The sequence below is a fragment of the Salvelinus alpinus genome, chromosome 16 (genome assembly GCF_045679555.1).
Source record: "Salvelinus alpinus chromosome 16, SLU_Salpinus.1, whole genome shotgun sequence".
Taxonomy (NCBI): Eukaryota; Metazoa; Chordata; class Actinopteri; order Salmoniformes; family Salmonidae; genus Salvelinus; species Salvelinus alpinus.
Genome location: NC_092101.1, coordinates 49,638,985 through 49,783,163, shown reverse-complemented (window position 1 = coordinate 49,783,163; position 144,179 = coordinate 49,638,985). Strand labels below are relative to the sequence as shown.

Genomic DNA, 144,179 nt, shown 5'->3' with positions numbered 1-144,179 from the left:
AGACCAGGGCCTGATCATCCATTATAACTCTAACCTATACAGACCAGGGACTGACCATCCATTATAACTCTAACCTATACAGACCAGGGACTGATCATCCATTATAACTGTAACCTATACAGACCAGCGACTGATCATCCATTATAACTCTAACCTATACAGACCAGGGCCTGATCATCCATTATAACTCTAACATGTACAGACCAGGGACTGACCATCCATTATAACTCTAACCTATACAGACCAGGGACTGATCATCCATTATAACTCTAACCTATAAAGACCAGGGACTGACCATCCATTTTAACTCTAACATATACAGACCAGGGACTGATCATCCATTATAACTCTAACCTATACAGACCAGGGCTTGACCACCCAATATAACTCTAACCTATACAGACCAGGGCCTGATCATACATTATAACTCTAACCTATACAGACCAGGGTCTGATCATCCATTATAACTCTAACCTACACAGACCAGGGACTGACCATCCATTATAACTCTAACCCATACAGACCAGGGCCTGATCATACATTACAACTCTAACCTATACAGACCAGGGTCTGATCATCCATTATAACTCTAACCTACACAGACCAGGGACTGACCATCCATTATAACTCTAACCTATACAGACCAGGGACTGACCATCCATTATAACTCTAACCTATATAGACCAGGGACTGACCATCCATTATAACTCTAACCTATACAGACTAGGGACTGACCATCCATTATAACTCTAACCTATACAGACCAGGGACTGATCATCCATTATAACTGTAACCTATACAGACCAGGGCCTGATCATCCATTATAACTGTAACCTATACAGACCAGGGACTGACCATCCATTATAACTCTAACCTATACAGACCAGGGACTGATCATCCATTATAACTCTAACCTATACAGACCAGGGACTGACCATCCATTATAACTCTAACCTGTAAAGACCAGGGCCTGACCATCCATTATAACTCTAACCTATACAGACCAGGGTCTGATCATCCATTATAACTCTAACCTATACAGACCAGGGACTGACCATCCATTATAACTCTAACATATACAGACCAAGGACTGACCATCCATTATAACTCTAACCTATACAGACCAGGGACTGACCATCCATTATAACTCTAACCTATACAGACCAGGGCCTGATCATCCATTATAGCTCTAACCTATACAGACCAGGGACTGATCATCCATTATCACTGTAACCTATACAGACCAGGGACTGATCATCCATTATAACTGTAACCTTTACAGACCAGGGACTGATCATCCATTATAACTCTAACCTATACAGACCAGGGCCTGATCATCCATTATAACTCTAACCTATACAGACCAGGGACTGACCATCCATTATAACTCTAACCTATACAGACCAGGGACTGATCATCCATTATAACTGTAACCTATACAGACCAGCGACTGATCATCCATTATAACTCTAACCTATACAGACCAGGGCCTGATCATCCATTATAACTCTAACATGTACAGACCAGGGACTGACCATCCATTATAACTCTAACCTATACAGACCAGGGACTGATCATCCATTATAACTCTAACCTATAAAGACCAGGGACTGACCATCCATTTTAACTCTAACATATACAGACCAGGGACTGATCATCCATTATAACTCTAACCTATACAGACCAGGGCTTGACCACCCAATATAACTCTAACCTATACAGACCAGGGCCTGATCATACATTATAACTCTAACCTATACAGACCAGGGTCTGATCATCCATTATAACTCTAACCTACACAGACCAGGGACTGACCATCCATTATAACTCTAACCTATACAGACCAGGGACTGACCATCCATTATAACTCTAACCTATATAGACCAGGGACTGACCATCCATTATAACTCTAACCTATACAGACTAGGGACTGACCATCCATTATAACTCTAACCTATACAGACCAGGGACTGATCATCCATTATAACTGTAACCTATACATACCAGGGACTGACCATCCATTATAACTCTAACCTATACAGACCAGGGACTGATCATCCATTATAACTCTAACCTATACAGACCAGGGACTGACCATCCATTATAACTCTAACCTGTAAAGATCAGGGCCTGACCATCCATTATAACTCTAACCTATACAGACCAGGGTCTGATCATCCATTATAACTCTAACCTATACAGACCAGGGACTGACCATCCATTATAACTCTAACATATACAGACCAAGGACTGACCATCCATTATAACTCTAACCTATACAGACCAGGGACTGACCATCCATTATAACTCTAACCTATACAGACCAGGGCCTGATCATCCATTATAGCTCTAACCTATACAGACCAGGGACTGATCATCCATTATCACTGTAACCTATACAGACCAGGGACTGATCATCCATTATAACTGTAACCTTTACAGACCAGGGACTGATCATCCATTATAACTCTAACCTATACAGACCAGGGCCTGATCATCCATTATAACTCTAACCTATACAGACCAGGGACTGACCATCCATTATAACTCTAACCTATACAGACCAGGGACTGATCATCCATTATAACTGTAACCTATACAGACCAGCGACTGATCATCCATTATAACTCTAACCTATACAGACCAGGGCCTGATCATCCATTATAACTCTAACATGTACAGACCAGGGACTGACCATCCATTATAACTCTAACCTATACAGACCAGGGACTGATCATCCATTATAACTCTAACCTATAAAGACCAGGGACTGACCATCCATTTTAACTCTAACATATACAGACCAGGGACTGATCATCCATTATAACTCTAACCTATACAGACCAGGGCTTGACCACCCAATATAACTCTAACCTATACAGACCAGGGCCTGATCATACATTATAACTCTAACCTATACAGACCAGGGTCTGATCATCCATTATAACTCTAACCTACACAGACCAGGGACTGACCATCCATTATAACTCTAACCTATACAGACCAGGGACTGACCATCCATTATAACTCTAACCTATATAGACCAGGGACTGACCATCCATTATAACTCTAACCTATACAGACTAGGGACTGACCATCCATTATAACTCTAACCTATACAGACCAGGGACTGATCATCCATTATAACTGTAACCTATACATACCAGGGACTGACCATCCATTATAACTCTAACCTATACAGACCAGGGACTGATCATCCATTATAACTCTAACCTATACAGACCAGGGACTGACCATCCATTATAACTCTAACCTGTAAAGACCAGGGCCTGACCATCCATTATAACTCTAACCTATACAGACCAGGGTCTGATCATCCATTATAACTCTAACCTATACAGACCAGGGACTGACCATCCATTATAACTCTAACATATACAGACCAAGGACTGACCATCCATTATAACTCTAACCTATACAGACCGGGGACTGACCATCCATTATAACTCTAACCTATACAGACCAGGGCCTGATCATCCATTATAGCTCTAACCTATACAGACCAGGGACTGATCATCCATTATCACTGTAACCTATACAGACCAGGGACTGATCATCCATTATAACTGTAACCTTTACAGACCAGGGACTGATCATCCATTATAACTCTAACCTATACAGACCAGGGCCTGATCATCCATTATAACTCTAACCTATACAGACCAGGGACTGACCATCCATTATAACTCTAACCTATACAGACCAGGGACTGATCATCCATTATAACTGTAACCTATACAGACCAGCGACTGATCATCCATTATAACTCTAACCTATACAGACCAGGGCCTGATCATCCATTATAACTCTAACATGTACAGACCAGGGACTGACCATCAATTATAACTCTAACCTATACAGACCAGGGACTGATCATCCATTATAACTCTAACCTATAAAGACCAGGGACTGACCATCCATTTTAACTCTAACATATACAGACCAGGGACTGATCATCCATTATAACTCTAACCTATACAGACCAGGGCTTGACCACCCAATATAACTCTAACCTATACAGACCAGGGCCTGATCATACATTATAACTCTAACCTATACAGACCAGGGTCTGATCATCCATTATAACTCTAACCTACACAGACCAGGGACTGACCATCCATTATAACTCTAACCTATACAGACCAGGGACTGACCATCCATTATAACTCTAACCTATATAGACCAGGGACTGACCATCCATTATAACTCTAACCTATACAGACTAGGGACTGACCATCCATTATAACTCTAACCTATACAGACCAGGGACTGATCATCCATTATAACTGTAACCTATACAGACCAGGGCCTGACCATCAATTATAACTCTAACCTATACAGACCAGGGACTGATCATCCAATATAGCTCTAACCTATACAGACCAGGGCCTGATCATCCATTATAACTGTAACCTATACAGACCAGGGACTGACCATCCATTATAACTCTAACCTATACAGACCAGGGACTGATCATCCATTATAACTCTAACCTATACAGACCATGGACTGACCATCCATTATAACTCTAACCTATACAGACCAGGGCCTGATCATCCATTATAACTCTAACCTATACAGACCAGGGTCTGATCATCCATTATAACTCTAACCTATACAGACCAGGGCCTGATCATCCATTATAACTCTAACCTATACAGACCAGGTCCTGACCATCCATTATAACTCTAACCTATACAGACCAGGGACTGACCATCCATTATAACTCTAACCTATACAGACCAGGGCCTGATCATCCATTATAGCTCTAACCTATACAGACCAGGGACTGATCATCCATTATCACTGTAACCTATACAGACCAGGGACTGATCATCCATTATAACTGTAACCTTTACAGACCAGGGACTGATCATCCAATATAACGCTAACCTATACAGACCAGGGCCTGATCATCCATTATAACTCTAACCTATACAGACCAGGGACTGACCATCCATTATAACTCTAACCTATATAGACCAGGGCCTGACCATCCATTATAACTCTAACATATACAGACCAGGGTCTGATCATCCATTATAACTCTAACCTATACAGACCAGGGACTGACCATCCATTATAACTCTAACATATACAGACCAAGGACTGACCATCCATTATAACTCTAACCTATACAGACCAGGGACTGACCATCCATTATAACTCTAACCTATACAGACCAGGGACTGATCATCCATTATAACTCTAACCTATACAGACCAGGGACTGATCATCCATTATAACTGTAACCTATACAGACCAGCGACTGATCATCCATTATAACTCTAACCTATACAGACCAGGGCCTGATCATCCATTATAACTCTAACATGTACAGACCAGGGACTGACCATCCATTATAACTCTAACCTATACAGACCAGGGACTGATCATCCATTATAACTCTAACCTATAAAGACCAGGGACTGACCATCCATTTTAACTCTAACATATACAGACCAGGGACTGATCATCCATTATAACTCTAACCTATACAGACCAGGGCTTGACCACCCAATATAACTCTAACCTATACAGACCAGGGCCTGATCATTCATTATAACTCAAACGTATACAGACCAGGGACTGATCATCCATTATAACTCTAACCCATACAGACCAGGGCCTGATCATACATTACAACTCTAACCTATACAGACCAGGGTCTGATCATCCATTATAACTCTAACCTACACAGACCAGGGACTGACCATACATTATAACTCTAACCTATACAGACCAGGGACTGACCATCCATTATAACTCTAACCTATATAGACCAGGGACTGACCATCCATTATAACTCTAACCTATACAGACTAGGGACTGACCATCCATTATAACTCTAACCTATACAGACCAGGGACTGATCATCCATTATAACTGTAACCTATACAGACCAGGGCCTGACCATCAATTATAACTGTAACCTATACAGACCAGGGACTGATCATCCAATATAGCTCTAACCTATACAGACCAGGGCCTGATCATCCATTATAACTGTAACCTATACATACCAGGGACTGACCATCCATTATAACTCTAACCTATACAGACCAGGGACTGATCATCCATTATAACTCTAACCTATACAGACCAGGGACTGATCATCCATTATAACTGTAACCTATACAGACCAGGGCCTGATCATCCATTATAACTGTAACCTATACATACCAGGGACTGACCATCCATTATAACTCTAACCTATACAGACCAGGGACTGATCATCCATTATAACTCTAACCTATACAGACCAGGGACTGACCATCCATTATAACTCTAACCTGTAAAGACCAGGGCCTGACCATCCATTATAACTCTAACCTATACAGACCAGGGTCTGATCATCCATTATAACTCTAACCTATACAGACCAGGGACTGACCATCCATTATAACTCTAACATATACAGACCAAGGACTGACCATCCATTATAACTCTAACCTATACAGACCAGGGACTGACCATCCATTATAACTCTAACCTATACAGACCAGGGCCTGATCATCCATTATAGCTCTAACCTATACAGACCAGGGACTGATCATCCATTATCACTGTAACCTATACAGACCAGGGACTGATCATCCATTATAACTGTAACCTTTACAGACCAGGGACTGATCATCCATTATAACTCTAACCTATACAGACCAGGGCCTGATCATCCATTATAACTCTAACCTATACAGACCAGGGACTGACCATCCATTATAACTCTAACCTATACAGACCAGGGACTGATCATCCATTATAACTGTAACCTATACAGACCAGCGACTGATCATCCATTATAACTCTAACCTATACAGACCAGGGCCTGATCATCCATTATAACTCTAACATGTACAGACCAGGGACTGACCATCCATTATAACTCTAACCTATACAGACCAGGGACTGATCATCCATTATAACTCTAACCTATAAAGACCAGGGACTGACCATCCATTTTAACTCTAACATATACAGACCAGGGACTGATCATCCATTATAACTCTAACCTATACAGACCAGGGCTTGACCACCCAATATAACTCTAACCTATACAGACCAGGGCCTGATCATACATTATAACTCTAACCTATACAGACCAGGGTCTGATCATCCATTATAACTCTAACCTACACAGACCAGGGACTGACCATCCATTATAACTCTAACCTATACAGACCAGGGACTGACCATCCATTATAACTCTAACCTATATAGACCAGGGACTGACCATCCATTATAACTCTAACCTATACAGACTAGGGACTGACCATCCATTATAACTCTAACCTATACAGACCAGGGACTGATCATCCATTATAACTGTAACCTATACATACCAGGGACTGACCATCCATTATAACTCTAACCTATACAGACCAGGGACTGATCATCCATTATAACTCTAACCTATACAGACCAGGGACTGACCATCCATTATAACTCTAACCTGTAAAGATCAGGGCCTGACCATCCATTATAACTCTAACCTATACAGACCAGGGTCTGATCATCCATTATAACTCTAACCTATACAGACCAGGGACTGACCATCCATTATAACTCTAACATATACAGACCAAGGACTGACCATCCATTATAACTCTAACCTATACAGACCAGGGACTGACCATCCATTATAACTCTAACCTATACAGACCAGGGCCTGATCATCCATTATAGCTCTAACCTATACAGACCAGGGACTGATCATCCATTATCACTGTAACCTATACAGACCAGGGACTGATCATCCATTATAACTGTAACCTTTACAGACCAGGGACTGATCATCCATTATAACTCTAACCTATACAGACCAGGGCCTGATCATCCATTATAACTCTAACCTATACAGACCAGGGACTGACCATCCATTATAACTCTAACCTATACAGACCAGGGACTGATCATCCATTATAACTGTAACCTATACAGACCAGCGACTGATCATCCATTATAACTCTAACCTATACAGACCAGGGCCTGATCATCCATTATAACTCTAACATGTACAGACCAGGGACTGACCATCCATTATAACTCTAACCTATACAGACCAGGGACTGATCATCCATTATAACTCTAACCTATAAAGACCAGGGACTGACCATCCATTTTAACTCTAACATATACAGACCAGGGACTGATCATCCATTATAACTCTAACCTATACAGACCAGGGCTTGACCACCCAATATAACTCTAACCTATACAGACCAGGGCCTGATCATACATTATAACTCTAACCTATACAGACCAGGGTCTGATCATCCATTATAACTCTAACCTACACAGACCAGGGACTGACCATCCATTATAACTCTAACCTATACAGACCAGGGACTGACCATCCATTATAACTCTAACCTATATAGACCAGGGACTGACCATCCATTATAACTCTAACCTATACAGACTAGGGACTGACCATCCATTATAACTCTAACCTATACAGACCAGGGACTGATCATCCATTATAACTGTAACCTATACATACCAGGGACTGACCATCCATTATAACTCTAACCTATACAGACCAGGGACTGATCATCCATTATAACTCTAACCTATACAGACCAGGGACTGACCATCCATTATAACTCTAACCTGTAAAGACCAGGGCCTGACCATCCATTATAACTCTAACCTATACAGACCAGGGTCTGATCATCCATTATAACTCTAACCTATACAGACCAGGGACTGACCATCCATTATAACTCTAACATATACAGACCAAGGACTGACCATCCATTATAACTCTAACCTATACAGACCAGGGACTGACCATCCATTATAACTCTAACCTATACAGACCAGGGCCTGATCATCCATTATAGCTCTAACCTATACAGACCAGGGACTGATCATCCATTATCACTGTAACCTATACAGACCAGGGACTGATCATCCATTATAACTGTAACCTTTACAGACCAGGGACTGATCATCCATTATAACTCTAACCTATACAGACCAGGGCCTGATCATCCATTATAACTCTAACCTATACAGACCAGGGACTGACCATCCATTATAACTCTAACCTATACAGACCAGGGACTGATCATCCATTATAACTGTAACCTATACAGACCAGCGACTGATCATCCATTATAACTCTAACCTATACAGACCAGGGCCTGATCATCCATTATAACTCTAACATGTACAGACCAGGGACTGACCATCAATTATAACTCTAACCTATACAGACCAGGGACTGATCATCCATTATAACTCTAACCTATAAAGACCAGGGACTGACCATCCATTTTAACTCTAACATATACAGACCAGGGACTGATCATCCATTATAACTCTAACCTATACAGACCAGGGCTTGACCACCCAATATAACTCTAACCTATACAGACCAGGGCCTGATCATACATTATAACTCTAACCTATACAGACCAGGGTCTGATCATCCATTATAACTCTAACCTACACAGACCAGGGACTGACCATCCATTATAACTCTAACCTATACAGACCAGGGACTGACCATCCATTATAACTCTAACCTATATAGACCAGGGACTGACCATCCATTATAACTCTAACCTATACAGACTAGGGACTGACCATCCATTATAACTCTAACCTATACAGACCAGGGACTGATCATCCATTATAACTGTAACCTATACAGACCAGGGCCTGACCATCAATTATAACTCTAACCTATACAGACCAGGGACTGATCATCCAATATAGCTCTAACCTATACAGACCAGGGCCTGATCATCCATTATAACTGTAACCTATACAGACCAGGGACTGACCATCCATTATAACTCTAACCTATACAGACCAGGGACTGATCATCCATTATAACTCTAACCTATACAGACCATGGACTGACCATCCATTATAACTCTAACCTATACAGACCAGGGCCTGATCATCCATTATAACTCTAACCTATACAGACCAGGGTCTGATCATCCATTATAACTCTAACCTATACAGACCAGGGCCTGATCATCCATTATAACTCTAACCTATACAGACCAGGTCCTGACCATCCATTATAACTCTAACCTATACAGACCAGGGACTGACCATCCATTATAACTCTAACCTATACAGACCAGGGCCTGATCATCCATTATAGCTCTAACCTATACAGACCAGGGACTGATCATCCATTATCACTGTAACCTATACAGACCAGGGACTGATCATCCATTATAACTGTAACCTTTACAGACCAGGGACTGATCATCCAATATAACGCTAACCTATACAGACCAGGGCCTGATCATCCATTATAACTCTAACCTATACAGACCAGGGACTGACCATCCATTATAACTCTAACCTATATAGACCAGGGCCTGACCATCCATTATAACTCTAACATATACAGACCAGGGTCTGATCATCCATTATAACTCTAACCTATACAGACCAGGGACTGACCATCCATTATAACTCTAACATATACAGACCAAGGACTGACCATCCATTATAACTCTAACCTATACAGACCAGGGACTGACCATCCATTATAACTCTAACCTATACAGACCAGGGACTGATCATCCATTATAACTCTAACCTATACAGACCAGGGACTGATCATCCATTATAACTGTAACCTATACAGACCAGCGACTGATCATCCATTATAACTCTAACCTATACAGACCAGGGCCTGATCATCCATTATAACTCTAACATGTACAGACCAGGGACTGACCATCCATTATAACTCTAACCTATACAGACCAGGGACTGATCATCCATTATAACTCTAACCTATAAAGACCAGGGACTGACCATCCATTTTAACTCTAACATATACAGACCAGGGACTGATCATCCATTATAACTCTAACCTATACAGACCAGGGCTTGACCACCCAATATAACTCTAACCTATACAGACCAGGGCCTGATCATTCATTATAACTCAAACGTATACAGACCAGGGACTGATCATCCATTATAACTCTAACCCATACAGACCAGGGCCTGATCATACATTACAACTCTAACCTATACAGACCAGGGTCTGATCATCCATTATAACTCTAACCTACACAGACCAGGGACTGACCATACATTATAACTCTAACCTATACAGACCAGGGACTGACCATCCATTATAACTCTAACCTATATAGACCAGGGACTGACCATCCATTATAACTCTAACCTATACAGACTAGGGACTGACCATCCATTATAACTCTAACCTATACAGACCAGGGACTGATCATCCATTATAACTGTAACCTATACAGACCAGGGCCTGACCATCAATTATAACTGTAACCTATACAGACCAGGGACTGATCATCCAATATAGCTCTAACCTATACAGACCAGGGCCTGATCATCCATTATAACTGTAACCTATACATACCAGGGACTGACCATCCATTATAACTCTAACCTATACAGACCAGGGACTGATCATCCATTATAACTCTAACCTATACAGACCAGGGACTGACCATCCATTATAACTCTAACCTGTAAAGACCAGGGCCTGACCATCCATTATAACTCTAACCTATACAGACCAGGGTCTGATCATCCATTATAACTCTAACCTATACAGACCAGGGACTGACCATCCATTATAACTCTAACATATACAGACCAAGGACTGACCATCCATTATAACTCTAACCTATACAGACCAGGGACTGACCATCCATTATAACTCTAACCTATACAGACCAGGGCCTGATCATCCATTATAGCTCTAACCTATACAGACCAGGGACTGATCATCCATTATCACTGTAACCTATACAGACCAGGGACTGATCATCCATTATAACTGTAACCTTTACAGACCAGGGACTGATCATCCATTATAACTCTAACCTATACAGACCAGGGCCTGATCATCCATTATAACTCTAACCTATACAGACCAGGGACTGACCATCCATTATAACTCTAACCTATACAGACCAGGGACTGATCATCCATTATAACTCTAACCTATACAGACCAGGGACTGATCATCCATTATAACTGTAACCTATACAGACCAGCGACTGATCATCCATTATAACTCTAACCTATACAGACCAGGGCCTGATCATCCATTATAACTCTAACATGTACAGACCAGGGACTGACCATCCATTATAACTCTAACCTATACAGACCAGGGACTGATCATCCATTATAACTCTAACCTATAAAGACCAGGGACTGACCATCCATTTTAACTCTAACATATACAGACCAGGGACTGATCATCCATTATAACTCTAACCTATACAGACCAGGGCTTGACCACCCAATATAACTCTAACCTATACAGACCAGGGCCTGATCATACATTATAACTCTAACCTATACAGACCAGGGTCTGATCATCCATTATAACTCTAACCTACACAGACCAGGGACTGACCATCCATTATAACTCTAACCTATACAGACCAGGGACTGACAATCCATTATAACTCTAACCTATATAGACCAGGGACTGACCATCCATTATAACTCTAACCTATACAGACTAGGGACTGACCATCCATTATAACTGTAACCTATACAGACCAGGGACTGATCATCCATTATAACTGTAACCTATACAGACCAGGGCCTGACCATCAATTATAACTCTAACCTATACAGACCAGGGACTGATCATCCAATATAGCTCTAACCTATACAGACCAGGGCCTGATCATCCATTATAACTGTAACCTATACAGACCAGGGACTGACCATCCATTATAACTCTAACCTATACAGACCAGGGACTGATCATCCATTATAACTCTAACCTATACAGACCAGGGACTGACCATCCATTATAACTCTAACCTATACAGACCAGGGCCTGATCATCCATTATAACTCTAACCTATACAGACCAGGGTCTGATCATCCATTATAACTCTAACCTATACAGACCAGGGCCTGATCATCCATTATAACTCTAACCTATACAGACCAGGTCCTGACCATCCATTATAACTCTAACCTATACAGACCAGGGACTGACCATCCATTATAACTCTAACCTATACAGACCAGGGCCTGATCATCCATTATAGCTCTAACCTATACAGACCAGGGACTGATCATCCATTATCACTGTAACCTATACAGACCAGGGACTGATCATCCATTATAACTGTAACCTTTACAGACCAGGGACTGATCATCCAATATAACTCTAACCTATACAGACCAGGGCCTGATCATCCATTATAACTCTAACCTATACAGACCAGGGACTGACCATCCATTATAACTCTAACCTATATAGACCAGGGACTGATCATCCATTATAACTCTAACCTATACAGACCAGGGACTGATCATCCATTATAACTGTAACCTATACAGACCAGGGACTGATCATCCATTATAACTCTAACCTATACAGACCAGGTCCTGACCATCCATTATAACTCTAACCTATACAGACCAGGGCTTGACCACCCAATATAACTCTAACCTATACAGACCAGGGCCTGATCATTCATTATAACTCAAACGTATACAGACCAGGGACTGATCATCCATTATAACTCTAACCCATACAGACCAGGGCCTGATCATACATTATAACTCTAACCTATACAGACCAGGGTCTGATCATCCATTATAACTGTAACCTTTACAGACCAGGGACTGATCATCCAATATAACTCTAACCTATACAGACCAGGGCCTGATCATCCATTATAACTCTAACCTATACAGACCAGGGACTGACCATCCATTATAACTCTAACCTATATAGACCAGGGACTGATCATCCATTATAACTCTAACCTATACAGACCAGGGACTGATCATCCATTATAACTGTAACCTATACAGACCAGGGCCTGACCATCCATTATAACTCTAACCTATACAGACCAGGGACTGATCATCCAATATAGCTCTAACCTATACAGACCAGGGCCTGATCATCCAATATAACTCTAACCTATACAGACCAGGGACTGATCATCCATTATAACTCTAACCTATACAGACCAGGGACTGACTATCCATTATAACTCTAACCTATACAGACCAGGGCCTGATCATCCATTATAACTCTAACCTATACAGACCAGGGACTGACCATCCATTATAACTCTAACCTATACAGACCAGGGCCTGATCATCCATTATAACTCTAACCTATACAGACCAGGGCCTGATCATCCATTATAACTCTAACCTATACAGACCAGGGCCTGATCATCCATTATAACTCTAACCTATACAGACCAGGTCCTGACCATCCATTATAACTCTAACCTATACAGACCAGGGACTGACCATCCATTATAACTCTAACCTATACAGACCAGGGCCTGATCATCCATTATAGCTCTAACCTATACAGACCAGGGACTGATCATCCATTATCACTGTAACCTATACAGACCAGGGACTGACCATCCATTATAACTGTACCCTTTACAGACCAGGGACTGATCATCCATTATAACTCTAACCTATACAGACCAGGGCCTGATCATCCATTATAACTCTAACCTATACAGACCAGGGACTGACCATCCATTATAACTCTAACCTATACAGACCAGGGACTGATCATCCATTATAACTCTAACCTATACAGACCAGGGACTGATCATCCATTATAACTGTAACCTATACAGACCAGGGACTGATCATCCATTATAACTCTAACCTATACAGACCAGGGCCTGATCATCCATTATAACTCTAACATGTACAGACCAGGGACTGACCATCCATTATAACTCTAACCAATACAGACCAGGGACTGATCATCCATTATAACTCTAACCTATAAAGACCAGGGACTGACCATCCATTATAACTCTAACATATACAGACCAGGGACTGATCATCTATTATAACTCTAACCTATACAGACCAGGGCTTGACCACCCAATATAACTCTAACCTATACAGACCAGGGCCTGATCATTCATTATAACTCTAACGTATACAGACCAGGGACTGATCATCCATTATAACTCTAACCTATACAGACCAGGGACTGACCATCCATTATAACTCTAACCCATACAGACCAGGGCCTGATCATACATTATAACTCTAACCTATACAGACCAGGGTCTGATCATCCATTATAACTCTAACCTATACAGACCAGGGACTGATCATCCAATATAGCTCTAACCTATACAGACCAGGGCCTGATCATCCATTATAACTGTAACCTATACAGACCAGGGACTGACCATCCATTATAACTCTAACCTATACAGACCAGGGACTGATCATCCATTATAACTCTAACCTATACAGACCAGGGACTGACCATCCATTATAACTCTAACCTATACAGACCAGGGCCTGATCATCCATTATAACTCTAACCTATACAGACCAGGGTCTGATCATCCATTATAACTCTAACCTATACAGACCAGGGCCTGATCATCCATTATAACTCTAACCTATACAGACCAGGTCCTGACCATCCATTATAACTCTAACCTATACAGACCAGGGACTGACCATCCATTATAACTCTAACCTATACAGACCAGGGCCTGATCATCCATTATAGCTCTAACCTATACAGACCAGGGACTGATCATCCATTATCACTGTAACCTATACAGACCAGGGACTGATCATCCATTATAACTGTAACCTTTACAGACCAGGGACTGATCATCCAATATAACTCTAACCTATACAGACCAGGGCCTGATCATCCATTATAACTCTAACCTATACAGACCAGGGACTGACCATCCATTATAACTCTAACCTATATAGACCAGGGACTGATCATCCATTATAACTCTAACCTATACAGACCAGGGACTGATCATCCATTATAACTGTAACCTATACAGACCAGGGACTGATCATCCATTATAACTCTAACCTATACAGACCAGGTCCTGACCATCCATTATAACTCTAACCTATACAGACCAGGGCTTGACCACCCAATATAACTCTAACCTATACAGACCAGGGCCTGATCATTCATTATAACTCAAACGTATACAGACCAGGGACTGATCATCCATTATAACTCTAACCCATACAGACCAGGGCCTGATCATACATTATAACTCTAACCTATACAGACCAGGGTCTGATCATCCATTATAACTGTAACCTTTACAGACCAGGGACTGATCATCCAATATAACTCTAACCTATACAGACCAGGGCCTGATCATCCATTATAACTCTAACCTATACAGACCAGGGACTGACCATCCATTATAACTCTAACCTATATAGACCAGGGACTGATCATCCATTATAACTCTAACCTATACAGACCAGGGACTGATCATCCATTATAACTGTAACCTATACAGACCAGGGCCTGACCATCCATTATAACTCTAACCTATACAGACCAGGGACTGATCATCCAATATAGCTCTAACCTATACAGACCAGGGCCTGATCATCCAATATAACTCTAACCTATACAGACCAGGGACTGATCATCCATTATAACTCTAACCTATACAGACCAGGGACTGACTATCCATTATAACTCTAACCTATACAGACCAGGGCCTGATCATCCATTATAACTCTAACCTATACAGACCAGGGACTGACCATCCATTATAACTCTAACCTATACAGACCAGGGCCTGATCATCCATTATAACTCTAACCTATACAGACCAGGGCCTGATCATCCATTATAACTCTAACCTATACAGACCAGGGCCTGATCATCCATTATAACTCTAACCTATACAGACCAGGTCCTGACCATCCATTATAACTCTAACCTATACAGACCAGGGACTGACCATCCATTATAACTCTAACCTATACAGACCAGGGCCTGATCATCCATTATAGCTCTAACCTATACAGACCAGGGACTGATCATCCATTATCACTGTAACCTATACAGACCAGGGACTGACCATCCATTATAACTGTACCCTTTACAGACCAGGGACTGATCATCCATTATAACTCTAACCTATACAGACCAGGGCCTGATCATCCATTATAACTCTAACCTATACAGACCAGGGACTGACCATCCATTATAACTCTAACCTATACAGACCAGGGACTGATCATCCATTATAACTCTAACCTATACAGACCAGGGACTGATCATCCATTATAACTGTAACCTATACAGACCAGGGACTGATCATCCATTATAACTCTAACCTATACAGACCAGGGCCTGATCATCCATTATAACTCTAACATGTACAGACCAGGGACTGACCATCCATTATAACTCTAACCAATACAGACCAGGGACTGATCATCCATTATAACTCTAACCTATAAAGACCAGGGACTGACCATCCATTATAACTCTAACATATACAGACCAGGGACTGATCATCTATTATAACTCTAACCTATACAGACCAGGGCTTGACCACCCAATATAACTCTAACCTATACAGACCAGGGCCTGATCATTCATTATAACTCTAACGTATACAGACCAGGGACTGATCATCCATTATAACTCTAACCTATACAGACCAGGGACTGACCATCCATTATAACTCTAACCCATACAGACCAGGGCCTGATCATACATTATAACTCTAACCTATACAGACCAGGGTCTGATCATCCATTATAACTCTAACCTACACAGACCAGGGACTGACCATCCATTATAACTCTAACCTATACAGACCAGGGACTGACCATCCATTATAACTCTAACCTATACAGACCAGGGACTGACCATCCATTATAACTCTAACCTATACAGACTAGGGACTGACCATCCATTATAACTCTAACCTATACAGACCAGGGACTGATCATCCATTATAACTGTAACCTATACAGACCAGGGCCTGACCATCCATTATAACTCTAACCTATACAGACCAGGGAATGATCATCCATTATAACTCTAACCTATACAGACCAGGGACTGACTATCCATTATAACTCTAACCTATACAGACCAGGGCCTGATCATCCATTATAACTCTAACCTATACAGACCAGGGACTGACCATCCATTATAACTCTAACCTATACAGACTAGGGACTGATCATCCAATATAGCTCTAACCTATACAGACCAGGGACTGATCATCCAATATAACTCTAACCTATACAGACCAGGGCCTGATCATCCATTATAACTCTAACCTATACAGACCAGGGCCTGACCATCCATTATAACTCTAACCTATACAGACCAGGGACTGATCATCCATTATAGCTCTAACCTATACAGACCAGGGACTGATCATCCATTATAACTCTAACCTATACAGACCAGGGACTGATCATCCATTATAACTGTAACCTCTACAGACCAGGGCCTGATCATCCATTATAACTCTAACCTATACAGACCAGGGACTGATCATCCATTATAGCTCTAACCTATACAGACCAGGGACTGATCATCCATTATCACTGTAACCTATACAGACCAGGGACTGACCATCCATTATAACTCTAACCTATACAGACCAGGGACTGACCATCCATTATAACTCTAACCTATACAGACCAGGGACTGACCATCCATTATAACTCTAACCTATACAGACTAGGGACTGACCATCCATTATAACTCTAACCTATACAGACCAGGGACTGATCATCCATTATAACTGTAACCTATACAGACCAGGGCCTGACCATCCATTATAACTCTAACCTATACAGACCAGGGACTGATCATCCAATATAGCTCTAACCTATACAGACCAGGGCCTGATCATCCAATATAACTCTAACCTATACAGACCAGGGACTGATCATCCATTATAACTCTAACCTATACAGACCAGGGACTGACTATCCATTATAACTCTAACCTATACAGACCAGGGACTGATCATCCATTATAACTCTAACCTATACAGACCAGGGACTGATCATCCATTATAACTGTAACCTCTACAGACCAGGGCCTGATCATCCATTATAACTCTAACCTATACAGACCAGGGACTGATCATCCATTATAGCTCTAACCTATACAGACCAGGGACTGATCATCCATTATCACTGTAACCTATACAGACCAGGGACTGACCATCCATTATAACTCTAACCTATACAGACCAGGGACTGACCATCCATTATAACTCTAACCTATACAGACCAGGGACTGACCATCCATTATAACTCTAACCTATACAGACTAGGGACTGACCATCCATTATAACTCTAACCTATACAGACCAGGGACTGATCATCCATTATAACTGTAACCTATACAGACCAGGGCCTGACCATCCATTATAACTCTAACCTATACAGACCAGGGACTGATCATCCAATATAGCTCTAACCTACACAGACCAGGGACTGACCATCCATTATAACTCTAACCTATACAGACCAGGGACTGACCATCCATTATAACTCTAACCTATACAGACCAGGGACTGACCATCCATTATAACTCTAACCTATACAGACTAGGGACTGACCATCCATTATAACTCTAACCTATACAGACCAGGGACTGATCATCCATTATAACTGTAACCTATACAGACCAGGGCCTGACCATCCATTATAACTCTAACCTATACAGACCAGGGACTGATCATCCATTATAACTCTAACCTATACAGACCAGGGACTGACTATCCATTATAACTCTAACCTATACAGACCAGGGCCTGATCATCCATTATAACTCTAACCTATACAGACCAGGGACTGACCATCCATTATAACTCTAACCTATACAGACTAGGGACTGATCATCCAATATAGCTCTAACCTATACAGACCAGGGACTGATCATCCAATATAACTCTAACCTATACAGACCAGGGCCTGATCATCCATTATAACTCTAACCTATACAGACCAGGGCCTGACCATCCATTATAACTCTAACCTATACAGACCAGGGACTGATCATCCATTATAGCTCTAACCTATACAGACCAGGGACTGATCATCCATTATAACTCTAACCTATACAGACCAGGGACTGATCATCCATTATAACTGTAACCTCTACAGACCAGGGCCTGATCATCCATTATAACTCTAACCTATACAGACCAGGGACTGATCATCCATTATAGCTCTAACCTATACAGACCAGGGACTGATCATCCATTATCACTGTAACCTATACAGACCAGGGACTGACCATCCATTATAACTCTAACCTATACAGACCAGGGACTGACCATCCATTATAACTCTAACCTATACAGACCAGGGACTGACCATCCATTATAACTCTAACCTATACAGACCAGGGACTGATCATCCATTATAACTCTAACCTATACAGACCAGGGACTGACTATCCATTATAACTCTAACCTATACAGACCAGGGACTGATCATCCATTATAACTCTAACCTATACAGACCAGGGACTGATCATCCATTATAACTGTAACCTCTACAGACCAGGGCCTGATCATCCATTATAACTCTAACCTATACAGACCAGGGACTGATCATCCATTATAACTCTAACCTATACAGACCAGGGACTGATCATCCATTATCACTGTAACCTATACAGACCAGGGACTGACCATCCATTATAACTCTAACCTATACAGACCAGGGACTGACCATCCATTATAACTCTAACCTATACAGACCAGGGACTGACCATCCATTATAACTCTAACCTATACAGACTAGGGACTGACCATCCATTATAACTCTAACCTATACAGACCAGGGACTGATCATCCATTATAACTGTAACCTATACAGACCAGGGCCTGACCATCCATTATAACTCTAACCTATACAGACCAGGGACTGATCATCCAATATAGCTCTAACCTATACAGACCAGGGCCTGATCATCCAATATAACTCTAACCTATACAGACCAGGGACTGATCATCCATTATAACTCTAACCTATACAGACCAGGGACTGACTATCCATTATAACTCTAACCTATACAGACCAGGGCCTGATCATCCATTATAACTCTAACCTATACAGACCAGGGACTGACCATCCATTATAACTCTAACCTATACAGACCAGGGCCTGATCATCCATTATAACTCTAACCTATACAGACCAGGGCCTGACCATCCATTATAACTCTAACCTATACAGACCAGGGACTGATCATCCATTATAGCTCTAACCTATACAGACCAGGGACTGATCATCCATTATAACTGTAACCTATACAGACCAGGGACTGATCATCCATTATAACTGTAACCTCTACAGACCAGGGCCTGATCATCCATTATAACTCTAACCTATACAGACCAGGGATTGATCATCCATTATAACTCTAACCTGTACAGACCAGGGACTGACCATCCATTCTAACTCTAACCTATACAGACGAGGGACTGATCATACATTATAACTCCAACCTATACAGACCAGGGCCTGATCATCCATTATAACTCTAACCTATACAGACCAGGGTCTGATCATCCATTATAACTCTAACCTATACAGACCAGGGACTGACCATCCATTATAACTCTAACCTATACAGACCAGGCCCTGATCATCCATTATAACTCTAACCTATACAGACCAGGGCCTGATCATCCATTATAACTCTAACCTATACAGACCAGGGACTGACCATCCATTATAACTCTAACCTATACAGACCAGGCCCTGATCATCCATTATAACTCTAACCTGTACAGACCAGGGCCTGATCATCCATTATAACTCTAACCTATACAGACCAGGGACTGACCATCCATTATAACTCTAACCTATACAGACCAGGGACTGACCATCCATTATAACTCTAACCTATACAGACTAGGGACTGACCATCCATTATAACTCTAACCTATACAGACCAGGGACTGATCATCCATTATAACTGTAACCTATACAGACCAGGGACTGACCATCCATTATAACTCTAACCTATACAGACCAGGGACTGACCATCCATTATAACTCTAACCTATACAGACTAGGGACTGACCATCCATTATAACTCTAACCTATACAGACCAGGGACTGATCATCCATTATAACTGTAACCTATACAGACCAGGGCCTGACCATCCATTATAACTCTAACCTATACAGACCAGGGACTGATCATCCAATATAGCTCTAACCTATACAGACCAGGGCCTGATCATCCAATATAACTCTAACCTATACAGACCAGGGACTGATCATCCATTATAACTCTAACCTATACAGACCAGGGACTGACTATCCATTATAACTCTAACCTATACAGACCAGGGCCTGATCATCCATTATAACTCTAACCTATACAGACCAGGGACTGACCATCCATTATAACTCTAACCTATACAGACTAGGGACTGACCATCCATTATAACTCTAACCTATACAGACCAGGGACTGATCATCCATTATAACTGTAACCTATACAGACCAGGGCCTGACCATCCATTATAACTCTAACCTATACAGACCAGGGACTGATCATCCAATATAGCTCTAACCTATACAGACCAGGGCCTGATCATCCAATATAACTCTAACCTATACAGACCAGGGACTGATCATCCATTATAACTCTAACCTATACAGACCAGGGACTGACTATCCATTATAACTCTAACCTATACAGACCAGGGACTGATCATCCATTATAACTCTAACCTATACAGACCAGGGACTGATCATCCATTATAACTGTAACCTCTACAGACCAGGGCCTGATCATCCATTATAACTCTAACCTATACAGACCAGGGACTGATCATCCATTATAACTCTAACCTATACAGACCAGGGACTGATCATCCATTATCACTGTAACCTATACAGACCAGGGACTGACCATCCATTATAACTCTAACCTATACAGACCAGGGACTGACCATCCATTATAACTCTAACCTATACAGACCAGGGACTGACCATCCATTATAACTCTAACCTATACAGACTAGGGACTGACCATCCATTATAACTCTAACCTATACAGACCAGGGACTGATCATCCATTATAACTGTAACCTATACAGACCAGGGCCTGACCATCCATTATAACTCTAACCTATACAGACCAGGGACTGATCATCCAATATAGCTCTAACCTATACAGACCAGGGCCTGATCATCCAATATAACTCTAACCTATACAGACCAGGGACTGATCATCCATTATAACTCTAACCTATACAGACCAGGGACTGACTATCCATTATAACTCTAACCTATACAGACCAGGGCCTGATCATCCATTATAACTCTAACCTATACAGACCAGGGACTGACCATCCATTATAACTCTAACCTATACAGACCAGGGCCTGATCATCCATTATAACTCTAACCTATACAGACCAGGGCCTGACCATCCATTATAACTCTAACCTATACAGACCAGGGACTGATCATCCATTATAGCTCTAACCTATACAGACCAGGGACTGATCATCCATTATAACTGTAACCTATACAGACCAGGGACTGATCATCCATTATAACTGTAACCTCTACAGACCAGGGCCTGATCATCCATTATAACTCTAACCTATACAGACCAGGGACTGATCATCCATTATAACTCTAACCTGTACAGACCAGGGACTGACCATCCATTCTAACTCTAACCTATACAGACGAGGGACTGATCATACATTATAACTCCAACCTATACAGACCAGGGCCTGATCATCCATTATAACTCTAACCTATACAGACCAGGGTCTGATCATCCATTATAACTCTAACCTATACAGACCAGGGACTGACCATCCATTATAACTCTAACCTATACAGACCAGGCCCTGATCATCCATTATAACTCTAACCTATACAGACCAGGGCCTGATCATCCATTATAACTCTAACCTATACAGACCAGGGACTGACCATCCATTATAACTCTAACCTATACAGACCAGGCCCTGATCATCCATTATAACTCTAACCTGTACAGACCAGGGCCTGATCATCCATTATAACTCTAACCTATACAGACCAGGGACTGACCATCCATTATAACTCTAACCTATACAGACCAGGGACTGACCATCCATTATAACTCTAACCTATACAGACTAGGGACTGACCATCCATTATAACTCTAACCTATACAGACCAGGGACTGATCATCCATTATAACTGTAACCTATACAGACCAGGGCCTGACCATCCATTATAACTCTAACCTATACAGACCAGGGACTGATCATCCAATATAGCTCTAACCTATACAGACCAGGGCCTGATCATCCAATATAACTCTAACCTATACAGACCAGGGACTGATCATCCATTATAACTCTAACCTATACAGACCAGGGACTGACTATCCATTATAACTCTAACCTATACAGACCAGGGCCTGATCATCCATTATAACTCTAACCTATACAGACCAGGGACTGACCATCCATTATAACTCTAACCTATACAGACCAGGGCCTGATCATCCATTATAACTCTAACCTATACAGACCAGGGCCTGACCATCCATTATAACTCTAACCTATACAGACCAGGGACTGATCATCCATTATAGCTCTAACCTATACAGACCAGGGACTGATCATCCATTATAACTGTAACCTATACAGACCAGGGACTGATCATCCATTATAACTGTAACCTCTACAGACCAGGGCCTGATCATCCATTATAACTCTAACCTATACAGACCAGGGACTGATCATCCATTATAGCTCTAACCTATACAGACCAGGGACTGATCATCCATTATCACTGTAACCTATACAGACCAGGGACTGACCAACCATTATAACTCTAACCTATACAGACCAGGGACTGATCATCCATTATAACTCTAACCTATACAGACCAGGGACTGATCATCCATTTTAACTGTAACCTATACAGACCAGGGACTGATCATCCATTATAACTCTAACCTGTACAGACCAGGGACAGACCATCCATTCTAACTCTAACCTATACAGACGAGGGACTGATCATACATTATAACTCCAACCTATACAGACCAGGGCCTGATCATCCATTATAACTCTAACCTATACAGACCAGGGTCTGATCATCCATTATAACTCTAACCTATACAGACCAGGGACTGACCATCCATTATAACTCTAACCTATACAGACCAGGCCCTGATCATCCATTATAACTCTAACCTATACAGACCAGGGCCTGATCATCCATTATAACTCTAACCTATACAGACCAGGGACTGACCATCCATTATAACTCTAACCTATACAGACCAGGCCCTGATCATCCATTATAACTCTAACCTGTACAGACCAGGGCCTGATCATCCATTATAACTCTAACCTATACAGACCAGGGACTGACCATCCATTATAACTCTAACCTATACAGACCAGGGACTGATCATCCATTATAACTCTAACCTGTACAGACCAGGGCCTGATCATCCATTATAACTCTAACCTATACAGACCAGGGACTGACCATCCATTATAACTCTAACCTATACAGACCAGGGACTGATCATCCATTATAACTCTAACCTATACAGACCAGGGACTGATCATCCATTATAACTCTAACCTATACAGACCAGGGACTGATCATCCATTATAACTCTAACCTGTACAGACCAGGGACTGACCATCCATTATAACTCTAACCTATACAGATCAGGGACTGACCATCTATTATAACTCTAACCTATACAGACCAGGGACTGATCATCCATTATAACTCTAACCTATACAGACCAGGGACTGACCATCCATTATAACTCTAACCTATACAGACCAGGGCCTGATCATCCATTATAACTCTAACCTATACAGACCAGGGTCTGATCATCCATTATAACTCTAACCTATACAGACCAGGGACTGACCATCCATTATAACTCTAACCTATGCAGACCAGGGCCTGATCATCCATTATAACTCTAACCTATACAGACCAGGGTATGATCATCCATTATAACTCTAACCTATACAGACCAGGCTCTGATCATCCATTATAACTCTAACCTCTACAGACCAGGGACTGGCCATCCATTATAACTCTAACCTATACAGACCAGGGACTGACCATCCATTATAACTCTAACCTATACAGACCAGGGACTGACCATCCATTATAACTCTAACCTATACAGACCAGGGTCTGATCATCCATTATAACTCTAACCTCTACAGACCAGGGACTGGCCATCCATTATAACTCTAACCTATACAGACCAGGGACTGACCATCCATTATAACTCTAACCTATACAGACCAGGGACTGACCATCCATTATAACTCTAACCTATACAGACCAGGGACTGACCATCCATTATAACTCTAACCTATACAGACCAGGGACTGATCATCCATTATAACTCTAACCTCTACAGACCAGGGACTGATCATCCATTATAACTCTAACCTATACAGACCAGGGACTGACCATCCATTATAACTCTAACCTATACAGACCAGGGACTGATCATCCATTATAACTCTAACCTATACAGACCAGGGACTGACCATCCATTATAACTCTAACCTATAAAGACCAGGGACTGATCATCCATTATAACTCTAACCTGTTCAGACCAGGGACTGACCATCCATTATAACTCTAACCTATACAGACCAGGGCCTGATCATCCATTATAACTCTAACCTATACAGACCAGGGCCTGACCATCCATTATAACTCTAACCTATACAGACCAGGGACTGATCATCCATTATAGCTCTAACCTATACAGACCAGGGACTGATCATCCATTATAACTGTAACCTATACAGACCAGGGACTGATCATCCATTATAACTGTAACCTCTACAGACCAGGGCCTGATCATCCATTATAACTCTAACCTATACAGACCAGGGACTGATCATCCATTATAGCTCTAACCTATACAGACCAGGGACTGATCATCCATTATCACTGTAACCTATACAGACCAGGGACTGACCAACCATTATAACTCTAACCTATACAGACCAGGGACTGATCATCCATTATAACTCTAACCTATACAGACCAGGGACTGATCATCCATTTTAACTGTAACCTATACAGACCAGGGACTGATCATCCATTATAACTCTAACCTGTACAGACCAGGGACTGACCATCCATTCTAACTCTAACCTATACAGACGAGGGACTGATCATACATTATAACTCCAACCTATACAGACCAGGGCCTGATCATCCATTATAACTCTAACCTATACAGACCAGGGTCTGATCATCCATTATAACTCTAACCTATACAGACCAGGGACTGACCATCCATTATAACTCTAACCTATACAGACCAGGCCCTGATCATCCATTATAACTCTAACCTATACAGACCAGGGCCTGATCATCCATTATAACTCTAACCTATACAGACCAGGGACTGACCATCCATTATAACTCTAACCTATACAGACCAGGCCCTGATCATCCATTATAACTCTAACCTGTACAGACCAGGGCCTGATCATCCATTATAACTCTAACCTATACAGACCAGGGACTGATCATCCATTATAACTCTAACCTGTACAGACCAGGGCCTGATCATCCATTATAACTCTAACCTATACAGACCAGGGACTGACCATCCATTATAACTCTAACCTATACAGACCAGGGACTGATCATCCATTATAACTCTAACCTATACAGACCAGGGACTGATCATCCATTATAACTCTAACCTATACAGACCAGGGACTGATCATCCATTATAACTCTAACCTGTACAGACCAGGGACTGACCATCCATTATAACTCTAACCTATACAGATCAGGGACTGACCATCCATTATAACTCTAACCTATACAGACCAGGGACTGATCATCCATTATAACTCTAACCTATACAGACCAGGGACTGACCATCCATTATAACTCTAACCTATACAGACCAGGGCCTGATCATCCATTATAACTCTAACCTATACAGACCAGGGTCTGATCATCCATTATAACTCTAACCTATACAGACCAGGGACTGACCATCCATTATAACTCTAACCTATGCAGACCAGGGCCTGATCATCCATTATAACTCTAACCTATACAGACCAGGGTATGATCATCCATTATAACTCTAACCTATACAGACCAGGGTCTGATCATCCATTATAACTCTAACCTCTACAGACCAGGGACTGGCCATCCATTATAACTCTAACCTATACAGACCAGGGACTGACCATCCATTATAACTCTAACCTATACAGACCAGGGTCTGATCATCCATTATAACTCTAACCTCTACAGACCAGGGACTGGCCATCCATTATAACTCTAACCTATACAGACCAGGGACTGGCCATCCATTATAACTCTAACCTATACAGACCAGGGACTGACCATCCATTATCACTGTAACCTATACAGACCAGGGACTGATCATCCATTATAACTGTAACCTTTACAGACCAGGGACTGATCATCCAATATAACTCTAACCTATACAGACCAGGGCCTGATCATCCATTATAACTCTAACCTATACAGACCAGGGACTGACCATCCATTATAACTCTAACCTATATAGACCAGGGACTGATCATCCATTATAACTCTAACCAATACAGACCAGGGACTGATCATCCATTATAACTCTAACCTATAAAGACCAGGGACTGACCATCCATTTTAACTCTAACATATACAGACCAGGGACTGATCATCCATTATAACTCTAACCTATACAGACCAGGGCTTGACCACCCAATATAACTCTAACCTATACAGACCAGGGCCTGATCATTCATTATAACTCAAATGTATACAGAGCAGGGACTGATCATCCATTATAACTCTAACCCATACAGACCAGGGCCTGATCATACATTATAACTCTAACCTATACAGACCAGGGTCTGATCATCCATTATAACTGTAACCTTTACAGACCAGGGACTGATCATCCAATATAACTCTAACCTATACAGACCAGGGCCTGATCATCCATTATAACTCTAACCTATACAGACCAGGGACTGACCATCCATTATAACTCTAACCTATATAGACCAGGGACTGATCATCCATTATAACTCTAACCTATACAGACCAGGGACTGATCATCCATTATAACTGTAACCTATACAGACCAGGGCCTGACCATCCATTATAACTCTAACCTATACAGACCAGGGACTGATCATCCAATATAGCTCTAACCTATACAGACCAGGGCCTGATCATCCAATATAACTCTAACCTATACAGACCAGGGACTGATCATCCATTATAACTCTAACCTATACAGACCAGGGACTGACTATCCATTATAACTCTAACCTATACAGACCAGGGCCTGATCATCCATTATAACTCTAACCTATACAGACCAGGGACTGACCATCCATTATAACTCTAACCTATACAGACCAGGGCCTGATCATCCATTATAACTCTAACCTATACAGACCAGGGCCTGATCATCCATTATAACTCTAACCTATACAGACCAGGGCCTGATCATCCATTATAACTCTAACCTATACAGACCAGGTCCTGACCATCCATTATAACTCTAACCTATACAGACCAGGGACTGACCATCCATTATAACTCTAACCTATACAGACCAGGGCCTGATCATCCATTATAGCTCTAACCTATACAGACCAGGGACTGATCATCCATTATCACTGTAACCTATACAGACCAGGGACTGACCATCCATTATAACTGTACCCTTTACAGACCAGGGACTGATCATCCATTATAACTCTAACCTATACAGACCAGGGCCTGATCATCCATTATAACTCTAACCTATACAGACCAGGGACTGACCATCCATTATAACTCTAACCTATACAGACCAGGGACTGATCATCCATTATAACTCTAACCTATACAGACCAGGGACTGATCATCCATTATAACTGTAACCTATACAGACCAGGGACTGATCATCCATTATAACTCTAACCTATACAGACCAGGGCCTGATCATCCATTATAACTCTAACATGTACAGACCAGGGACTGACCATCCATTATAACTCTAACCAATACAGACCAGGGACTGATCATCCATTATAACTCTAACCTATAAAGACCAGGGACTGACCATCCATTATAACTCTAACATATACAGACCAGGGACTGATCATCTATTATAACTCTAACCTATACAGACCAGGGCTTGACCACCCAATATAACTCTAACCTATACAGACCAGGGCCTGATCATTCATTATAACTCTAACGTATACAGACCAGGGACTGATCATCCATTATAACTCTAACCTATACAGACCAGGGACTGACCATCCATTATAACTCTAACCCATACAGACCAGGGCCTGATCATACATTATAACTCTAACCTATACAGACCAGGGTCTGATCATCCATTATAACTCTAACCTACACAGACCAGGGACTGACCATCCATTATAACTCTAACCTATACAGACCAGGGACTGACCATCCATTATAACTCTAACCTATACAGACCAGGGACTGACCATCCATTATAACTCTAACCTATACAGACTAGGGACTGACCATCCATTATAACTCTAACCTATACAGACCAGGGACTGATCATCCATTATAACTGTAACCTATACAGACCAGGGCCTGACCATCCATTATAACTCTAACCTATACAGACCAGGGACTGATCATCCATTATAACTCTAACCTATACAGACCAGGGACTGACTATCCATTATAACTCTAACCTATACAGACCAGGGCCTGATCATCCATTATAACTCTAACCTATACAGACCAGGGACTGACCATCCATTATAACTCTAACCTATACAGACTAGGGACTGATCATCCAATATAGCTCTAACCTATACAGACCAGGGACTGATCATCCAATATAACTCTAACCTATACAGACCAGGGCCTGATCATCCATTATAACTCTAACCTATACAGACCAGGGCCTGACCATCCATTATAACTCTAACCTATACAGACCAGGGACTGATCATCCATTATAGCTCTAACCTATACAGACCAGGGACTGATCATCCATTATAACTCTAACCTATACAGACCAGGGACTGATCATCCATTATAACTGTAACCTCTACAGACCAGGGCCTGATCATCCATTATAACTCTAACCTATACAGACCAGGGACTGATCATCCATTATAGCTCTAACCTATACAGACCAGGGACTGATCATCCATTATCACTGTAACCTATACAGACCAGGGACTGACCATCCATTATAACTCTAACCTATACAGACCAGGGACTGACCATCCATTATAACTCTAACCTATACAGACCAGGGACTGACCATCCATTATAACTCTAACCTATACAGACTAGGGACTGACCATCCATTATAACTCTAACCTATACAGACCAGGGACTGATCATCCATTATAACTGTAACCTATACAGACCAGGGCCTGACCATCCATTATAACTCTAACCTATACAGACCAGGGACTGATCATCCAATATAGCTCTAACCTATACAGACCAGGGCCTGATCATCCAATATAACTCTAACCTATACAGACCAGGGACTGATCATCCATTATAACTCTAACCTATACAGACCAGGGACTGACTATCCATTATAACTCTAACCTATACAGACCAGGGCCTGATCATCCATTATAACTCTAACCTATACAGACCAGGGACTGACCATCCATTATAACTCTAACCTATACAGACCAGGGCCTGATCATCCATTATAACTCTAACCTATACAGACCAGGGCCTGACCATCCATTATAACTCTAACCTATACAGACCAGGGCCTGATCATCCATTATAACTCTAACCTATACAGACCAGGGCCTGACCATCCATTATAACTCTAACCTATACAGACCAGGGACTGATCATCCATTTTAGCTCTAACCTATACAGACCAGGGACTGATCATCCATTATAGCTCTAACCTATACAGACCAGGGACTGATCATCCATTATAACTGTAACCTATACAGACCAGGGACTGATCATCCATTATAACTGTAACCTCTACAGACCAGGGCCTGATCATCCATTATAACTCTAACCTATACAGACCAGGGACTGATCATCCATTATAGCTCTAACCTATACAGACCAGGGACTGATCATCCATTATCACTGTAACCTATACAGACCAGGGACTGACCAACCATTATAACTCTAACCTATACAGACCAGGGACTGATCATCCATTATAACTCTAACCTATACAGACCAGGGACTGATCATCCATTTTAACTGTAACCTATACAGACCAGGGACTGATCATCCATTATAACTCTAACCTGTACAGACCAGGGACTGACCATCCATTCTAACTCTAACCTATACAGACGAGGGACTGATCATACATTATAACTCCAACCTATACAGACCAGGGTCTGATCATCCATTATAACTCTAACCTACACAGACCAGGGACTGACCATCCATTATAACTCTAACCTATACAGACCAGGGACTGACCATCCATTATAACTCTAACCTATACAGACCAGGGACTGACCATCCATTATAACTCTAACCTATACAGACTAGGGACTGACCATCCATTATAACTCTAACCTATACAGACCAGGGACTGATCATCCATTATAACTGTAACCTATACAGACCAGGGCCTGACCATCCATTATAACTCTAACCTATACAGACCAGGGACTGATCATCCATTATAACTCTAACCTATACAGACCAGGGACTGACTATCCATTATAACTCTAACCTATACAGACCAGGGCCTGATCATCCATTATAACTCTAACCTATACAGACCAGGGACTGACCATCCATTATAACTCTAACCTATACAGACTAGGGACTGATCATCCAATATAGCTCTAACCTATACAGACCAGGGACTGATCATCCAATATAACTCTAACCTATACAGACCAGGGCCTGATCATCCATTATAACTCTAACCTATACAGACCAGGGACTGACCATCCATTATAACTCTAACCTATACAGACTAGGGACTGATCATCCAATATAGCTCTAACCTATACAGACCAGGGACTGATCATCCAATATAACTCTAACCTATACAGACCAGGGCCTGATCATCCATTATAACTCTAACCTATACAGACCAGGGCCTGACCATCCATTATAACTCTAACCTATACAGACCAGGGACTGATCATCCATTTTAGCTCTAACCTATACAGACCAGGGACTGATCATCCATTATAACTCTAACCTATACAGACCAGGGACTGATCATCCATTATAACTGTAACCTCTACAGACCAGGGCCTGATCATCCATTATAACTCTAACCTATACAGACCAGGGACTGATCATCCATTATAGCTCTAACCTATACAGACCAGGGACTGATCATCCATTATCACTGTAACCTATACAGACCAGGGACTGACCATCCATTATAACTCTAACCTATACAGACCAGGGACTGACCATCCATTATAACTCTAACCTATACAGACCAGGGACTGACCATCCATTATAACTCTAACCTATACAGACTAGGGACTGACCATCCATTATAACTCTAACCTATACAGACCAGGGACTGATCATCCATTATAACTGTAACCTATACAGACCAGGGCCTGACCATCCATTATAACTCTAACCTATACAGACCAGGGACTGATCATCCAATATAGCTCTAACCTATACAGACCAGGGCCTGATCATCCAATATAACTCTAACCTATACAGACCAGGGACTGATCATCCATTATAACTCTAACCTATACAGACCAGGGACTGACTATCCATTATAACTCTAACCTATACAGACCAGGGCCTGATCATCCATTATAACTCTAACCTATACAGACCAGGGACTGACCATCCATTATAACTCTAACCTATACAGACCAGGGCCTGATCATCCATTATAACTCTAACCTATACAGACCAGGGCCTGACCATCCATTATAACTCTAACCTATACAGACCAGGGACTGATCATCCATTATAGCTCTAACCTATACAGACCAGGGACTGATCATCCATTATAACTGTAACCTATACAGACCAGGGACTGATCATCCATTATAACTGTAACCTCTACAGACCAGGGCCTGATCATCCATTATAACTCTAACCTATACAGACCAGGGACTGATCATCCATTATAGCTCTAACCTATACAGACCAGGGACTGATCATCCATTATCACTGTAACCTATACAGACCAGGGACTGACCAACCATTATAACTCTAACCTATACAGACCAGGGACTGATCATCCATTATAACTCTAACCTATACAGACCAGGGACTGATCATCCATTTTAACTGTAACCTATACAGACCAGGGACTGATCATCCATTATAACTCTAACCTGTACAGACCAGGGACTGACCATCCATTCTAACTCTAACCTATACAGACGAGGGACTGATCATACATTATAACTCCAACCTATACAGACCAGGGTCTGATCATCCATTATAACTCTAACCTACACAGACCAGGGACTGACCATCCATTATAACTCTAACCTATACAGACCAGGGACTGACCATCCATTATAACTCTAACCTATACAGACCAGGGACTGACCATCCATTATAACTCTAACCTATACAGACTAGGGACTGACCATCCATTATAACTCTAACCTATACAGACCAGGGACTGATCATCCATTATAACTGTAACCTATACAGACCAGGGCCTGACCATCCATTATAACTCTAACCTATACAGACCAGGGACTGATCATCCATTATAACTCTAACCTATACAGACCAGGGACTGACTATCCATTATAACTCTAACCTATACAGACCAGGGCCTGATCATCCATTATAACTCTAACCTATACAGACCAGGGACTGACCATCCATTATAACTCTAACCTATACAGACTAGGGACTGATCATCCAATATAGCTCTAACCTATACAGACCAGGGACTGATCATCCAATATAACTCTAACCTATACAGACCAGGGCCTGATCATCCATTATAACTCTAACCTATACAGACCAGGGCCTGACCATCCATTATAACTCTAACCTATACAGACCAGAGACTGATCATCCATTATAGCTCTAACCTATACAGACCAGGGACTGATCATCCATTATAACTCTAACCTATACAGACCAGGGACTGATCATCCATTACAACTGTAACCTATACAGACCAGGGACTGATCATCCATTATAGCTCTAACCTATACAGACCAGGGACTGATCATCCATTATCACTGTAACCTATACAGACCAGGGACTGACCATCCATTATAACTCTAACCTATACAGACCAGGGACTGACCATCCATTATAACTCTAACCTATACAGACCAGGGACTGACCATCCATTATAACTCTAACCTATACAGACTAGGGACTGACCATCCATTATAACTCTAACCTATACAGACCAGGGACTGATCATCCATTATAACTGTAACCTATACAGACCAGGGCCTGACCATCCATTATAACTCTAACCTATACAGACCAGGGACTGATCATCCAATATAGCTCTAACCTATACAGACCAGGGCCTGATCATCCAATATAACTCTAACCTATACAGACCAGGGACTGATCATCCATTATAACTCTAACCTATACAGACCAGGGACTGACTATCCATTATAACTCTAACCTATACAGACCAGGGACTGATCATCCATTATAACTCTAACCTATACAGACCAGGGACTGATCATCCATTATAACTGTAACCTAAACAGACCAGGGCCTGATCATCCATTATAACTCTAACCTATACAGACCAGGGACTGATCATCCATTATAGCTCTAACCTATACAGACCAGGGACTGATCATCCATTATCACTGTAACCTATACAGACCAGGGACTGACCATCCATTATAACTCTAACCTATACAGACCAGGGACTGATCATCCATTATAACTCTAACCTATACAGACCAGGGACTGACCATCCATTATAACTCTAACCTATACAGACTAGGGACTGACCATCCATTATAACTCTAACCTATACAGACCAGGGACTGATCATCCATTATAACTGTAACCTATACAGACCAGGGCCTGACCATCCATTATAACTCTAACCTATACAGACCAGGGACTGATCATCCAATATAGCTCTAACCTATACAGACCAGGGCCTGATCATCCAATATAACTCTAACCTATACAGACCAGGGACTGATCATCCATTATAACTCTAACCTATACAGACCAGGGACTGACTATCCATTATAACTCTAACCTATACAGACCAGGGCCTGATCATCCATTATAACTCTAACCTATACAGACCAGGGACTGACCATCCATTATAACTCTAACCTATACAGACCAGGGCCTGATCATCCATTATAACTCTAACCTGTACAGACCAGGGCCTGACCATCCATTATAACTCTAACCTATACAGACCAGGGACTGATCATCCATTATAGCTCTAACCTATACAGACCAGGGACTGATCATCCATTATAACTGTAACCTATACAGACCAGGGACTGATCATCCATTATAACTGTAACCTCTACAGACCAGGGCCTGATCATCCATTATAACTCTAACCTATACAGACCAGGGACTGATCATCCATTATAGCTCTAACCTATACAGACCAGGGACTGATCATCCATTATCACTGTAACCTATACAGACCAGGGACTGACCAACCATTATAACTCTAACCTATACAGACTAGGGACTGATCATCCATTATAACTCTAACCTATACAGACCAGGGACTGATCATCCATTTTAACTGTAACCTATACAGACCAGGGACTGATCATCCATTATAACTCTAACCTGTACAGACCAGGGACTGACCATCCATTCTAACTCTAACCTATACAGACGAGGGACTGATCATACATTATAACTCCAACCTATACAGACCAGGGCCTGATCATCCATTATAACTCTAACCTATACAGACCAGGGTCTGATCATCCATTATAACTCTAACCTATACAGACCAGGGACTGACCATCCATTATAACTCTAACCTATACAGACCAGGCCCTGATCATCCATTATAACTCTAACCTATACAGACCAGGGACTGATCATCCATTATAACTCTAACCTATACAGACCAGGGACTGACCATCCATTATAACTCTAACCTATACAGACCAGGCCCTGATCATCCATTATAACTCTAACCTGTACAGACCAGGGCCTGATCATCCATTATAACTCTAACCTATACAGACCAGGGACTGACCATCCATTATAACTCTAACCTATACAGACCAGGGACTGATCATCCATTATAACTCTAACCTGTACAGACCAGGGCCTGATCATCCATTATAACTCTAACCTATACAGACCAGGGACTGACCATCCATTATAACTCTAACCTATACAGACCAGGGACTGATCATCCATTATAACTCTAACCTATACAGACCAGGGACTGATCATCCATTATAACTCTAACCTATACAGACCAGGGACTGATCATCCATTATAACTCTAACCTGTACAGACCAGGGACTGACCATCCATTATAACTCTAACCTATACAGATCAGGGACTGACCATCCATTATAACTCTAACCTATACAGACCAGGGACTGATCATCCATTATAACTCTAACCTATACAGACCAGGGACTGACCATCCATTATAACTCTAACCTATACAGACCAGGGCCTGATCATCCATTATAACTCTAACCTATACAGACCAGGGTCTGATCATCCATTATAACTCTAACCTATACAGACCAGGGACTGACCATCCATTATAACTCTAACCTATGCAGACCAGGGCCTGATCATCCATTATAACTCTAACCTATACAGACCAGGGTATGATCATCCATTATAACTCTAACCTATACAGACCAGGGTCTGATCATCCATTATAACTCTTACCTATACAGACCAGGGACTGGCCATCCATTATAACTCTAACCTATACAGACCAGGGACTGACCATCCATTATAACTCTAACCTATACAGACCAGGGACTGACCATCCATTATAACTCTAACCTATACAGACCAGGGTCTGATCATCCATTATAACTCTAACCTATACAGACCAGGGACTGGCCATCCATTATAACTCTAACCTATACAGACCAGGGACTGACCATCCATTATAACTCTAACCTATACAGACCAGGGACTGACCATCCATTATAACTCTAACCTATACAGACCAGGGACTGACCATCCATTATAACTCTAACCTATACAGACCAGGGTCTGATCATCCATTATAACTCTAACCTCTACAGACCAGGGACTGGCCATCCATTATAACTCTAACCTATACAGACCAGGGACTTACCATCCATTATAACTCTAACCTATACAGACCAGGGACTGACCATCCATTATAACTCTAACCTATACAGACCAGGGACTGACCATCCATTATAACTCTAACCTATAAAGACCAGGGACTGATCATCCATTATAACTCTAACCTGTTCAGACCAGGGACTGACCATCCATTATAACTCTAACCTATACAGACCAGGGCCTGATCATCCATTATAACTCTAACCTATACAGACCAGGGCCTGACCATCCATTATAACTCTAACCTATACAGACCAGGGACTGATCATCCATTATAGCTCTAACCTATACAGACCAGGGACTGATCATCCATTATAACTGTAACCTATACAGACCAGGGACTGATCATCCATTATAACTGTAACCTCTACAGACCAGGGCCTGATCATCCATTATAACTCTAACCTATACAGACCAGGGACTGATCATCCATTATAGCTCTAACCTATACAGACCAGGGACTGATCATCCATTATCACTGTAACCTATACAGACCAGGGACTGACCAACCATTATAACTCTAACCTATACAGACCAGGGACTGATCATCCATTATAACTCTAACCTATACAGACCAGGGACTGATCATCCATTTTAACTGTAACCTATACAGACCAGGGACTGATCATCCATTATAACTCTAACCTGTACAGACCAGGGACTGACCATCCATTCTAACTCTAACCTATACAGACGAGGGACTGATCATACATTATAATTCCAACCTATACAGACCAGGGCCTGATCATCCATTATAACTCTAACCTATACAGACAAGGGTCTGATCATCCATTATAACTCTAACCTATACAGACCAGGGACTGACCATCCATTATAACTCTAACCTATACAGACCAGGCCCTGATCATCCATTATAACTCTAACCTATACAGACCAGGGCCTGATCATCCATTATAACTCTAACCTATACAGACCAGGGACTGACCATCCATTATAACTCTAACCTATACAGACCAGGCCCTGATCATCCATTATAACTCTAACCTGTACAGACCAGGGCCTGATCATCCATTATAACTCTAACCTATACAGACCAGGGACTGACCATCCATTATAACTCTAACCTATACAGACCAGGGACTGATCATCCATTATAACTCTAACCTGTACAGACCAGGGCCTGATCATCCATTATAACTCTAACCTATACAGACCAGGGACTGACCATCCATTATAACTCTAACCTATACAGACCAGGGACTGATCATCCATTATAACTCTAACCTATACAGACCAGGGACTGATCATCCATTATAACTCTAACCTGTACAGACCAGGGACTGACCATCCATTATAACTCTAACCTATACAGATCAGGGACTGACCATCCATTATAACTCTAACCTATACAGACCAGGGACTGATCATCCATTATATCTCTAACCTATACAGACCAGGGACTGACCATCCATTATAACTCTAACCTATACAGACCAGGGCCTGATCATCCATTATAACTCTAACCTATACAGACCAGGGTCTGATCATCCATTATAACTCTAACCTATACAGACCAGGGACTGACCATCCATTATAACTCTAACCTATGCAGACCAGGGCCTGATCATCCATTATAACTCTAACCTATACAGACCAGGGTATGATCATCCATTATAACTCTAACCTATACAGACCAGGGTCTGATCATCCATTATAACTCTAACCTCTACAGACCAGGGACTGGCCATCCATTATAACTCTAACCTATACAGACCAGGGACTGACCATCCATTATAACTCTAACCTATACAGACCAGGGACTGACCATCCATTATAACTCTAACCTATACAGACCAGGGACTGACCATCCATTATAACTCTAACCTATAAAGACCAGGGACTGATCATCCATTATAACTCTAACCTGTTCAGACCAGGGACTGACCATCCATTATAACTCTAACCTATACAGACCAGGGACTGACCATCCATTATAACTCTAACCTATACAGACCAGGGTCTGATCATCCATTATAAATCTAACCTATACAGACCAGGGACTGACCATCCATTATAACTCTAACCTATACAGACCAGGGCCTTATCATCCATTATAACTCTAACCTATACAGACCAGGGTCTGATCATCCATTATAACTCTAACCTATACAGACCAGGGACTGACCATCCATTATAACTGTAACCTATACAGACCAGGGACTGACCATCCATTATAACTCTAACCTATACAGACCAGGGCCTGATCATCCATTATAATTGTAACCTATACAGACCAGGGCCTGATCATCCATTATAACTCTAACCTATCCAGACCAGGGACCGACCATCCATTATAACTCTAACCTATACAGACCAGGGACCGATCATCCATTATAACTCTAACCTATACAGACCAGGGACTGATCATCCATTATAACTGTAACCTATACAGACCAGGGACTGATCATCCATTATAACTCTAACCTATACAGACCAGGGCCTAATCATCCATTATAACTCTAACCTATACAGACCAGGGACTGACCATCCATTATAACTCTAACCTATACAGACCAGGGACTGATCATCCATTATAACTCTAATCTATACAGACCAGGGACTGATCATCCATTATAATTGTAACCTATACAGACCAGGGACTGATCATCCATTATAACTCTAACCTATACAGACCAGGGCCTGATCATCCATTATAACTCTAACCTGTAAAGACCAGGGCCTGACCATCCATTATAACTCTAACCTATACAGACCAGGGTCTGATCATCCATTATAACTCTAACCTATACAGACCAGGGACTGACCATCCATTATAACTCTAACATATACAGACCAAGGACTGACCATCCATTATAACTCTAACCTATACAGACCAGGGACTGACCATCCATTATAACTCTAACCTATACAGACCAGGGCCTGATCATCCATTATAGCTCTAACCTATACAGACCAGGGACTGATCATCCATTATCACTGTAACCTATACAGACCAGGGACTGATCATCCATTATAACTGTAATCTTTACAGACCAGGGACTGATCATCCATTATAACTCTAACCTATACAGACCAGGGCCTGATCATCCATTATAACTCTAACCTATACAGACCAGGGACTGACCATCCATTATAACTCTAACCTATACAGACCAGGGACTGATCATCCATTATAACTCTAACCTATACAGACCAGGGACTGATCATCCATTATATCTGTAACCTATACAGACCAGCGACTGATCATCCATTATAACTCTAACCTATACAGACCAGGGACTGACCATCCATTATAACTCTAACCTATACAGACCAGGGCCTTATCATCCATTATAACTCTAACCTATACAGACCAGGGTCTGATCATCCATTATAACTCTAACCTATACAGACCAGGGACTGACCATCCATTATAACTGTAACCTATACAGACCAGGGACTGACCATCCATTATAACTCTAACCTATACAGACCAGGGCCTGATCATCCATTATAATTGTAACCTATACAGACCAGGGCCTGATCATCCATTATAACTCTAACCTATCCAGACCAGGGACCGACCATCCATTATAACTCTAACCTATACAGACCAGGGACCGATCATCCATTATAACTCTAACCTATACAGACCAGGGACTGATCATCCATTATAACTGTAACCTATACAGACCAGGGACTGATCATCCATTATAACTCTAACCTATACAGACCAGGGCCTAATCATCCATTATAACTCTAACCTATACAGACCAGGGACTGACCATCCATTATAACTCTAACCTATACAGACCAGGGACTGATCATCCATTATAACTCTAATCTATACAGACCAGGGACTGATCATCCATTATAATTGTAACCTATACAGACCAGGGACTGATCATCCATTATAACTCTAACCTATACAGACCAGGGCCTGATCATCCATTATAACTCTAACCTGTAAAGACCAGGGCCTGACCATCCATTATAACTCTAACCTATACAGACCAGGGTCTGATCATCCATTATAACTCTAACCTATACAGACCAGGGACTGACCATCCATTATAACTCTAACATATACAGACCAAGGACTGACCATCCATTATAACTCTAACCTATACAGACCAGGGACTGACCATCCATTATAACTCTAACCTATACAGACCAGGGCCTGATCATCCATTATAGCTCTAACCTATACAGACCAGGGACTGATCATCCATTATCACTGTAACCTATACAGACCAGGGACTGATCATCCATTATAACTGTAATCTTTACAGACCAGGGACTGATCATCCATTATAACTCTAACCTATACAGACCAGGGCCTGATCATCCATTATAACTCTAACCTATACAGACCAGGGACTGACCATCCATTATAACTCTAACCTATACAGACCAGGGACTGATCATCCATTATAACTCTAACCTATACAGACCAGGGACTGATCATCCATTATATCTGTAACCTATACAGACCAGCGACTGATCATCCATTATAACTCTAACCTATACAGACCAGGGCCTGATCATCCATTATAACTCTAACATGTACAGACCAGGGACTGACCATCCATTATAACTCTAACCTATACAGACCAGGGACTGATCATCCATTATAACTCTAACCTATAAAGACCAGGGACTGACCATCCATTTTAACTCTAACATATACAGACCAGGGACTGACCATCCATTATAACTCTAACCTATACAGACCAGGGCTTGACCACCCAATATAACTCTAACCTATACAGACCAGGGCCTGATCATTCATTATAACTATAACCTATACAGACCAGGGCCTGATCATCCATTATTATTTTTTTTTATTTTTTTATTTCACCTTTATTTAACCAGGTAGGCTAGTTGAGAACAAGTTCTCATTTGCAACTGCGACCTGGCCAAGATAAAGCATAGCAGTGTCAACAGACAACACAGAGTTACACATGGAGTAAACAATAAACAAGTCAATAACATGGTAGAAAAAAAGAGAATCTATATACAATGTGTGCAAAAGGCATGAGGTAGGCAATAAATCGAATAATTACAATTTAGCAGATTAACACTGGAGTGATAAATCATCAGATGATCATGTGCAAGAAGAGATACTGGTGTGCAAAAGAGCAGAAAAGTAAATAAATAAAAGCAGTATGGGGGGTGAGGTAGGTAAATTGGGTGGGTAGTTTACAGATGGACTATGTACAGCTGCAGCGATCGGTTAGCTGCTCGGATAGCAGATTTTTAAAGTTGTTGAGGGAGATAAAAGTCTCCAACTTCAGAGATTTTTGCAATTCGTTCCAGTCGCAGGCAGCAGAGAACTGGAAGGAAAGGCGTCCAAATGAGGTTTTAGCTTTAGGGATGATCAGTGAGATACACCTGCTGGAGCGCGTGCTGCGGGTGGGTGTAGCCATCGTGACCAGTGAACTGAGATAAGGCGGCACTTTACCTAGCATAGCCTTGTAGATGACCTGGAGCCAGTGGGTCTGACGACGAACATGTAGCGAGGGCCAGCCGACTAGGGCATACAGGTCGCAGTGGTGGGTCGTATAAGGTGCTTTAGTAACAAAACGAATGGCACTGTGATAAACTGCATCCAGTTTGCTGAGTAGAGTGTTGGAAGCTATTTTGTAGATGACATCGCCGAAGTCGAGGATCGGTAGGATAGTCAGTTTTACTAGGGTAAGTTTGGGGGCGTGAGTGAAGGAGGCTTTGTTGCGGAATAGAAAGCCGATTCTTGATTTGATTTTGGATTGGAGATGTTTGATATGAGTCTGGAAGGAGAGTTTGCAGTCTAGCCAGACACCTAGGTACTTATAGATGTCCACATATTCTAGGTCGGAACCGTCCAGGGTGGTGATGCTAGTCGGGCGTGCGGGTGCAGGCAGCGAACGGTTGAAAAGCATGCATTTGGTTTTACTAGCGTTTAAGAGCAGTTGGAGGCCACGGAAGGAGTGTTGTATGGCATTGAAGCTCGTTTGGAGGTTAGATAGCACAGTGTCCAAGGAAGGGCCGGAAGTATATAGAATGGTGTCGTCTGCGTAGAGGTGGATCAGGGAATCGCCCGCAGCAAGAGCAACATCATTGATGTATACAGAGAAAAGAGTCGGCCCGAGAATTGAACCCTGTGGTACCCCCATAGAGACTGCCAGAGGACCGGACAACATGCCCTCCGATTTGACACACTGAACTCTGTCTGCAAAGTAGTTGGTGAACCAGGCAAGGCAGTCATTAGAAAAACCGAGGCTACTGAGTCTGCCGATAAGAATATGGTGATTGACAGAGTCGAAAGCCTTGGCCAGGTCGATGAAGACGGCTGCACAGTAATGTCTTTTATCGATGGCGGTTATGATGTCGTTTAGTACCTTGAGCGTGGCTGAGGTGCACCCGTGACCGGCTCGGAAACCGGATTGCACAGCGGAGAAGGTACGGTGGGATTCGAGATGGTCAGTGATCTGTTTGTTGACTTGGCTTTCGAAGACCTTAGATAGGCAGGGCAGGATGGATATAGGTCTGTAACAGTTTGGGTCCAGGGTGTCTCCCCCTTTGAAGAGGGGGATGACCGCGGCAGCTTTCCAATCCTTGGGGATCTCAGATGATACGAAGGAGAGGTTGAACAGGCTGGTAATAGGGGGTGCGACAATGGCGGCGGACGGTTTCAGAAATAGGGGGTCCAGATTGTCAAGCCCAGCTGATTTGTATGGGTCCAGGTTTTCCAGCTCTTTCAGAACATCTGCTATCTGGATTTGGGTAAAGGAGAAGCTGGGGAGGCTTAGGCGAGTAGCAGCGGGGGGGGCGGGGCTGTTGGCCAAGGTTGGAGTCGCCAGGAGGAAGGCATGGCCAGCCATTGAGAAATGCTTGTTGAAGTCTTCGATTATCACGGATTTATCGGTGGTGACCGTGTTACCTAGCCTCAGTGCAGTGGGCAGCTGGGAGGAGGTGCTCTTGTTCTCCATGGACTTTACAGTATCCCAGAACTTTTTGGAGTTAGAGCTACAGGATGCGAATTTCTGCTTGAAAAAGCTGGCCTTTGCTTTCCTGACTGACTGCGTGTATTGGTTCCTGACTTCCCTGAACAGTTGCATATCGCGGGGGCTCTTCGATGCTATTGCAGTTCGCCACAGGATGTTTTTGTGCTGGTCGAGGGCAGTCAGGTCTGGAGTGAACCAAGGGCTATATCTGTTCTTGGTTCTGCATTTTTTGAACGGAGCATGCTTGTCTAATATGGTGAGGAAGTAACATTTAAAGAATGACCAGGCATCCTCAACTGACGGGATGAGGTCAATATCCTTCCAGGGTACCCGGGCCAGGTCGATTAGAAAGGCCTGCTCGCAGAAGTGTTTTAGGGAGCGTTTGACAGTGATGAGGGGTGGTCGTTTAACCGCGGACCCGTGGCGGATACAGGCAATGAGGCAGTGATCGCTGAGATCTTTATTGAAGACAGCAGAGGTGTATTTGGAGGGCAGGTTGGTCAGGATAATGTCTATTAGGGTGCCCATGTTTACGGATTTAGGGTTGTACCTGGTGGGTTCCTTGATGATTTGTGTGAGATTGAGGGCATCAAGCTTGGATTGTAGGACTGCCGGGGTGTTAAGCATATCCCAGTTTAGGTCACCTAACAGAACAAACTCTGAAGCTAGATGGGGAGCGATCAATTCACAGATGGTGTCCAGGGCACAGCTGGGAGCTGAGGGGGGTCGGTAGCAGGCGGCAACAGTGAGAGACTTATTTCTGGAGAGATTAATTTTTAAAATTAGAAGTTCGAACTGTTTGGGCATAGACCTGGAAAGTATGACAGAACTTTGCAGGCTATCTCTGCAGTAGATTGCAACTCCTCCCCCTTTGGCAGTTCTATCTTGACGGAAAGTGTTATAGTTGGTATGGAAATCTCAGAATTTTTGGTGGCCTTCCTAAGCCAGGATTCGGACACGGCAAGGACATCAGGATTGGCAGAGTGTGCTAAAGCGGTGAGTAAGGCAAACTTAGGGAGGAGGCTTCTGATGTTGACATGCATGAGGCCAAGGCTTTTTCGATCGCAGAAGTCAACAAATGAGGGTGACTGGGGACATGCAGGGCCTGGGTTTACCTCCACATCACCCGAGGAACAGAGGAGTAGTAGGATGAAGGTGCGGCTAAAGGCTATCAAAACTGGTCGCCTAGAGCGTTGGGGACAAAGAATAAAAGGAGCAGATTTATGGGCGTGGTAGAATAGATTCTGGGCATAATGTGCAGACAGGGGTATGGAGGGGCGCGGGTACAGCGGAGGCAAGCCCAGGCACTGGGTGATGATAAGAGAGGTTGTATCTCTGGACATGCTGGTCTCAATGGGTGAGGTCACCGCATGTGTGGGGGGTGGGACAAAGGGGGTATCAGAGGTATGGAGAGTGGAACTACAGGGTCCATTGCAAACCAAAACAATGATAATGAAAACTAGCCTGAACAACAGTATGCAAGGCATATTGATATTTGAGAGAGACATACAATAAGGCATAAAGTGATTGCAGGTCTTGATTGGGAGAGCTAGCTAAAACAACAGGTAAGATAACAGCAGCAATAACAGGGTGCTAGTCTAACACAGCAACAACAGGTAAAAATGGCGACGACTAGGCAGAGAGGGTCGGATTAACTACACACAGATCCTGAGTTAAAGCACAGAGCCGACAGATAAAACACAAATAAACAGAATGGAGTACCGTGAATTAATGGACAGTCAAGCATGCATCAGCTATGTAGCCAAGTGATCATAGTGTCCAGGGGGCAGCCGTAGATGGAGCAGGGAGGCCTCCACTAAGCTAGCACGCGGCGTTTAAAGTTAGTAGCCCGGGGGGTGGTCTGCTCAGACGGAGGGGGTCTGCTCAGACGTGGTCGTGTCGACAGAGAATCCAAGCCAGATGGCGATGGCGAAAGAGAGGTTGTGAATTGTAGAATTGTGTTTGCTAACTGGTGCTAGCTTCGTGGCAGTGGCGCTAGCTGCGCTAGCCGCAAGCTAGCTGTGAGGATCAGAAGCAGTGGCTCAGGGATTACGGCAGGAATCCGGCGTTGTTGTCGAGAGACAGTCCGATGCTGGTAAATTGGTGAGTAATATCCAGGCTAATAACAGGGCTGGTGTCTGTGCAGAAGGTAAAAGCTACTAGCAGCGGCAAAAAAATGGCTAAATTAGCTTGTAGCTGGTATTGTAGCCCAAGAATTCGCTGGTAGACCTCTTCAGCTAGCCGGCAGATGGGCCTAGCTCGAGGCTAGCTCAAGGCTAACTGGTGCTTGCTTCGGGACAGAGGTGTTAGCCAGTAGTAGCCACTCGGTTGCAGCTAGCTAGCTGTGATGATACGGTGTAATTGTCCAGAGCTTGCGTCAGGAATCCGGTGATGTGGTAGAGAAAAAGCAGTCCTATATGCTCTGGGTTGATATCGCGCTTGCAGACTGGCAGGTATTGGCCCGGTATTGAAGCTGGCTGTGTCCGAGTTGAGGGTGAAGACCGCAGCAGTGGCTAACTGACTACTAGCTAGTAGCTAGTTATCTGGCTAGCTTCTGATTGGGGTTACGGTTCTAAAGTATAAAAAAAAAATAGCAGGTCCGTACCACATTGGGTGAGGCGGAATGTAGGAATGTATATTCAGTTCCTAGATGGAAAGTGAAATTAAAATATATACGAAATGTATACGAAAAATACGAAGACTATTTACTATTTACTATTTACACGCGACAGGACAATACAAACACACGTCCGACTGCTACGCCATCTTGGATTCATGATCCAACTCTAACCTATACAGACCAGGGCCTAATCATCCATTATAACTCTAACCTATACAGACCAGGGACTGACCATCCATTATAACTCTAACCTATACAGACCAGGGACTGATCATCCATTATAACTCTAACCCATACAGACCAGGGCCTGATCATACATTATAACTCTAACCTATACAGACCAGGGTCTGATCATCCATTATAACTCTAACCTACACAGACCAGGGACTGACCATCCATTATAACTCTAACCTATACAGACCAGGGACTGACCATCCATTATAACTCTAACCTATACAGACCAGGGACTGATCATCCATTATAACTGTAACCTATACAGACCAGGGCCTGACCATCAATTATAACTCTAACCTATACAGACCAGGACCTGATCATCCAATATAGCTCTAACCTATACAGACCAGGGCCTGATCATCCATTATAACTGTAACCTATACAGACCAGGGACTGACCATCCATTATAACTCTAACCTATACAGTCCAGGGACTGATCATCCATTATAACTCTAACCTATACAGACCAGGGACTGACCATCCATTATAACTCTAACATATACAGACCAGGGCCTGATCATCCATTATAACTCTAACCTATACAGACCAGGGTCTGATCATCCATTATAACTCTAACCTATACAGACCAGGGCCTGATCATCCATTATAACTCTAACCTATACAGACCAGGTCCTGACCATCCATTATAACTCTAACCTATACAGACCAGGGACTGACCATCCATTATAACTCTAACCTATACAGACCAGGGCCTGATCATCCATTATAGCTCTAACCTATACAGACCAGGGACTGATCATCCATTATAACTCTAACCTATACAGACCAGGGCCTGATCATCCATTATAACTCTAACCAATACAGACCAGGGACTGATCATCCATTATAACTCTAACCTATAAAGACCAGGGACTGACCATCCATTATAACTCTAACATATACAGACCAGGGACTGATCATCTATTATAACTCTAACCTATACAGACCAGGGCTTGACCACCCAATATAACTCTAACCTATACAGACCAGGGCCTGATCATTCATTATAACTCTAACGTATACAGACCAGGGACTGATCATCCATTATAACTCTAACCTATACAGACCAGGGTCTGATCATCCATTATAACTCTAACCTACACAGACCAGGGACTGACCATCCATTATAACTCTAACCTATACAGACCAGGGACTGACCATCCATTATAACTCTAACCTATACAGACCAGGGACTGACCATCCATTATAACTCTAACCTATACAGACTAGGGACTGACCATCCATTATAACTCTAACCTATACAGACCAGGGACTGATCATCCATTATAACTGTAACCTATACAGACCAGGGCCTGACCATCCATTATAACTCTAACCTATACAGACCAGGGACTGATCATCCATTATAACTCTAACCTATACAGACCAGGGACTGACTATCCATTATAACTCCAACCTATACAGACCAGGGCCTGATCATCCATTATAACTCTAACCTATACAGACCAGGGACTGACCATCCATTATAACTCTAACCTATACAGACCAGGGACTGATCATCCAATATAGCTCTAACCTATACAGACCAGGGACTGATCATCCAATATAACTCTAACCTATACAGACCAGGGCCTGATCATCCATTATAACTCTAACCTATACAGACCAGGGCCTGACCATCCATTATAACTCTAACCTATACAGACCAGGGACTGATCATCCATTATAGCTCTAACCTATACAGACCAGGGACTGATCATCCATTATAACTCTAACCTATACAGACCAGGGACTGATCATCCATTATAACTGTAACCTCTACAGACCAGGGCCTGATCATCCATTATAACTCTAACCTATACAGACCAGGGACTGATCATCCATTATAGCTCTAACCTATACAGACCAGGGACTGATCATCCATTATCACTGTAACCTATACAGACCAGGGACTGACCATCCATTATAACTCTAACCTATACAGACCAGGGACTGACCATCCATTATAACTCTAACCTATACAGACCAGGGACTGACCATCCATTATAACTCTAACCTATACAGACTAGGGACTGACCATCCATTATAACTCTAACCTATACAGACCAGGGACTGATCATCCATTATAACTGTAACCTATACAGACCAGGGCCTGACCATCCATTATAACTCTAACCTATACAGACCAGGGACTGATCATCCAATATAGCTCTAACCTATACAGACCAGGGCCTGATCATCCAATATAACTCTAACCTATACAGACCAGGGACTGATCATCCATTATAACTCTAACCTATACAGACCAGGGACTGACTATCCATTATAACTCTAACCTATACAGACCAGGGCCTGATCATCCATTATAACTCTAACCTATACAGACCAGGGTCTGATCATCCATTATAACTCTAACCTCTACAGACCAGGGACTGGCCATCCATTATAACTCTAACCTATACAGACCAGGGACTGACCATCCATTATAACTCTAACCTATACAGACCAGGGACTGACCATCCATTATAACTCTAACCTATACAGACCAGGGACTGACCATCCATTATAACTCTAACCTATAAAGACCAGGGACTGATCATCCATTATAACTCTAACCTGTTCAGACCAGGGACTGACCATCCATTATAACTCTAACCTATACAGACCAGGGACTGACCATCCATTATAACTCTAACCTATACAGACCAGGGACTGATCATCCATTATAAATCTAACCTATACAGACCAGGGACTGACCATCCATTATAACTCTAACCTATACAGACCAGGGCCTGATCATCCATTATAACTCTAACCTATACAGACCAGGGTCTGATCATCCATTATAACTCTAACCTATACAGACCAGGGACTGACCATCCATTATAACTCTAACCTATACAGACCAGGGACTGACCATCCATTATAACTCTAACCTATACAGACCAGGGCCTGATCATCCATTATAATTGTAACCTATACAGACCAGGGCCTGATCATCCATTATAACTCTAACCTATCCAGACCAGGGACCGACCATCCATTATAACTCTAACCTATACAGACCAGGGACCGATCATCCATTATAACTCTAACCTATACAGACCAGGGACTGATCATCCATTATAACTGTAACCTATACAGACCAGGGACCGATCATCCATTATAACTCTAACCTATACAGACCAGGGCCTAATCATCCATTATAACTCTAACCTATACAGACCAGGGACTGACCATCCATTATAACTCTAACCTATACAGACCAGGGACTGATCATCCATTATAACTCTAATCTATACAGACCAGGGACTGATCATCCATTATAATTGTAACCTATACAGACCAGGGACTGATCATCCATTATAACTCTAACCTATACAGACCAGGGCCTGATCATCCATTATAACTCTAACCTGTAAAGACCAGGGCCTGACCATCCATTATAACTCTAACCTATACAGACCAGGGTCTGATCATCCATTATAACTCTAACCTATACAGACCAGGGACTGACCATCCATTATAACTCTAACATATACAGACCAAGGACTGACCATCCATTATAACTCTAACCTATACAGACCAGGGACTGACCATCCATTATAACTCTAACCTATACAGACCAGGGCCTGATCATCCATTATAGCTCTAACCTATACAGACCAGGGACTGATCATCCTTTATCACTGTAACCTATACAGACCAGGGACTGATCATCCATTATAACTGTAATCTTTACAGACCAGGGACTGATCATCCATTATAACTCTAACCTATACAGACCAGGGCCTGATCATCCATTATAACTCTAACCTATACAGACCAGGGACTGACCATCCATTATAACTCTAACCTATACAGACCAGGGACTGATCATCCATTATAACTCTAACCTATACAGACCAGGGACTGATCATCCATTATATCTGTAACCTATACAGACCAGCGACTGATCATCCATTATAACTCTAACCTATACAGACCAGGGCCTGATCATCCATTATAACTCTAACATGTACAGACCAGGGACTGACCATCCATTATAACTCTAACCTATACAGACCAGGGACTGATCATCCATTATAACTCTAACCTATAAAGACCAGGGACTGACCATCCATTTTAACTCTAACATATACAGACCAGGGACTGATCATCCATTATAACTCTAACCTATACAGACCAGGGCTTGACCACCCAATATAACTCTAACCTATACAGACCAGGGCCTGATCATTCATTATAACTATAACCTATACAGACCAGGGCCTGATCATCCATTATAACTCTAACCTATACAGACCAGGGCCTAATCATCCATTATAACTCTAACCTATACAGACCAGGGACTGACCATCCATTATAACTCTAACCTATACAGACCAGGGACTGATCATCCATTATAACTCTAACCCATACAGACCAGGGCCTGATCATACATTATAACTCTAACCTATACAGACCAGGGTCTGATCATCCATTATAACTCTAACCTACACAGACCAGGGACTGACCATCCATTATAACTCTAACCTATACAGACCAGGGACTGACCATCCATTATAACTCTAACCTATACAGACCAGGGACTGATCATCCATTATAACTGTAACCTATACAGACCAGGGCCTGACCATCAATTATAACTCTAACCTATACAGACCAGGGACTGATCATCCAATATAGCTCTAACCTATACAGACCAGGGCCTGATCATCCATTATAACTGTAACCTATACAGACCAGGGACTGACCATCCATTATAACTCTAACATATACAGACCAGGGCCTGATCATCCATTATAACTCTAACCTATACAGACCAGGGCCTGATCATCCATTATAACTCTAACCTATACAGACCAGGGACTGACCATCCATTATAACTCTAACCTATACAGACCAGGGACTGATCATCCATTATAACTCTAACCTATACAGACCAGGGACTGATCATCCATTATATCTGTAACCTATACAGACCAGCGACTGATCATCCATTATAACTCTAACCTATACAGACCAGGGCCTGATCATCTATTATAACTCTAACATGTACAGACCAGGGACTGACCATCCATTATAACTCTAACCTATACAGACCAGGGACTGATCATCCATTATAACTCTAACCTATAAAGACCAGGGACTGACCATCCATTTTAACTCTAACATATACAGACCAGGGACTGATCATCCATTATAACTCTAACCTATACAGACCAGGGCTTGACCACCCAATATAACTCTAACCTATACAGACCAGGGCCTGATCATTCATTATAACTATAACCTATACAGACCAGGGCCTGATCATCCATTATAACTCTAACCTATACAGACCAGGGCCTAATCATCCATTATAACTCTAACCTATACAGACCAGGGACTGACCATCCATTATAACTCTAACCTATACAGACCAGGGACTGATCATCCATTATAACTCTAACCCATACAGACCAGGGCCTGATCATACATTATAACTCTAACCTATACAGACCAGGGTCTGATCATCCATTATAACTCTAACCTACACAGACCAGGGACTGACCATCCATTATAACTCTAACCTATACAGACCAGGGACTGACCATCCATTATAACTCTAACCTATACAGACCAGGGACTGATCATCCATTATAACTGTAACCTATACAGACCAGGGCCTGACCATCAATTATAACTCTAACCTATACAGACCAGGGACTGATCATCCAATATAGCTCTAACCTATACAGACCAGGGCCTGATCATCCATTATAACTGTAACCTATACAGACCAGGGACTGACCATCCATTATAACTCTAACATATACAGACCAGGGCCTGATCATCCATTATAACTCTAACCTATACAGACCAGGGTCTGATCATCCATTATAACTCTAACCTATACAGACCAGGGCCTGATCATCCATTATAACTCTAACCTATACAGACCAGGTCCTGACCATCCATTATAACTATAACCTATACAGACCAGGGACTGACCATCCATTATAACTCTAACCTATACAGACCAGGGCCTGATCATCCATTATAGCTCTAACCTATACAGACCAGGGACTGATCATCCATTATAACTCTAACCTATACAGACCAGGGTCTGATCATCCATTATAACTCTAACCTATACAGACCAGGGCCTGATCATCCATTATAACTCTAACCTATACAGACCAGGTCCTGACCATCCATTATAACTCTAACCTATACAGACCAGGGACTGACCATCCATTATAACTCTAACCTATACAGACCAGGGCCTGATCATCCATTATAGCTCTAACCTATACAGACCAGGGACTGATCATCCATTATAACTCTAACCTATACAGACCAGGGCCTGATCATCCATTATAACTCTAACATGTACAGACCAGGGACTGACCATCCATTATAACTCTAACCAATACAGACCAGGGCTTGACCACCCAATATAACTCTAACCTATACAGACCAGGGCCTGATCATTCATTATAACTCTAACGTATACAGACCAGGGACTGATCATCCATTATAACTCTAACCTATACAGACCAGGGACTGACCATCCATTATAACTCTAACCCATACAGACCAGGGCCTGATCATACATTATAACTCTAACCTATACAGACCAGGGTCTGATCATCCATTATAACTCTAACCTACACAGACCAGGGACTGACCATCCATTATAACTCTAACCTATACAGACCAGGGACTGACCATCCATTATAACTCTAACCTATACAGACCAGGGACTGACCATCCATTATAACTCTAACCTATACAGACTAGGGACTGACCATCCATTATAACTCTAACCTATACAGACCAGGGACTGATCATCCATTATAACAGTAACCTATACAGACCAGGGCCTGACCATCCATTATAACTCTAACCTATACAGACCAGGGACTGATCATCCATTATAACTCTAACCTATACAGACCAGGGACTGACTATCCATTATAACTCTAACCTATACAGACCAGGGCCTGATCATCCATTATAACTCTAACCTATACAGACCAGGGACTGACCATCCATTATAACTCTAACCTATACAGACCAGGGACTGATCATCCAATATAGCTCTAACCTATACAGACCAGGGACTGATCATCCAATATAACTCTAACCTATACAGACCAGGGCCTGATCATCCATTATAACTCTAACCTATACAGACCAGGGCCTGACCATCCATTATAACTCTAACCTATACAGACCAGGGACTGATCATCCATTATAGCTCTAACCTATACAGACCAGGGACTGATCATCCATTATAACTCTAACCTATACAGACCAGGGACTGATCATCCATTATAACTGTAACCTCTACAGACCAGGGCCTGATCATCCATTATAACTCTAACCTATACAGACCAGGGACTGATCATCCATTATAGCTCTAACCTATACAGACCAGGGACTGATCATCCATTATCACTGTAACCTATACAGACCAGGGACTGACCATCCATTATAACTCTAACCTATACAGACCAGGGACTGACCATCCATTATAACTCTAACCTATACAGACCAGGGACTGACCATCCATTATAACTCTAACCTATACAGACTAGGGACTGACCATCCATTATAACTCTAACCTATACAGACCAGGGACTGATCATCCATTATAACTGTAACCTATACAGACCAGGGCCTGACCATCCATTATAACTCTAACCTATACAGACCAGGGACTGATCATCCAATATAGCTCTAACCTATACAGACCAGGGCCTGATCATCCAATATAACTCTAACCTATACAGACCAGGGACTGATCATCCATTATAACTCTAACCTATACAGACCAGGGACTGACTATCCATTATAACTCCAACCTATACAGACCAGGGCCTGATCATCCATTATAACTCTAACCTATACAGACCAGGGACTGACCATCCATTATAACTCTAACCTATACAGACCAGGGCCTGATCATCCATTATAACTCTAACCTATACAGACCAGGGCCTGACCATCCATTATAACTCTAACCTATACAGACCAGGGACTGATCATCCATTATAGCTCTAACCTATACAGACCAGGGACTGATCATCCATTATAACTGTAACCTATACAGACCAGGGACTGATCATCCATTATAACTGTAACCTCTACAGACCAGGGCCTGATCATCCATTATAACTCTAACCTATACAGACCAGGGACTGATCATCCATTATAGCTCTAACCTATACAGACCAGGGCCTGATCATCCATTATAACTCTAACCTATACAGACCAGGGTCTGATCATCCATTATAACTCTAACCTATACAGACCAGGGACTGACCATCCATTATAACTCTAACCTATACAGACCAGGCCCTGATCATCCATTATAACTCTAACCTATACAGACCAGGGCCTGATCATCCATTATAACTCTAACCTATACAGACCAGGGACTGACCATCCATTATAACTCTAACCTATACAGACCAGGCCCTGATCATCCATTATAACTCTAACCTGTACAGACCAGGGCCTGATCATCCATTATAACTCTAACCTATACAGACCAGGGACTGACCATCCATTATAACTCTAACCTATACAGACCAGGGACTGATCATCCATTATAACTCTAACCTATACAGACCAGGGACTGATCATCCATTATAACTCTAACCTATACAGACCAGGGACTGATCATCCATTATAACTCTAACCTGTACAGACCAGGGACTGACCATCCATTATAACTCTAACCTATACAGACCAGGGACTGACCATCCATTATAACTCTAACCTATACAGACCAGGGACTGATCATCCATTATAACTCTAACCTATACAGACCAGGGACTGATCATCCATTATAGCTCTAACCTATACAGACCAGGGCCTGATCATCCATTATAACTCTAACCTATACAGACCAGGGTCTGATCATCCATTATAACTCTAACCTATACAGACCAGGGACTGACCATCCATTATAACTCTAACCTATACAGACCAGGCCCTGATCATCCATTATAACTCTAACCTATACAGACCAGGGCCTGATCATCCATTATAACTCTAACCTATACAGACCAGGGACTGACCATCCATTATAACTCTAACCTATACAGACCAGGCCCTGATCATCCATTATAACTCTAACCTGTACAGACCAGGGCCTGATAATCCATTATAACTCTAACCTATACAGACCAGGGACTGACCATCCATTATAACTCTAACCTATACAGACCAGGGACTGATCATCCATTATAACTCTAACCTATACAGACCAGGGACTGATCATCCATTATAACTCTAACCTATACAGACCAGGGACTGATCATCCATTATAACTCTAACCTGTACAGACCAGGGACTGACCATCCATTATAACTCTAACCTATACAGATCAGGGACTGACCATCCATTATAACTCTAACCTATACAGACCAGGGACTGATCATCCATTATAACTCTAACCTATACAGACCAGGGACTGACCATCCATTATAACTCTAACCTATACAGACCAGGGCCTGATCATCCATTATAACTCTAACCTATACAGACCAGGGACTGATCATCCATTATAACTGTAACCTATACAGACCAGGGACTGATCATCCATTATAACTGTAACCTCTACAGACCAGGGCCTGATCATCCATTATAACTCTAACCTATACAGACCAGGGACTGATCATCCATTATAGCTCTAACCTATACAGACCAGGGACTGATCATCCATTATCACTGTAACCTATACAGACCAGGGACTGACCAACCATTATAACTCTAACCTATACAGACCAGGGACTGATCATCCATTATAACTCTAACCTATACAGACCAGGGACTGATCATCCATTTTAACTGTAACCTATACAGACCAGGGACTGATCATCCATTATAACTCTAACCTATACAGACCAGGGCCTGATCATCCATTATAACTCTAACCTGTACAGACCAGGGACTGACCATCCATTATAACTCTAACCTATACAGACCAGGGACTGATCATCCATTATAACTCCAACCGATACAGACCAGGGCCTGATCATCCATTATAACTCTAACCTATACAGACCAGGGTCTGATCATCCATTATAACTCTAACCTATACAGACCAGGCCCTGATCATCCATTATAACTCTAACCTGTACAGACCAGGGACTGACCATCCATTATAACTCTAACCTATACAGACCAGGGACTGATCATCCATTATAACTCCAACCGATACAGACCAGGGCCTGATCATCCATTATAACTCTAACCTATACAGACCAGGGACTGATCATCCATTATAACTCTAACCTATACAGACCAGGGACTGACCATCCATTATAACTCTAACCTATACAGACCAGGCCCTGATCATCCATTATAACTCTAACCTATACAGACCAGGGCCTGATCATCCATTATAACTCTAACCTATACAGACCAGGGACTGACCATCCATTATAACTCTAACCTATACAGACCAGGCCCTGATCATCCATTATAACTCTAACCTGTACAGACCAGGGCCTGATAATCCATTATAACTCTAACCTATACAGACCAGGGACTGACCATCCATTATAACTCTAACCTATACAGACCAGGGACTGATCATCCATTATAACTCTAACCTATACAGACCAGGGACTGATCATCCATTATAACTCTAACCTATACAGACCAGGGACTGATCATCCATTATAACTCTAACCTGTACAGACCAGGGACTGACCATCCATTATAACTCTAACCTATACAGATCAGGGACTGACCATCCATTATAACTCTAACCTATACAGACCAGGGACTGATCATCCATTATAACTCTAACCTATACAGACCAGGGACTGACCATCCATTATAACTCTAACCTATACAGACCAGGGCCTGATCATCCATTATAACTCTAACCTATACAGACCAGGGACTGATCATCCATTATAACTGTAACCTATACAGACCAGGGACTGATCATCCATTATAACTGTAACCTCTACAGACCAGGGCCTGATCATCCATTATAACTCTAACCTATACAGACCAGGGACTGATCATCCATTATAGCTCTAACCTATACAGACCAGGGACTGATCATCCATTATCACTGTAACCTATACAGACCAGGGACTGACCAACCATTATAACTCTAACCTATACAGACCAGGGACTGATCATCCATTATAACTCTAACCTATACAGACCAGGGACTGATCATCCATTTTAACTGTAACCTATACAGACCAGGGACTGATCATCCATTATAACTCTAACCTATACAGACCAGGGCCTGATCATCCATTATAACTCTAACCTGTACAGACCAGGGACTGACCATCCATTATAACTCTAACCTATACAGACCAGGGACTGATCATCCATTATAACTCCAACCGATACAGACCAGGGCCTGATCATCCATTATAACTCTAACCTATACAGACCAGGGTCTGATCATCCATTATAACTCTAACCTATACAGACCAGGCCCTGATCATCCATTATAACTCTAACCTGTACAGACCAGGGACTGACCATCCATTATAACTCTAACCTATACAGACCAGGGACTGATCATCCATTATAACTCCAACCGATACAGACCAGGGCCTGATCATCCATTATAACTCTAACCTATACAGACCAGGGACTGACCATCCATTATAACTCTAACCTATACAGACCAGGCCCTGATCATCCATTATAACTCTAACCTGTACAGACCAGGGCCTGATCATCCATTATAACTCTAACCTATACAGACCAGGGACTGACCATCCATTATAACTCTAACCTATACAGACATGGGACTGATCATCCATTATAACTCTAACCTATACAGACCAGGGACTGATCATCCATTATAAGTCGAACCTATACAGACCAGGGACTAATCATCCATTATACCTCTAACCTGTACAGACCAGGGACTGACCATCCATTATAACTCTAACCTATACAGATCAGGGACTGACCATCCATTATAACTCTAACCTATACAGACCAGGGACTGATCATCCATTATAACTCTAACCTATACAGACCAGGGACTGACCATCCATTATAACTCTAACCTATACAGACCAGGGCCTGATCATCCATTATAACTCTAACCTATACAGACCAGGGTCTGATCATCCATTATAACTCTAACCTATACAGACCAGGGACTGACCATCCATTATAACTCTAACCTATACAGACCAGGGCCTGATCATCCATTATAACTCTAACCTATACAGACCAGGGTATGATCATCCATTATAACTCTAACCTATACAGACCAGGGTCTGATCATCCATTATAACTCTAACCTCTACAGACCAGGGACTGGCCATCCATTATAACTCTAACCTATACAGACCAGGGACTGACCATCCATTATAACTCTAACCTATACAGACCAGTGACTGACCATCCATTATAACTCTAACCTATACAGACCAGGGACTGACCACCCATTATAACTCTAACCTATAAAGACCAGGGACTGATCATCCATTATAACTCTAACCTGTTCAGACCAGGGACTGACCATCCATTATAACTCTAACCTATACAGACCAGGGACTGACCATCCATTATAACTCTAACCTATACAGACCAGGGACTGATCATCCATTATAAATCTAACCTATACAGACCAGGGACTGACCATCCATTATAACTCTAACCTATACAGACCAGGGCCTTATCATCCATTATAACTCTAACCTATACAGACCAGGGTCTGATCATCCATTATAACTCTAACCTATACAGACCAGGGACTGACCATCCATTATAACTGTAACCTATACAGACCAGGGAATGACCATCCATTATAACTCTAACCTATACAGACCAGGGCCTGATCATCCATTATAATTGTAACCTATACAGACCAGGGCCTGATCATCCATTATAACTCTAACCTATACAGACCAGGGACCGACCATCCATTATAACTCTAACCTATACAGACCAGGGACTGATCATCCATTATAACTCTAACCTATACAGACCAGGGACTGATCATCCATTATAACTGTAACCTATACAGACCAGGGACTGATCATCCATTATAACTCTAACCTATACAGACCAGGGCCTAATCATCCATTATAACTCTAACCTATACAGACCAGGGACTGACCATCCATTATAACTCTAACCTATACAGACCAGGGACTGATCATCCATTATAACTCTAATCTATACAGACCAGGGACTGATCATCCATTATAATTGTAACCTATATAGACCAGGGACTGATCATCCATTATAACTCTAACCTATACAGACCAGGGACTGATCATCCATTATAACTCTAACCTATACAGACCAGGGACTGACCATCCATTATAACTCTAACCTATACAGACCAGGGCCTGATCATCCATTATAACTCTAACCTATACAGACCAGGGTCTGATCATCCATTATAACTCTAACCTATACAGACCAGGGACTGACCATCCATTATAACTCTAACCTATACAGACCAGGGCCTGATCATCCATTATAACTCTAACCTATACAGACCAGGGTATGATCATCCATTATAACTCTAACCTATACAGACCAGGGTCTGATCATCCATTATAACTCTAACCTCTACAGACCAGGGACTGGCCATCCATTATAACTCTAACCTATACAGACCAGGGACTGACCATCCATTATAACTCTAACCTATACAGACCAGTGACTGACCATCCATTATAACTCTAACCTATACAGACCAGGGACTGACCACCCATTATAACTCTAACCTATAAAGACCAGGGACTGATCATCCATTATAACTCTAACCTGTTCAGACCAGGGACTGACCATCCATTATAACTCTAACCTATACAGACCAGGGACTGACCATCCATTATAACTCTAACCTATACAGACCAGGGACTGATCATCCATTATAAATCTAACCTATACAGACCAGGGACTGATCATCCATTATAACTGTAACCTATACAGACCAGGGACTGATCATCCATTATAACTCTAACCTATACAGACCAGGGCCTAATCATCCATTATAACTCTAACCTATACAGACCAGGGACTGACCATCCATTATAACTCTAATCTATACAGACCAGGGACTGATCATCCATTATAATTGTAACCTATATAGACCAGGGACTGATCATCCATTATAACTCTAACCTATACAGACCAGGGCCTGATCATCCATTATAACTCTAACCTGTAAAGACCAGGGCCTGACCATCCATTATAACTCTAACCTATACAGACCAGGGTCTGATCATCCATTATAACTCTAACCTATACAGACCAGGGACTGACCATCCATTATAACTCTAACATATACAGACCAAGGACTGACCATCCATTATAACTCTAACCTATACAGACCAGGGACTGACCATCCATTATAACTCTAACCTATACAGACCAGGGCCTGATCATCCATTATAGCTCTAACCTATACAGACCAGGGACTGATCATCCATTATCACTGTAACCTATACAGACCAGGGACTGATCATCCATTATAACTGTAACCTTTACAGACCAGGGACTGATCATCCATTATAACTCTAACCTATACAGACCAGGGCCTGATCATCCATTATAACTCTAACCTATACAGACCAGGGACTGACCATCCATTATAACTCTAACCTATACAGACCAGGGACTGATCATCCATTATAACTCTAACCTATACAGACCAGGGACTGATCATCCATTATATCTGTAACCTATACAGACCAGCGACTGATCATCCATTATAACTCTAACCTATACAGACCAGGGCCTGATCATCCATTATAACTCTAACATGTACAGACCAGGGACTGACCATCCATTATAACTCTAACCTATACAGACCAGGGACTGATCATCCATTATAACTCTAACCTATAAAGACCAGGGACTGACCATCCATTTTAACTCTAACATATACAGACCAGGGACTGATCATCCATTATAACTCTAACCTATACAGACCAGGGCTTGACCACCCAATATAACTCTAACCTATACAGACCAGGGCCTGATCATCCATTATAACTCTAACCTATACAGACCAGGGCCTAATCATCCATTATAACTCTAACCTATACAGACCAGGGACTGACCATCCATTATAACTCTAACCTATACAGACCAGGGACTGATCATCCATTATCACTGTAACCTATACAGACCAGGGACTGATCATCCATTATAACTGTAACCTTTACAGACCAGGGACTGATCATCCATTATAACTCTAACCTATACAGACCAGGGACTGATCATCCATTATCACTGTAACCTATACAGACCAGGGACTGATCATCCATTATAACTGTAACCTTTACAGACCAGGGACTGATCATCCATTATAACTCTAACCTATACAGACCAGGGCCTGATCATCCATTATAACTCTAACCTATACAGACCAGGGACTGACCATCCATTATAACTCTAACCTATACAGACCAGGGACTGATCATCCATTATAACTCTAACCTATACAGACCAGGGACTGATCATCCATTATAACTGTAACCTATACAGACCAGGGACTGATCATCCATTATAACTCTAACCTATACAGACCAGGGCCTGATCATCCATTATAACTCTAACATGTACAGATCAGGGACTGACCATCCATTATAACTCTAACCTATACAGACCAGGGACTGATCATCCATTATAACTCTAACCTATACAGACCAGGGACTGATCATCCATTATAACTGTAACCTATACAGACCAGCGACTGATCATCCATTATAACTCTAACCTATACAGACCAGGGCCTGATCATCCATTATAACTCTAACATGTACAGACCAGGGACTGACCATCCATTATAACTCTAACCTATACAGACCAGGGATTGATCATCCATTATAACTCTAACCTATAAAGACCAGGGACTGACCATCCATTTTAACTCTAACATATACAGACCAGGGACTGATCATCCATTATAACTCTAACCTATACAGACCAGGGCTTGACCACCCAATATAACTCTAACCTATACAGACCAGGGCCTGATCATTCATTATAACTCAAACGTATACAGACCAGGGACTGATCATCCATTATAACTCTAACCTATACAGACCAGGGACTGACCATCCATTATAACTCTAACCAATACAGACCAGGGACTGATCATCCATTATAACTCTAACCTATACAGACTAGCTTCCGGGTTGGAGCGAGCGGTCGCATTCGCACTTTGGTCCGCAGGTAGTATAACTTTTCATTACATTTCATTACATTTCATTATAGTACAACGGTTTGATTTGTCTAATCTTAGCAATTTCTTCTTAGCTAGCTACATAGCCGTCTTTGTATCAAAGATAATTGCGTAATTATCGTATTTCGTCGTCCTAACGCAGTCTACACTGCTATCTGCCCAGCAGCTAGCCAGCTAGCAAACGTCCACCGTCTACCGAATAGCAGCACTGTAGCAACTATTACACTCAACTGAACGACTTGATTAGTGTAGTGTTAGCTAGCTACATAGTTGTCTTTGCTGTCTTCGTATCCAAGATAATTGTGTAGTTTAGAGTGTGTAGTTTTAGAGTGATTATCTTAATTTACCGAGGTTAGCTAGCCAGCTATTTGTCGTCCTTAACGTAGGAGACACTGCTAGCTAGCCAACAGCTAGCCAACGTCTACCGAATAGAACTTCCGCACTCAACAACCCGGTCGCATTCCGCTTCGCTCCACAGGTAGTATCACATTTTCATTTCATTTCATTACAGTACAACGGTTTGATTTGTTTGATCGTAGCTAGCTACATAGCTAGCTACATAGCCGTCTTTGTATCAAAGATAATTGTGTAGTCTAGAGCGATTTTCTAGGTTAGCTAGCCAGCTATTGTCGTTCTTTTAACGCAACGTAACGTAATCAACACTGCTAGCTAGCCAGCTAGCCCCCGAATAGCAGCACTGTAGAAACTATTACACTCAACGGAACGACTTGATTAGTGTAGTGTCAACAACGCAGCCACTGCCAGCTAGCCTACAAAGTCAACAACGCAGCCACTGCCAGCTAGCCTACTTCAGCAGTACTGTATCATCTTAATCATTTTAGTCAATAAGATTCTTGCTACGTAAGCTTAACTTTCTGAACATTCGAGACGCGTAGTCCACTTGCCATTCCAATCTCCTTTGCATTAGCGTAGTCTCTTCTGTAGCCTGTCAACTATGTGTCTGTCTATCCCTGTTCTCTCCTCTCTGCACAGACCATACAAACGCTCCACACCGCGTGGCCGCGGCCACCCTAATCTGGTGGTCCCAGCGCGCACGACCCACGTGGAGTTCCAGGTCTCCGGTAGCCTCTGGAACTGCCGATCTGCGGCCAACAAGGCAGAGTTCATCTCAGCCTATGCCTCCCTCCAGTCCCTCGACTTCTTGGCACTGACGGAAACATGGATCACCACAGATAACACTGCTACTCCTACTGCTCTCTCTTCGTCCGCCCACGTGTTCTCGCACACCCCGAGAGCTTCTGGTCAGCGGGGTGGTGGCACCGGGATCCTCATCTCTCCCAAGTGGTCATTCTCTCTTTCTCCCCTTACCCATCTGTCTATCGCCTCCTTTGAATTCCATGCTGTCACAGTTACCAGCCCTTTCAAGCTTAACATCCTTATCATTTATCGCCCTCCAGGTTCCCTCGGAGAGTTCATCAATGAGCTTGATGCCTTGATAAGCTCCTTTCCTGAGGACGGCTCACCTCTCACAGTTCTGGGCGACTTTAACCTCCCCACGTCTACCTTTGACTCATTCCTCTCTGCCTCCTTCTTTCCACTCCTCTCCTCTTTTGACCTCACCCTCTCACCTTCCCCCCCTACTCACAAGGCAGGCAATACGCTCGACCTCATCTTTACTAGATGCTGTTCTTCCACTAACCTCATTGCAACTCCCCTCCAAGTCTCCGACCACTACCTTGTATCCTTTTCCCTCTCGCTCTCATCCAACACTTCCCACACTGCCCCTACTCGGATGGTATCGCGCCGTCCCAACCTTCGCTCTCTCTCCCCCGCTACCCTCTCCTCTTCCATCCTATCATCTCTTCCCTCTGCTCAAACCTTCTCCAACCTATCTCCTGATTCTGCCTCCTCAACCCTCCTCTCCTCCCTTTCTGCATCCTTTGACTCTCTATGTCCCCTATCCTCCAGGCCGGCTCGGTCCTCCCCTCCCGCTCCGTGGCTCGACGACTCATTGCGAGCTCACAGAACAGGGCTCCGGGCAGCCGAGCGGAAATGGAGGAAAACTCGCCTCCCTGCGGACCTGGCATCCTTTCACTCCCTCCTCTCTACATTTTCCTCTTCTGTCTCTGCTGCTAAAGCCACTTTCTACCACTCTAAATTCCAAGCATCTGCCTCTAACCCTAGGAAGCTCTTTGCCACCTTCTCCTCCCTCCTGAATCCTCCTCCCCCTCCCCCCCCCTCCTCCCTCTCTGCAGATGACTTCGTCAACCATTTTGAAAAGAAGGTCGACGACATCCGATCCTCGTTTGCTAAGTCAAACGACACCGCTGGTTCTGCTCACACTGCCCTACCCTGTGCTCTGACCTCTTTCTCCCCTCTCTCTCCAGATGAAATCTCGCGTCTTGTGACGGCCGGCCGCCCAACAACCTGCCCGCTTGACCCTATCCCCTCCTCTCTTCTCCAGACCATTTCCGGAGACCTTCTCCCTTACCTCACCTCGCTCATCAACTCATCCCTGACCGCTGGCTACGTCCCTTCCGTCTTCAAGAGAGCGAGAGTTGCACCCCTTCTGAAAAAACCTACACTCGATCCCTCCGATGTCAACAACTACAGACCAGTATCCCTTCTTTCTTTTCTCTCCAAAACTCTTGAACGTGCCGTCCTTGGCCAGCTCTCCCGCTATCTCTCTCAGAATGACCTTCTTGATCCAAATCAGTCAGGTTTCAAGACTAGTCATTCAACTGAGACTGCTCTTCTCTGTATCACGGAGGCGCTCCGCACTGCTAAAGCTAACTCTCTCTCCTCTGCTCTCATCCTTCTAGACCTATCGGCTGCCTTCGATACTGTGAACCATCAGATCCTCCTCTCCACCCTCTCCGAGTTGGGCATCTCCGGCGCGGCCCACGCTTGGATTGCGTCCTACCTGACAGGTCGCTCCTACCAGGTGGCGTGGCGAGAATCTGTCTCCTCACCACGTGCTCTCACCACTGGTGTCCCCCAGGGCTCTGTTCTAGGCCCTCTCCTATTCTCGCTATACACCAAGTCACTTGGCTCTGTCATAACCTCACATGGTCTCTCCTATCATTGCTATGCAGACGACACACAACTAATCTTCTCCTTTCCCCCTTCTGATGACCAGGTGGCGAATCGCATCTCTGCATGTCTGGCAGACATATCAGTGTGGATGACGGATCACCACCTCAAGCTGAACCTCGGCAAGACGGAGCTGCTCTTCCTCCCGGGGAAGGACTGCCCGTTCCATGATCTCGCCATCACGGTTGACAACTCCATTGTGTCCTCCTCCCAGAGCGCTAAGAACCTTGGCGTGATCCTGGACAACACCCTGTCGTTCTCAACTAACATCAAGGCGGTGGCCCGTTCCTGTAGGTTCATGCTCTACAACATCCGCAGAGTACGACCCTGCCTCACACAGGAAGCGGCGCAGGTCCTAATCCAGGCACTTGTCATCTCCCGTCTGGATTACTGCAACTCGCTGTTGGCTGGGCTCCCTGCCTGTGCCATTAAACCCCTACAACTCATCCAGAACGCCGCAGCCCGTCTGGTGTTCAACCTTCCCAAGTTCTCTCACGTCACCCCGCTCCTCCGCTCTCTCCACTGGCTTCCAGTTGAAGCTCGCATCCGCTACAAGACCATGGTGCTTGCCTACGGAGCTGTGAGGGGAACGGCACCTCAGTACCTCCAGGCTCTGATCAGGCCCTACACCCAAACAAGGGCACTGCGTTCATCCACCTCTGGCCTGCTCGCCTCCCTACCACTGAGGAAGTACAGTTCCCGCTCAGCCCAGTCAAAACTGTTCGCTGCTCTGGCCCCCCAATGGTGGAACAAACTCCCTCACGACGCCAGGACAGCGGAGTCAATCACCACCTTCCGGAGACACCTGAAACCCCACCTCTTTAAGGAATACCTAGGATAGGATAAAGTAATCCTTCTCACCCCCCCCCCCCCCCCTTAAAAGATTTAGATGCACTATTGTAAAGTGGCTGTTCCACTGGATGTCATAAGGTGAATGCACCAATTTGTAAGTCGCTCTGGATAAGAGCGTCTGCTAAATGACTTAAATGTAAATGTACTAGGGACTGACCATCCATTATAACTGTAACCTATACAGACCAGGGCCTGACCATCAATTATAACTCTAACCTATACAGACCAGGGACTGATCATCCAATATAGCTCTAAACTATACAGACCAGGGCCTGATCATCCATTATAACTGTAACCTATACAGACCAGGGACTGACCATCCATTATAACTCTAACCTATACAGACCAGGGACTGATGATCCATTATAACTCTAACCTATACAGACCAGGGACTGACCATCCATTATAACTCTAACCTATACAGACCAGGGCCTGATCATGCATTATAACTCTAACCTATACAGACCAGGGTCTGATCATCCATTATAACTCTAACCTATACAGACCAGGTCCTGATCATCCATTATAACTCTAACCTATACAGACCAGGTCCTGACCATCCATTATAACTCTAACCTATACAGACCAGGGACTGACCATCCATTATAACTCTAACCTATACAGACCAGGGCCTGATCATCCATTATAGCTCTAACCTATACAGACCAGGGACTGATCATCCATTATCACTGTAACCTATACAGACCAGGGACTGATCATCCATTATAACTGTAACCTTTACAGACCAGGGACTGATCATCCATTATAACTCTAACCTATACAGACCAGGGCCTGATCATCCATTATAACTCTAACCTATACAGACCAGGGACTGACCATCCATTATAACTCTAACCTATACAGACCAGGGACTGATCATCCATTATAACTCTAACCTATACAGACCAGGGACTGATCATCCATTATAACTGTAACCTATACAGACCAGGGACTGATCATCCATTATAACTCTAACCTATAAAGACCAGGGACTGACCATCCATTATAACTCTAACATATACAGACCAGGGACTGATCATCCATTATAACTCTAACCTATACAGACCAGGGCTTGACCACCCAATATAACTCTAACCTATACAGACCAGGGCCTGATCATTCATTATAACTCTAACGTATACAGACCAGGGACTGATCATCCATTATAACTCTAACCTATACAGACCAGGGACTGACCATCCATTATAACTCTAACCCATACAGACCAGGGCCTGATCATACATTATAACTCTAACCTATACAGACCAGGGTCTGATCATCCATTATAACTCTAACCTACACAGACCAGGGTCTGACCATCCATTATAACTCTAACCTATACAGACCAGGGACTGACCATCCATTATAACTCTAACCTATACAGACCAGGGACTGACCATCCATTATAACTCTAACCTATACAGACTAGGGACTGACCATCCATTATAACTCTAACCTATACAGACCAGGGACTGATCATCCATTATAACTGTAACCTATACAGACCAGGGCCTGACCATCCATTATAACTCTAACCTATACAGACCAGGGACTGATCATCCAATATAGCTCTAACCTATACAGACCAGGGCCTGATCATCCAATATAACTCTAACCTATACAGACCAGGGACTGATCATCCATTATAACTCTAACCTATACAGACCAGGGACTGACTATCCATTATAACTCTAACCTATACTGACCAGGGCCTGACCATCCATTATAACTCTAACCTATACAGACCAGGGACTGACCATCCATTATAACTCTAACCTATACAGACCAGGGCCTGATCATCCATTATAACTCTAACCTATACAGACCAGGGCCTGATCATCCATTATAACTCTAACCTATACAGACCAGGGACTGATCATCCATTATAGCTATAACCTATACAGAACAGGGACTGATCATCCATTATAACTGTAACCTATACAGACCAGGGACTGATCATCCATTATAACTGTAACCTCTACAGACCAGGGCCTGATCATCCATTATAACTCTAACCTATACAGACCAGGGACTGATCATCCATTATAGCTCTAACCTATACAGACCAGGGACTGATCATCCATTATAACTGTAACCTATACAGACCAGGGACTGACCAACCATTATAACTCTAACCTATACAGACCAGGGACTGATCATCCATTATAACTCTAACCTATACAGACCAGGGACTGATCATCCATTTTAACTGTAACCTATACAGACCAGGGACTGATCATCCATTATAACTCTAAACTATACAGACCAGGGCCTGATCATCCATTAGAACTCTAACCTGTACAGACCAGGGACTGACCATCCATTATAACTCTAACCTATACAGACCAGGGACTGATCATCCATTATAACTCTAACCTATACAGACCAGGGCCTGATCATCCATTATAACTCTAACCTATACAGACCAGGGTCTGATCATCCATTATAACTCTAACCTATACAGACCAGGGACTGACCATCCATTATAACTCTATTCTATACAGACCATGGACTGACCATCCATTATAACTCTAACCTATACAGACCAGGCCCTGATCATCCATTATAACTCTAACCTATACAGACCAGGGCCTGATCATCCATTATAACTCTAACCTATACAGACCAGGGACTGACCATCCATTATAACTCTATTCTATACAGACCAGGGACTGACCATCCATTATAACTCTAACCTATACAGACCAGGCCCTGATCATCCATTATAACTCTAACCTATACAGACCAGGGCCTGATCATCCATTATAACTCTAACCTATACAGACCAGGGACTGACCATCAATTATAACTCTAACCTATACAGACCAGGGACTGATCATCCAATATAGCTCTAACCTATACAGACCAGGGACTGATCATCCATTATAACTCTAACCTATACAGACCAGGGACTGACCATCCATTATAACTCTAACCTATACAGACCAGGGCCTGATCATGCATTATAACTCTAACCTATACAGACCAGGGTCTGATCATCCATTATAACTCTAACCTATACAGACCAGGTCCTGATCATCCATTATAACTCTAACCTATACAGACCAGGTCCTGACCATCCATTATAACTCTAACCTATACAGACCAGGGACTGACCATCCATTATAACTCTAACCTATACAGACCAGGGCCTGATCATCCATTATAGCTCTAACCTATACAGACCAGGGACTGATCATCCATTATCACTGTAACCTATACAGACCAGGGACTGATCATCCATTATAACTGTAACCTTTACAGACCAGGGACTGATCATCCATTATAACTCTAACCTATACAGACCAGGGCCTGATCATCCATTATAACTCTAACCTATACAGACCAGGGACTGACCATCCATTAAAACTCTAACCTATACAGACCAGGGACTGATCATCCATTATAACTCTAACCTATACAGACCAGGGACTGATCATCCATTATAACTGTAACCTATACAGACCAGGGACTGATCATCCATTATAACTCTAACCTATAAAGACCAGGGACTGACCATCCATTATAACTCTAACATATACAGACCAGGGACTGATCATCCATTATAACTCTAACCTATACAGACCAGGGCTTGACCACCCAATATAACTCTAACCTATACAGACCAGGGCCTGATCATTCATTATAACTCTAACGTATACAGACCAGGGACTGATCATCCATTATAACTCTAACCTATACAGACCAGGGACTGACCATCCATTATAACTCTAACCCATACAGACCAGGGCCTGATCATACATTATAACTCTAACCTATACAGACCAGGGTCTGATCATCCATTATAACTCTAACCTACACAGACCAGGGTCTGACCATCCATTATAACTCTAACCTATACAGACCAGGGACTGACCATCCATTATAACTCTAACCTATACAGACCAGGGACTGACCATCCATTATAACTCTAACCTATACAGACTAGGGACTGACCATCCATTATAACTCTAACCTATACAGACCAGGGACTGATCATCCATTATAACTGTAACCTATACAGACCAGGGCCTGACCATCCATTATAACTCGAACCTATACAGACCAGGGACTGATCATCCAATATAGCTCTAACCTATACAGACCAGGGCCTGATCATCCAATATAACTCTAACCTATACAGACCAGGGACTGATCATCCATTATAACTCTAACCTATACAGACCAGGGACTGACTATCCATTATAACTCTAATCTATACAGAGCAGGGCCTGATCATCCATTATAACTCTAACCTATACAGACCAGGGACTGACCATCCATTATAACTCTAACCTATACAGACCAGGGCCTGATCATTCATTATAACTCTAACCTATACAGACCAGGGCCTGACCATCCATTATAACTCTAACCTATACAGACCAGGGACTGATCATCCATTATAGCTATAACCTATACAGAACAGGGACTGATCATCCATTATAACTGTAACCTATACAGACCAGGGACTGATCATCCATTATAACTGTAACCTCTACAGACCAGGGCCTGATCATCCATTATAACTCTAACCTATACAGACCAGGGACTGATCATCCATTATAGCTCTAACCTATACAGACCAGGGACTGATCATCCATTATAACTGTAACCTATACAGACCAGGGAATGACCAACCATTATAACTCTAACCTATACAGACCAGGGACTGATCATCCATTATAACTCTAACCTATACAGACCAGGGACTGATCATCCATTTTAACTGTAACCTATACAGACCAGGGACTGATCATCCATTATAACTCTAAACTATACAGACCAGGGCCTGATCATCCATTATAACTCTAACCTGTACAGACCAGGGACTGACCATCCATTATAACTCTAACCTATACAGACCAGGGACTGATCATCCATTATAACTCTAACCTATACAGACCAGGGCCTGATCATCCATTATAACTCTAACCTATACAGACCAGGGTCTGATCATCCATTATAACTCTAACCTATACAGACCAGGGACTGACCATCCATTATAACTCTATTCTATACAGACCATGGACTGACCATCCATTATAACTCTAACCTATACAGACCAGGCCCTGATCATCCATTATAACTCTAACCTATACAGACCAGGGCCTGATCATCCATTATAACTCTAACCTATACAGACCAGGGACTGACCATCCATTATAACTCTATTCTATACAGACCAGGGACTGACCATCCATTATAACTCTAACCTATACAGACCAGGCCCTGATCATCCATTATAACTCTAACCTATACAGACCAGGGCCTGATCATCCATTATAACTCTAACCTATACAGACCAGGGACTGACCATCCATTATAACTCTAACCTATACAGACTAGGGACTGATCATCCATTATAACTCTAACCTATACAGACCAGGGACTGACCATCCATTATAACTCTAACCTATACAGACCAGGACCTGACCATCCATTATAACTCTAACCTATACAGACCAGGGACTGACCATCCATTATTACTCTAACCTATACAGACCAGGGCCTGATCATTCATTATAACTCTAACGTATACAGACCAGGCCCTGATCATCCATTATAACTCTAACCTATACAGACCAGGGCCTGATCATCCATTATAACTCTAACCTATACAGACCAGGGACTGACCATCCATTATAACTCTATTCTATACAGACCAGGGACTGACCATCCATTATAACTCTAACCTATACAGACCAGGCCCTGATCATCCATTATAACTCTAACCTATACAGACCAGGGCCTGATCATCCATTATAACTCTAACCTATACAGACCAGGGACTGACCATCCATTATAACTCTAACCTATACAGACTAGGGACTGATCATCCATTATAACTCTAACCTATACAGACCAGGGACTGACCATCCATTATAACTCTAACCTATACAGACCAGGACCTGACCATCCATTATAACTCTAACCTATACAGACCAGGGCCTGACCATCCATTATTACTCTAACCTATACAGACCAGGGCCTGATCATTCATTATAACTCTAACGTATACAGACCAGGCCCTGATCATCCATTATAACTCTAACCTATACAGACCAGGGCCTGATCATCCATTATAACTCTAACCTATACAGACCAGGGACTGACCATCCATTATAACTCTATTCTATACAGACCAGGGACTGACCATCCATTATAACTCTAACCTATACAGACCAGGCCCTGATCATCCATTATAACTCTAACCTATACAGACCAGGGCCTGATCATCCATTATAACTCTAACCTATACAGACCAGGGACTGACCATCCATTATAACTCTAACCTATACAGACCAGGGACTGATCATCCATTATAACTCTAACCTATACAGACCAGGGACTGACCATCCATTATAACTCTAACCTATACAGACCAGGACCTGACCATCCATTATAACTCTAACCTATACAGACCAGGGCCTGACCATCCATTATTACTCTAACCTATACAGACCAGGGCCTGATCATTCATTATAACTCTAACGTATACAGACCAGGGCCTGATCATCCATTATAACTCTAACCTATACAGACCAGGGACTGACCATCCATTATAACTCTAACCTATACAGACCAGGGACTGACCATCCATTATAACTCTAACCTATACAGACCATTATAACTCTAACCTATACAGACCAGGGACTGATCATCCATTATAACTCTAACCTATACTGATCAGGGACTGACCATCCATTATAACTCTAACCTATACAGACCAGGGCCTGATCATCCATTATAACTCTAACCTATACAGATCAGAGTCTGATCATCCATTATAACTCTAACCTATACAGACCAGGGACTGACCATCCATTATAACTCTAACCTATACAGACCAGGGACTGACCATCCATTATAACTCTAACCTATACAGACCAGGGCCTCATCATACATTATAACTCTAACCTATACAGACCAGGGTCTGATCATCCATTATAACTCTAACCTATACAGACCAGGAACTGACCATCCATTATAACTCTAACCTATACAGACCAGGGACTGACCATCCCTTATAACTCTAACCTATACAGACCAGGGACTGATCATCCATTATAACTCTAACCTATACAGACCAGGGACTGACCATCGACTATAACTCTAACCTATACAGACCAGGGCCTGATCATTCATTATAACTCTAACGTATACAGACCAGGGACTGATCATCCATTATAACTCTAACCTATACAGAACAGGGACTGACCATCCATTATAACTCTAACCTATACAGACCAGGGCCTGATCATCCATTATAACTCTAACCTATACAGACCAGGGACTGATCATCCATTATAACTCTAACCTATACAGACCAGGGACTGATCATCCATTATAACTCTGACCTGTACAGACCAGGGACTGACCATCCATTATAACTCTAACCTATACAGACCAGGGACTGACCATCCATTATAACTCTAACCTATACAGACCAGGGACTGATCATCCATTATAACTCTAACCTATACCGACCAGGGACTGACCATCCATTATAACTCTAACCTATACAGACCAGGGTCTGATCATCCATTATAACTCTAACCTATACAGACCAGGGACTGACCATCCATTATAACTCTAACCTATACAGACCAGGGCCTGATCATCCATTATAACTCTAACCTATACAGACCAGGGTATGATCATCCATTATAACTCTAACCTATACAGACCAGGGTCTGATCATCCATTATAACTCTAACCTATACAGACCAGGGACTGGCCATCCATTATAACTCTAACCTATACAGACCAGGGACTGACCATCCATTATAACTCTAACCTATACAGACCAGGGACTGACCATCCATTATAACTCTAACCTATACAGACCAGGGACTGACCATCCATTATAGCTCTAACCTATACAGACCAGGGACTGATCATCCATTATAAATCTAACCTATACAGACCAGGGACTGACCATCCATTATAACTCTAACCTATACAAACCAGGGCCTTATCATCCATTATAACTCTAACTTATACAGACCAGGGTCTGATCATCCATTATAACTCTAACCTATACAGACCAGGGACTGACCATCCATTATAACTCTAACCTATACAGACCAGGGACTGACCATCCATTATAACTCTAACCTATACAGACCAGGGACTGATCATCCATTATAACTCTAACCTATACAGACCAGGGACTGACCATCCATTATAACTCTAACCTATACAGACCAGGGCCTGATCATACATTATAACTCTAACCTATACAGACCAGGGCCTGATCATCCATTATAACTCTAACCTATACAGACCAGGGACTGACCATCGACTATAACTCTAACCTATACAGACCAGGGCCTGATCATTCATTATAACTCTAACGTATACAGACCAGGGACTGATCATCCATTATAACTCTAACCTATACAGAACAGGTACTGACCATCCATTATAACTCTAACCTATACAGACCAGGGCCTGATCATCCATTATAACTCTAACCTATACAGACCAGGGACTGATCATTAATTATAACTCTAACCTATACAGACCAGGGACTGATCATCCATTATAACTCTAACCTGTACAGACCAGGGACTGACAATCCATTATAACTCTAACCTATACAGACCAGGGACTGATCATCCATTATAACTCTAACCTATACAGACCAGGGCCTGATCATCCATTATAACTCTAACCTATACAGACCAGGGTCTGATCATCCATTATAACTCTAACCTATACAGACCAGGGACTGACCATCCATTATAACTCTAACCTATACAGACCAGGGCCTGATCATCCATTATAACTCTAACCTATACAGACCAGGGACTGATCATCCATTATAACTCTAACCTATACAGACCAGGGTCTGATCATCCATTATAACTCTAACCTATACAGACCAGGGACTGACCATCCATTATAAGTCTAACCTATACAGACCAGGGACTGACCATCCATTATAACTCTAACCTATACAGACCAGGGACTGACCATCCATTATAACTCTAACCTATACAGACCAGGGACTGATCATCCATTATAACTCTAACCTATACAGACCAGGGACTGACCATCCATTATAACTCTAACCTATACAGACCAGGGCCTGATCATACATTATAACTCTAACCTATACAGACCAGGGCCTGATCATCCATTATAACTCTAACCTATACAGACCAGGGACTGACCATCGACTATAACTCTAACCTATACAGACCAGGGCCTGATCATTCATTATAACTCTAACGTATACAGACCAGGGACTGATCATCCATTATAACTCTAACCTATACAGAACAGGTACTGACCATCCATTATAACTCTAACCTATACAGACCAGGGTCTGATCATCCATTATAACTCTAACCTATACAGACCAGGGACTGACCATCCATTATAACTCTAACCTATACAGACCAGGCCCTGATCATCCATTATAACTCTAACCTATACAGACCAGGGCCTGATCATCCATTATAACTCTAACCTATACAGACCAGGGACTGACCATCCATTATAACTCTAACCTATACAGACCAGGGACTGATCATCCATTATAACTCTAACCTATACAGACCAGGGACTGACCATCCATTATAACTCTAACCTATACAGACCAGGACCTGACCATCCATTATAACTCTAACCTATACAGACCAGGGCCTGACCATCCATTATTACTCTAACCTATACAGACCAGGGCCTAATCATTCATTATAACTCTAACGTATACAGACCAGGGCCTGATCATCCATTATAACTCTAACCTATACAGACCAGGGACTGACCATCCATTATAACACTAACCTATACAGACCAGGGACTGACCATCCATTATAACTCTAACCTATACAGACCAGGGACTGACCATCCATTATAACTCTAACCTATACAGACCAGGGACTGATCATCCATTATAACTCTAACCTATACAGACCAGGGACTGACCATCCATTATAACTCTAACCTATACAGACCAGGGCCTGATCATACATTATAACTCTAACCTATACAGACCAGGGCCTGATCATCCATTATAACTCTAACCTATACAGACCAGGGACTGACCATCGACTATAACTCTAACCTATACAGACCAGGGCCTGATCATTCATTATAACTCTAACGTATACAGACCAGGGACTGATCATCCATTATAACTCTAACCTATACAGAACAGGTACTGACCATCCATTATAACTCTAACCTATACAGACCAGGGTCTGATCATCCATTATAACTCTAACCTATACAGACCAGGGACTGACCATCCATTATAACTCTAACCTATACAGACCAGGCCCTGATCATCCATTATAACTCTAACCTATACAGACCAGGGCCTGATCATCCATTATAACTCTAACCTATACAGACCAGGGACTGACCATCCATTATAACTCTAACCTATACAGACCAGGGACTGATCATCCATTATAACTCTAATCTATACAGACCAGGGACTGACCATCCATTATAACTCTAACCTATACAGACCAGGACCTGACCATCCATTATAACTCTAACCTATACAGACCAGGGCCTGACCATCCATTATTACTCTAACCTATACAGACCAAGGCCTGATCATTCATTATAACTCTAACGTATACAGACCAGGGCCTGATCATCCATTATAACTCTAACCTATACAGACCAGGGACTGACCATCCATTATAACTCTAACCTATACAGACCAGGGACTGACCATCCATTATAACTCTAACCTATACAGACCATTATAACTCTAACCTATACAGACCAGGGACTGATCATCCATTATAACTCTAACCTATACTGATCAGGGACTGACCATCCATTATAACTCTAACCTATACAGACCAGGGACTGATCATCCATTATAACTCTAACCTATACAGATCAGAGTCTGATCATCCATTATAACTCTAACCTATACAGACCAGGGACTGACCATCCATTATAACTCTAACCTATACAGACCAGGGACTGACCATCCATTATAACTCTAACCTATACAGACCAGGGACTGATCATCCATTATAACTCTAACCTATACCGACCAGGGTCTGATCATCCATTATAACTCTAACCTATACAGACCAGGGCCTGATCATCCATTATAACTCTAACCTATACAGACCAGGGTCTGATCATCCATTATAACTCTAACCTATACAGACCAGGGACTGACCATCCATTATAACTCTAACCTATACAGACCAGGGCCTGATCATCCATTATAACTCTAACCTATACAGACCAGGGTATGATCATCCATTATAACTCTAACCTATACAGACCAGGGTCTGATCATCCATTATAACTCTAACCTATACAGACCAGGGACTGGCCATCCATTATAACTCTAACCTATACAGACCAGGGACTGACCATCCATTATAACTCTAACCTATACAGACCAGGGACTGACCATCCATTATAACTGTAACCCATACAGACCAGGGACTGACCATCCATTATAGCTCTAACCTATACAGACCAGGGACTGATCATCCATTATAAATCTAACCTATACAGACCAGGGACTGACCATCCATTATAACTCTAACCTATACAGACCAGGGCCTGATCATTCATTATAACTCTAACGTATACAGACCAGGGACTGATCATCCATTATAACTCTAACCTATACAGAACAGGTACTGACCATCCATTATAACTCTAACCTATACAGACCAGGGCCTGATCATCCATTATAACTCTAACCTATACAGACCAGGGACTGATCATTAATTATAACTCTAACCTATACAGACCAGGGACTGATCATCCATTATAACTCTAACCTGTACAGACCAGGGACTGACAATCAATTATAACTCTAACCTATACAGACCAGGGACTGATCATCCATTATAACTCTAACCTATACAGACCAGGGACTGATCATCCATTATAACTCTAACCTATACAGACCAGGGCCTGATCATCCATTATAACTCTAACCTATACAGACCAGGGTCTGATCATCCATTATAACTCTAACCTATACAGACCAGGGACTGACCATCCATTATAACTCTAACCTATACAGACCAGGGCCTGATCATCCATTATAACTCTAACCTATACAGACCAGGGTATGATCATCCATTATAACTCTAACCTATACAGACCAGGGTCTGATCATCCATTATAACTCTAACCTATACAGACCAGGGACTGACCATCCATTATAAGTCTAACCTATACAGACCAGGGACTGACCATCCATTATAACTCTAACCTATACAGACCAGGGACTGACCATCCATTATAACTCTAACCTATACAGACCAGGGACTGATCATCCATTATAACTCTAACCTATACAGACCAGGGACTGACCATCCATTATAACTCTAACCTATACAGACCAGGGCCTGATCATACATTATAACTCTAACCTATACAGACCAGGGCCTGATCATCCATTATAACTCTAACCTATACAGACCAGGGACTGACCATCGACTATAACTCTAACCTATACAGACCAGGGCCTGATCATTCATTATAACTCTAACGTATACAGACCAGGGACTGATCATCCATTATAACTCTAACCTATACAGAACAGGTACTGACCATCCATTATAACTCTAACCTATACAGACCAGGGTCTGATCATCCATTATAACTCTAACCTATACAGACCAGGGACTGGCCATCCATTATAACTCTAACCTATACAGACCAGGGACTGACCATCCATTATAACTCTAACCTATACAGACCAGGGACTGACCATCCATTATAACTCTAACCTATACAGACCAGGGACTGACCATCCATTATAGCTCTAACCTATACAGACCAGGGACTGATCATCCATTATAAATCTAACCTATACAGACCAGGGACTGACCATCCATTATAACTCTAACCTATACAAACCAGGGCCTTATCATCCATTATAACTCTAACCTATACAGACCAGGGTCTGATCATCCATTATAACTCTAACCTATACAGACCAGGGACTGACCATCCATTATAACTCTAACCTATACAGACCAGGGACTGACCATCCATTATAACTCTAAACTATACAGACCAGGGCCCGATCATCCATTATAACTCTATCGTATACAGACCAGGGACTGATCATCCATTATAACTCTAACCTATACAGACCAGGGACTGACCATCCCTTATATCTCTAACCTATACAGACCAGGGACTGATCATCCATTATAACTCTAACCTATACAGACCAGGGATTGACCATCCATTATAACTCTAACCTATACAGACCAAGGACTGACCATCAATTATAACTCAAACCTATACAGACCAGGGCCTGATCATCCATTATAACTCTAACCTATACAGACCAGGGACTGACCATCCATTATAACTCTAACCTATACAGACCAGGGCCTGACCATCCATTATAACTCTAACCTATACAGACCAGGGCCTGACCATCCATGATATTTAACCATGTTTGTTTACTTTGTTTACAGACGTTGGATTAAAACAAGTTTATATTTTGGGTTCTGATGGTTGAACTAAGCTCACGAGGCATTAATAAGTTCTGTCCTTCAAGAATCAATGGGTAAACATAATTAATTTAGAAATCCAAAACCTTTTGACTCGCACCTAGTATATAAAAACATCTCGTTCCCCTGCTCCTAAAGCAAAAAGCGAGCTCGTAAAAAGTATATGTAAAATGTATATGTAAAATGTATATATAATATATATGAAAAATGTATATGTAAAATGTATATATAAAATGTATATGTAAAATGTATATGTGAAATGTATATGTAAAATGTATGTGTAAAATGTATATGTAAAGTGTATATGTAAAATGTATATATAAAATGTATATGTAAAACGTATGTGTAAAATGTATATGTAAAATGTATATATAAAATGTATATGTAAAATGTTTATGTAAATAGTTTATGTAAAATGTATATGTAATATATATGAAAAATGTATATGGAAAATGTATATATAAAATGTATATGTAAAATGTATATGTGAAATGTATATGTAAAATGTATATGTAAATTGTATGTGTAAAATGTATATGTGAAATGTATATGAAAAATGTATGTGTAAAATGTATATGTAAAGTGTATATGTAAAATGTATATATAAAATGTATATGTAAAACGTATGTGTAAAATGTATATGTAAAATGTATATATAAAATGTATATGTAAAACGTATGTGTAAAATGTATATGTAAAATGTTTATGTAAAATGTACATGTAATATATATGAAAAATGTATATGGAAAATGTATATATAAAATGTATATGTAAAATGTATATGTGAAATGTATATGTAAAATGTATATGTAAATTGTATGTGTAAAATGTATATGTGAAATGTATATGAAAAATGTATGTGTAAAATGTATATGTAAAATGTATATATAAAATGTATATGTAAAATGTTTATGTAAAATGCATGTGTAAAATGTATATGTAAAATGCATGTGTAAAATGTATATGTAAAATGTATATATAAAATGTATATGTAAAATGTATATATGAAATGTATATGTAAAATGTATATGTGAAATGTATATGTAAAATGTATGTGTAAAATGTATGTATATGTAGCAGAAAAGCTGTAAAAAAAAAACGAAAAGATAATTGTCCTCTGAAGACCGGTGGTGTAGGGGTTAATAAACAATAAAAAATACAAAAATAAAAATATATATATAAAAAGTGAGCTAGCAAGTTTTTAAAATACATATTTCTTTTACATTTTGACATTTCTGAAAGCTTATGTAAAACGCTCATATCCTTGGCTAGAATACGAAAAGCTTTACAACAAGGTTCTCCCAAAGCAGGGTTTTGTAAAGGAGTGCTTGGATGTAGAATGCTGACCTACCATATACTCCTGTCAACCACGGAGGTTACATTTGTTCTCTGCTATCTAGCACAGCAGGACTCCACTCAGGGCAATAATCTGCCCTAGGCTGTCACTCACTCACAGTCCCTTGCACAGAAAGGTAAAACAGGAAAGTACTCTACACTTCCTCCTTCCATGGTTTGTGAGCACAAGACTGCAGGTAGATGAAGTCTGTCAGATAAGCCCTGAAGTGGCATACTGCATCCTGGTTCGTGAGGACAGCAGTGCAGGACAGGTAGACTGTGTGTCCTGGTTGTGAGGACAGGAGTGCAGGAAAGGTAGAGTCTGTGAGTCTCTGTGTGTGTCAGATAGGGCCCAAAGGGCATGGTGCAGCCTAGTACTTAAAGCTTCCAACACAAAGCAGGGCTGTCACCTGTCCTCTCCGCCTCTCCACATCCCCTCTTCACCTCCTCTCCCCCTCTCTAACTCCTCTCCTCCTCCTTTCCTCTTCTTAATCTCCACCCCCACCTCCTCTCCTCCTCTCTACCTCCTCCCCACCTCCTCTCCTCCTCTCCACCTCCTCTTCTCAACCTCCACCCCCACCTCCTCTCCTCATCCTTCCTTCTCTCTACCTCCTCTCCTCCTCTCCTCTCGACTTCCCCTTTCCACCTCCTCCTCTCCTCTCCACCTCCTCCTCTCCTCTCGACTTCCCCTTTCCACCTCCTCTCCTCTCCTCTCTACCTCCACCCCACCTCTCCACTCCTCCTCTCCACCTCTCCACCTCCTCCTCTCTACCTCCTCTCCTCCTCCCATCTCCTCTCCACCTCTCCACCTCTTCTCATCTCTACCTCTCCACTTCCACCGCCACATCCTCTTCCTCCACTCGTCTCCTCCTCCTCCTCCTCCTCCTCCCCACCTGTCTCTAATCCTGCAGCTGTATAGACATAATTAACCCAGGCTGGTTGACTGTGGTTTAGCCTGACACCTCCACATCCCCCTTACTCTTCTGATCAACCTCAGCTCAGGTAAATAGTGGAATTAAGTACTGCTAAGTATCTTGTCGAGCACAAACAGATCAGGAACTCTGCTCCGTTTTACTGCTGACATGTTGTTGTTGTTGAGCTCCTCCTCTGTTTTTTTAGGTACCAGAAATACTCTGTACGCCTATGTAGATATTCCATTAAAAAAATCTGCCGTTTCCAGCTACAATAATCATTTACAACATTAACAATGTCTATGCTGTATTTCTGATCAATTTCATATTATTTTAATGGACAAAAAAAAATGCTTTTCTTTAAAAAACAAGGACATTTCTAAGTGATCCCAAACTTTTGAACGGCAGAGTAGACATCTTACAGCGCGATAGTCAGTTACACTCTTTGTAAAAGAGTATCTGTCAACAATAGCCAGGTCCCCCAAAAAATACCGACATGTAAGCTATTGTAAGTCTTTGTTGCTAGGTAGACTGTCTGCACACTAAACCAAGATCTAGGCCTACTCGGAGCAAGGCAATGTGTATCGTGCTGATACAAGGCGGTGAACAGAAACCTGACAGATTCTAACTCCCCTACCAAGCAGGTAAAGAACTAACAGAAGCCCAGTTCTTTTTCCAGTTTTGTTTTATCAAGTTTCAGCCGAGGTAGAGTAGCTACCGTCTGTCTGTCCCGGAGGTCCAGCAAACTTAATCTCTCATGCACCCCCCCCCTCAACACCAAACAGACGGGAACTAATTTACTGTCTCATCCTCATTCTTTCAGCGGCGCCAAGTAGCTGTATACAGTACATACCAGATCAAAGCCGTAATTGAAAAATAATTATAGGCACTTAATCATAGAAAGCAGTGGGCTAATTGAAGTGGCAACAAGGAGGCAAGCGGCGGCCCTCGGAATCGTGACAGAATAGATGATATTGCATTGTCTTTAATAAAGCATCTTCTTCAATCCTCATTGTCTCTCAGATTAAATTGGAGAGGGCTATTAGCCTGGTTAATTGACTCTCTAATTTAGATCTCGCCCCACTGAATGCATAACGGATGCACGCCTGTCGGCCAATGATGTGTGCACTCTGTCACACCGTCCTGCTAGACTCCGATTGGTTAATTGCTCAGGGATTTTAGAAGTTTTCAGTCATTCTTCAAAATGGAACAGAACGGTGAGGTGTGAGACTCCCTTCCTCTCCTCTCCGTTCCTCTCCACTCTCTCCTTCTCTCTCCTTCTCTCTCTCTCTCTCTCTCTCTCTCTTTATGGCCTCTATTTGACAGAATAGTCAAATGTGTGCTGAAATCCTAATTGTCCTCCTTCTGACCTGTTCACATTCTCTAAAAGTTCCTGAGGCCCGTTGAGAAATACAAATGGCACATTTCCGCTCAAGGCCTCTTTGCGTGAATGAAGGCGTTCTTATCACGCTCCCTGCAAACGTCTCCCCTGCTGTGATGGTGGAGACAGCCTGGTTGGAGACAGCCTGGTTGGAGACATCACGCTACAGCTCTGCCCTCTAGTGGTGAAAGGCTGGTAGTAAAGTGATTGCTGGCAGAACAAGAGCCCATTTGAGGAGGAGTTCTGTTTTCCCCAATGGGACCCTATTCCATATAAAGTGCACTACTTTTGACCAGGGCCCATGTTATACCGGGGCCCATGTTAAAAAAGGAATAGGGTGCCATTTAGGACTCAGTCGAGGAGGTCAAGGCAGGCATCTGACGGTGAAAGGAAGGTAGTTGGTAGTAAATAAATGCACCTATTTTACCATCATTTCCCAGGGCAGCCTTTCATCATTTTCAACAGAGATAGGTGTGTTTTGTGTTCCTTCCTTTTCTCTGTGGCCTCACTAATGGAAGTCCAAATTCACTAATGAAATGGAACTCGGTGTAAAGAAAGATGCCCCCTAAAAGTTACAGCCCTGAAAACTTTTCTACAACATGTTCAGCACTTGTAAAATGACAGTGGGCTGATAAAGCAGCCAGATCGCTCAAGATTGACTTCGAATTTGGACGTCTGTCCATGTCTTCAGGATGTCTGGAAATGCTTTCATAACCGGCCACTAGGGGCAGCAGTGAGCGCAATTACCATCAACTAGGCATGGGTTTGCTAGGGTATTGTAGGTGGTGGATGGTTATAATCACATGACTCCAGAAATAAAGGTCGTGTCTTCAATATCAGTGGTAGACAATATTTTTTTTAAACTTAATCCTATCCCAAACCTTAACTCTTCACTCAACTTAAGGCTGTAACCCTATCCAAAACCTTAACTTTGAAATGTTACGTTTGTACAAACGGAATGATGAGGAGCAGCAGGAGCAACCCAGGGTGTCACACTTGGAAATATGATGTTTGGAGAAACGTGAATAAACGTCAGAATCTGAAGTGAAATTGGTAAAAACGTGAGATCTTGTTGGCCCGGGTCAAAAGTAGTACACTATCTACAGATGTAGGATCATAATTTGTGTGTGCTACAACAAGAAAAATAATCCTGCAGCAACTGGGAAAAGTGAATTATCATATGGATTATAATCATAGGTCTTTTTAAAACTCAAATACACTACAAGTTTTAAGAGAAGATCCTACATCTGTAGGGAATAGAGTGCATTTTGGATAAGGCCACAGTCTACTCTGCTGCAAGAACTACAGTACCACTCTACTGACAGTGATAACACTAAGTAGTCAGGTCGCTGTGTGAATATGTACAAAATACTACTACTAGTATAATACTTGAATACGGCCTAATGTCACGTTGGTGTGAAGGATCGGGAGACAGACGCAGCAATGCGTAATAGGATTTTTTTATTAAGCCCAAATTACGGCGTGCCGTGTAAAGACACAGGGACGAAGACCAAACAAACACGTAACAAAAACACAGGGTAGAAACCCAAACTAAAGAGCGAGGAGTACCTCGAAATAAATAACACACGCGCACAATAATTAACACACGGGACGAGACCCGTAATCATCTGCGCAATCCACAATGGCACGAAAGCCCAAAACACACAGCACAGGTACTCAAACGCACCAACGGACATTGTAACAATAGTCGACAGCCCAATGGAAGCCAAAGGGCACATACATACAAATACAATCAGTGGGAAATAGGAGCCAGGTGTACGTCATCAAAGTTCCGTGACACCTAAGTTCCATTATTCTTAAAACTATAAAACAACTTTCATTAAATATTATAGCTTAGTATTTATTGAGCCCTGTACCCAGGAATGAGACAAATGCTTATGTTCTGTTTCTGTCTAATCAGACAGTTGAGGGGGGGTCTACTACAGGCACCGTATCTGCTCCCTTTTTCTGGGCGGACCCCCATCTAATCTCTTTATCTAACTGATTAGAGTTCTAAACGACCTGAGAAGGCCATTGCACTACAATACGGTCTCACAGGATATCTCTGTTGACTCTCACATTTTCATAACCTACATAGAGACATTGGCCTTTCTGTTTGTTAGAATGAGCCGGTATAGCCATCATTCTTTCGGTCACTTTCTATCATATTAAATATATAACGTACTTCTAGCGAAGTTTAAAATAAAATAAAATCCAAATTAAATTTGTGCTACTTTAACAGATATCTTTCTGTCAGGAACCTACATATTTTGTTGGATAAATCCATTTCATCTTTTGGATGTTATATTCAATGACCTCAAATTACCGATATTTTGTGTCTCTCTCTCGAACGCAGGTGCCTGACATTTCTTTTCAAGATATCAGCCTTTGTCAAATTGGTTTCAGTTCTCCACAATGATACAATCATATCAGTATTTTCTATTTACCTTAGCTTGACTGGCTGACTGGCTGGCTGGCTGGCTGGCTGGCTGGCTGGCTGGTGGTGATACAGAATTACAATGTGTCAATAGAGTCATCGGGTATCATTATTAAAAAGGGACAGAAACAGGCACAAAACACCGAACCCAAAGTAGAAAATGCTTTTCTATCCACATCAAGGATGCGTTAGATAATTACTGAGTATCCTTAAGTTTAAGGCATGAATCAAAAAAAAAAAAACAGACATAGAGAAATATCTGACTTCATGCTGCTAGTATACAAAGTATAGACATCAACAATACAAAATGATAAATACTGTAGGTTGAGTGTTCATTTGACTTCTAGGTTCTCAGATCAGTTCGAGAAACTCTTGTGAGAAACTCCTGATGTAATGAGAGGAAACCCCCCCCCCCCTGGGCTAAATGTGGAGTATCAATTCAGAAATTGATTACATAGTCTTGTTATCAAAGTATTGGTCAACCTCTTAGCTTCCTGTGTGACCGTTACACCTACCGTAACCTCCTATGCCCCACCCAACAGTAAGGGGTACGTCCCAAATGGCACCCTATTTGCTATATAGTGCACTACTTTTGACCAGAGATCATGGTCAAATGTAGTGCACCGTATAGGGAATAGGGTGGCATTTGGGACACAGGCGATGACTTGGCAGCAGTGGGCAAACACAGAAGGACAGATGTAACAGTCTTTCAGGAGGTCAAGCCTGCCAGTATCAGATTCACTTCAAACACAGCGAGTCAAGAGCCCAGTCTCAGTGTTGGCATTGGGGCATTAGAAACAAGCAGAAGTTGAGAGACTCTGCAGTAGCTAAGGTTCCGATTTTGTTTTGTTGTTGTTATTTTTGCCGAGAGAGAAAGAAGAAGGTTGTGATAGCGTTGAACGTTAGCTTTACCAGAGAGAGAGAGAGGCAGGAGTTGGTTTCCCACCCGAGAGAGAAGCGAGAGAGAGAGGCAGGAGTTGGTTTCCCACCCGAGAGAGAAGAGAGAGAGAGAGGCATCTGCATCATGGCGGCGACCCTGTGCCAGGTGATGGGCTTTGTGCTGAGCCTGCTGGGGGTGGGTGGGATTATAGCCGCCACTGGGATGGACCAGTGGGCGACGGAGGACCTGTACGACAACCCTGTGACCGCCATCTTCTCCTACTCAGGACTCTGGAGATCCTGCGTCCGGCAGAGCTCCGGATTCACAGAGTGCCGACCCTACTTCACCATCCTGGGGCTACCAGGTACGTACACTATACCAAATATGCCTGATAAAGGTTGACTGAGACCAAAACATTGGTGACTTAGATCCATTAAATGGTTTGCATCAAGATCACTGACGTGCTGGAGTTTTCCTTATTTTTAAACGTTCACCATTGCCAACCTTACTTCCTGGGGCTACCAGGTACGACGAACGCCATTGTCCTCATACAGTGGCAGCAGCCTCTACTCTACACAGTAGTGACCATGACCCAAGCTCTTTGACTCAACATGTAATAATAATAGTAACTTGTTTGATTTACTGTGATAGTTTAGTTTACTCAGTTACTATGGATCCAGTTCAATAGTTCATTGAATGCAACTGACTAAAGTAAGTTGGACAAATTCCCATTTTATTACACGTAAAGCCGAGAAAGTCAGGAAACGTAGGACATTAGTTTATGCTAGGTTAATTTACACGATGTATGAATAGATGGTAATATTAATGGATTAGTAAAAGTCACACCACTTTGGGGATAGACTCAGAATCATAATTGAGAAAAAGGTCAATATTGTAGTGTGGTGATTGGGAAATATCTAAATAGTTTGGATTTTTGTTCCCTGAGAACCACATATAAAAATAAGGTCAGGCGAGGCACACCCTTCGTTAGTTACGAAAAGCGCGGAAACTCTTACTGAAAATACAACCGTTGCCCGAAACTGTGACAGCAACTCACGAAAATGTTTTGCATACACCTGATAAGGTTCGTTCCCTGTTCAAGAGTACATAGCGATCAAAACCAGATGATAGACAGCCATTTCATGACTTCATTTACATCACGGAGCCAAGGAGGGGTTTGACATCGAACAAAAAGGGAACCTAAAATGGCCGCCACAAAGATTATTTTATCGGCTTTATGCTGGGTGCATTGGGTCAGTTTTTGATATCTGCTGCCACAGCCATGTAGGGTTTACAGAACCATCATTTCTCAGTTGTAACATCTCCATTGAGCTCTGTATGTCGAGTACATCTCAAATGTGTGGCTCTGTCTAAAAGATATATTACATTTGTTTATACTGTATAAGTACACATTAATTAGTGGAATAAAACAAACATTTGTTTCCTTTCACTTGACTTTGAAACAAACCATTTTGAGCATTTCTAATCTAGTTTCTGCAGCAGTGTTTGATCTTTAAGAGTGCGTGTTAAAAGCAGGAAGTGAGATTATCTTCCTGGAGAAACAAAATATAGTTTCAGTAAGGTGGGTCATTTTAAAGAATAGTGTTCAAGGCCATGATCAATAAAAGGTCAAGTTTGTTTTTGTCTCACAAAATCTAGTTGTGTTGATTTAAACAACTTTACTAGATCAGTTCAATCTTTTTTAAATTTTTTTAAACAACCTAGAGTTGATAGACGCACCAGAGATATTTGTTTTAGCACGGGCTGCGTTTTAATCCACCACATCCGTCGATCAAATTTAAATCACATTTATTTATATAGCCCTTCGTACATCAGCTGATATCTCAAAGTGCTGTACAGAAACCCAGCCTAAAACCCCCAAACAGCAAGCAATGCAGGTGTAGAAGCACGGTGGCTAGGAAAAACTCCCTAGAAAGGCCAAAACCTAGGAAGAAACCTAGAGAGGAACCAGGCTATGAGGGGTGGCCAGTCCTCTTCTGGCTGTGCCGGGTGGAGATTATAACAGAACATGGCCAAGATGTTCAAATGTTCATAAATGACCAGCAGGGTCAAATAATAATAATCATAGTAGTTGTCGAGGGTGCAGCAAGTCAGCACCTCAGGAGTAAATGTCAGTTGGCTTTTCATAGCCGATCATTCAGAGTATCTCTACCGCTCCTGCTGTCTCTAGAGAGTTGAAAACAGCAGGTCTGGGACAGGTAGCACGTCCGGTGAACAGGTCAGGGTTCCATAGCCGCAGGCATCTGCAGTGGAATGTGGCAGAGCTACAGCCCTGTTTGTCACGAGATATCCCGGAAAATCGGTCTTCTCATGAAAATGTCTGTGGCTGTCACGGCTGTTGAAGGATGAGGACCAAGGTCCAGCGTGGTGAGCGTACATTTTCTTTATTAAGTCAAAATGACGCCAAACAAAAGAATAAACACTACAAAACCAAACCGTGAAGCTCAAAGGCTATGTGCCCTAAACAAAGTCAACTTCCCACAAAGAACGGTGGGGGAAAAAGCTACCTAAGTATGGTTCCCAATCAGAGACAACGATAGACAGCTGTCCCTGATTGAGAACCATACCCGGACAAAACATAGAAATAGAAAATCATAGAAACACAAAACAGAATGCCCACCCCAACTTACGCCCTGACCAAACCAAAATAGAGACATAAAAAGGATCTCTAAGGTCAGGGCGTGACAGTAGCGTCCGAACGGTTTGGCCTAACAACTAATATGACCCCACTATGGAAAGAGGAGACTCTCACGAACACGATGGTGTTCTACAGCCCCCACAAGTGTCATGGGACTTGTCTGAAGGTAACCCGTTACTGTTTTTTTTTTATGTATGGAAGCATGGAAGTAGTTTTGTGCCAGTCCACAATTTTTTTGGGGGGGTTAAATATGTGTCCAAAAAACCTAACATTTTTCCTGAGCTTTTTTATATCTCCTAGATATAGGACAGACACTTCCAAACCATATTACTTATGATTAATTTTTTTAATGTCTGTTTTGCAATTTATGAATGTGTCATTTAATACGTTTTTATGGGCTATAGCAGTAAAGGCCAAACTCTATATTTGATCAGAAAATTATATATATTTTTAAAATTGAGACCTAAAGGGGTCCAAAAATTCAAAACCAAATAGCTAAATGACCTTCTTAAAATAATTCAAAATGTTAGCTTAGTAGACCCCCCCCCCCACACACACACAAAAAGGCTTAGACTTTTATGGGTTAAATAATTGTATACAACTACATTCAAGAGCAGGGAGTGAGATTATCTTCTGGGCACAAAATGTAGTTAAGTGGCCCCTCAAAACAGCAGTACTATAGGGCCTAATCAATACAACAAACAGGAGTACTATAGGGCCTAATCAATACAACAAACATGAGTACTATAGGGCCTAATCAATACAACAAAACAGTAGTACTATAGGGCCTAATCAATACAACAAAACAGGAGTACTATAGGGCCTAATCAATACTAATAATAATCAATGGTTTGACCTGTAGACTAGTCTATCTGACTGTGTGTTTTGGTTTGACCTGTAGGCTAGTTTATCTGTGTGTTTTGGTTTGACCTGCAGACTAGTTTATCTGACTGTGTGTTCTGGTTTGATCTATAGACTAATTTATCTGACTGTGTGATTTGGTTTGACCTGTCGACTAGTCTATCTGACTGTGTGTTTTGGTTTGACCTGTAAACTAGTTTATCTGACTGTGTGTTTTGGTTTGACCTGTAGACTAGTCTATCTGACTGTGTGTTTTGGTTTGACCTGTAGACTAGTTTATCTGACTGTGTGTTTTGGTTTGACCTGTAGACTAGTCTATCTGACTGTGTGTTTTGGTTTGACCTGTAGACTAATCTATCTGACTATGTGTTTTGGTTTGACCTGTAGACTAGTCTATCTGACTGTGTGTTCTGGTTTGACTTGCAGCTATGCTCCAAGCTGTGCGGGCCCTGATGATAGTGGGGATGGTCCTGGGAGCCATCGGTTGTCTGGTCGCCATCTTTGCCCTCAAGTGTCTGAAGATGGGGAACATGGAGGACAGCGTCAAGGCTACCATGACGTTGACCTCTGGGGTCATGTTTCTGCTCGGAGGTGAGGTGATGTTTTGGTGATGTTTTGGTATTGATGTTCATAACTGGCAAGCAAAATAATTCTGATTAAAATTTGGGTTTAAAGCCAAAAAGACACATTTCTGTGATCTGAAAATGACAATGTAATTTCCATCCTCCTAGGTGTTTGTGGCATTGCTGGAGTGTCGGTCTTTGCCAACCTAATCGTTAGCAGCTTCCGGTTCACCACCTATGCAGGTGGTGGATATGGAGGAGAAGGAGTACTGGGGGGAGGATTAGGAGGAATGGGAGGATCTCTCACTCCCAGGTACATTAAAGCCCTCATACAGTCTTTTATTCATTATTTTAATCGTCACTGTAGTCTAATAAATCAGTGTGTGTGTTTTTTATTTTAATTGAAATAGAGTAACTCCAAGTATATATTTGTATAATTTGTGTAATTGAAAACGCTCGGTCTAAACGTGTGGGCGTGTCAATGCAAATGTAAATATATTTACGTACACAGCCCTGATTGGTGGATAGGATCGTCTATAGACTGTAGAGCCTACCCAGGTTACCTCTTTAAAGTAGGAGGATACATATGCAAGTAAAAGATGACTGGTCATTGGTCAAAATAATCAGATCAGATTGTGATGTCATAATCTGGGCCAAAAATTCCAGGCATTATATTTCAAACAGCTCTTACAGAATTTTTGGGGGTTTATTTTCGACCTCATAGTGTGGAAATACCATGAAAACAAATAGGAAAATCAAGTTTTTTTTAACTGCACTGGCCCTTTTACTTGCAATATGAGGATTCACTTTGAGAGTCCCAATAGAGTCCCAAATGGCACCCTATTCCATATATAGTGCACTACTATTGACCAGAGCCTTATGGGATAAGATATGGCATTTGTTTCTATTAGTGGACATGAACAAGTGGTATAAAATGAATATGTGGATCCTGGTCAAAAGTAGTACACTATGTAGGGTAGAGTGTGGCATTTGGGTGGCAAGCCTTGGTACATAAGCTGGTATCTATTATAAAGTGATGCCAATTTGTAATTGTTTTAACGTGTCAATGTATCTCTTTGGTTTCTCAGGTACACATTTGGCTCCGCCCTCTTTGTGGGGTGGATAGGCGGAGCCGTGCTGGTCGTGGGAGGGGTTATGATGTGTATGGCCTGTCGGGGGATGGTTCCACCAGAGGAGAAGAGACAAAAGTAACTTTCATTTTTCTCCACCATATCATGAGTCAGAGAAACATGCTCATTCCCTCAATAAAATGACATCATTCTCAAGAAGAAAAAAAACATACAAGAACCTTCAAATCATGAAACACATGCCTCATACACGGCTTATAAATTAAAGTTATAGTGTGACCAAACTTTCAAGTAATTCCTGAATATTCCCGTGTTATTTTTTAATCCATAATCATTTTGTTTTCTTTCTACCTCAGTTATGGGATGGCCTACAAGCCTGCTTCCCAACACACAACAGTTTACAAAGCTAACACCAGACCCAGAACGGCCTATGACGATTCTTTCAGAGCCCAGAGTATGGATGGAAGACAATCCAACCAGCAATATGTGTGAAGAATATAATATTATGTACCGTTAGGTTTTAGAGGTTCTCTGAAAACTAAGCAAAACTGTTTTAATGTATCGATGCCAATCTCATGTAGCTCTGAGGGACTTAGAAGATTTCATAGAGGGTTGCTATAGAGGTTGCTATAGAGGGTTGCTATAGAGGTTGCTATAGAGGGTTGCTATAGAGGGTTGCTATAGAGGGTTGCTATAGAGGATATCCTTCATAGAGGGTTACGTTGAAGGAAAACCTTCTTCAGGTTTGATTAGTTATTTTTGTACTTGGAGCTCTCTTATATTCTATGTTTTTGTTATTCTGCATTTAAGGGGACAATATTGTAATTATCTAATGCATCTGTATTAAAAGTCAATCAAATTTCCAGAACTTCATGTTTGTTTTTTTATTTTCAAACGCAGCATAAAATATATAAACAAGGTTAATGAACAATCCATTTCTTCACACATTGATTTGAGAAATATTTAATTATTTATTCATTATTTATTCATAGTGCAAATAGTGGGAAATATGTTATAAATATGAATATTGGTAATTTTCTTTAAAATGAGAAAATAAAAAATATATATTAACAGTAGCTATATCAGAATCATTTAAATAAAACAAACAGTATAACTCCCCAGTGGCAGAAAGTATTCCGCACTTTTGCTTTTTCCACATTTAGTTTTTTTACAGCCTGCATTTAAAATGGATTAAATTGATATAGATTGCATTTAAAATGGATTAAATTGATATATGTGTCACTGGCCTACACACACACACACACACACACACAATATCCCATATTGTCAAAGTGGAATTAAGTTTTTAGACGTTTTTACAGATTCATTAAAAATGAAAAGCTCAAACTGTCAATAAGTATTGAACCCCTTTGTTATGGCAAGCCTAAATAGGTTCAGGAGTAAGAATGTGCTTAACAAGTCACATAATTAGCTGCATGGACTCACTCTGTGTGCAATAATAGTGTTTATCATGATTTTTGAATGACTACCTTATCTCTGTACCCCACACATACAGATAATTGTACGGTCCCTCAGTCGAGCAGTGAATTTAAAACACAGATTCAACCACAAAGACTAGGGAGTTTTTCTAATGCCTCGCAAAGAAGGGTACCTATTGGTAATTTAAAAAAAAGAAGCAGACATTGAATATCCCTTTGAGCATGGTGAAGTTATTAATTCCATTTTGGATGGTGTATCAATACACCCAGTCACTACAAAGATACAGGTGACCTTCCTAACTCAGTTGCCGGAGAGGAAGGAAACCGCTCAAGGATTTCACCACGAGGCCAATGGTGACTTTAAAACAATTACAGAGGAAAGAAGGAAGCCTGTACCGAATAAAAAAATATTCCAAAACCTGTATTGTGTTTGCACTATTATTGCACACATTGTTCATGTATTATGTGACTTGTTAAGCACATTTTTACTCCTGAACTTATTTAGGCTCGCCATAACTTTCTGAAGGCACTATATCTCCTGATTATTAAAAAAAACAAGTCATTACCACATTCAAAGTACCAACATAGTTCGAGTCCTACCAAGAAAGTCCCTATATATACACGGAACAAAAATATAAAACGCAACATGCACCCTTTTCCAACATTTACCGAGTTACAGTTCATATAAGGAAATCAGTCAATTGAAAATAAAAATCATTACGCCCTAATCTATGGATTTCAAATGACTGGGCAGGGGAGCAGCCTAGGTTGGGCCTGGGAGGGCATAGGCCCACCCAATCAGAATGAGTTTTTCCCCCACAAAAGGTCTTTATTACTGACAGAAATCTGTCCGGGTGGCTTGTCTCAGACAATCCTGTAGGTGAAGAAGCCTGATGTGGAGGTCCTGGGCTGGCGTGGTTACACGTGGTCTGCGGTTGTGAGACCAGTTGGACGTACTGCCAAATTATCTAAAACGACGTTGGAGGCGGCTTATGGTAGAGAAATTAACATTCAATTCTCTGGTAACATCTTTGGTGGACATTCCTGCAGGCAGCATGCCACTTGCATGCTCCCTGAAAACTTGAGGCATCTGTGGCATTGTGTTGTGTGACAAAACTGCACATTTTAGGAGTGGCCTTTTATTGTCCTCAGCACAAGGTGCACCTGTGTAATGATCATGCTGTTTAATCAGCTTCTTGATATGCCACACCTGTCAGGTGGATAGATTATCTTGGCAAAGGAGAAATGCTCGCTAACAGGGATAAACAAATTCGTGCCAAAAATTTGATAGAAATACACTTTTTTAGAGAAATATGCTTTTTGTGCGTATGGAACATTTCTGGAATATTTTATTTCAGCTCATGACACATGGGACCAACACTTTACATGTTGGGTTTCTATTTTTGCTGAGTATAGTTTGATCCTGGAAAATTGAATAAAACTGAAAGGCTATTTATTCTGTTATTGTTTTATAACTGGTATTACACGCCAGCTCCTCATCACGATGGAATGGATCTTCTGTTATTGTTTTATAACTGGTATTACACGCCAGCTCATCACGATGGAATGGATCTTCTGTTATTGTTTTATGACTGGTATTACACGCCAGCTCCTCATCACGATGGAATGGATCTTCTGTTATTGTTTTATAACTGGTATTACACGCCAGCTCATCACGATGGAATGGATCTTCTGTTATTGTTTTATGACTGGTATTACACGCCAGCTCCTCATCACGTTGGAATGGATCTTCTGTCAATCGTTTTAAAACTGGAAAAGAGTCATTCATATATCACATAGGCCCATTGAAAAATAGATTTCCATCTCAAAAAGGCACTCATCTGGATAAATAAAGGATACATAGCACTAAATAAAATTTAAAAAAACAGGAAAAGTGCATTAAAGCCCTCCTGCTCTGCTGGTTGAGGAGCTCCACACGCTGGTTCCTGAGGTTCCTCCCAGGCCCATCTCGGTGCTCCCTCGCCCACCTAGGGACTGAGACTGGCCCCCTACCGGCAGGGACAGGAGCTCCTCGATGGACGACAGTTCTAGGTCGCTCTCCTCATCCGATAACTAGGACAAAATGGAACATGTAGGAATGTTGAATCACTCGTGTAGGTATCACACAAAGAAAAAGAAACAGGCCCATGCTATATAAGTATTGAGAGAGAAAATATACAATAAAAGTGTATTGATACATAGAGAGACATTATAAAAGGCTCATACATGCTTAAAACAAATTATATCTACAACCTTAAGTAAAGTGTTAGAGTATACAGTGCCTTCAGAAAGTATTCATACCCCTTGACTTATTCTACATGTTTTTGTGTTACAGCCTAAATTCAAAATGGATTAAATTGATATATATTTTTTCACTCATCTACACACAATACCCCATAATGACAAAGTGAAAACATGTTTTTAGAAATGTTAGCAAATGTATTGAAAATGAAATACAGAAATATCAAATTCACATAAGTATTCACACACACACACGAGTCAATACTTTGTAGAAGCACCTTTGGCAGCAATCTAGAGCTGTCAGGCTTTCTAGGTAAAAGGCGCTGCATGGCCAATCCGATGTCTGCATTTGCCGTGCAGTATTTACGGTGATACGGCCTCCGCAGAAGTCAGGGCATTCATAATTCTTGTACTTTGCGGAGCAGCGCAAAGCTGTTGTGAAGGAAGTTCTCAAGGAAGTGAGTTTGTGTTTATACAGGATGTACCGCCCCCTCCTACCGTCAACCAATTATGTCATTGCGGAGCTATACGTAGCCCTCCACATTGTGACAAAATTTGGGAGGTGCACGGCGATGCGGTACAGAGCTAAATTTGGCCTCTGCATCCCTCCGGAGGCTCCGCAATTGGTTCAGTATTACTTTAGTGCCTTGTTGCAAACACGATGCAACAAGGCACTAAAGGCACTTATTCTGTACAGGCTTCCTTATTTTCTCTGTAATTGTTTTAAAGTCACCATTGGCCTCGTGGTGAAATCCTTGAGCGGTTTCCTTCCTCTCCGGCAACTGAGTTAGGAAGGTCGCCTGTATCTTTGTAGTGACTGGGTGTATTGATACACCATCCAAAGTGAAATTAATAACTTCACCATGCTTAAAGGGATATTCAATGTCTGTTTTTTTTGTTTACCCATCTACCAATATGTGTCCTTTGCAAGGCATTGGAAAACCTCCCTGCTGTTTGAAATTCACTGCTCGACTGAGGGACCTTAGAGATAATTGTATGTGTGGGGTACAGAGATGAGGTAGTTATTCAAAAATCATGTTAAACACTATGATTGCACACAGAGCGAGTCCATGCAACTTATTATGTGACTTGTTAAGCAAATTTTTACTCCTGAACTACAGTATGTAGGCTTGCCATAACAAAGGGGTTGAATAATTACTGACTCAAGACAATTCAGCTTTTCATTTTTAATATGTAAACATTAAAAAATTAAAAAATAAAAACATAGTTCTACTTTGACATTATGGGATTTTGTGTCTAGGCCAGTGACAAAAAAAATAAAAAATGTGTCCATTTACAATCCAGACTGTAACACAAAAAAAAATGTGGAAAAAGTCAGCGAGTGAATACTTTCTGAAAGCGCTGTATTTGTTACCTGTAGGGTTTTTAACGCTGTCCTGGGTTTGGGTTTGGGTAAGACCTTGGCTGCTGCTGGTGGCACCACCACTCTGGTTCCTCCTACTGGCTTGTTCATTGGAGAACTCAACTGTCTCTCCAAGCTTCTGGTCAGCGTTTTAACTACAGACCCAGACAACACAAAACAAGGGACCCAGCTGAAATAATCCTGATACTTCTTCAATAGTCATTATTCAAAAACATAAAATTAGAGCCCTGGGCAAGATGAAAACTTACTGTATAGCAATGCAATGACAATACAATTTGTAGAACTGTAAGGTTTACATAATGAGATGATACGTTTTTGGATCAATGGTAGATTGGCCCTTATTGTGGGCTAAAACAGATCCAAATAAACAAACCGGTCGGACCTCCACGGTGGGTTGTTAGACTTGTAGGCCCTTCTGAGAGCTCTGTGTCTGTCCCAGACCAGTCCTCTCCCTGGGTAGAACCAGACATTGGGTACATCTGCCTTGGGCTGGATCCAGACTGCACCACCCTGACAGAGGGGCCAGACCTACTGCCAGGGCTGGTGACAGAGACACCAGACCTACTGCCAGGGCTGGTGACAGAGACACCAGACCTACTGCCAGGGCTGGTGACAGAGGGAATGTCTTCTCCTGATGCCTCATCCTCAGAACTGAAGGGAGGGGTGCTGAAAGAGAAAGACATATACATATACTGTAAACATGGCGGTGGGGTACGTTCAGTAGATACTGTAAACATGGCAGTGGGGTACGTTCAGTAGATACTGTAAACATGGCAGTGGGGTACGTTCAGTAGATACTGTAAACATGGCAGTGGGGTACGTTCAGTAGATACTGTAAACATGGCGGTGGGGTACGTTCAGTAGATACTGTAAACATGGCGGTGGGGTACGTTCAGTAGATACTGTAAACATGGCGGTGGGGTACGTTCAGTAGATACTGTAAACATGGCAGTGGGGTATGTTCAGTAGATACTGTAAACATGGCAGTGGGGTATGTTCAGTAGATACTGTAAACATGGCAGTGGGGTACGTTCAGTAGATACTGTAAACATGGCAGTGGGGTATGTTCAGTAGATACTGTAAACATGGCAGTGGGGTATGTTCAGTAGATACTGTAAACATGGCAGTGGGGTACGTTCAGTAGATACTGTAAACATGGCGGTGGGGTACGTTCAGTAGATACTGTAAACATGGCGGTGGGGTACGTTCAGTAGATACTGTAAACATGGCGGTGGGGTACGTTCAGTAGATACTGTAAACATGGCGGTGGGGTACGTTCAGTAGATACTGTAAACATGGCAGTGGGGTATGTTCAGTAGATACTGTAAACATGGCAGTGGGGTATGTTCAGTAGATACTGTAAACATGGCAGTGGGGTACGTTCAGTAGATACTGTAAACATGGCGGTGGGGTACGTTCAGTAGATACTGTAAACATGGCAGTGGGGTACGTTCAGTAGATACTGTAAACATGGCGGTGGGGTACGTTCAGTAGATACTGTAAACATGGCGGTGGGGTACGTTCAGTAGATACTGTAAACATGGCAGTGGGGTACGTTCAGTAGATACTGTAAACATGGCGGTGGGGTACGTTCAGTAGATACTGTAAACATGGCAGTGGGGTACGTTCAGTAGATACTGTAAACATGGCAGTGGGGTACGTTCAGTAGATACTGTAAACATGGCGGTGGGGTACGTTCAGTAGATACTGTAAACATGGCGGTGGGGTACGTTCAGTAGATACTGTAAACATGGCGGTGGGGTACGTTCAGTAGATACTGTAAACATGGCGGTGGGGTACGTTCAGTAGATACTGTAAACATGGCGGTGGGGTACGTTCAGTAGATACTGTAAACATGGCAGTGGGGTACGTTCAGTAGATACTGTAAACATGGCGGTGGGGTACGTTCAGTAGATACTGTAAACATGGCGGTGGGGTACGTTCAGTAGATACTGTAAACATGGCGGTGGGGTACGTTCAGTAGATACTGTAAACATGGCGGTGGGGTACGTTCAGTAGATACTGTAAACATGGCAGTGGGGTACGTTCAGTAGATACTGTAAACATGGCGGTGGGGTACGTTCAGTAGATACTGTAAACATGGCGGTGGGGTACGTTCAGTAGATACTGTAAACATGGCAGTGGGGTACGTTCAGTAGATACTGTAAACATGGCAGTGGGGTACGTTCAGTAGATACTGTAAACATGGCAGTGGGGTACGTTCAGTAGATACTGTAAACATGGCAGTGGGGTACGTTCAGTATATACTGTAAACATGGTAGTGGGGTACGTTCAGTAGATACTGTAAACATGGCAGTGGGGTACGTTCAGTAGATACTGTAAACATGGCAGTGGGGTACGTTCAGTAGATACTGTAAACATGGCAGTGGGGTACGTTCAGTAGATACTGTAAACATGGCAGTGGGGTACGTTCAGTAGATACTGTAAACATGGCGGTGGGGTACGTTCAGTAGATACTGTAAACATGGCGGTGGGGTACGTTCAGTAGATACTGTAAACATGGCGGTGGGGTACGTTCAGTAGATACTGTAAACATGGCGGTGGGGTACGTTCAGTAGATACTGTAAACATGGCAGTGGGGTACGTTCAGTAGATACTGTAAACATGGCAGTGGGGTACGTTCAGTAGATACTGTAAACATGGCGGTGGGGTACGTTCAGTAGATACTGTAAACATGGCAGTGGGGTACGTTCAGTAGATACTGTAAACATGGCAGTGGGGTACGTTCAGTAGATACTGTAAACATGGCGGTGGGGTACGTTCAGTAGATACTGTAAACATGGCGGTGGGGTACGTTCAGTAGATACTGTAAACATGGCAGTGGGGTACGTTCAGTAGATACTGTAAACATGGCAGTGGGGTACGTTCAGTAGATACTGTAAACATGGCGGTGGGGTACGTTCAGTAGATACTGTAAACATGGCAGTGGGGTACGTTCAGTAGATACTGTAAACATGGCAGTGGGGTACGTTCAGTAGATACTGTAAACATGGCAGTGGGGTACGTTCAGTAGATACTGTAAACACGGCAGTGGGGTACGTTCAGTAGATACTGTAAACACGGCAGTGGGGTACGTTCAGTATATACTGTGGGCACGGCGGTGGGGTACGTTCAGTAGATACTGTAAACATGGCGGTGGGGTACGTTCAGTAGATACTGTAAACATGGCAGTGGGGTACGTTCAGTAGATACTGTAAACATGGCAGTGGGGTACGTTCAGTAGATACTGTAAACATGGCAGTGGGGTACGTTCAGTAGATACTGTAAACATGGCAGTGGGGTACGTTCAGTAGATACTGTAAACATGGCGGTGGGGTACGTTCAGTAGATACTGTAAACATGGCAGTGGGGTACGTTCAGTATATACTGTGGGCATGGCAGTGGGGTACGTTCAGTAGATACTGTAAACATGGCAGTGGGGTACGTTCAGTAGATACTGTAAACATGGCGGTGGGGTACGTTCAGTAGATACTGTAAACATGGCGGTGGGGTACGTTCAGTAGATACTGTAAACATGGCGGTGGGGTACGTTCAGTATATACTGTAAACATGGCAGTGGGGTACGTTCAGTAGATACTGTAAACATGGCGGTGGGGTACGTTCAGTAGATACTGTAAACATGGCGGTGGGGTACGTTCAGTAGATACTGTAAACATGGCAGTGGGGTACGTTCAGTATATACTGTGGGCATGGCAGTGGGGTACGTTCAGTAGATACTGTAAACATGGCAGTGGGGTACGTTCAGTAGATACTGTGGGCACACCTGTTCTTTTTTCTATGAGTGCTTGGTGTCTGTTGAGGTTGTGGAGCCTTCTCTCTCCTCAAGGAGGCTTTCACCTTCACTGGTGTCTGTCTGCTTTTTGGACTCTTCTCCCGGCTAGGACTCCTCTTCTCTAAAGACAAACATGTTAATGTGCTAAGCAGATCTGGGGGATTTCAGTTTACTTCCTGAATTGAGTAAATTGAAATATAATTGAGGCCAACCCTGGTACTAAGAGCAGGAGTGTGTGTGAAAATGTAGAGACTGAGTGGCACATCTCCATGGAGATGAAGCTGTGTGACATGCTTCTTGGACCTGAAGGTTAGGTACAATACGGAGGTGTGTGTTGGTCCTTACTGCGGGACTGAGGGGTGGTACTGGGTATGGTAGCCTGTCTGGGTAAAGTAGGTACGGTGGTCCCCTGGCTCCTCTGCAGGGCGTGCACCCTGCGCGTCAGCTCTCTGGCCAGGCTCTCTCTGAGCTCCAGAAGGTCTGCCTTCTGTTTGGACATCTGATGTCGCTGACCAGATACCAACGCGCTCAGGCTCTTAAAGGACTTCTTGGATATACCCTTGGTTCCCTGGAATGTAACATAAGGGATTTTAGATATAGATCACTTCTCCCATTAGGCATTTGTTATAATAAAATGACAGATTTTGACTTCAGTTAGAGAGAGTACTGTCTTGAATATATGGATTTCCTTGCATGTAGGGTGTTCACCCATAAAATGGTTATTTAATTAAATGTTCATGAAATATGTTCATTCAATGGAGAATTAAATTCAGAAAAACATTAGTTCAACCCGTATGTCTCTACCATATATGGTTCCACGGTTACAGACAATCTACCTCTTGAGAATTTAGCCTGATTACAGTGAATAGAACGTCCTTACGGGTCAACAGTGGTCGCTGCTCAACAGAACGCTGTCACTGCTCTGTGGGCAGAATGGCGTTAACTTTGAACGTCAACTCACAAGCTAGCTAGTAGCTGCAATTCGGGGTGTGATAACATGAGCTTTTTCTAAACGAAATCGGCGGAACACAAAATAAAATTGAGCCTATATATATATATATATATATATATATACACACAGTATTTTAAAAATTTACACAGCTAACATAATTCATTTCAATATCTGCCCTCTGACATAAAAAAAAAAAGATGTATTTCTGAGTCTTTCCCTTTAAATCGCGATAGAAATGGCCCCTCAACATTGATTGACCAGGGTTAGAGAAATAAAATACCAGATCTACAGATGTTAAATGACGACAGTATCAAGTTGATTTTGATTGGTCCAAAGTGCAGAAGCACCTTCTAATGTTACCACCTCCCAATGCCGAAATATGGAAGAGATGTAAAACAGTATAGCTGCCGTCCCTCTCCTCGCCCTTACCTGGGCTCGAACCAGGGACCCTCTCCACACATCAACAACTGACACCCACGAAGCATCGTTACCCATCGCTCCACAAAAGCCACAGCCCTTTGCAGAGCAAGGGGAACATCTACTTCAAGGTCTCGGAGCGAGGGACTTTACCGATTGAAACACTATTAGCGCGTACCCCGCTAACTAGCTAGCCATTTCACATCGGTTACAGAAATACAACCAAGAGCTCGGCGATCTAAACTAGCAACGGTCACAGCAAACTTATTTAATCAACACTGTTCAGTAAAAGCATACTTAGGTTATAATATTGTAGAGAACAATCTAATGATTGATTGTATGTAATTCATGATGACAATAGGCTAAAGAAAATGCCATTTAGACATTTATATTTCACTACATTCCAGAGCACTGAGAGAAGACCCTATATACCCTATATACACCCTATATACCCTATTCAGTAGTATTCAGACCCCTTGACTTCTTCAACATTTTGTTTACAGCCTTATTCTAAAATTGAACAAATAAAAAAAATCCTCAATCTACACACAATAGCCCATAATGACAAAGTGAAAACAGGTTTTTAGATTTCTTTTTTTGTCAAAATACAAAACAGAAATACCTTATTTATATAAGTATTCAGACCCTTTGTGAAGAAACTCGAAATTGATCTCAGGTGCATCCTGTTTCCATTGATCATCCTTGAGATGTTTCTACAACTTGATTGGAGTCCACCTGTGGTAAATTTAATTGATTGGACATGATTTGGAAAGGAACACCTGTCTATATAAGGTCCCACAGTCGACAGTGCATGTCAGAGCAAAAACCAAACCATGAGGTGGAAGGAATTGTCCGTAGAGCTCCGAGACAGGATTGTGTCGAGGCACAGATCTGGGGAAGGGTATCAAAAAACATCTGCAGCATTGACTGTCCCCAAAACCACAGTGGCCTTCATCATACTTAAATGGAAAAAGACTCTTCCTAGAGCTGGCCGCACGGCCAAACTGAGCAATCAGGGGTGAAGGGCCTTGGTCAGGGAGGTGACCAAGAACCCGATGGTCACTCTGACAGAGCTCCAGAGTTCCTCTGTGGAGATGGGAGAACCTTCCAGATGACAACCATCTCTGCAGCACTCCACCAATCAGGCCTTTATGGTAGCGTGGCCAGACGGAAGCCACTCCTCAGTAAAAGGCACATGACAGCCCGCTTGGAGTTTGTCAAAAGGCACCTAAAGCACTCAGACCATGAGAAACAAAATTCTCTGGTCTGATGAAACCAAGATTTAACTCTTTGGCCTGAATGCCAAGCGTCACGTCTGGAGATATCCTGGCACCATCTATGGTGAAGCATATGGTGGTGGCAGCATCATGCTGTGGGGATGTTTTTCAACGGCAGGGACTGGGAAACTAGTCAGGATCGAGGGAAAGATGAACAGAGCAAAGTACAGAGAGATCCTTGATGAAAACCTGCTCCAGAAAGCTCAAGACCTCAAACTGGGGAGAAGGTTCACCTTCCAACAGGACAACCTGAAAATAGCACACAGACAAGATAAACTCAGGAGTGGCTTCGGGACAAGTCTCTGAATGTCCTTGAGTGGCCCAGCCAGAGCCCGGACTTGAACCCTATTGAACATCTCTGGAGAGACCTGAAAATAGCTGTGCAGCGACGCTCCCCATCCAACCTGACAGAGCTTGAGAGGATCTGCAGAGAAGAATGAGAGAAACTCCCCAAATACAGGTGTGCCAAGCTTGTAGCGTCATACCCAAGAAGATTCAAGACCGTAATCACTGCCAAAGGTGCTTCAACAAAGTCCCGAGTAAAGGGTCTGAATCCTTACGTAAATGTAATTTCAGTTAAAAAATTAAAATAAAAAGTTTTTGCTTTGTCATTATGGGGTATTGTGTGTAGATTGATGAGGGGGGGAAAAAAACGATTTAATCAATTTTAGAATAAAGCTGTAAGGTAACAAAATGTGGAAAAAGTCAAAGGGTCTGAATAATTTCCGAATGCACATTTATTTAACTTGAACTTTGTGACAACTGCTGATTTGATTGACCTGAGTGATTGACTGAATAAAGTGTACGTACCTTTCTAAGGCCCATCTTCTCCAGCCTCTCCTCCAGCGTTTCCTCTAGTATGGCTCTGAACTCCTTCACCAAGGCGGGGTTCCTCCGGAGGGACTCCAACAGTCTCCTCCTGGTCTCACCAGAGTCCTCCAGACCTAGGAGATATCACAGGATGTTGACTTTAATTGTTCTATAAAAAGAAGACTAACAAAAGATACATGATTCATAGTATGATTAATGCATACTTTCTTCCTCCTCTTCCTCCTCCTTCTCCTCCTCCTCCTCTTCCTCCTCCTCTGTGGAGTGTTGGACCGCTTGTTTGATGGCAGTATCTGACAGAAAACCATCACATTAACATAGAACATAGAACATATTTTTTTTTTGATTGAATATCCTAAACATACAATATACTTGCAGTGAAGCCGCTGAACAACTACATCATACCAGTCATCCAACAGACTCCCATTCAGAAGCGACACACAGAATCATCCAGGGTCAACGCCCTGCTCAAGGGCACGTCGACAGATCTCCCACAAGGCCAAAAAACGGGGGACCCGAACCCTCCAAGATCCCCCCCCCCCCACAGTTCCCCAAGAGCTGCCTCTCTAGAACATAGTATCTTGAATACAATAAAAGTCTAGAATAAATAAATAGGCCTGTGTTTTGTATTACCTGCCACTGGTCTTCTAGACATCCTGTTGATCTGTAATACAGATGGTAATACAGACCTGATAAAAACGCTCTCGACCAAGACAACAACTTAACATACTGCCGTAATTATAGACGGACAGCAATCAACAACAACAGCATAGTGTTGGTAGCTGATGATCATACCTTATTCTCCTGAGACCTGATGAGCCGGTCTTTCTGTTGGACCCTGGCAGACAGGGAGGTGACCTGTTGTTCTAGCCTGTGTCGGTCTGACCTGTGTTCTACAGACAGGGCCAGCTGCAGCCTATCATTCTCACTCTGCAGCTGAGGAGGACAACACGTTAGGAGAATACTTTTAGTGTCCGCTATTCAACCCAACCCCCGACACACACACACACACACAAATCCAAAGAAGGGGGCACCAAAGCACAGACATGCATCTTACCTCATCTCTCTCCAACATGTGCCTGTTCTGGACCTCTTTAAACCGTTTGTTCCACTCACGCTTCTGAAGGAGACGGACAGAGATAGAAAAAAGGCCCGTGCTAACACCCAACGTGGATTTTAGTTTAAGCTTTGTGTCGATTCTCCTGATTTCATAGCAACATGTCTTAATAGACCACATACTGACATCTCAGCTGGTGAGAGATAGATAGATAGATAGATACAGTGGGGAGAACAAGTATTTGATACACTGCCGATTTTGCAGGTTTTCCTACTTACAAAGCATGTAGAGGTCTGTAATTTTTATCATAGGTACACTTCAACTATGAGAGACGGAATCTAAAACAAAAATCCAGAAAATCACATTGTATGATTTTTAAGTAATTAATTTGCATTTTATTGCATGACATAAGTATTTGATACATCAGAAAAGCAGAACTTAATATTTGGTACAGAAACCTTTGTTTGCAATTACAGAGATCATACGTTTCCTGTAGTTCTTGACTAGGTTTGCACACACTGCAGCAGGGATTTTGGCCCACTCCTCCCTACAGATCTTCTCCAGATCCTTCAGGTTTCGGGGCTGTCGCTGGGCAATACGGACTTTCAGCTCCCTCCAAAGATTTTCTATTGGGTTCAGGTCTGGAGACTGGCTAGGCCACTCCAGGACCTTGAGATGCTTCTTACGGAGCCACTCCTTAGTTGCCATGGCTGTGTGCTTCGTGTCTTTGTCATGCTGGAAGACCCAGCCACGACCCATCTTCAATGCTCTTACTGAGGGAAGGAGGTTGTTGGCCAAGATCTCGCGATACATGGCCCCATCCATCCTCCCCTCAATACGGTGCAGTCGTCCTGTCCCCTTTGCAGAAAAGCATCCCCAAAGAATGATGTTTCCACCTCCATGCTTCACGGTTGGGATGGTGTTCTTGGGGTTGTACTCATACTTCTTCTTCCTCCAAACACGGCGAGTGGAGTTAGACCAAAAAGCTCTATTTTTGTCTCATCAGACCACATGACCTTCTCCCATTCCTCCTCTGGATCATCCAGATGGTCATTGGCAAACTTCAGACGGGCCTGGACATGCACTGGCTTAAGCAGGGGGACCTTGCGTGCGCTGCAGGATTTTAATCCATGACGGCGTAGTGTGTTACTAATGGTTTTCTTTGAGACTGTGGTCCCAGCTCTCTTCAGGTCATTGACCAGGTCCTGCCGTGTAGTTCTGGGCTGATCCCTCACCTTCCTCATGATCATTTATGCCCCACGAGGTGAAATCTTGCATGGAGCCCCAGACCGAGGGTGATTGACCGTCATCTTGAACTTCTTCCATTTTCTAATAATTGCGCCAACAGTTGTTTCCTTCTCACCAAGCTGCTTGCCCATTGTCCTGTAGCCCATCCCAGCCTTGTGCAGGTCTACAATTTTATCCCTGATGTCCTTACACAGCTCTCTGGTCTTGGCCATTGTGGAGAGGTTGGAATCTGTTTGATTGAGTGTGTGGACAGGTGTCTTTTATACAGGTAACGAGTTCAAACAGGTGCAGTTAATACAGGTAATGAGTGGAGAACAGGAGGGCTTCTTAAAGAAAAACTAACAGGTCTGTGAGAGCCGGAATTCTTACTGGTTGGTAGGTGATCAAATACTTATGTCATGCAATAAAATGCAAATTAATTATTTAAAAATCATACAATGTGATTTTCTGGATTTTTGTTTTAGATTCCGTCTCTCACAGTTGAAGTGTACCTATGATAAAAATGACAGACCTCTACATGCTTTGTAAGTAGGAAAACCTGCAAAATCGGCAGTGTATCAAATACTTGTTCTCCCCACTGTAGATAGATAGATAGATAGATAGATAGATAGATAGATAGATAGATAGATAGATAGATAGATAGATAGATAGATAGATAGATTTTATTAGATTTTATTGTTTACTTCACTTTTGTATATTATCTACCTCACTTGCTTTGGCAATGTTACCACATGTTTCCCATGCCAATAAAGCCCCTTGAATTGAATAGATAGATGGATAGATGGATAGATGGCCAGAAGAGTACTGAGACAAACAGAGCCCAGGTAGTGGTGTGTTCTTCTGTCTTACCTGCTCAGACATCTTCTTCTTCATCATCCTCTTCGCTGCCTCCTCTCTCTGCTGCAGCTCATCGTCCTCTTGATAGGAGCCCAGGTTAGAAACAGTCACTTCTTCTCTGGTCTGGAGCTCCTGCAGTTTCTGTCAAGTGAGTTTTCCCATCTTGTTAAGTCATGAGACAACACAGTAAGTAAAGAAAAACTGAACATATTATTATTATTATTATTTTCATGTTGGCATTAAGTATTTGTTTTAGAAAAAATACATCAAGGTATAAAACTGGCATAAAACTGGCATAAAACTGGCATAACTGGCATAAAACTGGCATAACTGGCATAAAACTGGCATAACTGGTATAAAACTGGCATCCGCATTTGGGGAAACAGCGTTCGCTTCAGCAGTTCTGTTATTGTTTTTGTTTTTATGATGAAACGGATGAGAGGAGCGTCCAGCAACAGTGTGAACATCTTTTATTAAATAGCAGTACACGTTGTGATGTTCTACTGTGGCGTGCGATGATGTCAGAGCGGAGAGAAACAATGTTGGCTTGTAACTCACTTGTTGTTGTAATATCCCGAACGGATGTGACTGTTTCACCATTAAGGATTATAGCTTCAAAAAGGCCTCAGAAAAATGACTGATACTGGATTGTGTGTAGGCTAGCAGCAGGGTGTGCTTGAGCTTTTGTAACCTGCTCATTCTTTACACTGTGGCGCCATCTAGTGGCTGGAAAACACCACACCTTCTATTGACTCAACATCACTCATAGCACCACGCCACTAAGCCCCCTGGTTCATGCATGTCCTTTAAAATGAGAATAAGACTCACAGCCTCGATGGAGGAGCTCCTGCTGGCCATATCTCTGAACTCCTGCAGGAACAGCTGCTTCAGGTCCCTCATTTCCTCTTTAAACTTCTTCCTCTCCTCCTCCTTCCAGCTCTCCATCTTCTCTCGCTCCGAGGTCTCTTTCCTTCGCTGATCTTCCAGCTCCTGGTGGTTAAACCCATTGAAGCACTCATGAGAGACACAGCAGTATTGATATAGATCTGGGATGGGCAACTTTGATGGGCGTGGGGGAAACACAAACACAACAAATCTGAAATCATCATGAGTGGTCACACTGCCTCGTGGGTCTGCACGTACCCACGTCTATACCCACATATGCAGTCAGTGCCGGCACTAGCCTTTTGGGGGCCTTAAGTTACATTTATTTGAGGACCCCCCCCCCCCTCCCCACCCACCTCGTGAGAATTTTTTTTTACCCGGCCCCCCTTTTGACAGCAGAGGGGGGGAAATGTTTTAAGAGTTCATTTCCTGCAATTCTACACATTTTGTTATGGAGCAGAGAGACAAGTTCGCAGTTTTAAAAATTATATCTATGTGAGAGTGACTAACAAAATCAATGGGGGCAACCGTTCGATAATTCGACCATGATTACTACAAGTTTAGATAGGTAAGTTAGTCTAGTCTGAAAGATTTTAGCTGACATGGGCCAATTGAGTGACTGTCAGTGGTAATCAGTGCCTGTATTGGAGGGGGAGTACTGTCCTGAATCTGCCTGTATTGGAGGGGGAGTACTGTCCTGAATCTGCCTGTATTGGAGGGGGAGTACTGTCCTGAATCTGCCTGTATTGGAGGGGGAGTACTGTCCTGAATCTGCCTGTATTGGAGGGGGAGTACTGTCCTGAATCTGCCTGTATTGGAGGGGGAGTACTGTCCTGAATCTGCCTGTATTGGAGGGGGAATACTGTCATGAATCTGCCTGTATTGGAGGGGGAGTACTGTCATGAATCTGCCTGTATTGGAGGGAGGGTACTGTCCTGAATCTGCCTGTATTGGAGGGGGAGTACTGTCCTGAATCTGCCTGTATTGGAGGGGGAATACTGTCATGAATCTGCCTGTATTGGAGGGGGAGTACTGTCATGAATCTGCCTGTATTGGAGGGGGAGTACTGTCCTGAATCTGCCTGTATTGGAGGGGGAATACTGTCCTGAATCTGCCTGTATTGGAGGGGAAGTACTGTCATGAATCTGCCTGTATTGGAGGGGGGAGTACTGTCCTGAATCTGCCTGTATTGGAGGGGGGAGTACTGTCCTGAATCTGCCTGTATTGGAGGGGGAGTACTGTCCTGAATCTGCCTGTATTGGAGGGGGAGTACTGTCCTGAATCTGCCTGTATTGGGGGGGGAGTACTGTCCTGAATCTGCCTGTATTGGAGGGGGAGTACTGTCCTGAATCTGCCTGTATTGGAGGGGGAGTACTGTCCTGAATCTGCCTGTATTGGAGGGGGAGTACTGTCCTGAATCTGCCTGTATTGGAGGGGGAGTACTGTCCTGAATCTGCCTGTATTGGAGGGGGAGTACTGTCCTGAATCTGCCTGTATTGGAGGGGGAGTACTGTCCTGAATCTGCCTGTATTGGAGGGGGAGTACTGTCATGAATCTGCCTGTATTGGAGGGGGGAGTACTGTCCTGAATCTGCCTGTATTGGAGGGGGAATACTGTCCTGAATCTGCCTGTATTGGAGGGGAAGTACTGTCATGAATCTGCCTGTATTGGAGGGGGGAGTACTGTCCTGAATCTGCCTGTATTGGAGGGGGAGTACTGTCCTGAATCTGCCTGTATTGGAGGGGGAGTACTGTCCTGAATCTGCCTGTATTGGAGGGGGAGTGGTTTCACCTCTTTTCTGGGAATATAACCAGCTTCTCAAGCTCCATCACAGTGTGCTTCATCCTATAGTTAGAGGATTCCTGATATCTCCAGGAGTGATAAGTATAATTATTGTCTGCTGTCTACTACTGTCTTTTTGCTAGCTAGGGACATCTTCCTGAAACCCCACCTCTTTAAGGAATACCTAGGATAGGATAAAGTAATCCTCCTAACCCCCCCCCTCCCCCTTAAATGAGTTAGATGCACTATTGTAAAGTGGTTGTTCCACTGGATATCATAAGGTGAATGCACCAATTTGTAAGTCGCTCTGGATAAGAGCGTCTGCTAAATGACTTAAATGTAAATGTATATTAAGTTCCTCCTGTCTTCCCAGTAGCCTACTTGGTGTGTAAACTGCTTCCTGTCTTCCCAATAGCCTACTTGGTATGTGAAGTGGTTCCTGTGTTCCCAGTAGTCTACTTGGTGTGTGAACTGCTTCCTGTCTTCCCAGTAGTCTACTTGGTGTGTGAACTGCTTCCTGTCTTCCCAGCAGTCTACTTGGTGTGTGAACTGCTTCCTGTCTTCTCAGTAGTCTACTTGGTGTGTGAAGTGCTTCATGTCTTCCCAGTAGCCTACTTGGTATGTGAACTGAACTGCTTCCTGTCTTCCCAGTAGCCTACTTGGTGTGTGAACTGCTTCCTGTCTTCCCAGTAACCTACTTGGTGTGTGAACTGCTTCCTGTCTTCCCTGTAGCCTACTTGGTGTGTGAACTGCTTCCTGTCTTCCCTGTAGTCTAGTTGGTGTGTGAACTGCTTCCTGTCTTCCCTGTAGTCTACTTGGTGTGTGAACTGCTTCCTGTCTTCCCTGTAGTCTAGTTGGTGTGTGAACTGAACTGCTTCCTGTCTTTCCAGCAGCCTACTTGGTGTGTGAACTGAACTGCTTCCTGTCTTCCCAGCAGCCTACTTGGTGTGTGAACTGAACTGCTTCCTGTCTTCCCAGTAGTCTACTTGGTGTGTGAAGTGCTTCCTGTCTTCCCAGTAGCCTACTTGGTGTGTGAACTGAACTGCTTCCTGTCTTCCCAGCAGCCTACTTGGTGTGTGAACTGAACTGCTTCCTGTCTTCCCAGTAGTCTACTTGGTATGTGAACTGCTTCCTGTCTTCCCAGCAGCCTACTTGATGTGTGAAGTGCTTCCTGTCTTCTCAGCAGCCTACTTGATGTGTGAAGTGCTTCCTGTCTTCTCAGCAGCCTACTTGATGTGTGAACTGCTTCCTGTCTTCCCAGCAGCCTACTTGGTGTGTGAACTGCTTCCTGTATTCCCAGCAGCCTACTTGGTGTGTGAACTGCTTCCTGTATTCCCAGCAGTCTACTTGGTGTGTGAAGTGCTTCCTGTCTTCTCAGCAGTCTACTTGGTGTGTGAACTGCTTCCTGTCTTCTCAGCAGCCTACTTGGTGTGTGAACTGCTTCCTGTCTTCCCAGCAGCCTACTTGGTGTGTGAACTGCTTCCTGTCTTCTCAGCAGCCTACTTGGTGTGTGAACTGCTTCCTGTATTCCCAGCAGTCTACTTGGTGTGTGAAGTGCTTCCTGTCTTCTCAGCAGTCTACTTGGTGTGTGAACTGCTTCCTGTCTTCTCAGCAGCCTACTTGGTGTGTGAACTGCTTCCTGTCTTCCCAGCAGCCTACTTGGTGTGTGAACTGCTTCCTGTCTTCTCAGCAGCCTACTTGGTGTGTGAACTGCTTCCTGTCTTCTCAGCAGTCTACTTGGTGTGTGAACTGCTTCCTGCTCATAACTTGCAGATGATTGTTGACACATCAACCAGAATCAAGGGGCAGGACAATTTGGGACTATTGTCATTTTGGTAATCGGTGCCTGTATTGGAGGGGAAGTGGTTTGTCCTCTGCTAGGCAATTCGTGTTAGTACTTCAGTCTCCCCTGTTTTCTCAGAGGCAGCTGTAAGCAGCAATCTTGTCGCCAAAACTAAGACGGTTCTACAGAGTTGTTCGAGGAAGGCGCCAACCCACGATCTCACTTGAGTATCTAACGTGGTTATTTTCAGATTCTCATTTTGAAGCTTTGTCAACAATTTTCTATACCTGTTCTCACCTTTCCCCGTAGGCTTCACAGACGCTCCCCGTAGGCTTCACAGACGCTCCCCGTAGGCTTCACAGACGCTCCCCGTAGGCTTCACAGACGCTCCCCACCCCTTAGCTGCAACCCTTTCAGTGCACACCGTGTGCACAACACATGACGAATTCCTGGTCTCCGGCAGCATTTTGGAAATGCCTGTCTGCGCCAAGTTCATCTCAGTCCCTATACCTGTTGTCCCTGACGGAGCGATGGATCACCCCAGAGGACACTGCTACTCCAGCTGCTCTCTCTTCATCTGACTACGTTTTCTCTCATAGTCCGAGAGCATCTGGTCGTCGCGGTGGTGGCGCAGGACTACTAATGTATCCTATGTGGAGATGTTCTTTTCTCCCTCTCTCACCTGTCCATCTCCTCACTCACCTGTCCATCTCCTCATTTCAATTCCATGCGGTCACTATCCCTTGTCCATTCAAGCTTAACATTGTTGTAATCTATCTCACACCAGGTGCCCTTGGAGAGTTCCTCAATGAGCTTGACACCTCAAAGCTCATTTCCTGACGATGGCTCATCGTACTGAGTGGCTTCAACCTCCTGACATCTGCCTTCCATTCATTTCTTTCCCCTCCTTGACTTCACCCTTTCCCAGTCCCCTCCCACTCACAAGGTAGGCAATACGCTTGTGTATGGTGTTACCTGCTGTTTCCTTAGGGCCTCTGCTTCCCTCTCGATGTCCAGTCTAGTCTGGGACAGTTTCAGCCTCTCTCTCAGCTCCTCTATCCCATCCTCCATCTGTTCCACCTGCCTCTTCTTCTGCCGCTCTGAGGAGAGGACAACAGACAGCGGTGATCTGCCACTCTGAGGAGAGGACAAGAGACAGCAGTGATCTGCATCTCTGAGGAGAGGACAAGAGACAGCAGTTATCTGCCTCTCTGAGGAGAGGACAAGAGACAGCGGTTATCTGCCTCTCTGAGGAGAGGACAAGAGACAGCAGTGATCTGCCTCTCTGAGGAGAGGACAACAGACAGCAGTTATCTGCCTCTCCGAGGAGAGGACAACAGACAGCAGTTATCTGCCTCTCCGAGGAGAGGACAACAGACAGCAGTTATCTGCCTCTCCGAGGAGAGGACAACAGACAGCAGTTATCTGCCTCTCCGAGGAGAGGACAACAGACAGCGGTTATCTGCCTCTCCGAGGAGAGGACAACAGACAGCAGTCATCTGCCTCTCTGAGGAGAGGACAACAGACAGCAGTCATCTGCCTCTCTGAGGAGAGGACAACAGACAGCAGTCATCTGCCTCTCTGAGGAGAGGACAACAGACAGCGGTTATCTGCCTCTCTGAGGAGAGGACAACAGACAGCGGTTATCTGCCTCTCTGAGGAGAGGACAACAGACAGTAGGGAATGCAACCACTCAGTGACTATTAGAGCACGATGTAGGTAGGCAACATGAGGTCGAAGGTTAAATTCCTGCATGGGGCATATGCGCCACTTTCAAATGGTCACAGTTCTGTAAGTCACTTTGGATAAAATAGTTAAGTGGCTCCTGTAGGAGTACAATTACACACATGGATAACATATAGAGGTATAAGATAGGTGAACAGTATAATTACATTTGCATTTGGGTCATTTAGCAGACGCTCTTGTCCAGAGTGACTTACAACTTGGTGTATTCACCTTATGATATCCAGTGGAACAACCATTTTACAATGGTGCATCTAACTCTTTTAAGGGGGGGGGGGTTAGAAGGATTACTTTGTCCTATCCTGGGTATTCCTTGGAGAGGTGGGGTTTCAGGTGTCTTCGGAAGGTGGTGATTGACTCCGCTGACCTGGCGTCGTGAGGGAGTTTGTTCCACCATTGGGGTACCAGAGCAGACATAGACATAATAATATACATGTCAGACAGAGTGGCGCCTAAAAGCAATTGGACACTAGACATATGGTTTGACCATTCTATTACAAACATACATGTCAGACAGAGTGACGCCTAGAGGTAATTGGACACGCTGGGATAGAGGGTCCAGCCACTATTATAAACAAATTGAAAGCAGATGGTGGTGAATGACTTCATAGGGGATGGACAATACTGTGTGTATAAATAGAGTAGCTGGAGTTCTGAGAAGGGGGTGTTCCACGGTGTGTGTTCCGCGGGGTGTGTTCCGCGGGGACATGCCAGTGGGCTGTACAGTTATAATAAAGAGCATGTTTGATTTTAAAAGTTCTGGTAAGCGTTGTATTTGAAAATGATTTTCCACGACAGAATTGGCGAGCTTGCCAGGAGCTGATAGGGACTGGGACGTTCTTGGCTGATGATGGGTTCTTTGGACAATCTAAACAAACAGAGGTGGCCGCCCAACTAGACGGTAAGCAAGTTCTTACAATAGTTGAAATGTTTGTGTAAGATTGCTCCAGAGATACTGTCTCAGCGAGAGGAGCGCCACGTAAGTCTCTCTTTCAAATTTCCTAAAATGAAACCAGTAAATACAAAAGAACTTTTAAATTCAATGAATTTGCATGTATGTGTAATTTGGGGAATGGTATTAAATGTAAATGTATGCGCATGTATAGAGACTGAGTGAATAGGTGCTGTGAACTTTGCTTGTGTTAGATGTAGAGTGAGCATGCATGCGCTCGTTCAGATCAGACCGTTCGAATGTGTAGCTTAAATGATGCGGTTGTTTGCGCATCTGGCTGAGATGGCTGGTTAACATTTTTGAAAAGGTCTGCTTGGGTGGGATATTCACAGCGCGGCAGAAGGGTCTGTTGGTGAATATTTAGTAGTTAAATTAATATTTCATGGTTACCGCTTTGAAAGAAGGACTGAACGGATGAAATATTTAGAAGGCAGGAAGAACGTTAGCCCGATTGTGCGGCGTTCAACTGCAAAAGTAGCTTATACAGTCAAAGCATAAAACAGTAGGTTGTAGGAAAACGTTAGCCCGATTGTGCGGCGTTCAACTGCAAAAGTAACTTATACGGTCAAAACATAAATCAGTAGTTAAATATATATTCATAGTTTCCGCTCTGAAATGAGGACTGTATGAGTGAAGTAGTAGGTGCAGGAAAAACGTTGGCCCGATTGTGCGGCGTTCAAATGCAAAAGAAATCCTGCGAATAAAAAACCGCTCTGTCTAGCTACCAGGGTTTGGTAATTCAGTAGGTCATGCCACAATACTACTCTAAGAATAGAAGAAAAGATAAGTATTGGGGGTTGAATAGGATATGAAGACAAGCTGATCCGATTAGACAGTAGTCTCGTCATATTGTAGAAGTCTAGGCTTATGTAGAAGGAAGTGAATTAAGTCAATAAAGAAAGACTGAGTTGTTTTGAGGTAAAAACAAAGGGATTGAATGAACGGATGAAACATAAAAGGATGAATGATAATGTTGTAAGAAATGAGTAGATCTGTGTAAAAATAGAAGATTAGGAAGGAAAGATGAGTTGTGTGTGTATGTAGGCAGAACGTCCAGGAGAGGGAGCGCGCAGCTCTCCTGTGACAGAGTAGAGTTGATGCTGTAGTATTCAGAAATAATGTATGTACTGTATAGAGTAGGCTTCGATAAAAGAAATTAAGTGATGTGACAAATGAATTATTAATTGGAAAGGAGATTGGCTCTAACTCGGAAAAATAGTAAATAAAAGGTGTAGAAATACATGGGAGTATTTAGGAAAAATAAATAGTCGCATGGGACCAAAATGTGAAGCTCGATTTGTAGGCGTTCTGATGTCAACATTCTATCATCAGAAAATACATTGCGATGAGGTTGTGTGTGTGGTTCCTCTAGTCCTCGCAGACGTGCGGGTGATTGGCAGAACTATTGACAAGATCTAAGAACAAATGAGAAAATAGCTCCCTGTTTTGAATATGGATATAGCGGGTTATGGGGAAAATTAGTGTAAGGTGACACTAGAACTTAGTGCGGTAGTAGGAAATGCCGCTATACAAGAGTTTATTTCCTTGTCAAAATAACAAACAACTAATTGGTTTGAGGTTAGTGAGAATGGAATTTTTTACTTGTCGGTGTATAGTCTCTGAGCGAACAATGAGTGTTTCATAGAGATTACAGTTTATATGTGGTCAAGAAGAAGTATTGGATCACGTTTGACATCTAGTAAAATAACGATGGAATTTTAATTGTTAGACATTCTATACCACAATTCTCTGGAACTGTTAAAGACGCTTTAGAATAAAATCTATGGATAAGTAAAATTATTGGTTTGCTGACTAAAAGGTAACGTTGTGAATATTAACAATATGTACACTTTCTTTTCCAGAAAGAATAAGGGAAAAAAAGGGTTTTTTAATCTTCTCTGGTCAACAATGTCATTGGAGACTGCATTACTGTGGAAAGCAGTTAATTAAAGTCAGCCGCTTTAAAAATAAAAATATCTGGATAAGGCTAAAACATGGAGTTCTGGATGAGTGAGTCCAGTCCCTTTGCGATTATTGGCTTATGATTTACTACTAAGTGCACCATGTACTGGGAATGAATATACATTAGTAGGTTTATTGGAAGGGTTTTTTCCAATTCAGTTTCAAATTGGGTATGCAAAAGGATGAACATGTTTTTGAAAAATGTATTTAAGTTGCTCCTAAAGAAAGGGGGAGTGGAAACATATTAATGGTCTCAAAATGCCCTGAATCCTAGGAATTTCTTGTAAAAGACTGATCACCTTTTACTAGAAATTGTTGGAACAGGTGGGATATACTTATAAAATGTTTAAGACACCAGACTCTATTCAAACTGTATAATTACTTTGAAAATCTATTATGTCCCTGGGAAAATTATGAAGAGTTGTACCCTTAAATTGAATAAGTTATTCGTATAGGTTTATTTTAATTTTTATTTTCGATATAACATGGGTTCATAGGTAAAACTATCAGTTCTTTGGGGTTATGGTCTTTGGGGGAATACACAAATGTGTTTTGTTCATTATGCATATAAAAAGTGTTGAAAGTTTTTCTAAAGGGTTTATTGGAGTGTGGGTTTCTGTAAGGGTTTTGTTGATAACTACATCATCTGTAATTCATCTGAGAGATCACCAGTAGAATAAGGGAGTTGTCATGAAAGGTGACGTCAGAATGCTTTAGGGCATGGGAGAGAATATCACCACTAGTGGGTGTGGAGCTCATACCCGCCCTAATCGACTGAATAGTGAGGGACAACTGTGTCTGATGACCTGTGAACTGTATCTAAAAAAAAAAAAAAAAGACATGCTGAAATTATGTTATATTTGTTGGGAGAATAATGACTTAAGGTTATTGGGGTACTGATTTTTTTATTATCAGGCCACTCATGAGAGAAACTGAGACAAAAGGGCTATTGGGAAAATAGATAGTACTGGTAATAAAAGTGTTTAGTATAAATGTTAATTATTAAAGGGATGTTGTGTATTGAATAGATAAGGTCAAATTTGAGTTAAAGTAAACACTAAGGACTGTTATCCTGAATATTGGATTGGGAAAAGTATTTCAAAAAGAACTGTTTAGTTATTTGGATATAGAACTGTTTAACGTTAATAGGCCTAGGGAAGCTCTGGAAACTAATCCTGAGACAAGGTGGTTGACAAAACTTACAGAATTTTAGATTAAAGGTTTTTTGTTTCTTTCGTTTTATAATGTCATTGGAATTGGAATGATAAAATGTAATGTTTAATTGAATAAAAAGGTAGTCTGTTGTGCGAAGATACCCATGAATGAAGAAGAAAGAGACCAACAATAACTTGGGCATAGAATGACACGGATGGATGTTTTCTCCAGGTTTCATTTCTTTACAAATAGTGATAATATTGCACATGTGCAATAATTATTATAATTTTATTTTTATTTTTTTTTCTCTTTTTCTCGTTTGGTCAATTTATTTTTGTTTTGAGGAACATAAGGTTGTGTATATGTTCCTGAGGAGGGACTGATATAAATGATATATAAATTGACTTAAGGATGTTTTAAGTATGTATCAAACAATGGCAGTTATGGGTTAGGGGACTTATAAATGAAGGTAATGGTAGTAAAGGGGTGTTATTTCTAGAAATATGTATAAAAATAGAGATAATTCACAGAAAAGGAAAGACAGCTGGCTGTGTAAAATATAGGGACAATTCTAAAAGTAAATAGAACAATTCACATATCTAAAGATATGGTAAAAAGAATAAGTGGTGGCATTTTGAACACTAGAGCAAAAGTTTAAGAAACTTATTACTTAGTTTTGATAGGATTGGATATTAATCCAACTGGAAGACATTTGACTGATTACATGTTATTGTACAGCAGTTGATGTAGGGAACATCATTTGACTATCATTGAATATTTCTGTGGCAGGAGGCCAGGTATTTGAGGCAGAATGGTTACATAGGGCTGTTATTAAAAATTAAGATTTAGTGATCTTGCTAATGTTGTCAGGAAATAACCCATGTGTTAGTGTGTATGTCCTCAGGAAAAAACAGCCAGAAATGGAAGGGCTTGGGCTGCATTCTGGAGATTGAGTGTACATCAAGATACACCAGGCTGGTGGTATACTTCTTACAACACTGCAGTGGTAAAGTTCTTTATGTCTCTCTTTGGTGGGTGCATAAGTCTCACGAGAAGTAAGGTCCAGCTGAATAATGGGTGAGCTTGAAAACACCATGACAGAGGATGTGGAATCAGAGAGAGAAAGAGAGAGAGATTAGATTCCACTATAGACATACTGGGTTGAGTTTGGAGGCTACTTGTTTTATTTTTAATACATCATGTGAAAGAGAATGGATAATAGGATATTATACTCTAAACAAACATGTTAAAGGGATTGATATGAAAGCATATACAGTGTTGAATTAATTCAAGAAGAGAGAATGTTAATTGTAGGTTATGCACATGATTATCAGTTGAAATGGAGTAGATGGGAAACTAAGTAAAAATGACATGATTTGGGAACAACTCTCAGAACCTGTGGCCGAAAGGGGAAGACTGGGTGGAAGCATGAGGAAGCTTTTTAGGGCTTTTATTTTTGTGGAGTCCAGCAGAAAAGTATCCTGGAGGCATAGAGTCAGGTAAAGAGAGAGTGGGAATTGTCATGGTCTCAGATTTCAGTTTGCATGAATATATTTATGCATAACACATAACATTGTCAATGCTGTTATGTTTTGTCTGTTGTTTTCCAAGTCTTATGTTTAGGAAACCAGAAGGAGAGGGGTTTGCCAGCTTCAGCTGGAATGTCTGTTTGTTGTGTGATGAGTGATGGAAGTAAGAGGATGTATGGTGCAATCTTAGAACAGAGGCCATAAGTCTCTAAGTATGAATGCTTCACAGAAAGTAGGCAGAAACCTGAACCAGGATGAGAGGTTCTGCGTCTGATGATCCAAGGGGACTAGAAGGACCTCTCTCAGTGGTACCAGGAGATCTAGTCCACGTTGGAGGGATCCGGAGGAAGTGGGATCAACCGAGGAGAGATGGACCCTATGAGGTGGCCAAAGCAACAAGAACGGCCGTCCAAGTGAAAAGAAGCCAGACGTGGTACCATCTGAACCACTGCAGCTGAGTCCCAACAGAGAGAAGGATACAACCACATAGAGATGAGGACACTGAGGATGCTGATTCACCAGGAGGGAGCCTGGAGGGAGCAGGAGCAGCGGAAACGATTGAGATGCCAGGGAGGAGCCAAGAAAACAGTAAATCAAGTGAAAGCCAAAATATGACACGTGCACCGACTAATGCACCCAGAAGAGGAGGAGAGGCCTCACAAGGAACAGAATAAGAACGTTTCTTTCCTAAAATTGAAACCCTTCCAGATGGAAGCTAAGTCCGGTCTGAGGAGGGAGCTTCAGGTGAAGAAAGAGGAGGAAAAGTCCCGCAAGCTGAAGAAAATGGGGATTACCCCACAATTGACTTTTAAACTTTTGAATGGCCTCCTTTACAGACAATTGATGTTAGAACAACAAAAGAATAATGACATTGACATAACAGAAGCAACAGTGAATGCTAGTATAGAAACAACAGACTAATGCACAATCAAGATGTATGGTGGGAGCAGGAAGAGAAGAATGGAATCAGCCGAACAATCCAAAAAGACTGACAAGGTTAGAATCTATGTTCCACCTCAATGTATAACAGAAGCAGGAGAACTGAAGTCTATCTCAATCATAAGGATCAAACCCTTATCGGAGATTGCACTCTGTGGATGGACACATCACCAAACAAAGGGAGAAGTCGTTTGGGACCCGAAAGAATGTGACCTGATATGAATCAAAGAAAAAGACGAGTAGGTGCTCATCATGAACAAGATTGAACCAGTGGAAGGTGAAGACCTACCCCTGCACCTGAACAGGAAGAACCTGTGACAACAACAAGGGTGGCGGCTGCTGTGACGACCACAGTAGCTACCACTAGATGACATCGACTGCCCTTACCAAGCAGACCACCGTGCCAACAAAGCAACCTGAGACATCAGTCAGGAGAGTTTTTACTGATATTTGAAACTTTCTGATAAACTCTAATGATCTACCTCAAGATAAGAACATTGAAAAAAGCAACAGAATTAGATATATCAGAATCAGAACCACTCAGGGACACTACATGAGAAGAAGTAGTGAAGAAGGAGTGATACGAATGGGCTAAGAATATGGCAAACAGACACAGAATGGACAATTGTATTTTGTGAAGAAAATCACCTTTGTCTGATCTTTTAATAGTCTCTGAACCAGCATCATTTAAAAACTGTGTAAGTTGGAAAAATGACTATTGTACCAATAGAAAGTATTCTATTCCCTTGTGTGACATAAAATATAGGATTGCTCTGGGTAGGCACTAGGGGTAAAACTATGTTGAATGAAACCATGCTGGGAGACAATGATTGTGCTGCCTATAACATTAGAACTGAATTAAATGTACCTCAATTAGACAGAGGTACCGTGGTTAAAGGAAAATATGAATGATTTTACAGACACCACACCGAAGGAATTGATGTAGGAAACACCACTGTAGAATGTGATACTATTTGGGTGTTAGAGAATGCGGGAGTTCGTAAAAGTAATGATAAAGGGTTGATTATGAATAGAAAAGGGTTGTGTAGTTACATAACTCAGGTTGCGCCATCTCTTACTATGTTGAAAAAATCAAGACAGAGGTATTGCTGATAGTTTCTGGATGTGTGAAAAAAAAAAAAAACTAACTGTTGAATGTATTGCCTGATGGATGGATTGGTCTTTGTGCCTTAGTTAGAGCAATTAAATAGGTTACTATTATTGAATCACTCCATGATGACTATGTTAAAACCTAGAGTTAAAAGGGTTTATGATAAGGATCCTGAGGTATACCTTAATGTAATTGGACTGCTTAGAGGTCTATTTAGGGATTTCAAGGCCAGAGAGGAGGTTAAATCAGGATTTGAATCTATATTTCTGTGGATAACACCAAATATGAACTTAGAATGGATTAATTATATATGATATAATCAACAGGGATTCATTAACTATACTTAATTGGCTCTTAGTGGAGAAGGGTGGAGTTTGTGTCATGTTTGCTAGGATGACCATCATGTTAGGAGGAGGGTTGTTGGCTTTGGGTATTGCATTTTGTTGTGTTATACCCCTGGTAAAGTCAATGGTGGTTCAGACAGCAGTTAAATAGATGTCTGTAAGGAGAGATGACCCTCCTGTGGTGATTGATCCTGTACCGAGTAGCTCAGGCAAGTATACTAATAAGTATGGAAAACTTTGCAATGCAGTTGGTGGACCTCTGGACTGCCCCTTTGGCAATCCAAACTGTCTCTATGGAGTGATGCCGGGAGGTGGTTCTGCTTGCCATGATTTCAGTAAGGATGGTCTGCCTGTATATGCTGTATTCCCAAATGCAGACGAATGTCTACTGGTACATGTCCACAAAGAGTGTCATTTGCGCCGTAAGTGCAAGTGGTGCACAAAATTTAATGAGGAAGGCCATGACCATCATGGAGACTCCGTGTTTTGCGCAAAATGTCAAAGAGGTGATTGTAGAATCTGTCAGGATGAGGACTGTGCTCCTATGTAAGGATTTTAGTATATCTATTTTTGTTTAAATTTGTGTTTTTGTATGTTTGGTTGAATTTTTAGATATGTATATCAATGAATATATATGTTTTTCTTTAATTGAAGCTAGTTATGCCTTCTAAAAACTAGGTTAATTTCAAAAAACATGTTAGGTAACAGAGGGTTTTCCGGTTACAAGTGTCTATGGACCATGTCCTTAATCTTCTAAACAAAGGTTGGTATCATTGATATCACTTTATTAGAGAGGTGTCTGCGAGGGAGGATCATGTTGAAATGCTTAAATTTAGAATGATGTTGTGTCAATTTTCTTTTGTAACTGCATGTTGGTCTTTGATTTTTTCCTTATTCATTTATTATGATACTCCTTGTATTATTTTGATTTTCCACATAACTGAGATAACCTCAGGCAAGGCTAAGTACTTACACGCACATGCTTCATCAAATCTGTAATATTTTATCTTTCTTAATTTTTACACCTAATTAGATCTTTTACTCTTATGTAAACTGGAGATGTTTGGTCTAGTTCGGTTTTTATTAATGTTTCTAATTGGATCTTGTACTCCTATTTTAGTTTTAATCATTTGAGACTGTTTGGTCTAGTTGGTTTATGTGCTTTCTTCTGTTTTTGTATTTTCTTGTATATCGTAGGTATTTTCATTTACTATCCCAAAGTCATGTTTCTGTTATTTATGTGGCTGATTAGCCCCAGAGGTGGGATTGTAGGAGTACAATTACACACATGGATAACATATAGAGGTATAAGATAGGTGAACAGTATAATTACATTTGCATTTGGGTCATTTAGCAGACGCTCTTGTCCAGAGTGACTTACAACTTGGTGTATTCACCTTATGATATCCAGTGGAACAACCATTTTACAATGGTGCATCTAACTCTTTTAAGGGGGGGGGGGTTAGAAGGATTACTTTGTCCTATCCTGGGTATTCCTTGGAGAGGTGGGGTTTCAGGTGTCTTCGGAAGGTGGTGATTGACTCCGCTGACCTGGCGTCGTGAGGGAGTTTGTTCCACCATTGGGGTACCAGAGCAGACATAGACATAATAATATACATGTCAGACAGAGTGGCGCCTAAAAGCAATTGGACACTAGACATATGGTTTGACCATTCTATTACAAACATACATGTCAGACAGAGTGACGCCTAGAGGTAATTGGACACGCTGGGATAGAGGGTCCAGCCACTATTATAAACAAATTGAAAGCAGATGGTGGTGAATGACTTCATAGGGGATGGACAATACTGTGTGTATAAATAGAGTAGCTGGAGTTCTGAGAAAGGGTGTGTTCCACGGTGTGTGTTCCGCGGGGTGTGTTCCGCGGGGACATGCCAGTGGGCTGTACAGTTATAATAAAGAGCATGTTTGATTTTAAAAGTTCTGGTAAGCGTTGTATTTGAAAATGATTTTCCACGACACTCCTAAATGGAACATATCATTATTGAAAAATGTACTCTAAAATCACATAACATAGTACTGTTCAAACCTCCTAACCAGAAAAACATGTTTTATAATGCATTGTGCGTTAAATAATAGCCATTGTGTTGCCTGACTACAATAAAGAGTAACTCGGGTACAAAAAAAGTCTGAGGAGTGTATTTATCAAACCAACCTGTGTCTGTCAGCTCTGGATGCCTGCGCTGTAGGTGGGCTTGTAAGTAGGAATAGTTGATGAAGGACTTCTCACAGCACTGGCACTGAAAAATATCATAGTTTGGTCAGGGTGGAGGGTACAGTACAGAGAGAGTCAGGGTGTTTACATTGAAGTCAGACGTTTACATACACCTTAGCCAAATACATTTAAACTCAGTTTTTCACAATTCCTGACATTTAATCCCAGTAAAAATTCCCTGTTTTAGGTCAGTTAGGACCACCACTTTATTTTCAGAACGTGAAATGTCAGAATAATAGTAGAGAGAATAATTTATTTCAGCTTTTATTTCTTTCATCACATTCCCAGTGGGTCAGAAGTTTACATACACTCAATTAGTATTTGGTAGCACTGCCTTTAAATTGTTTATCTTGGGTCAAATGTTTCAGGTAGCCTTCTACAAGCTTCCCACAATAAGTTGGGTGAATTTTGGCCCATTCTTCCTGACAGAGCTGGTGTAACTGATTCAGGTTTGTAGGCTTCCTTGCTCGCACACACTTTTTCAGTTCTGCCCAAAAACTTTCTATAGGATTGAGGTCAGGGCTTTGTGATGGCCACTCCAATACCTTGACTTTGATGTCCTTAAGCCATTTTGCCACAACTTTGGAAGTATGCTTGGGGTCATTGTCCATTTGGAAGGCCCATTTGCGACCAAGCTTTAACTTCCTGACTGATGTCTTGAGATGTTGCTTCAATATATCCACATAATTTTCCTGCCTGGTGATGCCATCTATTTTGTGAAGTGCACCAGTCCCTCCTGCAGCAAAGCACCCCTACAACATGATGCTGCCACACCCGTGCTTCACGGTTGGGATGGTGTTCTTCGGCTTGCAAGCCTCCCCCTTTTTCCTCCAACATAATGATGGTCATTATGGCCAAACAGTTCTATTTTTGTTTCATCAGACCAGAGGACATTTCTCCAAAAAGTACGATCTTTGTCCCCATGTGCAGTTGCAAACCGTAGTCTGGCTTTTTTATGGCGGTTTTGGGAGCAGTGGCTTCTTCCTTGCTGAGCAGCCTTTCAGGTTATGTCGATATAGGACTCGTTTTACTGTGGATATAGATACTTTTGTACCTGTTTCCTCCAGCATCTCCACAAGGACCTTTGCTGTTGTTCTGGGATTGATTTGCACTTTTCGTACCAAAGTACGATCATCTCTAGGAGACAGAATGCATCTCCTTCCTGAGCGGTATGACGGCTGCGTGGTCCCATGGTGTTCATACTTGTGTACTATTGTTTGTACAGATGAACGTGGTACCTTCAGGCGTTTGGAAATTGCTCCCAAGGATGAACCAGACTTGTGGAGGTCTACCATTATTTTTCTGAGGTCTTGGCTGATTTCTTTTGATTTTCCCATGATGTCAAGCAAAGAGGCACTGAGTTTGATGGTAAGCCTTGAAATACATCAACAGGTACACCTCCAATTGACTCAAATGATGTCAATTAGCCGATCAGAAGCTTCTAAAGCCATGACATAATTTTCTGGAATTTTCCAAGCTGTTTAAAGGCACAGTCAACTTAGTGTATGTAAACTTCTGACCCACTGGAATTGTGATACAGTGAATTATAAGTGAAATAATCCGTCTGTAAACAATTGTTGGGAAAATTACTTGTGTCATCCACAAAGTAGATGTCCTGACTGACTTGCCAATACTATAGTTTGTTAACAGACAATTTGTGGAGTGGTTGAAAAAGTAGTTTTAATGACTCCAACCTAGGTGTATGTAAACTTCCGACTTCAACTGTAATAGTAATTAAATTATTGGTCAGGAGGACAAATGGGTTTAACGAAATTGTGAGCTCATCAAACTGACATTTACAAATACACTCACTTGATACTAAACCCAAGGTTCACAAGCCAATATGAAATTAGAAATTCAAGACAGCATTAAAGCGCAGAAGTGAGTTGACACTTCTGGGGATGCGTAGAAATAAAATAATATCATTTGATGGTCCATCCGGATGTAAAAAGGACAACCGGGTGTGGTCCAAAGATAATGTTTACCTTGTGGTAGTTGTTGAAGCTAGCCTGCAGTAGAAGCTGCTGTGTGGCTAGCATCTTCTTCCTGAGTTTGCTCTCCTGTTTAGTGGCCTGTAGCTCAGAGTCCAGCCTGGCCCTCTCCTCTCCCTCTCTGTCTGCCTTAGAGAGGGCCCCCTGTAGACGGTCCTCCAGCCCAGACACCTGGGAGCTCAGGTAGTCCTGACAGTGCAGCAGGTACTCTGTGCTGAGCTGGGACATACGTAGGAGCTTGACAAGGGCCGGGTCAGCAGGGCTACGGCAGTGGGGACACCTCTCACCTTCAGGGATGGAGTTGGTGTCAATTTTAAATCTAAACAGTTTGGTTCATTAAACCAATAAGCAATAACCAATAAGCAAAAAAATTAAAATGGGAGGTTCACACACAAACATGGACAAAAGTCAGGACAGTTCCAATTGATGTCATTGCTTTTCAATTGACTGAAGTGAAATGGAATTGACCCCAGGACCAAACCTGCTCTGTTACCTGTGACATCACAGAAGGTGACAGCAGATATGTACTCCTGCAGTACGACCACGTCCATCTCCCTGGCCACGTGATCCACATCCAGGGCAGAGAGACGCCGCCAGTCCATGGATTCAGTTCGGGCTCGGAAACGTAGGGGGTGCAGGTGGCCAGGGCTCCAGGAGGAGGGGAAAGAGAGGAGGCTGGACACAGGAGGGTCACTGGGGGTTCTGAACTGGCCAGGCATGGTGGTGTAGGCTCTGGCAAGGGAAGGAGGTGGGGTAGTGGGCCTTGGAGGAGATGCTGCTGTGAAAGAAAGAGAACCCTATTTACACTGAACAAAAATTAAACGCAGCATGTAAAGTGTTGGTCCCATGTTTCATGAGCTGAAATAAAAAGACCCCAGCAATTTTCCATACGCATAAAAAGCAGATTTCTCAAATTTTGTGCACAAATTTGTTAACATCCCCTGTTAGTGAACATTTCTCCTTTGCCAAGATAATCCATCCATCTGACAGGTGTTACATATCAAGAAGCTGATTAAACAGCATGATCATTACACAGGTGCACCTTGTGCTGAGGACAATAATTGTCACTCTAAAATGTACAGTTTTGTCACACAACACAATGCCACAGATGTCTCAAGTTTTGAGGGAGCGTGCAATTGGAATGCCGACTGCAGGAATATCCACCAGAGCTGTTGCCAGAGAATGTAATGTTCATTTGACTACCATAAGCCGCCTCCAAGGTCATTTCCGAAAATTTGGCAGTACGTCCAACACAACCGCAGACCATGTGTAACCGCACCAGCCCAGGAGCTCCACATCCGGCTTCTTCACCTTGGACTCAAACATTAACTGGTGTACTATAACTATTAACTTTCATCTTGTTTCAATAAACACCTGGAGAAGAATGACTGCACATGGCACAGCACTGGTGTTAAGTGCAGCTTAATAGACTTGTCTCCTTGGAGTTGATGATGTAAACAGATCAGATCATAAGAATCCATTGTTCCAATATAGCCTGGCCTTACAAAACACAAACAAACAGGATCGTTGCTACATCCTTGTTGCTATCCTTTCAACGGGTGAGAGAACAACAGCTCACCGCCTTCCTTTCCAGAGGGATTTCACTGGTCGTGTGTGGCAGTTGATATGAGGGAGGCGCTAGCTAGCAACGCCAAGGGTATTTTTGGGGGTGTATTTTTATTTGGATCCCCATTAGCTGTTGCAAAATCAGCAGCTACTCTTCCAAAACATGAAGCATAATACAGAACATCAATAGACAATAACAGCTCAAGGACAGAACTACATAGATGTTTTAAAAAGGCACACATAGTTTAGTGTGTATGCATTGATATGTAGGCTATCTAGGTCAAATAGGGGAGAGGTGTTGCTTTATCTGTTTTTTGAAACCAGGTTTACTGTTCATTTGAGCAATATGAGATGGAAGTTCCATGCAATAATGGCTCTATATAATACTGTACGCTTTCTTGAATTTGTTCTGGATTTGGGGACTGTGAAAAGACCCCTGGGGGCATGTCTGGTGGGATAAGTGTGTGTTGTGTAAATTGACTATGCAAACAATTCGGGATTTTCAACACATTAATGTTTCTTATAAAAAATAATTTGTTATGCAGTCAGCCTCTCCTCGACTCTTAGCCAAGAGAGACTGGTATTCATAGTATTTATATTAGCCCTCTGACTACAATTAAGAGCAAAACGTCCCGCTCTGTTCTGGGCCAGCTGCAGCTTAACTAGGTCTTTCCTTGCAGCACTGGACCACACGACTGAACAATAATCAAGATTAGATTTGGGGTCGTGAGTTCAATTTCCAGCATGGATCACATACACACAACTAGGATTGTGGCTAGCTAAACTCACGGGACTAAATGGCACGAGACGTAACTAGCTTCCTAGATCTGAAAGCAAATAGTTACCGGAAAATGCATCATAGCATATTGAAAGTCTCAAAGTTAGCAAGTTAGCTAGTTTGCTTACCTGTCCTTGGCGTAGCCCTGTTTTGCTCTCTTGCTTGCTCCTGCGAGGTGAATTTATTGACACTTTTCTCAAATTTGCAATAGTTCACTAAAAGGTTACTAGAGGTACAACTTTACAAAAATGTAATTTGCACGAATAATGCATGTGGTGTTCGCCAGTTTGCACCAAAAACTGTGTGATGGCTGGAGGGCTGACCCCCCAGCTGCCTTCTACAGGGGAAGGTGCAGCAACGAGGCACGCTCCGACTGTTACCTAGGAAACGAAACGCCCTTTGGGCCATTGTCTTGCGTCAGATGGCGTCACTCCTACGTGACGCTCGTCCCTCGAACGATTTGGGATTATGGGCCTGATTTCAGTGCGTTCAAGACAACTGGGAACGAGGGATTAAACGAGCTCCAACTGGGAAAATATATTTAGAACAGTCATCCAGCTCGGAAATTCCAACTCGGGAACTCAGGCCTCTTTCTAGAGCTCCGAATTTCCGACCATTTCGAGTTTCCAGTTGTCTTGAAAGCACCATTATGCCGCGTTCAAGTACTAGTCGGAACTAGGAAACTCAGAAATGTTTGACTTGCTATCTGGTTGAACGCAGCACGTGTATAACTACAACCTTTTAGCAAGTCTGACATTTCCGAGTTTGCTAGTTCCGACTAGCATATGAATGTGGCATTAGGCTTTTTAACACACATCTTTCTGACAACGGCCGAAGATGTAATATACACACTACATGACCAAAAGTATGTGGATACCTGCTCGTCAAACATCTCACTCCAAAGTCATGGGCAGCATTAATATGGAGTTGGTCCCTTTGCTGCTATAACAGCCTCCACTCTACTGGGAAGGATTTCCACCACTTGTCATAATGTGTGTTTTGTCCAATATTTATATTTTATTTATTTTATTTTTAATCCCAGCCCCCAACCTCGCAGGAGGCCTTTTGCCTTTTGGTAGTCCGTCATTGTAAATAAGAATTTGTTCTTAACTGACTTGCCTAGTTAAATAGAGGTTGAATAAATACAATTAAAAATAAATAGTTGGATCATTGCTGCGGGGACTTGCTTCCATTCAGCCACAAGAGAATTAGTGAGGTTGGACACCGACGTTGGGCGATTAAGACTGGCTCGCAGTCGGCGTTCCAATTCATCCCAAAGGTGTTTGATGAGGTTGAGGTCAGGGCTCTGTGCAGGCCAGTCAAGTTCTTCCACACCGATCTCGACAAACCATTTCTGTATGGACCTCGCTTTGTGCACGGGGGCATTGTCATGCTGAAACAGGAAAGGGCCTTCCCTGAACTGTTGCCACAAAGTTGGAAGCACAGAATCGTCTAGAATGTCATTATATGCTGTCACGTTAAGATTTCCCTTCACTGGAACTAAGGGGCCTAGCCCAAACCATGAAAACAGCCCCAGCCCATTATTCCTCTCCACCGAACTTTACAGTTGGCACTATACATTCGGGCAGTTAGAGTTCTCCTGGCATCCGCCAACCACAGATTAATCCGTTGGTCTGCCAGAGGGTGAAGCATAATTCATCCCTCCAGAGTAGCGTTTCCACTGGCGCGAGCTTTACACTACTCTAGCCGAAGCTTGGCATTGCCCATGGTGATATTAGGCTTGTGTGCGGCTGCTCGGCCATGGAAACCCATTTCATGAAGCACCTGACGAACAGTTATTGTGAACAGTTATTGTGCTGAAGTTGCTTCAAGAGACAGTAGTGAGTGTTGCAACCGAGGACAGACAATTTCTAGGCGGTTCAGCACTCGGCTCCTAGATGTTTCCTCTTCACAATAACAGCAGAGATTGGAGATTGCTTGTCTGTGTGCTCGATTCTATACACCTATCAGCAACGGGTGTGGCTGAAGTAGCCGAATGAAGGGGTGTCCACATACTTTTGTATATATAGTGTACGTTTCCCAAAACAACATGCAGAGAGAACATGTGTCAATACTGATAAGATTTTTTATTTATTTATTTAATTTGATCCAAAAGGTTTCCTCTTCCAACAAAAAGAATGTCAGGTTATCATTTCACCTGGGTATGATACTGCTGCATCCAGACAGCAGAGAAAGCACGCCCCTCTCCACATCGACAGGGAGAGGGGTCAAAAGGGAGGACATCACTGAGGACCTGTAATGGTCCCTTTCACATCGACAGCGTGGTAATGAATGCGCAACAGAGCCTTGTTGAAGAAATTAGTCTTTGCCACCTAATACCCTCCTCACAAATTTACACAGATACACTGTTGAGAGCATCCTGCGGGCTGTATTACCGCATGGTACGGCCTGAAACCGCAGGGCTCGCCAGAGGGTGGTGCGGTTCAGCCAGACTCATCATCGGGGGCACAATGCCTGCCCTCCAGGACATCTAAAACAGACTGTGTCATAGGAAGGCCAAGAAGATCTTCAAGGACCTCAGCCACCCGAGCCATGGCCTGTTCACCCTGCTACCATCTAGAAGTTCATCAAGGACCTCAGCCACCCGAGCCACGGCCTGTTCACCCTGCCACCATCTAGAAGATCATCAAGGACCTCACCCACCCGAGCCACGGCCTGTTCACCCTGCTACCATCTAGAAGATCATCAAGGACCTCAGCCACCCGCGCCACGGCCTGTTCACCCCGCTACCATCCAGAAGATCATCAAGGACCTCAGCTACCCGAGCCACGGACTGTTCACCCTGCTACCATCTAGAAGGCGGAGACAGTACAGGTGCATCAAATCCAGGATCGAGAGACATCTATCTCCAGACTATCAGACTGTTAAATAGTCACCACTAGCCGGGCCTCCGCCCAGTACCCTGCCCTGAACCTTATTTTATTGACCTTTATTTAACTAGGCAAGTCAGTTAAGAACAAATTCTTATTTATAATGACGGCCTACCCTGGCCAAACCTGGACGACGCTGGCCCAATTGTGTGCCGCTCAATTGTGTGCCGCCCAATTCTGTGCCCTATGGGACTCCCAATCACAACCGGATGTGATACAGCCAGGATGCAAACCAGATACTGTAGTGACGCCTCTTGCACTGAGATGCAGTGCCTTTAGACCGCCACTTGGGAGCCCACTTCACAGAGACGGGTCAAAAGAACGGCAACACAGGCCCATTCAAATCTTTACTGAAAATGTTAATTATTCTACAATACTGACAACGGATCAGCTCCTAGAAAGATATTATCACATATGGCTGAAAATACTGAGTCCGTTTTTTATAATGTTCACCCTATAATAATGCACAAACTCACAGATTTAGCACATCATTGATTACATTAGGCTACTCCATGAAATATATTGAGACAAATTACAGACAGTAGCATACAAGTAGCAAAATAAAACTCAATTGATTGACCATGAAATGTATTTCAATATTATTGAAATAGGTCTATAGCCTGCTGTATGCTGGTTTACATGTAATGCATTCATCTCGGGTTTTAATTTGAAGCATTTAAAAAATATATCTTTCTTGTTTTTATCAATTGCAAAGACATTGGCAACTTTGTATTTGTAGTCCACTTTGTTGTGAAGTTATCTGCGGTCACAGAGAGGCGGATAAACCATGTGATTCTGTGTATTAAGTTATGCGGGAGGGCAAATAAGCATCTAACGATTGTTTTTACGAGCGGTCTGCAATTACGAGTGTTTTCAAGCGTAACGGTAGTTTTGACACAGTTTTTAAAACCCAGAGGCGCATTATCGCGAAACTGTCGGGAACGCTTGTAAAGCAGACCAAACAGACAAGGCCGGGGTTTGAGAAGTCAATTAAATTAAAAATGATTCCTTAGTTGTTATTTTTTTCGAAATCTAAAGGCACAACCTAGACTCGATCCAATGTATTAAGTAGGTAAACATATTGTTACCCCGTCCAACCTCGTAAAAGTGACACACTGACACCTTTTCATTTTCTTCAAAAACAACTTCATATCGAAGGAGTGCCTTTGATTTGATGTCCTGCTCATGCGCAGAACGGCGCTAGACCCAACGACGTGTTTCTACGCATGAGTTTAGCCACATATAGAACAATGAGACAGATATTTCACTGGACATATAAATGTGAAGCATCCGCTTGGCTTTTTCCACTCACTACCAAATATATGGTAGTGAGAGGAAGCGCACTGGGCAGTGGGAGAAGATGGAGCGAGATGGATTTTGGTCGATATTGTTACAAACTTTCTCATCGATGAAACATTTGCCCTCAATACAGTTTTCTGTTCCCAAAACTACACTCTGCTATGAACAGAGTGAACTAAGTTGTGTAGATTTTACCCTTTGTAAAAAAAATCTAAAATCACGTTGTGTAGGACTGCAAAGGTGAATTGAGTTATTGCACATGCGCACTTCCCAGAGTAGGCGTTCCCTAACGGAAATATGTAGATGATGATAGAACGCGCCAATAGGATCTCTCTATCGCGTGTTTGGCTCTGCCCACAATGACTCTATGTTCCCATTGGAAACGACAGGCGGTGGTCTATCTTGGTTTAGTTATGAATCTTTGGCTTCGCAAGCCAACGTCGCCATGACGTTCCCTACAAGCTTGACCGGGGATTTCTATTGGAGAAGCAGTTTTATCCTATGTTCATACTGTACTGTCTTTGGTTTTGGGAAAGATTTAAGATGCTTCTACGAAGGTTCTATTCATGAATTGAGCCATAAGATGCTTTTGGGAAACCGGGCCCAGTGAGGTTGTGCAGAAGGAATCGATGCGCTTTCAAATTAAATTGGTCACATACACATATTTAGCAGTGGAACACAGTGGAACATTGCGGGTGTAACGAAATGCTTGTGTGCTTAGCTACAACAGTGCAGAAGTATCTAACAATTAACAAATTAATATACACAAATCTAAAAGTAAAAAAGAATGGAGTTAAGAAATATATAAATATTAGGACAAGTAATGTCGTAGTGGCATTGAATAAAATACAGTATAATAGAATACAGTATATACAAATGAGATGAGTAAAGCAGTATGTAACATTATTAAAGTGACCAGTGTTCCATTATTAAAGTGACCAGTGTTCCATTATTAGAGTGACCGGTGTTCCATTAAAAAAGAGGCCATTGTGTTCCGTTATTAAAGAGGCCGGTGTTCCATTATTAAAGTGACCAGTGTTCCATTATTAGAGTGACCGGTGTTCCATTATTAAAGATGCCGGTGGTCCATTATTAAAGTGACCAGTGATTCCATGTCTATGTAGATAGGGCAGCAGCCTCTAAGGTGCAGGATTGAGTAATCGGGTGGTAGCCAGCTAGTGATGGTTATTTAGCAGTCTGATGGCCTTGAGATAGAAGCTGTTTTTCAGTCTCTCGGTCCCAGCTTTGATGCACCTGGACTGACCTTGCCTTCTGGATGATAGCGTGGTGAACAGGCTGTGGCTCGGGTGGTTGATATCCTTGATGATCTTTTTGGCCTTCCTGTGACATCGGGTGCTGTAGGTGTCCTGGAGGGATGGCAGAGTGCACAACCCTCTGGAGAGCCCTGCTGTTGTGAACGGTGCAGTTGCCGTACCAGGTGGTGATACAGCCCGACAGGATTCTCTCAATTTTGCATTTGTAAAAGTTTGTGAGGGTCTTAGGGGCCAAGCCTAATTTCTTCAGCCACTGTTGCGCCTTCTTCACCACACTGTCTGTGTGGGTGGACAATTTCAGATTGTCAGTGATGTGTACACAGAGGAACTTGAAGCTTTTCACCTTCTCCACTGCGGCCCCTGTCGATGTGGATAGGGGTCGTGCTCCCTCTGCTGTCTCCTGAAGTCCACGATCAGCTCCTTTGTTTTGTTGATGTTGAGGGAAAGGTTATTTTCCTGGTACCTATCCGCCAGGGCCTTCACCTCCCTGTAGGCTGTCTCGTCATTGTTGGTAATCAGGCCTACTACTGTAGTGTTGTCTGCAAACTTGATGATTGAGTTGGAGGCGTGCGTGGTCACGCAGTCATGGGTGAACAGGGAGTACAGGAGGGGGCTAAGCACACACCCTTGTGGACTCCTGTGTTGAGGATCCGTGTAGTGAAGGTGTTGTTTCCTACCTTTACCACCTGGGGGCGGCCTGTCAGGAAGTCCAGGATCCAATTGTACACGGAGGGGTTCAGACCCAGGGCCCCGAGCTTAATGATGAGCTTGGAGGGTACTATGTATTGAAGGCTGAGCTGTAGTCAATGAACAGCATTCTTACATAGGTATCCCTCTTGTCCAGATGGGATAGGGCAGTGTGCAGTGTGATGGCGATTGTACATGTAGTCTAATCCTATTCATATTGTTTACCTAGTAACTGATGTAGTCTAATCCTATTCATATTGTTTACCCAGTACGTGATGTAGTCTAATCCTGTTCATATTGTTTACCCAGTACGTGATGTAGTCTAATCCTGTTCATATTGTTTACCCAGGACGTGATGTAGTCTAATCCTGTTCATATTGTTTACCCAGTAAGTGATGTAGTCTAATCCTGTTCATATTGTTTACCCAGTACGTGATGTAGTCTAATCCTGTTCATATTGTTTACCCAGGACGTGATGTAGTCTAATCCTGTTCATATTGTTTACCCAGTAACTGATGTAGTCTAATCCTGTTCATATTGTTTACCCAGTAACTGATGTAGTCTAATCCTGATCATATTGTTTACCCAGTACGTGATGTAGTCTAATCCTGTTCATATTGTTTACCCAGGACGTGATGTAGTCTAATCCTGTTCATATTGTTTACCCAGTAACTGATGTAGTCTAATCCTGTTCATATTGTTTACCCAGTAACTGATGTAGTCTAATCCTGTTCATATTGTTTACCCAGTAACTGATGTAGTCTAATCCTGTTCATATTGTTTACCCAGTAACTGATGTAGTCTAATCCTGTTCATATTGTTTACCCAGTAACTGATGTAGTCTAATCCTGTTCATATTGTTTACCCAGGACGTGATGTAGTCTAATCCTGTTCATATTGTTTACCCAGTAACTGATGTAGTCTAATCCTGTTCATATTGTTTACCCAGTAACTGATGTAGTCTAATCCTGATCATATTGTTTACCCAGTACGTGATGTAGTCTAATCCTGTTCATATTGTTTACCCAGTAACTGATGTAGTCTAATCCTGTTCATATTGTTTACCCAGTAACTGATGTAGTCTAATCCTGTTCATATTGTTTACCCAGTAACTGATGTAGTCTAATCCTGATCATATTGTTTACCCAGTACGTGATGTAGTCTAATCCTGTTCATATTGTTTACCCAGTAACTGATGTAGTCTAATCCTGTTCATATTGTTTACCCAGTAACTGATGTAGTCTAATCCTGATCATATTGTTTACCCAGTACGTGATGTAGTCTAATCCTGTTCATATTGTTTACCCAGTAACTGATGTAGTCTAATCCTGTTCATATTGTTTACCCAGTAACTGATGTAGTCTAATCCTGTTCATATTGTTTACCCAGTAACTGATGTAGTCTAATCCTGATCATATTGTTTACCCAGTACGTGATGTAGTCTAATCCTGTTCATATTGTTTACCCAGTAACTGATGTAGTCTAATCCTGTTCATATTGTTTACCCAGGACGTGATGTAGTCTAATCCTGTTCATATTGTTTACCCAGGACGTGAACTGATGTACATCTAGTCTAATCATTTTCTGTACAGTGAGTGTTTAGTCCTTCATGTGATTGATTCATATTCTGTTTCTTTACATGCTTATTGACAAAAAGCAACATAAAAGGTTGAGAATGTAATAAAATAACACTGCAGACTCTAGTGATGTTGACATGCGATCAATGACCATACAGTAAGAATCTTTGTGGACTCCATTTAATCACATCTGGTACAATTCTATGTTACACAATCACAAATAATAATGAGTAAGGTACAAGGGCATGAAGTAATGACACACAACAGAGCATATCCTATATGCAGCAAAAAACACTTACAGTATATGTTCTCATTCGAGTAGCCTATGCGCTCACTACCTGGCTGGATTGTGAGAAAATACCATTTAAAACATATATATATATATATATATCATTAGACAGAGCTTGGGCTGGTATGTAATGTCCTCATCATCAGGATATTTATTTCTTGGACCATGTTGATCATGTTCAGCTTCGTGTAGGAGTAGGGAAATTTCGAAAGCATCCACTTTGTCAGCAATAACAAAGGCGAATGCCATTGTTACGTTTCCTAGAAACAGCAGAAGTTGTCCGACTTGCAGTCAGTGCATACTGTATGTCCCTCCCCCCCATCACTAGCTAGTACACACTGGCTAGCACATTAGCAAGCTAGTACACACCATCTAGTACACACTAGCTAGCAACAAAAAAAAGTTTTATTGTCACATACACGAGATAGTCGTAGTGAAATGTGTTGTTTTATAGGGTCGAGATAGTCGTAGTGAAATGTGTTGTTTTATAGGGTCGAGATAGTCGTAGTGAAATGTGTTGTTTTATAGGGTCGAGATAGTCGTAGTGAAATGTGTTGTTTTATAGGGTCGAGATAGTCGTAGTGAAATGTGTTGTTTTATAGGGTCGAGATAGTCGTAGTGAAATGTGTTGTTTTATAGGGTCGAGATAGTCGTAGTGAAATGTGTTGTTTTATAGGGTCGAGATAGTCGTAGTGAAATGTGTTGTTTTATAGGGTCGAGATAGTCGTAGTGAAATGTGTTGTTTTATAGGGTCGAGATAGTCGTAGTGAAATGTGTTGTTTTATAGGGTCGAGATAGTCGTAGTGAAATGTGTTGTTTTATAGGGTCGAGATAGTCGTAGTGAAATGTGTTGTTTTATAGGGTCGAGATAGTCGTAGTGAAATGTGTTGTTTTATAGGGTCGAGATAGTCGTAGTGAAATGTGTTGTTTTATAGGGTCGAGATAGTCGTAGTGAAATGTGTTGTTTTATAGGGTCGAGATAGTCGTAGTGAAATGTGTTGTTTTATAGGGTCGAGATAGTCGTAGTGAAATGTGTTGTTTTATAGGGTCGAGATAGTCGTAGTGAAATGTGTTGTTTTATAGGGTCGAGATAGTCGTAGTGAAATGTGTTGTTTTATAGGGTCGAGATAGTCGTAGTGAAATGTGTTGTTTTATAGGGTCGAGATAATCGTAGTGAAATGTGTTGTTTTATAGGGTCGAGATAGTCGTAGTGTAATGTGTTGTTTTATAGGGTCGAGATAATCGTAGTGAAATGTGTTGTTTTATAGGGTCAGCCGTAGTGTAATGTGTTGTTTTATAGGGTCGAGATAGTCGTAGTGAAATGTGTTGTTTTATAGGGTCAGCCGTAGTGTAATGTGTTGTTTTATAGGGTCGAGATAGTCGTAGTGAAATGTGTTGTTTTATAGGGTCGAGATAGTCGTAGTGTAATGTGTTGTTTTATAGGGTCGAGATAGTCACAGTGAAATGTGTTGTTTTATAGGGTCGAGATAGTCGTAGTGAAATGTGTTGTTTTATAGGGTCGAGATAGTCATAGTGAAATGTGTTGTTTTATAGGGTCGAGATAGTCATAGTGAAATGTGTTGTTTTATAGGGTCGAGATAGTCATAGTGAAATGTGTTGTTTTATAGGGTCGAGATAGTCGTAGTGTAATGTGTTGTTTTATAGGGTCGAGATAGTCGTAGTGAAATGTGTTGTTTTATAGGGTCGAGATAGTCGTTGTCAAGTTTTGACCCCTTTCTTGTGCAATTCCCCACTTGAAAAGGACAGTCCCTCCACATGAAGATTTTAACTGGATTTCACTCAATAAACAGCCATGGAATCAGTTGTTTGTCTTTTATTTACCATTCTTTGGTTGGCAGTAAACAGGTGAAAAACCTCAAAAAAGAGATGACAAATACAAGTTATTATTTGAGTTGACAGCCTAATTAAATACACTAAATTATCCACATTCACCTCAGATAAACACATTTCTGCCATTATAAAATACAAGGTTTCCACTTTTAAGCAAATGTTTCCCAAAATAGAAACCCACCATTTTTAATCAAATGAGCAGAATCTGTATATTTATCTAAATTTGCATTTTAGCCAAATACATTCAAAATATTTTTAATAGTAAAAAATTACATTTATTCTCTAATCAGTAGTTTTAAACAGACAAATCTTTCATTTTTTAGCCAAAGATTTTCTAGACTATACATTTGTTACTGAATTAAGAACTTGGTTTACTAAGATTTCTACAAAGTTTCAATTACTTTTAACCATTTCAAACAAGTTCTTTGTCAACAATGAATTTGGCTCTTCTTACTTTTCCTTTATACCCCACAAACAACATTTGAAGTTATAAATACCACTGCAAAAGTCCTATCAAAGTTAAGAGTTAAGAGTCTGTGTTTTCCAGAGTATCATTAGCAGTGCACTGCTTAAGTCAGTCTAGCCAAGCATGGCTAATATGGCGCTTACCGGCTGTCTTTCACAGTTTTGTGGAGGGCTTGGACTTGCACAGTCACCTTGATCACAAAGATGAAGTTTCCTTGGTCTTGTGGTGTTATAAATGCTCCTTTCACTGCGGTCTAAAGACAACAGCAGAGCCAGGTGCTGGCACGCCCTGATTGCCTGGAAGATTTGTTCCACCTGGTTCACCACTGATTGAAGGAGGAGGAGTTTCACCTGGGGAGCTCCCAGGCAGTTTGTCAGCACACCTCCCACTCAATCTTCCCACGGGAACCGATGGAAAGATCGTAAATCAGCACCTACATACTGCCGGTCAGCTCCGAGTTTGATCCTCAACTGGTAGCAAGACAACCAGGCGTCGAACATCTCTGTGCAGGACTGTGGTTTGCGTAGCTTCTTTCAGGACTTTGGCCGATGGCCGGTTTAGTGCGGGTTTTGTGACAGGAAGGCAGGAGCTTTGGACCACTTTGACGTTCACGTCTCGAACAATGCCCTTAGCATCTGGATTAACACTCACAACCCGTCCTAGCTTGAATTGGCCCCTCATTGCATTTTGGTCACACAACCAGACAATATCTCCGACAGCAACGTTGCGATATGAAGTGTGCCATTTACTTCTCAGAAATAAGTTTGGGCCGGCAAGCTGGCTCCAAGACCTCCAGAACTTGTTGACCTGGTTCTGCATCTCTCTGAGTCTCTTGTAAGGGTAGTTCGCAAAGTCAAATGTTCTGATCTCACCGCTTGGAGAGGCTCGGCCCAGGAGAAATGTGTTGTCTGAAGCTCGCTGTAGCTAAGGCCAGTGTTGTTGCCCAGGCTCTGCAGTGCCTTCTTGAGAATGCGAACAGCGGCTTCAGCAGCCCCATTGCGGTGAGGTGAGTCAGCAGGGTGAATTGTCCACTCCCATTTGGTACCTTTTTGAGCCGACATCTCTTCTATTGAAGTTCTATTCTGAGCATCCAGGAACTGGTACAGCTCTCTTAGGACAGGTTTGGCGCCGATGAAGTTTGTCCCTGGGTCGGACCAGAACTTTCTTGGGTGCCCTCTAATTGCAGTAAAGCGTTGGTAAGCCATCAAGAAGCTCTCTGTCGACATTGTGTTGACCAGGTCTGCATGAATTGCCCTGCTGGCCATACAGCTGAAGACGACACCCCACACTTTCATTGAGACCCGTTTCTTGATGTCATCTTTGACAAGGTACGGTCCGAAGAGGTCGACTGTAGTGAACTCGAACGGAGCTGCAGGTGTGGCTCTTTCAGCAGGTAAGTCAGCCATTACCTGTTCGCACCTTCTTGCCCTTGACTTTTTGCAGAAAAGGCAGTTATCCACTACTTTTTGGGAAATTTTCCTTCCTTGGATGACCCAAGCTTTCCTCCTCATTTTCAGCAGGGTTGCAGCCACACCTTCATGACCCTCCTCGTGCGCCTCCCGTGCCAATAAAGTAGAGACCCATGCATTGAAAGGCAGAAGGGGAACTGCAGCGCCATCCTCCCTGAAGCCATGGATTCTCCCACCGCAGACTAGTAACCCAGATTCTGGCTCTCTGTACACAACCAAGCGGTCCGTAGTGGTAGTTGGGAACGTCACCCCCTCTTGAGCAGCAAGATAGATGTCTCTTATTACCTCTTGACGTTCTGTGGCGGTGATAACTCCTTTTGTGGGAATCGCCTCCCACTTTGGGGTCTCGATGGACTTTGTTGCAGATCTAAACTTTTTGGCGGCTCTCCAGATAAAAGCAACAGTCTTGATTAGACACTTTAGGCTACTAAAGCGCCTCTCATCCACCAAGTTTAGGACAGCTGCACCAGCAGGAAATCGTCCCACAAGACTTGGAAGACTTCTTTTCGCTTGGGCTCTGGTGAGTGCTGCCACAAATGACTTCTTTTGCATATTGTTAATGCTCTCTCGAGCTGTCACAGACACATCTTTTGATGACATAATTGGCCACTCGCTCTCTGGAAGATATAGAAACTCTGGCCCTTGCTGCCACTCTGAATGGGCATCAAGTTCCTTTGGCCCAGCTCCTCGAGTGATAATTTCGGCTATGTTGAGTGGTCCAGGGATCCACCACCAGTCCTGTAGCCGTGTGCTCTCTTGGATCTCTCCAATTCTATTAGCGAAGAAAGTCTGAAATCCATAGCTTTCACGCTGGATAGCTCCAAGAACAGTCTGACTGTCTAACAAATGGTACCACCTTTTTATCTGGATCTGGGTATGCTGTTCAAAGTACTTTTTCAGGCGGCTTGCAAAGACTGCACCGCAAAGTTCCGCTTTGACTGCATCCCCCTTCTGGTCTAGTGGTGTCAGCTTTGCTTTTGACTCCACTAGTCGAATTGTTAATTGTTTGTTGCAGTCCCACCGCAGATAGAGGACAGCACCATAGGAGCTTTCACTGCCATCTGAAAAAGTGACAGCGACTGGTTCAGTTGTTGCCTTTGGTGGAGTAAGAGCTCTTGGGAACATTACTTTGCTTAGCTGGACGTACTCCTCAAAAATTCCAATTGCATCTTTGCGGAGCTCATCCGACAGGGGAAGGTCCCATGTGTCCTTGACCATGCTGCACTTTGGTTTTGCCTCTTGGAATGCCCTTCGGACCAAGATAGCCCCTCTTTGCTTTGATGGCGTTGTCAGGCCAACTGGGTCGTACAAACCAGCAACTTGACTCAGCAGTTCACGTCTTGTCAGCGGGTCTGGTGTCTGTGCTCGTACTTCTTCTAGCAGTAAGTCTTGCCCAAGTCTCATCTTTTTCTTCCGCCTGGAGAAGTTGACCCTCACCATGACATGCAACATGTCTTCATCCACAATGTAGCCGAGACCGAGCGCCTTGTTGTCTTCCTCCTTAAGCTGATTTGGCAGGACAACAACATTTGGTGATGCCTTTTCTCTTTCTCCTTTATTTTGGCCTGAGAAGACCCAAGGCTTCAGTGCAAACCCTCCTGCTTTTAGAATCAGCTCCACATTCTTTGTGATGACTTCGAGTTTTTCACGGCAGTTGTGGGATGTCAAGATGTCATCGACGTAGCTGGGCTCATGTAATACTTGGCATTCATCTGTGAGGTGGCTGAATTGAGGCAGGTTAGCCGTCTCCCTCATGGCCAGTTGTGCTATGCACCCTGCTGGCTTGTCCCCGATATTCACTCTGGTTATGGCGTATTGTTCCACCTCATCGCCCTCTGAATCCCGCCACAAGAACCGGTGTAGATGGACTTCCCTCTCCTCGAGCCACACAGAATTGTACATTTTTCTGACGTCTCCTAGAGCGGCGTAGGAGCCTTGGCGGAACTTGAGGAGGACAGCTCGAATCGGATTGAGAACGTCAGGGCCTTTCATCAGAAGGTCATTGAGACTTTGGCCTTTGTACTTCTGACTGCTGTTCCAGACAAGTCTTACCGGAGTTGTAACAGAGTGGGGGTTGGGTGCGATAAGATGACTAATATACCAGATAGGTCCATTCCAGTTGGTTAGATCCTCTTTGGTCAGCTTTCTTGCAGCCCGGCGGTCAACCATTTCGTGGACTTGAGCACCATAGGCTTTTTCCCACTGCGGTTCTTTGGCGAGCTGTTTCTCTGTTCTGAGAAAGGTTGCCTCCACTGCTTTTATGTTGTTTGGCAATGTAGATGGGTCAATGAGCCATGGATTCCTTGCATGCCAGTGTGGACTATCACTGTGGTCATCAGCACCAACATAAGTCAGGCCACCCTTAACAACTTCCAGCTCCCTTTCTTCAGCCAGAGTCATTTCTTTGCCACCAAGTTGACAACTGCCGCAGCGACATCCTCCACATTTCGGGGCGCAGATATGTTCTTCATACATCAATGCTGCTGCTCTCATGGATCTGGCGAAGTGCGCTCTGGACTGGTGTGCTGTAACTGTAGCCTCTTCAAACAGACTAGGGTGTGTCCCTG

General features: G+C 42.5%; 2 protein-coding genes across 4 annotated transcripts; one reads left to right on the top strand and one right to left on the bottom strand.

Annotated features, from left to right (window-relative positions):
* The first annotated feature begins 88,234 nt into the window (after positions 1-88,234).
* On the top strand, positions 88,235-94,448 carry LOC139541647 (claudin-18-like). 3 transcript variants are annotated; one of them, XM_071346525.1, is made up of 6 exons: positions 88,235-88,456; positions 88,500-88,773; positions 92,356-92,520; positions 92,661-92,805; positions 93,581-93,700; positions 93,937-94,448. In XM_071346525.1, the coding sequence occupies exons 2-6, from the start codon at positions 88,554-88,556 to the stop codon at positions 94,070-94,072; spliced, it is 786 nt and encodes a 261-aa protein (XP_071202626.1). In that variant the 5' UTR covers positions 88,235-88,456; positions 88,500-88,553; the 3' UTR covers positions 94,073-94,448. The 3 variants fall into 3 exon arrangements, with proteins under 3 accessions (XP_071202626.1, XP_071202625.1, XP_071202627.1); XM_071346524.1 differs by having other exon boundaries at positions 88,235-88,773; XM_071346526.1 differs by lacking the exons at positions 88,235-88,456; positions 88,500-88,773 and adding an exon at positions 88,844-88,934.
* A 23-nt stretch (positions 94,449-94,471) lies between these two features.
* On the bottom strand, positions 94,472-130,483 carry dzip1l (DAZ interacting zinc finger protein 1-like). Its single transcript, XM_071346523.1, has 17 exons — positions 129,938-130,483; positions 127,959-128,243; positions 127,460-127,752; positions 125,415-125,499; positions 114,479-114,603; positions 109,882-110,043; positions 109,066-109,194; positions 106,969-107,031; positions 106,707-106,847; positions 106,545-106,575; positions 106,118-106,204; positions 105,894-106,027; positions 102,783-103,005; positions 102,429-102,558; positions 99,018-99,310; positions 98,636-98,778; positions 94,472-97,092 (listed from the first exon to the last, which is right to left on the bottom strand). Exons 2-17 carry the CDS (start codon positions 128,182-128,184, stop codon positions 96,919-96,921), a joined length of 2,439 nt encoding a protein of 812 aa, XP_071202624.1. The 5' UTR covers positions 128,185-128,243; positions 129,938-130,483; the 3' UTR covers positions 94,472-96,918.
* Between the last annotated feature and the right edge of the window lie 13,696 nt (positions 130,484-144,179).

Bases quoted from the DNA above. Each gene is read 5' to 3' on its own strand.
- LOC139541647 (XM_071346525.1), top strand. From the start codon at position 88,554: ATGGCGGCGACCCTGTGCCAGGTGATGGGCTTTGTGCTGAGCCTGCTG. The intron at 88,774-92,355 runs GTACGTACACTA...TTTGACTTGCAG, and splicing joins CACCATCCTGGGGCTACCAG to CTATGCTCCAAGCTGTGCGG. The intron at 92,806-93,580 runs GTACATTAAAGC...TTGGTTTCTCAG, and splicing joins GGAGGATCTCTCACTCCCAG to GTACACATTTGGCTCCGCCC.
- dzip1l (XM_071346523.1), bottom strand. From the start codon at position 128,184: ATGCCTGGCCAGTTCAGAACCCCCAGTGACCCTCCTGTGTCCAGCCTC. The intron at 114,604-125,414 runs GTTGGTTTGATA...TCCTCTCCTCAG, and splicing joins TCCAGAGCTGACAGACACAG to AGCGGCAGAAGAAGAGGCAG. The intron at 106,576-106,706 runs GTATGATCATCA...TCTGTATTACAG, and splicing joins TCAGGTCTCAGGAGAATAAG to ATCAACAGGATGTCTAGAAG.